This window comes from Ostrinia nubilalis, chromosome 4 (genome assembly GCF_963855985.1).
Source record: "Ostrinia nubilalis chromosome 4, ilOstNubi1.1, whole genome shotgun sequence".
Lineage (NCBI taxonomy): Eukaryota > Metazoa > Arthropoda > Insecta > Lepidoptera > Crambidae > Ostrinia > Ostrinia nubilalis.
The window spans coordinates 12,723,517-12,867,695 of record NC_087091.1 but is presented as its reverse complement, the minus strand read 5'-3'; the positions used below and the strand labels follow the sequence as shown (position 1 = coordinate 12,867,695).

The 144,179-nt window shown below is 36.4% G+C and overlaps 10 protein-coding genes and 1 long non-coding RNA gene across 12 annotated transcripts; 3 read left to right on the top strand and 8 right to left on the bottom strand.

Annotated features, from left to right (window-relative positions):
* Nucleotides 1-29,023: 29,023 nt before the first annotated feature.
* LOC135071530 (flexible cuticle protein 12-like) lies at nt 29,024-30,470 on the bottom strand. Its single transcript, XM_063965311.1, has 3 exons — nt 30,326-30,470; nt 29,663-29,798; nt 29,024-29,229 (listed from the first exon to the last, which is right to left on the bottom strand). The coding sequence occupies exons 1-3, from the start codon at nt 30,332-30,334 to the stop codon at nt 29,039-29,041; spliced, it is 336 nt and encodes a 111-aa protein (XP_063821381.1). The 5' UTR covers nt 30,335-30,470; the 3' UTR covers nt 29,024-29,038.
* An 18,756-nt stretch (nt 30,471-49,226) lies between these two features.
* Nucleotides 49,227-50,113, top strand: LOC135071191 (protein FAM32A). Its single transcript, XM_063964961.1, has 2 exons — nt 49,227-49,607; nt 49,928-50,113. Exons 1-2 carry the CDS (start codon nt 49,392-49,394, stop codon nt 50,048-50,050), a joined length of 339 nt encoding a protein of 112 aa, XP_063821031.1. The 5' UTR covers nt 49,227-49,391; the 3' UTR covers nt 50,051-50,113.
* A 135-nt stretch (nt 50,114-50,248) lies between these two features.
* LOC135071190 (uncharacterized) lies at nt 50,249-54,580 on the bottom strand. The gene is made up of 9 exons (XM_063964960.1): nt 54,425-54,580; nt 54,213-54,327; nt 53,890-54,124; nt 53,089-53,305; nt 52,778-52,971; nt 52,517-52,677; nt 52,308-52,412; nt 51,736-52,209; nt 50,249-51,646 (listed from the first exon to the last, which is right to left on the bottom strand). Exons 1-9 carry the CDS (start codon nt 54,474-54,476, stop codon nt 51,361-51,363), a joined length of 1,839 nt encoding a protein of 612 aa, XP_063821030.1. The 5' UTR covers nt 54,477-54,580; the 3' UTR covers nt 50,249-51,360.
* A 185-nt stretch (nt 54,581-54,765) lies between these two features.
* Nucleotides 54,766-55,440, top strand: LOC135071529 (transcription elongation factor 1 homolog). Its single transcript, XM_063965309.1, has 3 exons — nt 54,766-54,865; nt 54,977-55,098; nt 55,203-55,440. Exons 2-3 carry the CDS (start codon nt 54,983-54,985, stop codon nt 55,333-55,335), a joined length of 249 nt encoding a protein of 82 aa, XP_063821379.1. The 5' UTR covers nt 54,766-54,865; nt 54,977-54,982; the 3' UTR covers nt 55,336-55,440.
* A 2,020-nt stretch (nt 55,441-57,460) lies between these two features.
* On the bottom strand, nt 57,461-58,150 carry LOC135071386 (uncharacterized). The gene has a single exon (XM_063965177.1). It carries the CDS (start codon nt 58,148-58,150, stop codon nt 57,461-57,463), a length of 690 nt encoding a protein of 229 aa, XP_063821247.1.
* A 215-nt stretch (nt 58,151-58,365) lies between these two features.
* Nucleotides 58,366-72,798, bottom strand: LOC135071195 (vesicle-fusing ATPase 1-like). Its single transcript, XM_063964966.1, has 16 exons — nt 72,648-72,798; nt 72,362-72,450; nt 71,606-71,735; nt 71,009-71,094; nt 70,450-70,595; nt 66,008-66,146; nt 64,944-65,086; nt 64,669-64,868; nt 64,464-64,596; nt 63,736-63,938; nt 63,134-63,322; nt 62,371-62,503; nt 61,528-61,685; nt 60,125-60,309; nt 59,271-59,429; nt 58,366-58,502 (listed from the first exon to the last, which is right to left on the bottom strand). The coding sequence occupies exons 1-16, from the start codon at nt 72,657-72,659 to the stop codon at nt 58,367-58,369; spliced, it is 2,241 nt and encodes a 746-aa protein (XP_063821036.1). The 5' UTR covers nt 72,660-72,798; the 3' UTR covers nt 58,366.
* Nucleotides 72,799-73,335: 537 nt separating this feature from the next.
* LOC135071384 (calcium homeostasis endoplasmic reticulum protein) lies at nt 73,336-82,969 on the top strand. The gene is made up of 14 exons (XM_063965176.1): nt 73,336-73,573; nt 73,670-73,840; nt 73,949-74,235; nt 75,041-75,203; nt 75,770-75,917; nt 76,263-76,339; nt 76,514-76,712; nt 76,784-77,339; nt 77,680-77,813; nt 78,565-78,732; nt 79,285-79,403; nt 81,040-81,172; nt 82,007-82,176; nt 82,765-82,969. Exons 1-14 carry the CDS (start codon nt 73,549-73,551, stop codon nt 82,866-82,868), a joined length of 2,454 nt encoding a protein of 817 aa, XP_063821246.1. The 5' UTR covers nt 73,336-73,548; the 3' UTR covers nt 82,869-82,969.
* Nucleotides 82,963-84,882, bottom strand: LOC135071189 (protein misato). Its single transcript, XM_063964958.1, has 2 exons — nt 84,314-84,882; nt 82,963-84,225 (listed from the first exon to the last, which is right to left on the bottom strand). Exons 1-2 carry the CDS (start codon nt 84,782-84,784, stop codon nt 83,065-83,067), a joined length of 1,632 nt encoding a protein of 543 aa, XP_063821028.1. The 5' UTR covers nt 84,785-84,882; the 3' UTR covers nt 82,963-83,064.
* Nucleotides 84,883-85,751: 869 nt separating this feature from the next.
* On the bottom strand, nt 85,752-104,569 carry LOC135071197 (uncharacterized). The gene is made up of 8 exons (XM_063964967.1): nt 104,407-104,569; nt 99,347-99,454; nt 98,351-99,249; nt 98,139-98,263; nt 97,945-98,052; nt 97,242-97,411; nt 96,630-96,779; nt 85,752-90,491 (listed from the first exon to the last, which is right to left on the bottom strand). The coding sequence occupies exons 1-8, from the start codon at nt 104,464-104,466 to the stop codon at nt 90,303-90,305; spliced, it is 1,809 nt and encodes a 602-aa protein (XP_063821037.1). The 5' UTR covers nt 104,467-104,569; the 3' UTR covers nt 85,752-90,302.
* A 347-nt stretch (nt 104,570-104,916) lies between these two features.
* On the bottom strand, nt 104,917-115,546 carry LOC135071188 (microtubule-associated protein futsch-like). 2 transcript variants are annotated; one of them, XM_063964956.1, is made up of 18 exons: nt 115,396-115,546; nt 114,070-114,207; nt 113,580-113,786; nt 112,822-112,905; nt 109,459-112,734; nt 109,286-109,372; nt 108,963-109,127; nt 108,739-108,837; nt 108,432-108,545; nt 108,224-108,325; nt 107,859-107,957; nt 107,506-107,694; nt 107,244-107,342; nt 106,734-106,835; nt 106,554-106,649; nt 106,359-106,439; nt 106,193-106,263; nt 104,917-106,029 (listed from the first exon to the last, which is right to left on the bottom strand). In XM_063964956.1, the coding sequence occupies exons 1-18, from the start codon at nt 115,418-115,420 to the stop codon at nt 105,565-105,567; spliced, it is 5,499 nt and encodes a 1,832-aa protein (XP_063821026.1). In that variant the 5' UTR covers nt 115,421-115,546; the 3' UTR covers nt 104,917-105,564. The 2 variants fall into 2 exon arrangements, with proteins under 2 accessions (XP_063821026.1, XP_063821027.1); XM_063964957.1 differs by lacking the exon at nt 112,822-112,905.
* A 3,079-nt stretch (nt 115,547-118,625) lies between these two features.
* On the bottom strand, nt 118,626-120,217 carry LOC135071528 (uncharacterized). The gene is made up of 2 exons (XR_010257270.1): nt 119,953-120,217; nt 118,626-119,788 (listed from the first exon to the last, which is right to left on the bottom strand). It is a non-coding gene; the product is annotated as an uncharacterized LOC135071528 (long non-coding RNA).
* Nucleotides 120,218-144,179: the final 23,962 nt, after the last annotated feature.

The window sequence follows — 144,179 nt, the reverse complement described above, 5'->3', positions numbered from 1 at the left end:
CCAAAGGCCGTTTTACATAATCTAGGAAAACAAATATTGTAGCTAAGTGCAATGTTAACAAATGCTGCGACACTTTTTTGTACTGAAATATACCGAGATAACGCATGGCTGAAAAATTACTCTTGCGTTTTCCGGAACGTTACGACAACGCTCACCTATTTTTGTTTAAAGTTATAATTTAACAAATATTCTACCTTGAATTTTTATTTCAAATAATATGTAGAGATCAAAAGATGTCTATTAGAATCTATTGGTTCTGAAACGCCATAAACTATAACAAACCTTTTTTACGAAGAGTAATAATTTAGCTTCCAGTTGCTAATCGAAGATCATCGGGAGAGGCCTATGTCCAGCAGTGGACATTCTATGGTTGAAATAATGATTAGGAAAGTATCAATTGGGTTTACTAAATTGGTATTAATAAGATACATATGTAATAATAACCGAGAGAATTAATGCTCTGTTCTAATAAAAAACGAATTTTATGGTTTCCTGGAGGAAATAACATAGAATTTCTCAGCTCTACATCTAAGAACTAAATTAAAATGAAAAATCATATATTTGTAAAAACAATTAAATAACTTAAACATCTCATAATAAAGCTCTATAAAATAATCATGTCATTTCATGAAAATTAAGAATAAAAATGTGGCAACAATTAAACAAAGATAGAGAATTAAAAAAAAAACTGACTTAACTGGAAGAAGCTCCAGACAGCACCTACAAACCTAGAGAGAAAGATTTTACTTATTCCCTGATGAATAATTAAAGAAATGCACCATGTAGGTATACTGAGCCACATAATATTTTATTTAAACAATCACTGATCCTTCATTTATTTAAAAAGCATAATGGCATCTTTAAGTATTATCTCTCACTTATAATAATTAGATATTCTATTAACTCGCATTATTATCGCCGCTTTCTATCGAGAATAGGAAGAAGACCACAAAACTCAGTTTTTAGATTTCCAGCAGTAATTACTATAACAGATTGGAATTGTATAAACTTTGTTTGTATGAATGTTCAAGTCCACATATTATTATGCTTGTAGTAATTAGCTAATTTAGCTACAGCCAGTTAGAAGCAAGATAATCAGTAAAGTATTATTTAGAAAAATCTATTTGTAGATTTCATTTTACTCATCATAATATTGAAAAATACTGAATATGTATACCTACATAAATCCTTAAAAACCACGTTCAGCAAAAAGAAATAGGATTGGGAATAATGAACATGTAAGATAAACTCGTATATTTCTCGTCTATGTACGATATTACTTATGTAGATATCATAATATTTTTTGTTAAAACAATGCCTAGCTCCTAGGCAGCCTAAGATCCTCTTAGCGGTGGGGGTGGTGATTTATGCTATATACCCGCGCGCTATAAATCCCGGCACAACACTATCTCGCTAGTGCTGCGCGTTAATGGGTAATGACATAACGCTGCGGTAACTGGGTGACTGTTACAAGAGATTTACTTTGAGACAATTCTTGGAAGTCTGGTCGAATATTTGCAAAATTTAATAAAGTAGGTATAGCTCTACATTTTCCGTATAGACAGCTTTCAACTAAACGTAGAGACGATTTCAACTATTGCACTGATCTAAACATATTTTTCCATAATAATCTTCTACTGGCATCAAAAGTCATATAATATAGAAAATTCACAAAATTAATTTTTATTATATTTATAACAGACAAGCTTTTCGCCTGCTGCTTCGCCCACGTTGAATTTTGTCTGTCACAGAAAAACTTTATCGCGCGCGTCCTTGTTTCAAAAACCGGGATAAAAACTATCCTATGTCCTTTCCCGGGACTCAAACTATCTCTATGCCAAATTTCATCTAAATCGGTTCAGTAGTTTAGGCGTGAAAGCGAGACAGACAGACAGTTACTTTCGCATTTATAATATTAGTATAGATTTCAATAAGCTTTTTATTCAAATCTACGAGTAAACTGTTTATCTCTTGACTAAAAACTTTCTTTAAACTAAAATTTTTCATTAAAAATGATAATTACTACTACATTACAAGTTCCAACATTAGGCTTAGTAGGTACACGAGAAGCAAACAGGATAAAAGAGACGACCATGAATCCTCACTTTAATTAATATTTATATTCAAATCCTAGTATTTTCCTTTCCCCGCGACACCCACACATTTCTAAACGGGTAGTCTGAATAACATTTAACCCCTTTGAAATGTAAAAGCATTACGGAATGAAAAAACAGCACTTATGTACCCCGCGACTCAGATAAACCATCTCCAGTACAAAGCGCACAAAGATACAATGCCTCTGAAAGGGTTCAAGAACGCACTTTTAAATTAACCGCCAAAGCTTCCAGAACGATCTAACTCGCATCTACCCGCCACACGATTTTCGACTCTACAGCAGTCTACCACGAACATTCCTCGTAATAGTCGCCTGCAGACACACAGCGATATAAATTATAGCAGCCGCAATACTTCTATTTAAAGTAGGGCCGTTTACATTTTTCCTTTTCATGTCATTGTCTCTGTGCGGAGAGCGCTTGCAACCGTCACGTTCCAATTTTGAAAAGTGTCGGAGCAAAATGGTAGACGCTTTGTGCCGTCCCCCGCGCGGGCTGAGTTTGGTAATTTAGCAGATGTTTTACCTTTGATGTTGTCTAACATGCCTGTGACAACCAGACATCGCCCCAATCGCGATACCTATCTGTGTATGTATAGGCACATGGATAGCTATTAGATATAATACAGCGCTCGATCGGCTCGTTTGGAACATGATTCGTAATTATTCATACCGCATGCCGACGTCAAAAATATAAGAGCGACAAGAGTCATAGATACAACCTTCCATCAGCCAGTAACCAAATTGGAACATCACCGCGCCGTGTTTACAACTCGACAAAAAAGAATAAATAACAAAGGAGCCGAATTTAAATTCCAATCGAACTTTGACACATGTCTGCCACCATAAACAATGGAAATTCAAATCATCGTTGCGTTCGAACGTTCCGACGTAATGCGATTGTGGCGGGGCACTCACACTGTAGTCTATGGCTCCTCATCTATAAATAGGAGCCTTTTCTTTCGCTTTTTCTTCACAGAATCTGAGTCGAGATGGTGCGATAAGGTATCTCGCGTGAGACGTACTCAATATCCACAGATGGCCTTGCTTTCGTGTAATCTGTGTTCGACGTGGATATTTTTGAAGGTTTTTGTTGTGTGTTCTTTGAAAATTTGTCTTTGTGCGTCTAATAGGGACATTATTTTGACGTGGAGCGCGCCATCGCCATCATGTAAACACTGATTGAGGATAGATAAGTAAGACAAACGGAATGCGGGCATTGGGTACATTTTTTTGGATGCGAATTTAAGTCTTAATACCCGATTCCAATGTAAAAGTTACTGAGAAGGCTTTGACATCTGCCACAGAGACCTTATAACAAGAGATAGGTATATACTTTTTAGGGTTCTGTATCCAAAGGTTGCCTGAGGGACCCCATTTATGTCCATCCGTCGGTTACAGTAGAGCTCTACCCTTTGAACAGCATCAGCAATACGTAGAATCCTGAAATTATAACTGACTGTATCTACTACTCGTGTGACTACTATAACAAGGAATACAAAAAAAAACAGAAAATAAATAAAAATGTCGTGCTAAACATTAAACTATGGTATGGGATCTGCAGCCTGTTATGTTATGTATGAAATATTTACTCGTAAGTACCAGAGGTATAAGCACCTTCAACAATGTACTACAATTTTAATCATGCATTTTGCCATTTCTACAAATACCATTAAACATTTCTAGATTAATCCCACTGATTATTTTGAGCAATAACAATAAATAAACTGGTTAGTGTAGAAATGTAAATGTGAACAATAAGTTTTCCCATAAGTAAAATACTTTGTGCATTTAAAAACGTCAGCAGCATTTAGGTGGGTATAAAAACTGAGTTTTATTAATATTTAGAGCATCGTCACCACTCAAAATACACTAAATATTCACGGCTGAGGTTTGGATTAAGCTGTAAAGTCGTTGTATTGAATACTCTATACGGTTCTTATTCTGGATGCGCTAGAATATGCGCTGAAAAAGGTGTTAGGGGACGAGGTGAAAAGGGGAAACAAAAATTTGTAGAGACCTAGAAACCTTTTTTTAGACATTTATTATTTACGTACAAAAATGTTACATTTATAAATTACGCGAATACAATACCTAATAATTTTTGAGAACATTAGTGCAACCAAAAAGTTGTTGCCTTTCAATTAAATAAGAAAGAATAAGAACGTTTTAATCACTAAGAAAACATATAAAACTTGTGCCGAAAAGTTTATGGCACAGTTTTCATAGATGCATGACATTCCAACACAGATTTTCAGGGGAAAAGGCAAAGATTTCATTCGTTCTTTCGTTCATTCGTTTCAGCCGAAAGACGTCCACTGCTGGACAAAGACCTCCCCCAAGGATTTCCAAAAAGACCGGTTCTGCGCCGCTCGCAGCCAGGCTTCATTAATAACTAATAATTATTTTTAATTTAAATTAAACTACATTCCTCTATTTCTACCGACTCCAGAATAAGCCCCCGGTCCGGAGCGTCGATCACGCCATACAAATGGGTCCGATAAGCGCCAAACCCGAATTACCCACAACACACGTTCCAGCGTTTCAATTTCAACTCGTGTTCGTAACTTTAAATCTTGTTTGCGTTGCAACTGATTAGATTAAATTAATATAATTAAGATTAACGTCCAGAACGTTTGGAGTGCGCTATGTAGAGTTCTTTTCCAGCTTAAGTTTGATAGACTTGCTTCTGACGGCGGTTTTGTCTGTGTTGATTTCGATAAAAATTACTTATGAGATATTAAATAAACTAAGTTTATTCTATCAGATGGGTGTGCTTCTAGTGTTTTAACCTTTTTTGTATGGGACTAACAACTAAAACTCATCAATTCAACTAATTTAATTGACTGACCAAGTGTTAAATTTTCATTGTAGGTACCTACTTAATTAATTAGGTATTTAATTTAGGTTAGGTTCAAACGGACTCTGGAAAAATAAATCTGTTGATAACAACACATTAACTCTCTATGTAAGTTGCATTATGTGTTATTAATGCGAATATCTAAGCACAGTTATTACTTATGCAATAATTGCAAATGTTAAGGTTTTTAGAATGTCCACTAAGTATGTTAGTTTTTCAAAGTTCTACTCGTAAAAAGTTTGCGTGTTCAAAGTAGTGTTAAGTGAAAAAGCGATAAGCGCGCGCTACACCTCGCGAATGGCCCGAGTTCGATGTGCCTCGTGTAAATCTTATTTCAATACAAACCCCCAACTTTATGCTTTGCATAATCCCAGACGACAGTTTAAAAAGCTTAAAAAATTTAAATACAATAATCCTTTTAACTGAAGTCACTAATACAATTCAAATCAGGACATCAGTGAACGAATCGCTTCAAATTACCCTGAAATTCAAGGTTTTAAGTTGTTGACTTTAACAGTCGTTACTTTAATGACGCAATAAAACAGCCACGAATCGCCATAAAGCGCACGGAACGCGATCGAAAAAGTGTGTCCAGCTAAGCAGAGCATCTCGTACCTTCCTTATCTGTGCAAGTTAGCAAACAAAACATCGCGACTCGCAATAAGCATAAAACAAAATCGTTTCGACCCCACACACGCGTCGCCCGAACACTTGGAAAAATCCCTATGGATTTTCCGCGGGGGAGCGGGCGCGCGCGGCGGGGAAGGAACGTAAAAGAGAAAAGCTGCGAGTTTTTATCTCGGCGCCATAAATTTTATTCGTAGCGTGATTTAGTGCGCAGATTGCCCCCCGCGCCCCGCCCCGCGCCTACGCCTCGCCGGGTAAGGCTGCTAGTCATTGTCAAAATTATTGCACCCCTATCTACTGAAGCTTTAAATATATGTCCCCGACACGTAGTTATGCCTACGACCCGCTCACGAATACGATGTGCGATGTAAATTTCATAAGACGTTACACATCTTGAATGCGGCACGTTACGTTTTTATTCTACAACTAAATAAAGACGTTTCCATTCGCAAATGCGAAAGCCGTTTGAATTAAACGTATTCTTTCGCTTTGTTGCGACATTGTTTAAACTTGAGTTACGCAAACTGCTTTGCTCTGAATACGATTGCAATTTCCACTTGATCTATTTGCAATACAGCCTCCGTAAGACTCGCCGCCTCGACTAGGAATAATGCAATATCGGGCCAGTGGCGCCATCGGTCTCGTACGACGATGAGAAAAAAATTATCCACAGTCCTAATCCTCCATTATTTTTGCTTTAGGAGTAAATCTTACTTATTTGTCAATACCGAGCCACAAAGGCGCCCAAATACCCTTACACTGGAAGAAAAGCATAATACACGCCTCATAATACTGGAGCAATTCAGAAACTGTTAAAATCATAATGCGCTTTTGTTGGGCTCTTGACAGTTCGGTTTTTTGGTGGGTTTCGCGTTGCAAGCTCTGCGAGCGGCACTCGCTGGCCTAGCGGCCGCGATCGCTATCGTGCGCATTTATGTAAACACAAATTCGTGGCATTGATGTAAAATGGCGACCGCAGATGCGCCAGTATTATTTTTATTGTCTACGGAGGCTCGCATTTGATCCGGGACTCTCACTCCACACTGTGTCTTATCTCGGATCTGGTTTTATGAAACCCTAAATTTACGACTGGTGGCGAGGGGCGGGGGTGCTATAAGCCGACGTCGGCCGCTGCGGCAGACACTTTTGTCGCCGGCAATTCATTGCTGGGCACGTTCGGCAAAAATTCTGCGTGTCAAATTTCCGCGTTCAGCGGTTGATGGATGTCCCGATTAGACAAATCGACTGAGGTGCTCCACTTGTGAAACAAATTATACGTTAAGCACGCACTACCGTCTGAGCCACAATGAAGCTATTATTAGGTATTACTATAGCAGTACTAACTCCGTTGCTCTTCAGAACGTCCACATCTTTTTTTGTATTAGCCAATTTGTGTTACAGGCAATACAATCGATCGATATCATATTGAAGGTCCTTTAATAAACTATTTAGTTGCTACCCAGCAAAAGCTTTTTACTAACAAAACAATGGAGTACTTTCGGAATTTTATTTTAATTTCAAGCTTCCTGAAAACGATTCCAATTTTCAACGCCCACCTGAAAACAAGCTATTACAGAAGTTGGGCACTTTTTAATCCCGTCGCAGATTAATACCATCTTAATTAGGACACAAGGTGAGGCGTCTTAATTGCGAGGGCAGCCGGGTTAGCCCAGATACAGGCGAATCCTATAAATTACAGGAATAAATCCCGGGGAAGAAAAATTGCCCTCTGGAGCACATAATTCTTGCCTTGTCACAAACCCTCCTTATCTCCAGCCAATAGCGGATTACAATGCGATTTTTATTTCATGCTGTATTCTGCTCCCATTCGGGGTATGTTTTCCTGTTCACATTCGCCCAACACCTATGGGATTCGTGGGTTATCCGATCGTGAGGATGTGGTAAATCTACGGCTGTTTTACATTCAGCTAAAAAATCTTGGGAAACTTACTTTAACTAAAAGAACATTGATAATTAAATTACAAACTATGCAAAAATATACGTTTGTATGATAAAAGGAGAATCAATTTCGTTTACAAAAGATTGTTTACACTAAACAAACCAATCTGTCAATACTTTTCTACGTACAGTATTACGTAGAGTATGAAAAGAATTAAAAATTTAATTTCGAAACCGATATTTCAATATTTTACATGTGTCCCAACAATATTTCCTAATGGACAATGACAAATGATTCCCTTTGTGGCAAATATTGAGACGTCACGGTGGAGTCTATTGTGCCCCAACAATTGGACAAATTCACGAAAATATGCCACAAAAAATACTACGTTGTACGGAATTCGGCGAAATATTTTGACAAGATAATAAACAGCCAGGTCTACAGAGTGACAAGCTAATGATTCTCTAATACTCATCGAATGGGCATGATATGAGTCAATATTTTTGTCTGCGCCTATATAGGTTGATGGGAGTCAAGTTGAGCACTTGAACGTGAACAATATAAGCTCCAAATACGTAACTGAAATTCAGACTCTACTTATTTCTTGGTAATCAATTATTCTATGTCTATGTCAACTATCTATTATTTTACAAACTTTTTATTACGAGAGTACGTCAAACTGAATACTGTTGCATCTTATACAGTTGTTTAATTTGCAGTTTCAATATTGTTACAAAAATTAAAGATCATGTGCTGTTGACTGTACTTGCATACCTTAGGTCGTACAGCATATTATTTTTACTTGCACTAAGAATTTTTCTGCATAAACTTTCACTAGTGAAAACTAAGAACCGTTATAGCTCAGAATGTTTATTGCACGTAAATTATGTTTATTAGAACACTGTTTTATGTTCCAGGCTTTTGGAGCAGTGAAAACACGCACCTATGAGTAAAATTTTATTTCGTAACGTGATTAAAATTCACCAAGGCATTATTACATTAACAGCCAGCTATTATATTATAAACTAGCTTTCCGCCCGCGGCTTCGCCCGGGGTTATCCCGGAAATTATTCGATTTTTTCTCGCCGTAAAAACCATCCTTGGACTTTAACGAACGTAAAAAAAAAAAGAATTGGTAAAATTGGTCCGGGCGTTGTTGAGTTATGCGCTTACCAACACATTTTGCGATAGATTTTTATATAATAGATATACGTTTAATTTATGTAATTACTTAAAACATAAAAGCGTCAAAATAAAAAGGTAGAATAAAACCTAAATTGTTGCAAGGTTGCAACTGAGATGAGATGTAGTTTTCTTGCTCTGCTTAATAGATACTCGTATCACATTTCAACATGTCTTTGTCTACTTCTACAGCTTATTTCAGCATTTAGATTGAAAGGTACTGCAAAATGTGTAACAGCCCTTTATACTTAAAAAAAATTACGTCTGCTGTAATGTTTGCACGTCATTATTTGCATTGTCACTTTCTGTCAGCTGTTGACCTTGACATGATAAAAAGACAAAACCATGACAAAACAGTGCTTTTTTACTTCCTTAAACTCACTCTTCTTTTCTTCTTTCTATTGCCAAATACATTTCCAATATTCACGGAGCCATTGAATCTCAGAATTCTTTCTATTCATTGACAATCACCAATTCCCACAACCAATCTATCTATATCCAAAATTCCACCAACATCACGCCTGTTTATTGCGGTATTATTCGATATATTGCATAACAAATGCGGTGACGTTGCATTGTATTAGAATTTATTGGCTTCTTTTGTTGCCCACCGAGGAATGGCTGGCAACACTGGCTGCTAATGGCGTTATTTATTTATTTTGGCCGAGTGCTGTCTGTGTATCTATTTGCTATTTGTTGTCGGATCTGCGGGAATGTCCACAAACACTCGAGCAAACACTACTGTTCAATTGTTGTTTTTTCTCGAACAACTCTATTATTCGGCTTTGACACGTTCGAAACTTCAGCGGATTAAATTTTATGCCAAGCATCCAAAGCTTCAAAGCCTGAATGGTTATAATATGAAAACCGAATTTAATACTACTCTTATTATAAGGTAAGTTTATTTAAAATTATTCGTGACTTGTGTGATTGACCTTACATGAAAACAGTTGATATAATTAATTATACATATTTTGGGTTTCTATTCCTATTTTAATAATAACGATGTTTAGAATGACATACCTAGTCATGAAACAGGTTCATCTGAAAAAAATAGTGCAGGGCATAAAGCTCTATGAACACGGCCCTAAGAATGAAATATAGTCCAGTCATTATAGTAAGTTCACCTCGGAATTCGAGATACCCAGCTGTAAGTCTGTAAATACGTGTATATTGACACCCTAAAAGTTGTCTCAAAACCTACATATGGTAGGGTGTAAGCAACTATTAAATTTCAAGGTCAACGGTCACAAAAATCGGTTTTTTGCGCTTTTTTTAGAAATATCTCATTTCCTGTGGGTTTTTTGCTATTTGTATTTATTATCAATATTGTAGAATACTAAATTCTCTACAAATTTTGTTTAAAAAATTTTTTTATACGGTGAACCGTTTTCGAGATAGAGGGCGGAGAGCGCGCGGTCACTGCATCACTTCAGGTCTACTTAAGCGGTTTAGATGTTTCATACAAAAGGATTTTCCCGCTAATTCCTGTGGGAATTTCGGGAATTCCTTGTTGTAACTAAGCTTTGAGTTTACTAAGGTACCTACATGCCAAATTTCAAGCGTCTAACTTCCGTTAAGCGTTTAGATTTTTCATACAAAAGGATTTTCCCGCTTATTCCTGTTCCCGTGGGAATTCCTAAGTATACTATAACCTGCCCAGGTGTATGAAGAATAATTGTACCAAGTTTCGTTAAAATCCGTCGAGTAGTTTTTGTTTCTATAAGGAACATACAGACGGACAGAATTCTATACATGAAATATATTTTCAAAATAACTATCAGGGGGTGATTAGTGATCGATACTGATGCCAAAAATGCAATCAGTAAAATTTTTGTCTGTCTGTCTGTCCGTCTGTATGTTCCTTATAGAAACAAAAACTACTCGACGGATTTTAACGAAACTTGGTACAATTATTCTTCATACACCTGGGCAGGTTATAGTTTACTTAGGAATTCCCACGGGAACAGGAATTAGCGGGAAAATCCTTTTGTATGAAAAATCTAAACGCTTAACGGAAGTTAGACGCTTGAAATTTGGCATGTAGGTACCTTAGTAAACTTAGGTAAAGCTTATTTACAACAAGTAATTACCGAAATTCCCACGGGAATTAGCGGGAAAATCCTTTTGTATGAAAAACCTAAACCGCTTAAGTTGACCTGAAGTGATGCAGTGACCGCGCGCTCTCCGCCCTCTATCTCGAAAACGGTTCACCGTATAAAAAAATTTTTTAAACAAAAGAAGAACGGTCACTCCCCATACAAAAAAAACCCAGACCCGACAGAAACGAGATATACCTCAGTTTTTTTGTCATGTCTTAATTAGTTAAATTATATATTTTTTATATTCGAAATCTATGTATAACACCAAAATATTACCCTTTGTTTTTGTTCAGGCGTTATACAAAAACTAATACAAAATGCCTATTTATCACCAAAATTGGTAAATGTATGTACCTAAATGTCTATTACAGCTGCTATGGAATGTATCTAGGTGACCTGGAGATACAGCCGGATTATACAGGGTGGTTATACATATGGAACGATAAGTGATCTCACTCGATTATTTCTAAACTATACAAGATATCGAAAAAGTAGTTACTGATTCTGAAAGTGCTTCACAAGCTCTTTCAAATGGTACCAATAATAGGTTACAGATTATGGAAGCTGTAACCTATTATTTTTGCTATGAATTTTTGGATTTTGTAACTTCTCATTTCCACCCTGTATAATCCGGCTGTATCTCCAGGTCACCTAGATACATTCCATAGCAGCTGTAATAGCCATTTAGGTACATACATTTACCAATTTTGGTGATAAATAGGCATTTTGTATTAGTTTTTGTATAACGCCTGAACAAAAACAAAGGGTAATATTTTGGTGTTATACATAGATTTCGAATATAAAAAATATATAATTTAACTAATTAAGACATGACAAAAAAACCGAGGTATGTCTCGTTTCTGTCGGGCCTGGGTCACAGATGACCGTTCTTCTTTGTAGAGAATTTAGTATTCTACAATATTGATAATAAATACAAATAGCAAAAAACCCATAGGAAATGAGATATTTCCAAAAAAGCGCAAAAAAGCGATTTTTGTGACCTTTGACCTTAAAATTTAATAGTTGCTTACACCCTACCATATGTAGGTTTTGAGACAACTTTTAGGGTGTCAATATACAAGTATTTACAGACTTACAGCTGGGTATCTCTAATTCCGAGATTCTTACCTAATTTAAGCTTAAATGACTGGACTAATACCTATAGAGATGTCAGTTTACTTTAAGTCAAGGTTACTAATTTAACAAAATTCGTAAACAATCCTAACCCGGGCCAGCTTAATGATATTTCATTTGCTCAAGTTATTTGTTGTACCAATTCGAAAGTGTTGAAAAAACAAAACACTTCTACTACCTGGCGCCTAGCTTCGTGCTTTCGCCTCAATTGTATGGGGATTTGCTGGTGTTGCACACAATGGTGTGACGTAAAGGATTAGCACTGCCTCTGTTTGCCATTGTGAGCTTCAGAGCTTAGGAAGAGCTTTTGAATATTTTTGTTATTGAGTCATTTTGCGCTCCAACTAGCAGTAAAGTATTAGTTTATTATAACTTTAAAGTTAATGGCTATTCGGGCCAGTGGTTTATACATATTATGTAATTATTTCCAAACCTAAAGCCTAGCAAAGCCTGAAATATAGGTACCTATGTTTATTATACACGTGCACTGAAAAGGGTTTTATAAATGTGCATTTTCCGAGAACTTAAGTTAGACATTAGTCAAACATTTTAAATTATTACATAGATTAGTGCGCTTTAATACACACAAGCTTCTCATTCCATCCCCAATTTTTTCGTACCTTTCCATTTCACACTACTTTCTGAACAATAGAAACAAATCAATAACTCAAAAACTACAAAATGTCAGTGAAACAATCCAACCCTAAGTTATAGAGCCCACACAAGCGATCCGACACGGCTCGCCTTGTTGCCAAACAGCACAAAACAACTCGTATTTATGGCACCAGAGACAATTTTACGATGAGAACACATCCCCAATATCGTTTATTAAACATAATTCGGTCAAAGTTTAACGCGTTGACAAAGATACCGAGCGCCTAATCGCTCGGGCGGGCGCCATAATTGCGATTTCGATGTTATGTTCGATTTAATTGTGAGAAAAGCCTGCCGTACGTGTGTACGAGCCATAAAGTTAATGAAGGAAAGATTCGGAATTGTTGATACGCGAAATTAAATTATCTTTCCGAATTCTCCTGCTGAGCTGAGTGAGCCGTTGTTAAAGAAAAGGGTAAGGTCTTATTACCAAATTAAATAACACCCATCCTAAATTCAATAACATTCGCACTTAAAAATATAGAGTCAAAATAAGTTGAGATTAATTAATTAAAATAATACCAAATCTTTATGAAGTCATTAATGTAGCTACCTTGTGTCTATGAGTCTTTATTTAAAGTCGTGCAAAAATCAGTTTGGCATACTTATAAATACCGTTTACATTGAAACAGTGTGTAATCGGACAGCAAAATTACTAATTTGCTTCATAATGTTACTGACTATGACTAAACATCATTTAAATAATTCCCGACTAAACGCGTTAATTGAATGGCTTTTACCCGAAAAATCTGATTATAATAAAAGTCAAATGAACCAGGCGTGTGGGGCGTTTAGTCATGGCCCATCTAAAATTCGCCATGCCCCGTCTCGTAGGGGATGCACGCATTTTAGGGTTACCCTTAACCACCGTTTAGTTAACTAATTTATTGGTAACTACGCTCTGATAGATCATCAATAATGCTGCGAGCAATAACGCTATGTTACGCCATTTTTAATTTCATACCATTATCCCGGTTTTATAAACATGAACGCCAGACGCCGATGGCGACTCGTAAAGCTTAAAACCGGCTGTTACAGCCCACACTATTAGTATTTGTAATGCCACTCATTATAATGTTATACAGAATTTTATTACTGAAATGGAACTTATATTATTCATATTTGAAATTATAAAAACCTCATGCTGACCTTCGTAATGTCGAATATTTGTTTATTTCTATCAAATTATGTATGGAGTCATAACAAGACTAGTTCTAGAATTGGTTATTGATATTTTTATTAAAATGATAAATCGATATTTATTTTGCGAAGCCATTTTCACATCCGGAGTTAACCCATTCGAGCTGACTTAACCTTCTCGTAAGTACTATAAAAAATATTTTTATAGACTTTATTGACCAATCATATTTCATATTTACATCAGAACCGGCCTCAGAGGAGAACGTAATTTATCTAATTACACATAAATAATACCTGGATGTGTTCGGAAGTCGATCTTTATCTCAATTGCCTTGTGAACAAGGATTACGTGCCGATAAACATAACTTCGGTAAGTTCCCCGATCTTCCAAATTTTTGAGTAAATATGACAAGTCCTTAAAGAGTTATGACTCTGTTGAATATGATTTGTTGAAAGCTTATAAGTTCACTTTTGATTTTCAAATAAGAAAAATAATAAGTGTATAAGATAAAGAATATGCAAGCATTAACTACCACATATAGCATTACTACATATTCGGAAAACGTCATGATTTATACAGTTTTGAGTCAATCTAATTTCACAATGTTGATAATAATTCGCATATAGCATTTAAATGATTACTACCTATTCTACTTGAGTCAATATTAAAATTACATAAGTAAGTAGATAAATAAGTAAACCTTACTTCTTTCCAATAGGTACAATTTCTATAGGCACTAACTCTATCTATTACATAATGTTTATTCTAGGAATCAAAAGCTAAAAGCGTTGACGTCTTACTAGACATTCAAATCCATACATCAAAAGTCTACTGTCTCCAAATGAAGGTGCAGGTAAATATAAAAATAATTAAGGGTCGTGGGGACCGCCCGCGCGCTACCGTCCCAGCGGGGCGCGAGTGCTTCCCCGAACCGTGGGGACACTGCGCTAGCCCCGGCTGGGGCAACCACGCTTCTGGAGACCGGTGGGTTAAATTGATTAAGTATAAGAAAGTCTTTATTCAGCACAATATGGTAGACAAAGCAAGAGTAAAACATAATTAACTTAAAAAAATAAAAATATGCTGAACAGACGCCCGCTCAGCAAAAATCGCGACATGACACAAACGTCATGCCGAGAAGCTGGTTTTCAGCGGGAAGCAATAATTAAGTTTAGGAGTATTTCATTCATTCACTTTATTTTATCCAAATTATTATGCAAAAAATATACCTAATACTTATCAATTCGGATGCAATGCAATAAAACAAAAATATGCTATTTTCACCATGATGGGGCTTCCACGAACCGTGGGGACACTGCGCTAGCCCCGGCTGGGGAAACCAGGCTTCTGGAGACAGGTGGGTTAAATTGATTAAGCTTAGGAGTACATTCATTCACTTTATCCAAATTATTAGGCAAAAAACATACCTAATACTTATCAATTCGTATGCAATCACAGATGCAATGCAATAAAACAAAGGTATGCTATTTTCACCATGATAGGGCTTCCCCGAACCGTGGGGACACTGCGCTATCCCCGGCAGGGGCAACCACGCTTCTGGAGACCGGTGGGTTAAATTGATTAAGCTTAGGAGTATATTCATTCACTACATCCAAAGGTATGCCATTTTCGCCATGATGGGGCTTCCACGAACCGTGGGGACTCTGCGCTAGCCCCGGCTGGGGAAACCACGCTTCTGGAGACCGGTGGGTTAAATTGATTAAGCTTAGGAGTATATTCATTCACTACATCCAAATTATTATGTAAAAACATACCTAATATCGATGCCTCCTAAGTAAACTATCGTATGTCTTAAAACCAAACTTTACAGTAGAGCCATTTAAAGATATTTATGTGTGCAGTTTTCCCATCTTTTGAGCTAGGGATACGATTTTTTCAAAACTTATAGTCAATTTAAGGTGTATTCTCATACAATAACATTTATTTTTAAATATATTATAGTTTTGGAGATATTGTTGTTACGGTGTTTTACGGCGGATAAAATTAGTCATAGAAATCGTAACATAACTATACAATTATTTACTTTGTCTAGCTGTAGGTAAAATATATAGTAAGAGCCACATACTCCATTGTACGGGAACATAATCATTCATACTGTCGAAGGTATGTTACATATTTATTAATTTTTCTTTGTAAATTCATGCTAAAACTAAATTATTCAATTAGGTACTCGGCTATTTTGGACAAAAGGATTCACAAAATCAATTTGAACACAATGAAAGTCTTGAAATGAAACCTCTGTTTTAAATACCATATTTATTAATTTGTACCAAAGAATCACGTTATAACAGTCTTTCTTTCTTATGAAAATATAAATAAAATAGTTTTAAATTAACATAGAATGTGAAGTTATTACAAATAATTAAATCAAAAGTAATTAACTGACGAGATCAAATAATTTTTTTTTTTTTGTTTTCTAATAAACATTGATTATTTTTGAAACATAGCAATTACGATTAAATTAAAAAGTTTTATTTATAAAGTGATAAAAGGAATATTTATCTTCTTTATTAACCTTAAAATAAGCAAAATCTATTCTTAATTGATAAAATCAATAATTAACAAAGTTACATCGCTATTGTTCTTACTTAAAAAAAAATAGTATTTAATCTTATTAGAGCCTCTAATATTATTCAAAAATTGTACATAAGGAATCTATATAATTGGTAACATGAATAATAATTAATGATAATTCAGTAAATTGTGTTTTTTTTTTCTGAAATCAATTAAGTTTAAGTTATGAGTTATTTTTTTCTACTGGACTTTTAAAGATATTTATTTTATTTAGTTACACTTTTATGTATTTTTATAAGTAATCAATAAATAGGTAAAAAACTTATAACCAAAAAAAGTTAATCTGAATCAGTCTCAGCATTATGATTAGAAGAATCTACAAGAAGATTGTGATAGAATTGGTGATGCACCGCTGGAATGACACCTCTAGTACAAAGGCTTACCAAGTATTTTTTTTTAACTTGGCTACTATAGTAGCACATGGTTAAAAAGGGGGCAAACATCAGAGTAATCTTGCTGTCGTCGTCTCGTGTTAGTTTTAGTAACAACAGTCATATATTGAGACTCATCCAAATGATATTTATAATGGAGTTTATTTGGCTCAGAAGGAAGCACCTTGACTTCTTTTATTTTCATCCATTGCACAACAGCGTTCAAGTTCTTGGTCCAATTTTTACAGCCTAAGGTTGACTTAAAATCCAAAAATTTGGTATGATCCAACTCGATTACAGTACATGGTTGTAGTTTCATGCTTTGATTGAAAGATGTGCCAAAAATAAATGTATTTATACTCCTTTAGAATGGTTTTCATTGGTACGATGGGCTAAACAAGATGGGAAACCATATACTGTAATCGAGTTGCATCATACCAAATTTTTGGATTTTGAGTCAATCTTAGGCTGTAAAAATTGGACTAAGAACTTGAACGGTGATGTTGTGTTCAAATAAACTCCATTATAAATATCATTTGGATGAGTCTCAATATATGACTGTTGTTACTAAAACTAACACGAGACGACGACAGCAAGATTACTCTGATGTTTGCTTCCTTTTTAACCATAAAATATGCCACCTATAACCAAAGTTAAAAAAAATACTTGGTAAGCCTTTGTACTAGAGGTGTCATTCCAGCGGTGCATCACCAATTCTATCACAATCTTCTTGTAGATTCTTTTAATCATAATGCTGAGAGTGATTCAGATTTACTTTTTTTAGTTATAAAGCTTTTTACCTATTATTGATTACTTATAAAAATACATAAAAATGTCACTAATTAAAGAAATTTAGTTTGTCACAGATCGTCATAAATTATAGCCTATTATGTTATGTTATTCTGGGTTATAAACAAAAATACTGTAAAGTTTCATCAAAATCTGTTCGGTAGTTTTTGCGCGAAAGAGTTACAAATTTCCAGACATCCTGATATCCAGACATCCTAACTTTCGCATTTATAATATTAGTAGGATCGAAGTACCTTCATCACTAAGTAAATCACTGGAGATCAAATTAGAAAATGCTTGGATTTCTATTAAATCAGCTCCTTCAGGCAATGGCGATACTGAAAATATTAAAAAAACACAAACATAAAATATAATTTAACTTCACAACGAAGACGAAAAAATCGTAATTAAACGTTACAATAGGAATAAATACTCAATTTACCAACGTAAACAATATTAAATTGCACATACAATATCAAACGTACGAAAACAAACCACGTTAATAATCGTATGTATTACATACGATAAAAAATAAATTTAATTGACAACGTTTATCATGGTATGTAAAACATACGATACTTTGTTAGCCTAAAAAAGGAACGTAAAGAATCGTATGTGTTAATTACTATAGTTTTGAATAGCTAGTAACAAAATATAAGGCAATTTTCAACACCAAAAGGAAAACTGTAATTACTACTTACCTAATAGTATGCGCTCGCTAGCGGTGAACCAAACCGCTTCTCCCCTGTAGACGATCGCACAGGACATTACGATAGTATACGTTGCGATCGTGGATTACATACGATTGAATACGTGTGAAAAATCTTTTATTTTAAATGATATTGCAATTTTTGTTCGCGGGTTCGATAATACGTATTTTAGTAATTATAAAATGCTTATAAAATCAAAATTGATATTTTGTGGCTTACGATTATTTACTTAGGAGGCATCGATATGTACTTATCAATTCGGATGCAATGCAATAAAACAAAGGTATGCCATTTTCACCATGATGGGGCTTCCACGAACCGTGGGGACACTGCGCTAGCCCCGGCTGGGGAAACCACGCTTCTAGATAGGTGTCGAAATTGATTTAACTAAATATACAAACCGTAATGGCAACATTGTGCAGAAACAACACATCAATTCATTTACGCATTGCGTTAATATTTTCACAATAATGGCGCTTCCTAACCGTGGGGACACTGCGCTAGCACCGGCTGGGGCAACCACGCTTCTAAATAGGTGGGTTAAATGAATGATTAATCTTTGATTCACCATACCCATAGATGGCCACAGATAGCATGGACTTAGGATTCTCACCTGAAACCTGATTTTCAGGTCGTCCTATGAATCAGATAGGTTTATACGTTAGGCATCTATCTTGAATGAAAATATGTTTAGGTATACAGGGTGGAAACGTTAAGTGATCTCACTCGATTATTTCTAAACTATACAAGATATCGAAAAACTGATTACTGGATGGGTTAACTGATGACTGGATCAGTTACCAGTTTTTGGATATCTTGTATAGTTTTTAATATTATGAGGTTTTACTAAATGTATGGAGGCTGGAAACATTGAATTTTCAGATAGATCCAATTTATAATGTAATCTATTATTGGTACCGTTGGATAGAGCTCATGAAGCACTTTTAGGATCAGTAAGCAGTTTTTGGATATCTTGTATAGTTTAGAAATAATCGAGTGAGATCACTTATCGTTTCCACCCGTATAACCTAAAATATAGGTAGGTACTCCATATGTATTCTTCTCAACATCAAAACTGTTCATTATTTTCAGTACGTGGTATTGTGGAACATTTTTGCCTGGGATATGAAGGCTTGATGCTGTACTGAGTACCTAGCAAGCAAGACAATCAGCGATAAATATAACAGGGAAGATGGATCTCATTGAATGCAAATACACTTTCACCGACCCGCTCCGCTGCCCCCGGGTTAGGTGCGATGTTGATTTCCATATCTGCTTGTTACGACACTTCGTTTTGTAAATAACGTTTAAAATTAGGTGAATCTTCTTAAATATAAAAAAAACTTTAGAAAGTCGCTACCGCTGTATTTCGCTTAGATCAAACTAGACAACGAATTTTAATAGGCTGTTTTCAGCAATGGATAAAGTGATTCAAGAGGAATTTTTATGTGTGTATCATATACAATTTTAGCACCCGTGTGAAGCTGGGGCGGATCATTAGTCAATCAATGAAATGAAAACAAACAAGACAAAACAACTTTTCAGTAAAACGTACGAGTATACATAAATTGTTTCTTTGTCGAAAGATGTCTTCTTAACCCCACCCTTTCTATTTTATCATTTTTGTTTTTTTTAATACTAATTAGGTATTATTAATCCTAGAAATAAAATAAACTTGGACGCCCTGGCTAAATCAGGCCTCCAAGAAGAACTACGTGATTGGAATGTCAAGCGGAGGTTGCTGCTGAGCTCAGCAGCTCAGTATTGGCATCAGGTTGGATCCCAGTGACCTACTTGGCTCCTACCATGAATTCACCATGGTAACTGCATGATACAATAGTAATGTTATGTGATTATAATAGCTGAATCAGATTTATATTTCCCAGTGAAAATAAAAATTTTACTATCAAAAGCTTTCGACAACAGGAAAAAATACAAAAAGTTTTACTTACTTGCTGCTGCTGAAAAGTAAGTTAAAAATAATCCTGAAAATTAAGTTTCCGTTAAATCTGTACTATTTTCACTTTCATGGGTTGATGGAGTTTTATTTAATGCATGCACCACCTACTTACGAAAATTGCTCCCTCGTGTTCCGCAGGCGCTTGAAGTGAACACTCATAAAAATTGGTTAAGTACCAACTAATATTCTAATAATACTTAATTCACCTGTGTAACGAACCAGAACATTATTGCATAGAGAGGTATATACCGTTACAAATTTCCAAAAGCCTACTATAATTGCTTTCGCTTATTTGCATAACCTATAACAAAGAGTGACGATAAAACAAACGACTGAAGGGATGCTACCCACTGCGACTCTACCTGTGCGAATACGTACAATAGCGCCCTAAGACTGCTATGAGTTATACACGAGCCCCCAAATATTTCATCGACTTTATTGTGGCTCCAATGTCAACCCCGTCTCGACGCCGTAAACGCATCGTTATTGCCTTTTTTGTGCAAGACATGTTGTTTCATGCCGAATTATCGGGACACCTCTTCCGTGTAAAACATTGGAGTTTTGTAACATTTTTTTAGGAAGGAGCTTATCGGCTAAATGTGTAATTTGTTTTAGCGACAATGTTATGAATATTATAAGATTCCTTCTTGAATTAATTGAATTCATCTTTGCTAATTTCATTTAGATTTTTTAAACAAACATTCAAAAAGTGTTCTAAATACCTAAGTCATAAGAGCAGTTCTAAAGGAAAAACCATAATCATTTAACCCGTGCTCACCTGGCTGTATTCTCACACAAAAAAACTCTTATAAAGAAATAAATTATTGTATTATGGCTTTTTGAAAGAGTCCACTGCTGCTGAGAAATGACAATATTATTAAAAAGTACGCGTCTTTGTCACACTATCTTTTTGTATTCGATATATTGTCGCCATAATAAATGTTGCCCTTTATGGCCGAGTATTGTGCTCTCCTACCTTTGTGGACATTATTAAATATATTTTAAAGAGTTTTATTAATGGTGGGCGTCGTAAACAGAATGTTTGATTTATTTTTTCAACGCGTGTGCTTGAATGTTTGTGTCATTCAATCTCGGATTTACATTTTAGGATGGGAGAGTTAAATATTAAATAGGTAAGCATCCTAAGTAGATTACTGCGGTTTCATAATCTTACCTAATTCAAATGCTATTTCCAAAGAAAAAACCAAACATTGCTGTGATGGTTATAGAAATACAGATATGAATCAAGATACATAACGTTACAGAACTAGACCATCTAGATATCAATCAATCATTAAAATACCAATATTCCTATTAAAATATATTTGCATACAAAAAACCTTATCATATAACATCATAACTTTTTGCAAACGTTTGGGACCACATGCTTGAGTCCCACGACATTCCCACCGACATAAAACACGCGAAAAATTGAAATATCAAATTCGTTGTTTTGAAATACGACTCCTTTACCTCGTTCGTGTGTCTTCACACCTCCGATGGGTTTATAAAGCCGATTTTATTATGTTTATATTCGGTTTATCTCATTCTATAGAGCAGATCTTGTTTCATTGAACAGGTACGTAGCCACAAATAAAGATAAAGACGAATGAAATGTTTTTATTTCGCTTGTTCTCTAAACACCTGCAGTACGCTAAAGAAACATGAAACGGCTTTGATATGGAAATTTGGCTAAGGCTTAGATACGATGTTTGTTTCGTTAGAATACCCGAAATAAAACTACGGACGAATACCTAACCCCAGTTGACATAGCTTTCTGTTTTATCTAGTTCTTAGATTGACTAAACTTACTGGAAAATTCCTTTGAAGTAAAAAAGGTAACGTAATTTTCCCAGTTGTGAGTAACTATTTTTATTTTATTTACTAAAACAAGAGCGTTTTAACATCGAAGAAGTCAAATTGGAACTATGTATAATTTGTTTCAGTTTTGACCTCTACCGACATGGAAACTACAAATGTAGTACCTAAGTAGAAATACTTACTGTAAATCTATCATTTTATTTAGTTACCTAAATAAATCATTAAGTTTCAATGAAAAAAACTTCTGTTCATTTGTTTAATGGTCAATAAATAAATGCGTTAGTACAATAGCGGTTACCTCGATACACGAGCGAAGCACAACATTTTTATTGCGATTATAATTTATGTCTTTATAAAATAACTAGGCTGAATTAAAATTAAGCAAGTGCTGTAACTCAGTAGGCAGTGGCTGGAGGTCGATAAATAATATAATAATATCACGTGGCGCCTAACAAATGGAGAGGCCGTGCTTGCCACCGGTAAGCTTCAATGCTGCCAAAGATTATGCAGCTGATGTAAAGGTAGAGTAGAGAGTTAGGCATTAAAGTTCGCACTTACGAAAGATTCAAATTCCAGCATAGACACATCCTTGTGAATGATGTAATTTTCCTGTATTGACCAAAAAACTTAAGGCTTGAGTGTGATTCATACTTAACATCATTTCGGAATCATCATCATCATTTAGTATAGTTACAGGACTGAAACTGATTAAAGCTCGATTCCATTTCAAAGATTTTAGTTATAACGAATTTGAGCACGATTTCATAATACCTATCAAAGAAATCAATAAACAGTCAGAAGAACCCATATTGATCAATGGCTAAGATAAAAAACATCTTATTGGAGGATTTATTATTTAGAATCTTAGAGACTATAACAAAATATGTATTCTTGTACAATATTATATTATTAATCTTCATTTGTTATTGTTTTAATCATCATGCTAATAAAATTAAATTCCAATCTAACTATCTATCCAAGAGATCGCGCTTGGTGTTGATTGAGAAAATAATTGATTCCTAGCAAATTAATATTGTAATGTAACAATAGTTAATATACCCAGTTAATAGTACTTAATCATGACGGTTATCTTAAGTTCAATAGTTATAGATATCCTGTATTAATAAATCCTTTAAATTATCTTGATAATGAACACCATTTACCTAACTGCCACAAATTGTGTTCAACTTAATTTTATAAATAAGACAGAAATTCTAATTCCAATTAGATTGAGTGTAGCGCCAGTCTTTTAATTGGATATCTAATTTTAAATGAGGTTCCTTACTTACCTACACGCACATTTCTGTTTAAGCCACTCTTGTTAAGGTAAATAATATTATAATTTAATTAATTAAAAAGTTCTTGTATGTCCATATTAAGGGAATGTATGTCATTTAAGATAATATGTGTCTTTATCCATTATTAGGTAAATTAACCGTAATCATTTATCAACTGGCTCTTCTGACCACCTTCTCTTTGACAGGACCCCCGCAACTCTTCGGCAGCTGGTGTGTCTGTAGTTCTCAATAGTCTCATCAATATTTCCCATTGCTGGGCATATTTCATAGAATAATAACTTAGAAAGCTCTTTTAAGGTAGCTTGCGTTAAGTAATCATAAAAGTTTTGTATAATATCTTATAGAGTTGTGATTAAACGAGTTTTATTCAATTGAGAAAGATTTTACCATTATCTTGGAATTATTTAACGAGTCTGATTGTAAAATTTATTTGAAAGAATTCCCTCTAGATACCGTACAGAAAACTACGCTACGTGCTCTTATTGAACTAAATTTGTATTCCAATAAGAATCATATTAAATCCTTATATCCTTGGACACGTTTACACTGCGCCATCTAGTCAAAAACTAAGCAAAGCTTGTTAGCAAAGCAGGGATACTAGATCGCCATGATTGAATAAACGTTAAATATTTTTAATAATCTATAACTGGCGGATTCATCCTCTAATAATAGCAATACTTAAATAAAAAGTACACAAAAACAATAATGTGTCCTCTTGAAGTGACTCTCTTAACCCTTTCGCGACCGCGGTGGTCGGCCACCGGGCGTTAGCGCGTGCCTGTGTTTGCCCACTCCACTCTACTTCCGAACAAACTTAGTAACAATGCTCAATTTTGGGTAAAGTATCCATTATTACTTCCTACTATTAGATGAAGTTTAGATGTACAAAAACTTTATATGTACTGAAAATTCGGTTCAGAGCTCTATAAAATCAGTAGAATAGAATAGAATAATTTTAATTGAAAGAAAGATATACAAGCAGGCAAGACATAGATACAAACAGAGAGAAATATACAAGTGGACAGTTAACTGCTTGTGCCCCTCTGACAAAAAGGCTCAGCGTACTTACATCAAGACCGCCAGGGCTTGTCTTGAAACTGATTTTCAGCGGGGGCCCACTGTTGTCACGGCGTACCCCTGCTGACGGAGATGCAAGAGAAGAAAGGTAATTTATTTGACCACAGATTTTTTAATTTGACGTCTTTTTCATCCTTAATATCTAAAAATCATCTCACTCATCTAATAAAAGAGGTATTCCCTTTGACAAATACACTCAGCTTCAATACGACATTCAATCCTTCATCTTCTTCATAGGCAAATTCTTTTTCTGAGAAAATTCATTGTTCCCGAGGGAACCGCGATAGCGTCTTATCGCGATCTGAATTATAGTTGGAGTCGCATAAGCTTCATAAGTCTTGTAAGAACTTAATAAATCTGAGAGTAACTAGACTAGAAAACAGTTTTGTCGTAGTCACTAATTTTTAGTCCTTATGATGAAGTTGGAATTTGCTTGTAGGATTTTGACTGTACTATTTAGATAACATCACATTGAAAAAAATAGAAAATGAAATGTTTTTGGTTTTCATTATTCGGAACACCAACTCAAAAAGCATTTTGTCGTAGTCGTATACCAATCGAGCGATAGAGAAATCATTGGGGGAGGCCTATGCTCAGCAGTGGGCGTCCTGTGGCTGAAATTATGATATTGCATACCTACTATAAAGGTTTGACTCGTGTTTAAATCAAATTTAATGTGACGTTTACAATGGAAAGGTCACTTTAAAGTAAATGCACGTAACTTTTTATTAATAATTGGGTTAATCTTTATTAAGATTTTCCAGGTTACGTATTGACTATTAATTTAGGAAACAACATGGTGGTCGGACCACCAACCTAAAAAGCGTGCCGAAGTTAACCCTCTCACCCTCTAGAGCCCGGAACAACACAGGGTGCGCCCGCGCATAGCACCGCAGCTGCGCGCCGCACGCGCTCTCAATGATCGCATTGTCGCCGGTGGTCTTAACATCTTGATTGCCACTTACCACTTCCCTCTGTTGTAAGTGCCATCGACGATAGTGTACATTTAATGTTGATTGTTGCTATAAACAAAGGATTGGTTGCGTATTACGCCCCATTTGGTCTCAAATAGCGAAATAACAGAGAAAAATAAACCCCTTTTAGATTTTTTGTCACAATCAGAATGACTTTGATCCTTTTATATCCCAAAGGAACACCAAATGGACTATTAAACTTTAAACTACTCCTGAAAACAAATTGCAAGTCATTATCGTTTTTAAATAAGCGAGTACGTAATACTGACAAAAACGAAATATTTTGATACATTTCAGTGTTACAATCTGTCAAATATACGACCCAAACATAAATCAATCGAAACCCCTTTTCGGACGCGTCTCAGGGGACTTATTCTAAAAGGTTACACGCCTAGACCACCAAGTTGAATCTCGTAAGCGCAATAAGAATTTTGTAAGTTAGTAAATTCTAATTGAATAGTAATTAATTCCGTCTACAAATTGCAGGAAATTTGCACATTATGATACTTACATTATGCATGTCATGATCTAAACTGGTTTTTGCTATGTAACGGTATGATTTAAAGTCTTGAAATGTACTCGTATCTGATGCAAAGTCGTGTCATTCATTCATCATCACATGAGTCTTATTATGTGACATCAGTCATTAAATCCATAAGAAATATTGCCAAAATAAAAATATCGCATTAAACTTATGACAGTATACATATAACGCATGGCAACATTAAATGTTGTGCAATTAATGATGGAACTAATGACATAGAACTAGTTGTGACTAGTTCCCTTCTGAATCTGGCCGTAACAGTTTAATTGGCTTCACATTAACTCACGGATTTATGTATAACAGACAAGCAGTCTTATTAATTACTTATTAAGTACCGTAATAGGCAAGTTCCAATGCATTGAATTTAACTATCGATGTAGAAACAGGAACACAATCTTGATCTGCCAGTTCACTTATGCCAGCATTAGGTACCTGGGCAGCAGTTAACTTTAGTAAGTGTTTTCAATAAACGCCGTGTGTTTACTAGTCAACTTGTCGGCTAAGTTAGAAGACATTAATTCTTGTAATTAATGGTATTCTTTTAAATTGCTGTTAAATGTCCCTTTATGACTACGGCACTGAGTAAACTAGAGGTATTTTCTAATGATACGTTGGAAATTAATATATCTCAATCTTATTATTTTTTGATTAAAAAGTACCTAAATAATGGTTTATCGGCTATATTTACTAGTCGGGGTATGTAAAAAAGCTACATCACTAATACAAAATAGCCTACAGCTATTCAAGACATAGTCGCATCCAAACACATCTAACTTCTGTTTAACTCTGATTTAACATCTTCACAAACTTTCGCTTCTGGATAATAAAGTAGGATGTCTAAATATCTTCGTCTAACGCGAAATGCAAGTTAAGTGCTTAAGTAAATAATACATCACAGTTACAAAGTGAGCTGCAAGTTTCGTTATAAATTAGACGACGAAGTGTCCCGTGCTATAAATCGTGTGACAAGCTTTGTTCGCGAGTTTCGGCTGTTCGTACTCAAGTTTAGTTCCGTCCTTATTTATTTTAAGCAGTAAGTTACGAGTACCTTTGCTGAATTTATAAATCCCAGAAGCGCGCACAATTTTGCCCAAGATTCCCCTTTTCGGAAGTTCAAGTCTTCGTAATGGATTTAGAGCCTTTAATTTTATTTTTATTTACGCACATAACTAGGGTGGGCACAATTGCATTAGATGTCGTCTATATTCAACATTAAGCTTCCATAAACTTTAGAAAAATAATAGCAATGACTACCCAGTTTAAAACTGCAACGTGCTATTCAGCTTCTTCAGCTGAAAGGTATTTAAGTAACCACATCTCAAGTTATGCACTTGAGATTGATGTATTAACAGACATTAGGGGAGACCGAGGAGAGTTGTTGTAACAGAGGAGAGTTGTGACATCGTCGATTTTATGGAACTTATAACTACCAGCGAGCTCGGAACAGTGCGCGTATTTTAGTTCAAGTCTCAAGCTAACAAATGCGCGCTGTTGCGAGTTCGCTGATAGTTAATAGGTTTCCAAAAATCGATCTCTTACAACTCACCTCTGTCTCCCCTACAAAAAAAAACTGTTTAGATTTTGTGATCGTTGATATCTGGAGTCTGTCTTTGACTGGCTGAAATCAACCCTTGCGTAAACACGCGGGTCAAAAATACGAGTAGTTTTATGTATTAAAATATTAAAGGCAACTAATTAGAACGTTAGACAGTTGACTTACTCGTTTATTTGCTAGTATTTATAACAGAATTTATCCTTTAAAAATAAGCAGATATCAAACTAAAGCAACAATACACAAAATCATTCAACTAATAAAGCTTTAAAGCAAAACGTCGGGTCTTTTTAAATAAACAAGGGCGGCGCGGCGTTTGACTTTTCCGAATGTTCCTTCAAGCTGACGTCTCTATACGTATAGCATTAGGGTTGAAAATGAACCAAGAAGGGTTAAACAAATGGAGTAAGCCTCCCTAGAGTGCGGGAGGCCGAGTAGCGATGCTATCAGCGTGTCCAAAAACCACAGACAGATAGCACTGTGCGCGGGGACGAATTTTAATACGAGATAGTTCGGGTCGGATACTGTGTAATAGAAAAGTTGACTAATTAAAATTAAAAGGACACACGTCCCATAAAGTTGTTTATGTTCGTATGAAATGAGTTGGGACTCTAATATAAGTTGTGATATTGAAAAACGTGTTTGTTTACAGAATTTTCCCTGAAATTTTGTTTTGTTTGACTTGGTCGTTCGTTCCAAATGTCTAACAACAATACGAAGCATATTCCTCCAACATAAAACAGACTTATCTTGACATTATTATTGAAGTTTCAATGAGATAATTAACCTGAAATTTCATTGATGATGGCAAAGATACAAAGCTAATAATTTTAAAATTTTAAACGACAAAATACTGAAAGACTAATTTCTCGGAGCTATCTCCGAGAAAATTAAATTAGAAAAGATAGTAATCAATATTTTGGACAATATTAAACTATCAACAAGTACGATCCACTATTCAAAATTATCAAATTAATTTATCAAGGACAAAACAAAAAAGTCCAATAAAAATATCTCACAAAAATATCTGGCTGCCATCGTCAAAGACATTCAAAAACAATTTCGCTAGACATTAACGAGTTTACTCTGAAAAAATGCAGGCCGGGCCCAGATCGATACTGAAGCCCCGCGCCCCGCAGGTGCGACGAGATAATCCACAAGATGGCCGCCGATAGGACGTGACGTCACAGCGCAGCCCCCTCTCCTGGCGCATCCTCGAAACCTCACGCCACCCTCCTTAGATCCTTTCAGAAATCCGCTGGGTACCGTCAGCAGGGAAGACTGATTAGTATTTTTTTTTATTTCAAAAAATTTTGATATTTGATGCTCACATTACTCTTAATTCTTTTGATGGTCTCTTGTTGATCCATTTTCCCTTTACTTTTGTCGTTTTTTTTTTCCGGATTTTTCCATTTATTTCATTTATCTGAGTAGACCGTTTAATAATGTATAGGTTCAGTCAATATTTTTTAGACTTTACCAATCAAATAATATTCTTGCACTATCAGTAGCTGTAGCTACATAAGAGGTAGGTACGCGACTTTGATCATGCCATAAATGGTAAAGGTTTAAGGCAAACAAAGCAGGTAAATTCGGAATAATTTATTCATCTAGCTAGATTATTTGACTAGGTCTTATAGGGCTGGGATGGCGACGGGATCGGGCAAATGGGCGCCGTCGACGTGGAAGCCGTCGGGGCCGCCGCGGTACTTGGTGACGTAGAGCTGGCCGTCGTCGCCGATGAACTGGTACTGGCCTTCAATCTCCAAGACGTGACCGCCGTTCGGGCTGGGGATGAGCCGTCCGCGCTCTGATACTACGGTGTCTGGAAAGGTAGAGTTTGATTTAAACAATTTATTTTTATAGTGTCAATAGAGGATAACAAATACTTGAATACACCATTGTATGATAATGTTGTGATTAAATATATCAGAACAGCATAAGGAGACAAGTAGACTGTAGCGAAAGACATGAATGATTATAATTTTGGTTATGATGCATCAATAGACATCGTCATACCAAGAAACCTATCTATATTGTATGTATGTTGTAGAGTCGTAGGACTGAAATCTACCGTAAGTGAAATCAGCAGTGCTTTTACACGTATGAGAGGCGATTATTTCTCATGCTCCCAGAGTGTAGTTCACTTTTAAGATTATATTCACCTTTAACTTTGATTCATTCACTGTCCACAAACGACACAATAGCATCCACACTATTAAAACAAATAAAGCATTAACAAGTTACAAGATACTCACTCTCAGCAGTGATGTACCGGAGCGCGTACTGGCCGTACTCGTCGTGCACTTCCTCGTGGCGCACCGCGGGCAGCTCCCGGAGACCAGAATGCGGCGCGCACAGCGCTACGGCTACCAGGCACGACAGGACCACGAACTGGGGTAAAAAAAGAAAGATTTTATAAAAGAAGTAATCTTCATCATAAGGTCGTTTAGTCTCCACTGCAGTCTGCACCTGTAGTGGAGACTGTCCACCTGGATTACCCTCTAGCAGAGATAAATGAAACATTTGCTCTACACTCCCCACACGTTATTTAGTCAGATAGGTTGGGAGGGGTCTCTAATTTTCCAGAGGCAAATGAATGATTTGCTCTACACTTCCCATGCTGGTCAGAGGAGTTGGGAAGGCCTAAATAATCTTCACTGTTTCGGTTGCGGTGGTCAAGTTGTAAATCTTGAATATTGAGTTAGATCAATGGAAATTAATGGGAACAGTCCCGTAACCGTACACCACTTAACCGCATTCGTTAACGTTTGTATTTGAAAGAAAAAAGTATCACTAAGGATTACTTTGTTGGGTGCATACAAATGCAGGAGTAGTAGAATTAACACTAGCAGAAGATTCGTTTACGGTCACTATTACTTCCAATGGTTCACAAACAATTTTTTTAATTAGGTACTTACGGTTTTCATGTTGTTGGTTTTGGGGAGTGCTTCTTGCTAGACGAAAACAAATGAAATGATGATATTGATAGAGAACATTTTCAATTTATACTCTGCGGTTTCAAAATTGCAATAAACAATGCTGGTGAACCAGACCTATTTAGCAAACCAGAATACAAATTACAATTGCTACACTATGAATTAACGACTGTCATTAAATTTCGCGTCAACATCGTCAAAGTAAATAATAACCTAGGTAGGTAAGTCATACTCAAAACAAATAGGCATTTACATGGAAATATTTTGTGATTTTGTTAAAGCGATTGTAAATATCTCAGTGAGAAAACCCAACGCTGACAGACTAGCAAGATGTGCTTATGAATGTAACCGTGGACTAAAATCTTCGAAGAAAACCTAGTGTTTTTTAGATGGTTAATTTTTTGTCTCTACTGTAATAATTTCGAATTTTCCGAAGATTGCATCTCGCTTAAAATCGATGGAAATATCCCAGCACTCTAACAAAATAACAATGCTATGTGATCTTCAAAAACATAGCCCATCTTTCCGCAACTGAGTAAGAGTAGGCGCACACCGTTGATTTTTCGTCGGCCGATAGTTTAGTCGGGCAGTTGATCAGTATGGGCATGTATGGGAGTGCGCACACTACGCCGATTCGATTTAGCCGATTCTTCATATAAATTAAAATCGGGCATAACTATGGGCCAACTAAAATTCAACGGTGTGCGCCTACTCTTAAGCTAAAAAATGATTTTTTTATTTATTTTTTTATGCAAAACTAGGCAGGTATTTCAGCATAATCGCACCTGATGTTAAGTGGGATGCAGTCTAGGATGGTACATATCTGCCCTGCAAGTGCCTATTCACTCTCGCCTTGAAAAGGCCCGAAATTCGCGTTGTTTTGCCGACCCTCCGCGGGGGTGGCGGGCGCTATGTGCTGAGCTATGTAAGGGGTTATCTCCTCCGTCGGTGCTCTATCTAAATCTGTACTATCGCGCCGCCGAATAATTATTATTACATGTACAGTACATAGCCGCCTGGATTCAATTGATCCGCCTCCGTGATGCCCCTGATCTTCTGATTAATACAAATCGACCGAGATTAGATGCGGAGCTAATTTAATTGGTTTGGATTTGAAAGGCAATGTCATGAATATGAGGCTCGTACGTGTAAACAACCTCAACTTACAAAGCAGTAGGTATATTATAGAATATTCAAAGCTATTTGTATTAAAAACTCGTGCCCGTTTCAAAAAGGAGTGATTCTGGCAGTTAGAAACAATTACAATATTGTTGGTATCGTTACTAAAAAAAAGAAAATTCTTTTATCGACACAAATTGTCTTCGGTCATTTAGTAAAAGTGGATTTTCCTAGGAAGCTATATCTTAAACTTAAGGGCCCGAATTTGATGCCTCAATCTTTTCTGAATCGACCCCCGTCTGGAGCGTCTGGGAGACGCCCTCGTTATCCATATTATTCTTATCGATGTACCGTCCTACTTGATTACTCGAGATCATGACAATCGTCTGATCTAGCACATGGGTAAATAAGTAGAATCTTTGTGGGACAACTCACAAAATAAGCATTTACAGGTGAAAGTTACTAAAACATTGGCAAGTCTGATAATGAACCTGAAAAGAATCGCTATATTGTGTAACTAGCTTTTGTCCGCGGCTTCACCCGCGTGAAATTTCGTTTGTCACAGATCGTCATATAGCCTATATGTTATTCTGGGTTATAAACAATAATACTGTAAAGTTTCATCAAAATCTGTTCAGTAGTTTTTGCGTGAAAGAGTAACGAACATCCAGACATCCAAACTTTCGCATTTATTAGTAGGAAGTAGGATACCTAAGTATGTTTCAGTGAATACATATTTTATATTTCATCAACAATGCGCTTCAATCAAAATATTGTAATTAACATTGCCCATGACTGTACAATGTACAAGCTGCAGCCTTTTCTCGTACAAAACACGCGAAGGTACAGCATAACGAGTCCTCGATGCCCCTCAAAATCACGTAAAAGCTTAATCCCGCACAATCCAGTTCCTCTCAGGACAAAAGGTGGCTCAAGGGCGACGCAGGGCACGGCCGTATGCCTTATCGACCCCATCGCGGCTGCAAGTGATTTTTATTCAAGGAAGTGCCTGAAATCGGCTGTTCTGGTCCATTTTGCGCTTAGATCTACACGCTGGAGTGGTCCAGAGTGGTTTGATTGTTCAATATTCTAAGTGTCGTTATAGAATCACTCGGGTGCTAATTTTATAATCTTTTAATTTAAGAGTAAGTAGGTACTCGTTGGAGAAAGCTTTCGTAGTTTAACTACGGCTTCCGGTTCTGTAAACGAATGAATTCATAAGTATTGCATGTTTCAGTTAGTGCTCCAAATCTTTACTGAAATTTTAAAATAATAATATAAAACAGTACATTTTAACAGGCCAGACATAACCCTCATCGATAAAATCAATAAAACTGCACACTTGATCGACATTGCTATCCCTAATACTCACAACCTACAAAAAACAATAGCGGAAAAAATTTCAAAGTATAGATAACTCGTATGTGGAGATTAAATAAAGTAAGTATCGTGCCTATAGTTCTGTCCACAACAGGAGTCATTCCAGTACAGCTTACCCCGTCACTCAGAAGCCTGGACTTACCCGATTATATTTCCACACAACTACAAAAGGCCAGCATTCTAAACACATGCAGAATTGTCCGGAATTTTTTACAGTCTTCGTCAAAAGATGTAATTAGACCTTAATACATTTTTAAATTTAAGTTATATTAAATTGGTATTCACTTGGTTCAGGCCCGTGAATATCATTAAAAAACCGATGGCATTAGAAGACTCATCGTGATACACATAAGTATAAATAAAAATAATAATAATATTTTTTTACAGTCGTCTTCAAATAATTGAATCCCAATACTGCTCAATAGATTTTTATATTTAAGTAATATTGTATTGATATTCACTTGGTTCAGGCCCGTGAATATCATTAAAACACCGATGGCTAAGACATCGAGATACACAATGTGTAAACAAACATAATATACCTAAATCTTTAGACAATTTCACACATCGCCAGCTAGCCCCAAAGTAAGCAACTTAATGCTTGTGTTATGGGTGCTAGCTTAACGGATATACTACTTATATACTTTTTTTTTTAAATACATACATATTATACATAGTAACACCCAGACTCGTCACAGAAATTAAAATTCATCATTTCAATTTCTGCCCGGCCGGGAATCGAACCCGGGACCTCTTGGCATAGTAGCACGTTCTGAACCACTACACCAAACGGCCGAAAATAGGTGATAAGTACAATTCATAATATGAATTGTACTTATCACACAAATGTTTATCAGGCTATATTATAGCCTGATAAACATTTGTGTGACGACTGCTTATGTTTTTACGGCATGCAAAAAGTTTAAAATGCATTTTAATTAATCCACAACAATTTCATCTTTGGTGTACTAACTAACTAACCAGAAGACTTTAGTATTTAATTTTAAGCTGCATGTGTCAAACAAGGCTGTATGTTTCTTTAATAAAGATAAATAAATAAATTTGGCCTTATGCTTGGTACTATTTATCTGTACCTGTCAGTAAACATTCCTGAAAACATTTCCAACGCATAAATAAGCGTACAAAACACCGTGAAATGTCATCTGAGCCGAGCCAATCCACAAATCGTCAATAGCGAATCACCGGCGCATCAGCACGCGACGTCTCGCGGCTGGAATGGCGTCTAACCGGATATTGTATCGCGCCTTCATCTCCGGCGCGCTTCCGGATCCGGCCGCCCGCCCCCCGCCCGTGCGTCGCCTAATTACCTCACATATTACAGGCTAGGTACCTGCGATGACGGTTTGTCATCGATACTAAAGTTACGTAAGCTTCGATTACTATTTGATGTTTCTTCTGTAACGGAGGCAATTGTTGTTTTATTAACACTCACTCACTTAACAGTTTAACACCAGGTGCGATTGCGGTCAAATACTTGCCTTGTCAAGCATAAAAAAAAATTGTAACATACATATTTTATGAAGGAACAGAGAATGGTGTGACTGGAGCCTAATGTAGGGCAGCCCTGTATAGCATAAAAAAAACAGTACATAAGGTAAGATATGAGAAAATGATTTATCAACCTCTTTAATTATTATCATCATCACTGGTCCGTTGTTGTACTGGCAAACTGCTTTATTTTCCAGTAAAATATTCCAACAGTCGAACTGGCATCCTCTAAAATATCCAGCGTGATGTCTGTCTAAACCGCTATAATAGGCTAAATTACAAAATTTAATTTTCAATTCATACAAACTTGTAATTTATTTAAGATGTTGCTGGACCCTTCGATGTAATTAACCTCATGACATGACATGAAGTTCTTTGCTTAGTTATTAATCTAATTATCAATATCACATATTCACACTACTTACAGAACAAAACGCATATGACACGAAAATGATATTTTAAAACCCACCCCAGCATCCAAACCACATGAGTAGAGTGTGAACACACCACGACACACTTTACGAATGTCAGAATAAGCCCCCAGGCGATCGCTAAAGTATTTAAACTGCGTTTATGCCACTATTGCTGTTATTTTATTGTGTTTATGAATGGGGATGCAAAGAAAATAAACTAGGGATGGGGCAATTGACAGCAATGTTACTAGCATTTCGTATGTTCACGTTAATTTAATGTTATGATTGGTGCGATGACATGTTCTCGACAGTGCTACGAACAGTATTTCAAGGGAAAAATAAAGAAGTGTGCAGGTGGTGTGTATGTATTATTTATCTGTAGTTAACCGGTTAACAACTGGTTCTACTTAAATTATAATAATGAGGGATAAATTAATGGAGGAGGGTGGGGTTAAACGTGTTCGATGCAAAACATCTCAAAGAATAGAGATGCTACAAATAAAATATTAGTCTATTGTGAATCATAATATTGTGGTTCTCTAAGAGTTAAAACTATTAATAATTAATTATGAATTATTTAGACTCCATCCAAACTCAATTTAAGATTCAAAATTGATGAAAATCTAGAGTCAGTTTACTTGTTGTCTAACTCGCCTTTAATTAAAGTTTTAACTTTTTATATGGCAGTAATACGGTGTTTACTTAATTTAAACGTGTCACCGATCGTCTTTTGTTGTCTGATCTACTTTTTCTCCCACGCACAATCTATCCACTCGTAGCCGTGGCAGCTCGAGTGAACTGTAAAAAGTAACATAAAAGTGTCATGTATCCAGTTCATTAAACGTGCATTATCTATCCACATCTTTCCTGAAGGGAAGCGGAATTAGTTTGAGTGATGCGACGCGTGCGGTCACCATCGAGGCATAGACAATGCGCGTGTCTGCTGCGCGCGGGAAATTCGCGACCACCCTTCAGAAATGTCACACGTAATTTTTCATTTGTTTTTAATACCGCAAAAACGTGGCAAAACAAATATGATCATTCTCATTTATGTCAATACAACTCCTTATCATACTTGACCATGCTTATTACGGCTCTCAAAAATAATAGCAATAAATAGTTCTTAGTACCCAATAAACATATTCAAATTAATAACCACTATGAAAGGAAATCGACCACTGCTTATTAATTATACCCCATCCCCGATTAATTAACTAATTAAAAAATGCTAGAGATACTAAGTTAACTTAACAGCAAAAAGATAGAGATAAGAACACCTAAAATGGCAGAAGGTGATAAAAATAGTTATCAACAATGTGATAAAAATTAACATCTTCACAGTATCTACAATTAAAATGGCCCTTCCTTAATAGTCTATGGATATGAGACCACCCATGAATATTGAACGCCCGCTCTAAATATAGTGTCATTTATCAAGAGGTATTAATTAATCGAGCTTATAAATAAATGACTAATTACACAGGGTGAAGGTCTATTTTTACATGATGCAGAACAGTTATTATGTCAATGGCTGGTCTAATTAAAACTTGAAGTTAATTAATTGCAGATGTAATGCTTCCTATTTTACGCTGTCTTAATTTAACCGTAGGACTTACTTACCAATATTTTTTTCTTATTTTGTGAGTCAATTTATTTACATTATTGTAGTCTGCAAGGTAAAATTCCTTCATGAATATTGCAGACCTCTTTAATAAGTAAAAAATACTTTTAATAGATTAAAGTCCTCATCATTTACCTATGTAGTATTAATAAGCTAACAGACATTTAAAAGTAGAATGTTACCAAATAAAACAACTGTCATCAAACAGCGGCATTAGCAAACTGGATCCCCGTGTTAATTGCATCAACATTCTTTGCAGCTTCGTCGGAGCACAATTACATCTGTTATTCTAAACTAAAGTGTCACCCCAAAGCTCCGGTCGGTAGAGCTCATTTGGACCCCAAGCGGCAATTCTGGGGTCCATTTAACCCCTGCAATAAAAGGACAATGGGTCGGAGCGGGTGCGCGCGAGTAGCTGCTTGCTGTCAAGTTTGCGCAGGCGTTTGGAAATCAATGACGTAATAATTACACTGCACAACAAAATCGAACTTTTTTTTTGTTGCATGAGATTTTTCACTTGTTGTTTACTAATTTAGGCTCGCTGATTTTAAATATACCCTCAGATTTTTTCTAGCAGCTCTAGTTTATGAGATACAGGTACCCTCTTAAAATGTACTCTCCATTTGACTGCTGATATCGCTATCGTCAACGTCTTACTAGTTTCTGTTTCTTTTTTTGCAATGACTTCGTCTAGAAGGACCTGTGTAAACAATCCAAATAGAATTGTCACATTTGTGGCAGATATACATTAAAAAAAACCTGTTTAAATGTGTCAGACTTCGTGAAAAATGCCCATTTGGAGTACTTTCAACGGCTGTTGGAAACAAATAACAAGCCCTGGATACCGAATATAGTGTGTAAAACGTGTGTGGAGTCTTTACGATTATGGAAAAATAACAAGAGGGATCCCTTGAACCTTATTAGTCCTATGATTTGGCGGGAACCGTCAAACCACCACGACGACTGTTATTTCTGCGTTGTAAACATAACAGGAATTAACCGCTCAAATCATTCTAAGTGGGTTTATTCTAATATGCCGTTAGTTACTAGACCTGTCCTGCGTTCAACTGATACACTAAAACCCCAACCATGTACATCTCAGGTACTGTACTACAGTACGTCCGCATGAAAATGTTCAACGAATGGATCGTTACGAAAATTGAGTGTTGAGAAGTTAAAATGTGAAATTTTCGATGGACCACAACTTAAAATATTAATAAACGATGTAAATTTTACTGAAAGTATGACAAACGCTAAAAAAAATGCCTGGAATGAGTTTGTTTGGTTCGTAAAAAACTTTTTGGGAAATAAGTAGTCCGTCAATTTTCCTGACCACGTCAATCAGTTAGTACTATACTTTCAGCAACTTGAATACAACATGAGCATTAAGATGTATCTCCTTCATAGCCACCTTGATCGAATTCCTGAAAATCTTGGAGATTTAAGCGAGGAGCAGTGAGAACGCTTTAATCAGGATATTTGCGCTATAGAAGAGCGGTACCAGGGCTATTGGAGTGAAAATATGATGGCTGAATACTGTTGGATTATCCAGAATAGTAGTAGCACTCGAACTCATTCAAAAAAGTCACATAAAAGAAAGTTTTGTTCTAATTACATAGTTAAAGAAATTGTTATATGACAGGAAACCATGTTTTTTTGATAAAAATAGCTACTCTTCACATCTCAAAAAGTAGAGCTGCTAGCGAAAATCTGAGTACAGATTTGGAATCAGGGTAGAAAATGCAACTAGATCCATAAAAAACATTCCATGCAACAAAAATGCTGTTGTGCAGTGTTATTAAAACATAAACTATTACGGAGCTATTAGATGGTAATGTACTCGTATCAGTAAATTTTGTTTAAGAAACCAATAAATACTATAATTTATATTGTAATTTAAATGTTTAGATAGACCTAACAAAATAGTTCGTGGAACATACCTAGTTACTAAATAAAGCTACTATAGTCTTTTTCACCTAAGATGATCCGTATGACGTTTCGAGTTTGAAAGATTTAGAGATGTCACATAACTAAACCATAGCGATTTATCTATCGATTTTTTTCGAAGAGTTAGTAAAACCTACTTTTACAGAAATATTTTGTATAGGTGTTATTTAACAAAAAAAAACGTTTTTTTTTAATTACAAATATTATTGTAACAATTTTTTATTGATATTCAAATTTCATGGTTCGTGTTCAAAAAAACGATTCCTAAAAAGTACTGGTTCTGTTTCTTTAAATTAAAAACTATTAATTTATTTTCAATGCGTTTATTAAAGTCAATAATCGAAAAATATAGTTGATTTTTGTGATGTTTTTAATAACTAAGTATTCACTGCAATCGATTAATGTACCGCGCAAATAATCGATTTTATTATTCAAGAAATACCCCAGCACTAAATCTATTCCGTTTCACACATTGCGTACATTAAATAATAAATATTTTTACATCGTATTTAATTAAAATATAATCAATAGACTCAGATTTTACTATATATTTCAAGACAAGTAGTTAATTTTTTTTTTAGTAGTAATTATATTGCTAATAAAATACAAATATTTTTTCAAAAATATTCTGCATATGTAGTATGCGTAATATGGATAACCTTGAAGTGTCATACGGATCATCTTACGTGAAAAAGACTATAGGCTTAGCTATGGTATTCTAGCAGTTTCGAAGTTAAATATACCTAGAGTGAAGGATTTAGTGGCTTTAAATGCTCTAAGGATGGATGGAGAAAACTAAGTTATAATACGGATTTTCAAAAGATACTGCCAGACCTTTTTAATGGAATCTATTTAAATTCTTCATCCCCTAATCGGGCCTGCCTAAACGGATTTCGTAAATCAATCAAAGTTTCAAACAAAGATCATAACTCCGACGCAACGAGTCCGCTAAAAACTTAAATTACTCTTTTTCCGCATTACGAGTGCGAATAATCTTCTTGACGGGCCGCGAAATTGATGGCGTCTAAAAAACGCCACCTCAAATCCTGAAGTTTTTACGTCAGCCGAGTTTCACTTAGGAAAGTTTCCACATCCATTCCCAAGTTGCTCCTATGAGGCTGACAAATTTTAATGAACCCGAGAGGCCTGCTAATGTCGACGTAATGGGAAAAGTTGTCCGCCCCCGCCGCACCAGCCCGACCGAGCCCCGATTTTTGTTGCTTCGATTGTTTTAAAGCCATATTCCCTGAAGTCACGATGAAACAACGATTCCGAACATTACACACGCACAATTTGTTTCATATCCTTTTATGAATTCCCATTGGTATCCGTATACATCCGCGTAACACTATATCCCTGGGCGCGCCGCAATAAAAAGCGCAATCATTCCGACGTGTGCCATTACAACTCTTTTGGTATAAATTACATTATAAATTTCAAGTCCTAACTGTTGGGTGACCAGCGAAAAAAATCGGATTAAGGGTCGCCGATTGTGATTTAAACGGCAGCCCCGCGAGGGCGGCGCGTCATCCATCATACGCTTTACATATGTTTGAATAAAGCCCGTGGGAAAAGGATTTCCTCTCAGAAGTCAATGCGGTGGGGTGACAACAGTTTCGTAATGAGCTAGTTCACTTGCTATTGATGCAGGAAAGTGCCTATGTTGATGTAGAGCGGACTGTAGAGTCACATAGGACTATTGGTACTCTAATGAGTACTTAATTAATGACTTAATGGCACTGAAGAGTAAGATCAAGGAAAAAGCTATAATATTTAAATAGGATTAAGCTCTGGTAAGCACCATCCCGACCACAACCAGCACTCTACTTGTTTTTAATCGTCTTTAGGACTAGCTTTCACTACCTTTCATGCTAACAGTTTATCTTAACTACATGAATGAGACACATAAAAATAAAGTAGAATTTATGTTAATTTTTATGATTGCAATTTTGTATCAATTTGAAAATTGAATAAGTAGGTTCTTTTACAGGTTTGTTTTACATCATTTGTGACCAAGACAACGGGTGACTGCTTGATTCGTTTGCAAGATTTCTAGATATGTACCATTATCGCAAACTAAGGCGGTATTATCCCACACATGCAGCCGGCATACTCACCCTACATTACAAATAGTGGGATTAGGGCAGTTTGGCAAACAAGGCGTCGCCGGCGCGCGCCGCTAATGCCGCGTTAATGTCGATTAGCTTTGTTCCGAGCTGCCGATTCAGCCAGATTTATTCGCTAATGCGATATGAGATGACTATTGTGCAACAAAATTAATTTGTAAACAAGTCAAGTGTGGATTTAAGGCGAGTCCTGGGAAATGGGAGCAACTTGTGAGGTTTGAGGCAAGTCGTAAACGATACCTACTCAAAAGTTATGCTCAATCCAACTTGCTAAGCAGAAGGTCGAGACCGATCGATTGGACTTCGGTGTCTGATGTAAAAATGTTTTTACCATAAACGTTTACCATTTTTACCATAATATTTATTTTGCAACGTCATTATGCTGTCTGCATTGCTAGATACTTTTTAACGTTATGGTAGGTACTCGATCGTCCTCCTGTCTCGTACTAAGCGAGACTGCATAACAGCACGCATTTAACCATAACCCTAACTTTGTGGTCATCCCATTGTCTTTTTAAATCCCCTATCCTTATTGTAGAAATTGTCTGAGTATACAGCAATTCCAACACCTCATCTTCTTGCACCATTCGAAAAAACAACGGTCTACTTATTCCCGCCGTGCTATATCACCGGGGAACTATACCATCCAGAATATCCATAATTTTGAAATCCATAATCAGAGCGCAAAGATAAATTATGATAAAAATGTATTCAAAATTAACACGTCTAAATTGATTCGTTACGGTAGAACAATGCCCTAATTGCCGGAAACACTCATATTGCGCATATAACCTGGAAATTACATAACCATGGGGCAACAAATAGTAGGTAAGTAAGTAACTACTTAATTTTATACTTAAGTTAGTACCTAATTGAATTTAAAGAAGTAGTTGCACTGTATCTAGCTTCACTTTTGTTCCGGACTATTAATTTTTCAAAAAGTTATGGTTGCTGTTATAGAGCCAATGCTCGTTTCGTACATACAAAGATCATTTTTAACTCCTTCTCATGATCATGACTACGAATCATCGGTATCATTGTAGAATTACTACAAAAGTTTAAGTGGTAGCCCAAGTAGCATTTTACTCCATTTAAGAGTTCACATTTAGTTCCAATGTGTACCTACTTAAAGCATTAGTACAGTTCACTCGTGATGTATAAGCTTTATTATTGCAATTAATTACACCTATACCTGTCTAAGGGACTTATAGGAGTGTAGAGTTATACTTTTATACGATTGTTGGTGTTATAATACTCTAACAACTATCCTTTAGTCAGCCGTCTGACTAAGAGCATTATAGAAGGGTAGAGATACGGCAACCGCTGTTTAACGGCCTACTTGTACGATGTTATAGAGCTAGCATTTTAATAGAACACACGTGGTCATTTATAAAGCCAAAGGCTGTTATGTTTACTTGTTTTAGACTGTTATACAGCTAGTAGCTGTAGTAGGACTTGTTTGTGATAATTAAAATAACCTTTTTTTACTAATTCGTTTCAATGGTTTGCATGTGCACTGTAGGCTGTTAAAAGGACTATAATGTGTTGTCCATTAACATCAATAGCAGTTTATTTGTCCACAAGTACTAGTCTTATTTGCTTTAAGCTGAACATGAATGTGAATGTGATATTCTATTACACTTTTCCCCAAGCCACCCGCCAGTTCTGTACATGATGCAGAGGAAAATATTATGCCTGAACCTGAAAGTTCCCTTCAAAATATACAGATATCAGAGTGTGATGATTGCAGTTCTAGTGATAGTGAATACAATTTTGATTTGGACAATTATTTAACCTTTCGCAAAAAAATAAGAACATGGGCTATTGAAAATCGTATTCCTCATTCCGCTTTGAATAAATTGTCAGGCATAATAAACGAATTTAAACCGGAAACACTACCGTCTGATGCTTTAGGTATTCATACTTGACTATTAGTACCTGGGCTAGGCGATTTAACGGACATTAATAATTTTTATTGCGGATCTCTAAAATTTCAGTATTTGAAAGAATTAAAGATACACAATTGACCTGAACTAGGTACATCTTAAAGCTGTACATAACTTCACATTAGAATAAATTTATAGACATTAGCGCTGTAGTGGTACAAATGTGGAACTTCATATAGATAACAGCATTCTAACACAACACATGTGAACCTAATATACGCTCACCGCATTAAATTGGAGTTATAACAGTTCACATAGCTGTATTTCATTTCCACCATTTTGTTCTACATAGGTAACCTAAAATATTTACCAAATAAATCTCCAAAATTAATGCAGATTTATCACAACATTCGCAGATAGAGCGATTGAGTTTTGGTTTCATGTTATAATTAATTACCGTAGTATAATAATAATGCCAATACAATATCAAAAACTGAAAATTGTAGATTTCCTCTCAGCCAGTTTTAAATATTTTAAAACGAATATCGCGTTTTTACAGAGGCGCGTAAATATTTTAGCTGTAAATATGTATATGTTACGGTCAAAGTGATAAATGTGAAAATTATGAATAATCGCCGGTTATTATGAATAATTACCGCATGATTTGGTAAATGTGATTAATATGAGGTCATTTATGTGTGTATAAAACTAAATAGGCGGCTTAGGGGTGGCCCAAGGGCCACCCCCGCCGCACCTTAACCTATTTTTCACTTTAAGTCAAAACATTATGTTATAGGCATCATGGAAAAGTAATATTATGCAAGAAACATTCCAAACTCATTATGCCAAATTATATTAATATATGATATCAAAACGTTCGAAAGTTTGACTGTACACGAGCACGTACACAAGATGTTGTTCTCTTTTATGAAATTTGTTAGTACTAAGGTTGAATTATTAAATAATTACTGTTAAATGTGATTAATTTATCACTTTTACCGCGACTGTCGGTAATTATTCATAATAACCGGTTATTATTAATAATTTTCAATTTATCACATTAACCGTAACATATACATTTCACGATAAAGTTGCATTCCCAATGGCATTAACATTATTAAGTATTTAAAACCCGTGTTATTATTTGCATAAATGATTACACTGGTCAACACTGAAAAATTTTCTAGAGACTTTTTGTTTGTTTTCAGTAAAATGAAGTGTGCTGATTACGAAAATACCATTGGTTTCTTTCTAGCAGCTCTAGTTTTCATTTTATACCCAAGTTAAAAATTATTACAAAAATACGATTTTTTACGTACCTACTTTATTTAAAACAGAAACTGTGGTTGAGGAAAAAAATGTCTTTTATTAGATTTTCTTGAATGCTGTGCCTGTATCAGATCCCGACAAAGATTCCAGCAGTAATTGGCCATCATATGTATGTCCCATCTGCCTTGGTAACGTTTTTCCATAGTGCGAATATCTTGGTGAAACCTTTCACCTTCCATCTCCAAGGTTATCAGGAAATCGATCCAAATGAGAATGTAAATAATGCAGTTTAATGCTCATGTTACATCCTAAGTCTTTCAAATTAGACAACATAATATTAATTAATTGGAAATCGTTATCTGATTCATGATTCCCAAGAAAATTTTGAATAACTAAAACGAAACATTTTCAGGTTCGCTTTTCAAGTTCGTTCATAGATTCCACAAAGGTTGGGTCTTTTATCAGTTGTCTAAACTGTGGTCCATCGAAGATGCCTGCTTTTAACTTTTCATTGTTCAATTCAGTATTTTTTTTGACAGATAAGCAAAACATTTGCGATCTTTATTGAGGGTTTTTACAAACTGCTTTCAATACCAAGTTTTATATGGAGTGGTGGCAATAAAGTTCGGTCTTGATGAACTAAAGGTCGAATTATTACATTTTGTTTAGCAGCAGTTACTGACTCCCTTAGTAGCCACACTCTTGGAGTCCAATGTTTGTTTTTGTCGCGGCTGTCCCATAAACATATGAAACATGAATACTTAGTATAACCTGCCTGTTGTACTAAGCGAAAATTCACTATTTTAAAATCTACACAGATTTTCCAGCTATGCTTTTAATACTTCAGTTTTTCCCACACCAAAGAAATGTTAAGATAAAAGTAGTTAAAGTACGCAGATTTAACGAAGGCCGTGATCGATTTACGATACTTTGCGAAGGTATATAAGCCACAAATAACACAAAAACTATTTGGATCGTTTAAACAACGTCTTCCCTTCGTAGCCATTGTTTTAATTGCGATTATTTTTAATGTACCCGTTTAAATTTGACGAAAAATGCTCCGTCACCTTCAATGCGGGTAGAATGAAAAATCTCGAAAACTAGAGCTGCTACGCAAATTCTGGTGTGATTTTTGAAATTAGCACACCATAATACTTAAACATAATAATAATATTCTTGGAAAATTTTAAAAAGTTGAAATTTGTTGGGCAGTGTTATCCGCCCGAGTTGTTTCCCTCTTGGCACTCACGTACAAATACCAAACTAATATTAAAATGTGGAAATAATTTAGTACACACGTGAACTTTAGGTAGCATTGGAGTACTTTTGTCGGACTTTATAACTTTGAAAGCTGTGCATTTAGCCACTTGTTACTCTTTATTACACTCACGTACGTTGTATGGTTCACACTGCGTCCCATATAGTGCCGTAAGTCAGCCTTAAGTCCGATGTTACTACTTAAACTGCTATTATAATGCTATTATACTGCTAATGTACAGCCATAGTGAACTTAAGGCTGTCTAATTTGTGCCCAAACTGGTTCTATAAAAGCATTATAGCAAGCTATACAGCTCGTATACAGCTGACATAGCCACATCCACAGCTTGTGGAGTACATGTGAACGACTAGACATACTATAGAACCCCGAATGCTACTTGGGAGGTAGGGTGGAATTTTGTAATGCCACATGAAGGGAATGTATCCTTAATACTGTAAATAGAAAATTTTACTGAAAGAAAACATACCTTCATTTTGAAAAAAAAAGTACCTACATTCAAAAATTTCCGAATTTTTATCGAAAATTCACCACCATAGCATAACATTTTCTGTAAATAATTAAAATAATTTTAGATTTCATGGTTTTCCATTCATTTTATTAAGTTTGTTAGAAAGATTTCATTCTTATAGATAACCCAAACTATCGATGCAATAAAAATACAGGGTGTAATTTTTAACAGATTTTAGTTGGTTCGATTCCCAGGTCTGCAAGCATTTTTGGAAATCTTTGAATGCAGTTCTATTTCTTTTCAAAAGTAAAGGAATGTTTTTTTTTAGTTAAATTTTCTATCTACAATATTAAGAGTACTTTCCCTCCAGGTGGCATTTCAAAATTCTACCCTGTATAATAATTATGTAGGTTAGTAATCAGAATTAAGCTAAATCTCCAAACAGCAGCACACAGGAGTGCGGTTTAAAGGCACGTGTCAAACTGATAAAAATAAGCTTTATCTATCTGTTACGGTTAATGTGATAAATTTAAAATTATTAATAATAACCGGTTATTATGAATAATTACCGACAGTCGCGGTAAAAGTGATAAATTAATCACATTTAACAGTGATTATTTAATAATTCAACCTTAGTACTAACAAATTTCATAAAAGAGATCAACATTTTGTGTACATGCTCCTGTACAGCCAAACTTTTGAACGTTTTGATATCATATATTAATATAATTTGGCATAATAAGTTTGGAATGTTTTTTGCATAATATTACTTTCCATGATGTCTATAACATAATGTTTTGATTTAAAGTGAAAAATAGGTTAAGGTGCGGCGGGGGTGGCCCTTGGGCCACCCCTAAGCCGCCTATTTAGTTTTATACACACATAAATGACCTCATATTAATCACATTTACCAAATCATGCGGTAATTATTCATAATAACCGGCGATTATTCATAATTTTCACATTTATCACTTTGACCGTAACATATCTACAGTCGATCACGCGAGTCGATGCGGCCTTCGCCTTGCACTTGTGTGGTGCAGGGTCATGGCAGGCATTAAGGAACTACCCATTATTAAGCCTATTTTATTTTTTTTAAATTTTGATGCTTGAAAAGATTTACAATAGGATCTTAATTTTTCCATTTTCCAACCCGCTTTGCTGCGCTAGTTTGTGCATTAACATTAGAGCTCTGTCTAAAAATGTAGCGCCCAAAACAAAAGATTTTCGCGGCATCTCATTACCGATGTCAACCCACAAAGCTATCTCATTACCGTTTCACTTTACACTTCCTGCTCATTCGTGTGCAATCTGTAGTGTGCAAATCCGTTAATCTTATTTGGAGGGTAGTAGTGGCGCACGTGGCGCCACGTGGCGCGAAATCGAACTAATCTCGGGGCCGTACGCGTCGGCGGGCTTGGCGCGTGCGCGCTCCCGATAACGCCAAGAAACGCCATTCATTCCCGCTCTTTTGTTACGAACAATCACTTATTTATTTATGATATTTTGCTAGGCAACCTGCCGCCCTCGCAAGTTAATGTGCATTTAGCTCACTTATAAGAAATAAATATAACTGAGCGTTTACGCCACAAAAAAATAGAATTACTTTTCATTTTATTTGTATACGTACCTGCCTACATAATTAAAGTAGGACAATCATAATTGTAATATCCATTTATATGGTACTTATCTAACCTACTACCAATTAATAGAATACGATATCCTTTACTTTGTCAAATTTCCGCCATAAACAGATTAAAGCGATTATCACACACACTGCACCGCGTTCCGCGTGATTTCATAAAGAAAATAAAAAATTCCGCGCGCAGAAGCGTTGTCAGTGTGTTGTGCCGCGCGTGTTTTCTATACAAACTAGGTACTTGCAAACAATGATTAAATCTGTCGTCCCGCGTACCGCGGCGGAGCGCGGCACAGTGTGATAATCGCCTAACACTTCTACAGCCTTGTGATTAGTTATTAGCTAAAGTATCTATATATGATCTTCACTCTTTTGAGCTTCGCAACCAGTCTCAACCATAACAGACTAAGGCCCGCCATACACAGACAGCTCGAGCTGTTAACATTCACGGACGGCTCTTGCAGTCATAGTCAACAGGTCAGGCTGCGGGCGGAGGTAAACGCGCGAGAGCAGTCGACAGCTAGAGTCTGTAGACAGATGCCTGGCGACTGCTTGACAGCAGGATTAAATTTGCGTGTTACCAACCACCTGAAGTCGATCGAATCACTGCTCGAGCGATTTCGTGTATGTGTGTAAAATAATGCTGTAGTAGTCTCTGCTAATCTGCTTCAAGCTGTCCGTGTATGGCGAGCCTTAAATCTAATCGTTGCAAGTTCAAAATCGTTTAGTTGCTCTTTTGTTTTGTCGTAATTGTTGTGGTCTTGTTCTGCAGTCTTCTGCGACATGACCTGATTCGTTCTAGTATTACCTAGCATCTGTGCCCAAATGATCAACTGCACCAAACAGAAGAATCTGAGATATATTCCGAGACGGTTGACTTTTATAGACATAAACCTGCTTTTTAGTTTATTCCATTTTAATCTATAAAAATGAATCGCAAAATGTGTTGGTAAACGCATAACTCAACAAACGCCTGGACCAATTTTACCAATTCTTTTTTTTTTGTTCGTTGGAGTCCAAGGATGGTTTTAACGGCAAGAAAAATTCAAATAATTTCCGAGCGAAATTCAACCCCTAAGGGAGTAAAACAAGGGGGGTCCACGCGTAGGAGGAAGTCGCCGGCGGCTGCTAGTGTTCAATAAAATATCGTATTAAAATAGGAAGGTGTCTTGGTACATTTTTCTTAAGTTTTCTTTTTTTTCCTTCGTATTTTGTAAATAAATTAATGTAATGAAAGAATCAATTACATAATCGAGATTTTAAAAATTTTACAAAAAAAAATAACACCGACTCCAAAAAACCTACACTAAAAAGTAGAAAAATAATTACTAATTACCTACTTATTTATTAGGACGAATTAATATTTATGTAGGTATACCATGATTGATACTTCTGGAGTCGGTGCCAAGATTATGAAACATGTAAAGTTTGCCTGCAATTTTACTTATTTCTTGCTTTTTAGTTAACTAATTATTACCTTGATGTTACCACTGAAGGTAGGCAGTACATTGAGATCATATTCTTCATGTCTAGTGTAAAATAATATTCCCTACAAAATACAGGTTACCATATAGGAAACCTAAAAAGATCTTAAACCGTCAGCCCACCTTAAAAACATGAAAGAATACAACTGTTGGTCTATTTGTACTTATAATATTTAAAGAATTATCCTCCAACTCCTAAGCATTAAGGAGTTGTACCTACCATGACCAGTTCATCATGATGAGATGATGAATATCTGATGTAAACACTTGAATAACTTTAGAAACTATACTTATCTATAAAATTAAAAGAATTATCCTCCAACTCCTAAGCATTAAGGAGTTTTACCTTCTATCATCAGCTCATCAATATGAGATGATGATTTCCAGGAGCAAATACTTGAATAACTTAAGAAAAAGTTTGAAAAACGATATACGTGCCTATAAAATTTGAGGGTTGCCCTCGATTTCCCTAGGATCCCATCATCAGATCCTGACTTGGTGACAATGGGACCACCTCAGAAGTGTACCCTATCGAACAAAAAAATAATTTTGAAAATCGGTCCACAATTGACGAAGTAATCGGTGAACATACATAGAAAAAAAAATACATACAGTCGAACATATAACCTCCTCCTTTTTTGAAGTCGGTTAAAAATACAACTTGGCTTAATAAGTCTTAGTCCATGTCGTTAAAGAAAGTCTAAATCGGAAAAAGTAAAGTGACAGACGTAATTACGTCATCCACATCCATTCATTCATTTCGAGCAATCATTCATTCATGTTTTGATTTGATTTGCTTGCGTTTCGTGTGATTTTTTGTGGAATTGTGGCGAAATAAATAAATTTTTTCACAGACTAATCTCTTACATTATCAAGATCTCTCCTGGTAAAGAAGGCTCTTGAAAATCATCAATCAAACTACAAAAAAATGGTGGAAGAGGACGAATATGCATGTGTAAATAGAGCCCAACTGAAGCTCAAGGATAATTCAGGAATCAAGAAGAAAAAGAAGAAGAAGTCCAGTAAAGAAACAGAAAAAATGATCGAGGCTGAAGTGAAACAACAGATAAAGCAGCAGCAGCAAGAAGTTACAAACCACAAGACTAAGGCCGAAATGGCTTTCCAGAAAATGCAAGAGAAAATGGTATGTAGTAGGACAATAAATCAATATTCTTTAGTAATCGTACATATTTTAGAATATTGCTCATTAGCCTAGCCTAGTTAAAACTAAAAATATGTTGCCTGGTTATTATTGGCACTACAGAAAACTGAAAATCTACTTCGGACATAATCATCATCAATTTATTCATCTTCTCTGTCAACTGTTTCTAGAGGATGGAAACCAAACAATGTTTTTATTATTGATTTTGTTTTAATTTGTATATAAAAGTATTTTCATCAAAGTGACCCTTACCGTTTATTATACTACAACAACGAATCTTATTGTGTATCTTTTAATTTCAGCAAAAGCAGAGAATCCAGCAAAAAGCCGAAATGACTCATAAACAAAGAGTGGAAAAGTTCAATCAACATCTGGATAGTCTTACAGAACATTTCGATATACCCAAGGTTTCTTGGACCAAATGATTTATGTATCAGATACTGTATTACATTAAGTTTTGCAATAAATATTTAATTTTTAAGTAAGTACCTACTACATTTTTTTTACATTTTCCTTTAATGTCCTAAAAGTTATTTAAAATCATTGTTGAAATTAAATCTCACACTGTAGCAAATACCTATTTAAAAATAATAGAATAGATATTTACAAATAAAAGTAGGTAATTTAGTTTCAAGACGTTTATTTATTTTCACTAAAGATGTGATAAAGAAATTGGACGGAGTTAGAATATGTACTAAATTGTACACACAAAATAATAATATTATCCAGGTAGTTCATAAAATATAAATGTCAAAAAGTATAAATGAGATTACAATAAAAGATCTAAACTAAATAAAATACTACACAAAAGTAGTTTTAAAAGTAAGAAAGTCTAAGAAGTAACATTTACAGCTGCCAGCTTATTAAAAAATAATATGTAGGTATATTGTAAAAATAAAGTGACTACCTAATTTACATAAAAAGAAATAATAAAAATGTAAAGTAGATTTTTAAAGTATACACAATAATACCTAATACACAAACTTCAAACACTATGTTTGAATGAATATCCAATACAATTATATTATTCCTTGGCCTTGACCAACAGATCCAAGAGTGACAGAATCCATCTATTGCACTGTACCATTATTCTGTGACTATACATTGGAAAGTCCAAAGTTTTGCAAACATAATCGTAGATAAGCTCTAGCTACCGACTCAGTCTCTAATGTGAATATAGGGAATACTGAAATATCCTTTTCCAGGATGCAATCAGATGATAAGGACATTTCATGCAAAAATGTGTCAGTGCACACAAACTACATAATGTAAAATAGTAACACTACTTATTTGTTTACAACACATATAAACTTAAGATTAATCTGTAGTATTTTTTGTAAATAAAATAGCTTGTATATTTCACTTCCTCAGCAAACTCGATATTACCCAAAATCATTGTGTCATGTAAATAAAAAATACATAAAATATTGTCATTAAAAGTTAATTAACATACATAATAAGCACTAACATTGATTTATAAGGCACAACATTATCAGATCAATTTTACCTATTTTCCTACCTATTTTTATGTCTACGGGAATAAGTCACTATTTTGCTATCTTTTATATCTGTTCGTAAAAGAATTTAAGTTCGTAGAGAATATAATTACACCTAATATTAAGTGGATTTTACTGGACGGCTAACTGTACATCAGTCTACAAAAAACACACCTGATATTGAGTGGATTTTACTGGACGGCTAACTGTACATCAGTCTACAACAAACCATTTTTAGGTTACAGTATTAAAGCTAATACACTAGTAAGAATCATCGCGATGCCAGTACTAAGACCTGCAGCGGTGTTGCTTCGCCAGAAGGAGTATTCGAAAGTAAAGACCTTAATGTAGTTCTCCTTTGTCATCCAGGGGTTGCTTCCGTCATCAAAGTGCATGGGACACTGGTCTCGTTCACGCTCGTATTCTTCCATTTCAATGGCGACAGCTGCACCTTCTGTGTAGTTCCAAGAGGTCACATCTTGGTTTATGTCACAATACGGACCGAGAGCTTGAGACATGAGCACTCTGAAAAACATAATATAATATGTGAGCCATAGAATTTAAAATTTATTACAAATAAAAAACGATTATGTATGTTCATGACGTGTATTTACCTGTTCAAATCCGCTCTCTGGTACACCCAACATCTGTATTTAGAGTAAGGATCTAGTTCATCATAAGTAATTAGGTAGGACTTCAAATTTTCCTTCCAGTAACCTATACATTTCATGCGATAATCGGGATCACTATAGATATCAACTGGTCTTCCCAAGTAGTCTACAGTCAGACAGTAGTTCTCCTTAATATCAATTGTTTTTTGATCAGTATCACAGACAGAGAAGTCACTTATATTAAGTTTACAGTACAGATTTGGCCGAGGACTGAGAGTGACTCCTCCTAGAATTCTTGTCTCAAATCGTACATCTCCTTTTTGTGTGAAGTTGAATTTTCCAGCAACGGGACAGCGAATCGGTGAGGGGTCTTTCTTGAGGAATATATCGTAACGCCATTTTTGTTTGTTGGGAAACTGTACCCATGAGCACACAGTGTGGAAATCACTTTGAATCATGGCAAGACCTTTACGGAATCTGCAAAATTAATGTCAAATTAGAAACATATTTTGATGAGAATCATTTTCAATTATTAAAAGACAACATTCAAGTTTCAAAAGGTCAAAATGTTTTACCTAATAACATTATGATGTTGTGGGACAAATTCAAAGCAGATATAATCTTTTTGGCATCCATCAACAGTCAGACGCGCCATCATCACCCTGTTATCTCTCTGTTCCCTGAAATAAAATGTTTTTGATTTAAAACATGTTTATAAACCTTATTCTACATCACACAGACATTGAACAGTTGTAAACACTGATTAAATGTAGTAAGTTATTACCTGCACACATAAATAATCTTCCGGTATCTACTTTCATCAGGATAATAAGTCTCAATGATATGAGTTTCGTTGATAAAGACATCAGCATCAATATTAGCTGTGTTTATCCATTCACCAGAGAAGTTTTGGGGCAGGTGACATCCTGGTTCCACCACTTCAGCCTGAAAGATAATATAAAAAAATTTTGTTCGTACTTCTCATCTTACTGATCATACAGATTTTAAAGAATGAGTAATAATTACATTTTATGGCCTAATTTACCTTGACTGGTGTAACTCTGTATCTTTCAGGAGATTTTTCGACGGTCTTTAAGGTATTACACTGTGGTGTAATAGATGCACCAATGTAAAGATCGTCATCTCTGTTCTTGAGGAAGCAACGGTACTTTTCATCTTTACGTGACTCTTTTGTATTTGCAACAGCGAAGAAGTGATTTTTATCCACAAACCAATGACCTAAAAGACCATAAACCAATAAAATTTTAAATATTTTTTTAAAATCACTAGTTAGCAGCATGGCTTAATAAACATAAGCTACCATAATTTTGAGAAATTATTTTAACCAATATTTACCTAAACAACTGTACTCCACCACACCGTCAAAAGTACCAGACATCCCTGGACAGCTCTTGTACGTAATGTTAAATTTCTGATTTGTGATCAAGAACTGTGTGCCTGCTGTTTGACAAGACCTGATCTGAGCATCGGGATTGTTGCATTCACCAGTAAACCGAAAACGATTTTGGTATGCAAATTGCCACACACCTTCTAAAGATGAACGGCAATTGACCTGTAACATAAATAAAACATTTTTTTCTTTCTTTCACAATCCAGTAATACAGTGAAACACAAAACGTAAAAAGTAATTATTTTTTCCAATAAGACTTAAAAAGCACTTTGTCTCATTTAAGTCCTACCACTGCTATAGGAGAATAATGTGGACTAGTGTAGAGAAGAGCAGCAAGAAATTTAAGTCACTACTCAGTATGTAGGTAATGCAATGATTATTTGACTGCCGCAACAAACAATATTGAAACTGCAAACAGATTAGCAGGTTTTGATTATTTGTTATGGCAGTCTGTACTATCCGTTCGCGACAAGTTTGGCGCTGGCGATATGACGTCACTCGAAGGGAATCGTCAATAACTATAGCAAACTTGTATATTAAAAATATTTTTTTATATTAATATTGATAAAAATTGAGTATTTGCGTAAAATAAGACACATTAATTGCGTTTAATCACTAACGCGCATTCCACTCGCGGTTGTGAGAGGGTACGCGCATTCCACGGACCAGCAAACTTAGCACGAACGGGTAGTATTTTACATCATTTCTCTCTAAACAGAATATAAATAGGTGGAATTCAAACCTACCGGTACATAGTTTTCTGAAAATAACGTAATTAGTTGTTGGTCCGGGTTGAGACCTTTGCAAACTCTTTCAACAGTAGGCTCTTCATCTGATCCTATGCCCACACATGGCGTCTCGATTTTCTCCAATACATTTACTGTTCTTACAATAAGCTTCACACAGTAATAGCAGTTTGTGTAACGAAATACCATAGTATAGTTCACATGGTAGTCTGCCTTTATGTTCACACATACACCTCTGTAAATTAATTTTAAAAAATGTAGTTTAAAGTTTTTATAAGCCGGGATCCGTCACGCAATGCAAACCGCCACAAAGAGATACAAACCTTGCAGTCATATCACTTGCATTTATATCTGTAATAGTTTGCCTCCCATTTTCAAACGAGAACCATGTATTCCGTAATACAATTGGTATTGTACATTCAGTAGAAACATAGGACACTGGAAAAACGTTAAAAATTATTGTAATGAGTCGTGCTTTTGGGCGTTACCACTTCATCAAACACGGTAATGAAGTTTTAGACAAAATTCAGGTTACCTTCTTTGTAAATAAAAAGTATTAAAAATAGATGCCTTATATTAAAATCCATTGTTCTTGCTATTAACAAATTAATTCATGAAAACATTAATATTTCTTTCCAAAAACTACTCCTCGGCCTCGCTCAGTTTGTATTTTGTTTGACAGTTGACTGACTCACTCACTCACTCATCTGCATCAACTCAATGTGAGTGAATGATTGAAATGATTGTCTGTCGCTATTTTACCGATTAGTCTATTCCGATTATACTTTTTTATGACGGCTGTGGTAAACTTCCCGATTATACAAATTCGATTTTAATAAAACAAAACTCCATGCCGTAATTTTTCTTAAAAAAACCAATGTCAATCTTTTAAATGTCAAATTTGACAACAACAAAAAACAACGGCGATCGTACGAGAATCTCTAAAATAATTTACCTTCACGATTAATTAAATAAAGTAAGGAATCTTAGCGTACACCGAAGTTTTTACTTGTAACTGAAATACACATTAAACATATTCAATAACGATTTAGGAGTAACAACACATTTATTCTGTGTGAAATTTCAGAACAGCATGGGACGCCGCAAATCTAAAAGAAAGCCTCCTCCAAAACGTAAAGCAATTGAACCCTTGGATCAGCAATTCAATTGCCCCTTCTGCAATCACGAGAAGTCATGTGAGGTGAAAATGTATGTACAACTATTGGAAATTAAACATCATCTGTGTTAGCCATTGGTGTTAGCACAACTTGTGATTGTTGTTCATATGTCAAACTTGATTTCGTTAATTTCAGGGATCGTGCCAGAAATACAGCTAGAATACAATGTCGGGTGTGTTTAGAGGACTTCCAAACAACAACAAATGTTTTGTCTGAACCTATAGATGTTTATAATGACTGGGTTGATGCTTGTGAAAGCGCTAACTAGGTTTTAAATATTACTATATAAGTTCTATTATACAATATTCAAACTGTGAAAACTGAAAACTGTTTTTTTTTAATTATTGTAAAAATATAAATGTGATAAAACATATTTTTGTTTGTGTTTACTGTTTCTACATTCTAACCAGTGTACCCATATTAACACCATCATTAAACTATTTTGCGGATATTTAACACTAAGATTGCACAGTAATGAATAAGAAATTCGCAAACTTATACTATTGGTTGAGGTAACTACAGACTTCAAACAAAACATACTGTGTGTAAAGACTATCATTATCAGGTTGAAGTTGAAACCTAAGTATATGTCGGTCAATATTAACATACATCTATGAAACTGTGTAAGTTTTGTGTTTAGTGATGATGTCTAACATATTCCACCCTATGTTTAAGTAACATAAATACCTACTTTCATCAATCTTTTTTAGGGCTTTGTTGAATATTTTTTACCCACAAGCTGTGCTCTATAGTAGAAAGTAGTGCTCTCTTTTTATAGATGGAGTGAGCTATTACTGACTTGTAGTAGATAGTTTATCACCAGCCTATCAATATCAAATAGACCGAAAGTCTGAACAAGGGTTGTAGTCATGGTCATTGTGCCCATTAGTGGATTTACTGGATGACGATAATGGTAAAAATCTTAATGTTAGAAATAAAAAATAAACATAAAATGCTGATATATCACTTTATTTTCCAACAAATCTTCTGGCCTACACCACACACAATTCACATAGACATTAGTGGAGACTTTAATAACATGCAGTCAGTGATAATAATGTCATTAATTCTATCAAATTGATATAATAACAATAATACTTAATGTGAACATTGATTTTGTTAGTGTCAAGTGCTAAGCGTATTATATTGCATTATAAAAACTCAACTAATGGCTATGCCGTCCAGTCACTCCATAATACAATTCCAATACATCATAATTCCACAAATTCATTTCTTATATTCAACAGACAAAATATCATATTTTAGTATTTAACACGCAAGCACTACTTGTCTATTTTAAGACTTTTCGTCAGAATAATATGTCTAATTTAATATCGTTGCTAGTGACATGTATCTTTAGTCGAATTTGGCGAATGAATGTAAAATGGAATGTTATACTAAAACATCATATTATTATGTATAAACGTAACAAATAATTAGTAAATAAAGATCATAAACATTCGTCATCATGACACTGGCTTTACAGTCACTAGAAAGTACATATTTTACTGATTTTATTTTTAAAAATTTAACTATGTATTATATTTTACTTCATTTCTTAATCAGAAACGCATTATCCAAGTTCATTGGTGCTCAATTAATTGACTGTGACTAACGAGACGTGCAGTACCACAATTACCTAAAGCTTAAAATGTTATTAATCACTTTTAACTTGTACTCAAGGCTAATAATTGTAATGCGTCAAGTCACAATAAAAGCTTCGTAAAGGTTCTACCTCTATAACAACAATATTTCAAAAGTTTAAATACTATTTAGTATATTGACAACAATTGCTTAATATTAGTACATTATTACACAATGATCAAAATATTTCTATTTTTAAGTATTTAACATAATTAACAGCATCAAGCTGCATCACATATCTTTAGTAACAAATTATTAATAAATAAAAAATAACTCTATAAAAAATATAATACATCATAAAGAATTGAGCTATTGCCTAGTCTTACAACCCTGGGATTTCTGTAACCATGTCATAGTTCATGCCAACGCATACTAAAGTTCTATTGTCTATAGAAAATAGCGTAACTATCTCATTATTTACAAAAAGTTTTAGAAATTTCGCTAACAAGGATATCAGGTCACAAAGGGACATGACATGGTTACGAGAGCCGCATACCACCAAGCCCCCTCTGTGAATAAGCCGTGTTAAGAAAGAATACAGGTGTCGGGATAGCTGGCACGGAACCGAAACAATCAAGCCCCAAAATATAAGGAATCCGCTTCAAACGGTCGGAAACATAACACACCTAATCATTTAACCGAATATCACACAATTTGCGGAAACATTCATAAAGTTACGTATACATGTTAAACATAGAAGCATAATATAATAGATTATTGCGTAAAGATTAAAATGAACAATTAAATGTTCAGAATTTGCCCATATCTATAAAAGAGTCATACTGCAAGTCGGAACTGTCACACAAGGTATGTTCGTCGGGTGTCATGGTGTCGTGGAAGGATGTCAAGTGTTGTATCGCCGCGTCGGCGTCGCATACGGCCGTGTCCTCCGAGCTATCAGAATCGCTGTCGATGTACTCATACAGTCTTGCCTCTGGTGCCGAACGTTTGCTGAAGCTGTCATCCGATATCTCATACGTTGTCATAGCATTGTCTACTGTAATAGCGTCGAAGGAGTGCGAGAGCAAAGCGTCCTCGTAAGCTAAAATTGGCACCGTTTCCAAGTGTGACGAGCTCGCGTCTTCCGTAAAGCGACCGGAGTCGACGACCTCTGATACGTTTAGCGATATGTCGTCTATGGTCGCGCTTTCGTCATGGACTTTGGTGCTGTCATCCGCGTGCGAGGTTTTCGTTTCGGCCACCTCCCCACTATTGTCTTTCGACACAGAATTATCATCTGACAAGTCACCTTCCGCGTTAAGCGTGGCTGTGTCCTCGTTGCCTTCGTTCGCGTGTTCCAAATCGTCGACGCATTTGGTGGAGTCATCGCTATCGGAGACTATGAGTTCGATGCTGCGGTCCAGTAGAGCGGTGTCGGTGCAAGCGGACATTTCGTCCTCGAAGACTATTTCGACGCTGCGGATTCTCATGAGGGGCATTTTGGCGGGTGATATTTCGTTGCCGCGGGCGGTGAGGCCTCTTTTGTGGCTGGTGTCTGGGAGAGATTCCGTGCACTCGCTGACGTCATCGTAGTCTATTTCGAAGCTGCGGAGGTCGGAGGCGCAGGGCGAACTTTCTGTGGCGCGGCGCTGGTGCGGATCGGGTGAGGGCGAGAGAGTGGTATGCGCGTGTAATCCCTAAGGTTGCAATGATCCTTATTGTATAGTGGTGCCCACGTCGAGGCAGCCCTCCTCCTGCATTTTGGTGAGGAACTTGAATACTCGAGACTCCTCGTCCGTTTGTTTCACCATGTCGATGAGGGCGAGAAGCTTTTTGATGCCGATGAAAATCCTAGAAATAAAATAAAAATATAAAGTTTTTTGGGTATGGGCATGAAAAATTATGAACATCAGAGGTCAATAATAAATTGAGCAAGTAATAATAAAACTATAAAGTGTGCAAATCGCATGGCAGACTATTTTGTTAGTGTTAACAGATATTTTTTTTTATTCTATCGTTATGTAAAGTAAGTTGCAAAAGTAAACAACGTGAGACGTCCCACAAGATGGAGAGATGACCTTATAAAAGTTATAGGAAGGTGCTGCGCGCTGGATGTAGGCTGCTTCCGATCGACCAATCTGGAAGGAAATCTATGGTTGCGGCCTATGTTCAGCAGTGGACGTCCTGTAATCTATACTAATATTATAAAGCTGAAGAGATTGTTTGTTTGTTTGTTTACGTAGTGTGTGTAGTGTTAGAAAGCCCATTTATCGAGGAAGGCTATAGGCTATATACCATCACGCTACGAGTAATAGGTGCAGAGCAAAAATGAAAAATGTTGCGAAACGGGTTTTGACGCGTACGAAGTCGCGGGCACAGCTAAAGCCTGGTCCGTGAGCACGTAGAATTTTGTCCAATGACCCCAAGCTACTCATCCTTATCGCTCGCGCGTAATTATGTTGCTATCGCGCTCGCACACTCACTGCGGGTGCCAGTCGCACAGTCGCGACAGCAATATAATTACGCGCGAGCGAAAAGGATGGGTAGCTAGGGGTCATTGGACAAAATTCTACGTGCTCACGGACCGGGCTTTAGTAATGCTGATTAAACTATACTCACTTGGCTCCGCGCATGTCGTGCTGTATCTTGGCGAGGTCGCGGCGCGAGAAGGCGTCGCTCTGCTCCAGCACCGTGATGACGTGCTCGGGCGTGGACAGGTTGGGCACGTGCAGCACGCCAGTAAACGCTGATAGCACCTCCATGTCTTCTAGCACTTGTCTGTTGTTAAAAGAAAAGTAAAACATTTGTTATACTCACAAAGGACTCGCAAAAAATACATAAAACAATAAACATGCAGATGGCGCAACAAGAAAGTACTTTCGTGCCAAAACGTTTCGTTGACATTTGGTGCCGAGACACGCCGCGGAGCGTCGCTCAAAAATTAAAGGCCTCCCCCACTTGAATATCGTCGTCTCTCCGTCGCCTGCGCAGCGTTAACGCAACTCCACGATAACTAACGCTAAACACAGCGGAGTAGAGGGTTGCGTTACTGTTTCAGTAAAACCTTTCGATAATGCTGTGCGAGCGCTGGCAAGACGACGCTCGAGACACTAAATGTGAGATTCCGTACTACTACACTCGTCTATGGAGTATAACATATATTGCTCCTACACTTGTCTGTGGGGCATTACTTCAAAGCGCTCTGATAGGGCCCAAAAGATAGACAAAGGGTTACCTGTAAGTGTCAAAATATTACCTTGAAGAATGATTTCTTCTGGGATTGATATCCTAAAAGGGCGAAATCTCAGAAACTACAAGTGCTAAAAGTCTCAAATTTTGCATAGCATCCACGAGTACGAAGTCGCGGACTAGCGGCCGTATGTCATAAGTGCCAAAATATTATCTCACATACCTCACATCCCACTCACACTCTCACATCCTCAGACATTTCACAAGTAATATTCCCAACATACCTGCGGCTGCTAGTGCATAGGATGAGCAGCTTCCGACCCTTAGGCGGCTGCTTCTTCAGCAACACCAGTAGAGCCTGCAGCGTCAAGTTGGAGTACCGCGGTCCGATGGGCCCGTAGTCCAACAGCCGCTCGATGTTGTCCACGAGAATACAGGATAAAGTGGAACGGTAGGCGTCGTCGAAGTACTGTGGAGAAGATAGATAAGATAAGATAAGATAAATTTATTGAATAAAAACTTAGCCTAAATACAAGAAACTTAAATGGGAGTATGAAATTATTTGGTTAGTAACAATATGTTAATTAAAGTAGTATACCTAAACTAAGCAAAAATGTGTGCCTGTGTTTTAGGTATCCATACTTATTATGTAAGTTAGTGCTTATTAAACAGATATTATAAATAATTACACCAAAACAATGTTGATAAAAGTAAAAGTTAACAATTTTGTTACATAAATAAAATTTTGCTGACAGAATGTTTATTTATAGTTAGCATACCTAAAGTAAGTAATTTAACTAATAATTATTAACAGGTTTTCTGTGTCATCATATGTGAGAAATACAGATTCAGTTGATATAATGGTACTTCGTGTAGTTCCCGAAGAGCAGCGACCAACCACCTCTACCCGTGGATAACTTTGAGGAAACTAAGAGCGCTTTCACATTTAGGCGATTTAGCAGCGCGACAAGCACGGGACTGACGCGCTGCCGAAAATTTCATACTATGTGTGTAACCCTTAATTTTTTTTATTTAAAAAAAATATTTTTATTAGAATTTTGACTAGGCTGAATGAGATATTATCTTTGCCTTCGTCGAAGGTATTCTTTAAAAATAGGTGACGTGAGGCCATTTTCAGCGGATGCATGCCTTCACATTATAAGAACGCCGCTGCCGCGCTGCAGTCGCGCTACTAATGCCCTAATGTGAAAGCGCTCTATTTCTTATATGCGCTAACATCAAGCCTCTCCAGCATAAGGACTGTATGCTAGATCCTCCATTTGCCTCGTGCCATCGTGTTTCTGCAGTCGAGACTTTAGGCTGCAATTCCATCAGAGATGTGCGAGGATGCGTAGCGAGGGATGTGTTTGTAAAGAACCAATAGAATCGCTTCATTTACCGAGGCGAGGTAAATAAAGCGACGAGTGACGCAGCATAAAGGCCTTATAGTGATGACTAGTTGAAACTAATGCAAAACTAACGGAATTGATAAAAAACTCATAAAACTCATTTATTTCTGTAAATAGGCTTAAAAAAGCACTTTTACATATATTGCTTATATGCTGCTGATAAGAGAAATACTGTCAACATCACATCAGTCAAGACTTTAAACTTTTCTGTAAAATAGCACTTAGGTATTGCCGCTACACAAGATGCCTGAATATTGACTATCGTCTAGTTATCTTACCTTCCTAATCTGCAAGCACTTGGCGGTCTCTGTGAAGCCGACCATGTCCTCAGGCGAGCACACCTTCACGAAGGGGAAGTCTGACAGCTTGGCCAGTTCTGCAGCTAGGGCCGTCTTGCCGCTGTTGGGAGGTCCTTCCAGGAGGACTGACACTAGGCCTGCGTGAGAGAAAACTTGTCAATGACCTGCGAAATTGTGGCACATGATGCACATCACTAGGATGAGGCGCATATCTTAGTGTGGCTAATTGATTTGTATAGGTATTGAAGAACGTAAGTTAGATAACGATAACGTTCGAAATTCAGGGTTAGTCCCAACGGCCCCGGTGGATCTGCCCCGTCAACGGGGTGGATAGGAAAAAGTGTTTCAACGACCCCGGTAGTCATAGTCTTAGCTATACTCTATAGCTATGACTACCGGGGTCGTTGAAACACCTTTTCCCATCCACCCCGTTGACGGGGCAGATCCACCGGGGCCGTTGGGACTAACCCGAAATTCTTCAGGGCAGAGGTTCCCAAAGTGTGCGCCGTAGAAAGTAATGAGAGGCGTCGTGAGTCAATCCTTGCGTAGCGTTGGCGCTTGAAAACCGTTGATACCCTACCCCTCCCACGTCTTTACCCGCCCGTCTTTCGACTATGTCTTTTTCAAAGGGTAGGGCGCCGTGACAAAACTCTAATTTGTAAGTGCGCCACGGGATGAAAAAGATTGGGAAAATCCCCTAAAATTTTCCCATCTGGAAGAAAAGTGATGCCATCGACACTAAGGATGTCCTTACATAATAATACATTACATAAAAATCATAACTTGGATGAGACTTCGCAGTTGATGGATTAACAAACTTACCGCTAGCTTCAGTAGCCCTGGCCTGCTGGATATACAGCTGGCCGTCTTCCAACAGCGACGATACTGGAGTGCCCCAGTTGATGATGCCCCGGGATAGGAAGTGCTCTAGGGCCTCGGCTGCTGTGCCGAAGGCCTGGTGATGGGAATGTGTCACTATTATAATGGGTATAGAGCTTTAATTCCTATGGAACTTAAAGTACCTGATAATTGAATGACAAATTGATAGAGACACAGGGTGTTAGGTAAATGGGTATATGAGCCGACACTAGCCCATGTTAACATGGGCGTATAAATGGTATGGTGAAGTCAGAAAATTGATATATTCATTTTAATTATTTTAATTTTCATACAAATCGGATTCACCTAACACCCTGTATAAAACTAATTGTTTCTAACAGTGTCGATTTTGTTGATATAAATGTCTATTTTTTATGACAGCAAACAAAATATAAAAGGTCCTACACAAATTTCATACATCGGTGAATCTTGATGATATTAGCTTTGCAGCTATAAGACTTTAGCTCTAACCTAGTCTATTACCGGTTCTTAAAATATAAAAATCAAAGATTCAGCACCTGCAGTCTCCTTGTCCTGTCTTGTCTCAAAATTGTATCCAAATAGAACACTAATGCCCGTCTTTGCCACCAATCCCTAATTTTTAAGTGACCCCTATAGAAACACATAACAGGATTTTTTTTTCATAGAGGCACTTAAAAATTAGGGATTGATTGTGAAAACGGACATAAGTCTAAATAACACTTACAGGCTTGATATCGTTCTCCAGCGCGTGTATGAAGTCCATTCGCTCCACCATGAGCTTCTCCATGGCTTCAGGATCCACCTCCACCTTGCTTGACGCCTTGATCAGCCGGTTCATAGCCGTGGACTGGGCAGCACGCACCAGACCTTCTAATTCTGCGCCGGAGAAGTTCTTCGTGAGGGCTGCTAGTTCCTGTGAAGAGATTTGGAAATATGCTGTGGGTTTAGTTTTTAGTAGTTTTTAAGTGAGTGGTTGTGTATTGTGTATGTTACCTTAGTTATCATAATAGAGATACAGTACAATATGGTATTTGATTAGTATCAAATAAAATGAAAACAATGTTACTTTACCCTGATATTTTTGGAGGATTTTTTTATTAAAAAAATCCCAGCTCAATTCTAGGGCTTTCAGACTTGGCTAATAGTGCACCGCGTGTTCAGGGTGCAATTAATTGTAACATTTGACCGGCAAAAGTAGCTTTTATTTCGCGGGCAATAAGACATCTTAGTTGTGTTGTGTTGTAAGACTGTAATCTAATAATATACTATTTTTGCAAGTAAAGGAAACTCATAAGACATCACAACACAACTCACAGCTATACCAACCTTAGAGTCCACATCATCAGCCATCTTCTTATATTCCTTCATCCGTTTAGTATGGATGTTCAAGATCTGCACACGTCCGTTTTCATCAGGTAGGCCGATCTCCATCTGAACTTCAAGACGACCCGGTCGGAGTAAGGCCTCGTCAATCATATCGCGACGATTGGTCATGCCGATGACGAGGATGTTGTTGAGTTGATCCACACCTAGGGTAAAGAAAGGTTTAGCAACGAATCAGGCAGGTGACCTTACTTGGCGCTACATCAGCCAGACACAAGAAGGTTGAAATGCCTGATCTTTAACTGCCGAGAAACTAGAAAATCTAATGTTTGGGGCTCCCCAATCGCGGATTTTAAATTTTAAAAACTATTACAATGAGGGTTTTCGCGAATGAAAGATCCGCTAGATGGCGGGATGTGGATGTGTGGTCTGACTGCTGCGTGATTGGTGGATTTTGACATATCTGTCAATGTCATGTCAAAAATAACGAATCATGCAGCATTTGGACCTCGCGTCTACGTATTGCCATCTGGCGGATTTTTCATACGTGAAAACCCTCATTGAAATCTAAGTTACACCGATTTCTTATAAAGTACGGTCGAGAACACATTTTTGTTGCAAAGTTCATCTATTACAAATAAGATGAATATTTATGGTCGGTAGGTCAGAATAAGGCATAAACTGAAACATACTGAGAGAAGACCTGAAAGAACTTATGATATAGAACTCACCATCGATCTTCGACAGCAGCTGATTAACGACCGTATCGTGAACGCCTGTGTTGCCTCCCACAGATCCTCTGGCTTTGCATATGGCGTCGATTTCGTCGAAGATGATGATGTGGAGACCACTGTTGGGGCCAGCCTGTAATTACATTTCGCATTAGCCAAATATTCTCCGACCAACATTTGGACAAACGTTTGAGAATTACATTACCCTCTTTTCTTCTTCCTCAGCATCGGCGAAGAGCCGTCGAATGTTGGCCTCGCTCTCACCAACGTATTTGTCCAAGATTTGTGGACCGTTGACGATCTTTGGCTCCCGAGCGTTCAACATGTTACCGATTTGCCTCGCCATCAAAGTTTTACCCGTACCCGGTGGTCCGAAGAGCAAGATGCCTTTGACGTGCTTGCAACCTGTAATCCATTTACGACGTTAATGTTATATGTTAATGGCCTATATTCAAACAAGATAAATGGAACATTTGTTACCTAACTGCTCGACTACTTCTGGCGGGAAGACACGTGAGGCAAAGGCTCGTCTGAAGATAGCATTGAACTCTCTGTCCAGACCACCGATGCCCATCTTTCCGAAGTCCCAATCGGGGTTTATAATGGACTGGCGTGGTTGCTTCCTGTAATATTTTGTTAATTAATACCCATTTATTGACCGAGTAGTAAAGGGACTGCGCACATTATCGGCACGGGATTTTTGGGTGACAAATAATAACGTACCTTACACTTTTAAAGGTTGAATTTGCAATGTTAATATTTTGACCAGCCACGGCATTAGGAATACCGAAACAATAGCCTACATTGCAATTTCATTGCGGTCTCTAACTGATATTCGAATGAGGTAGCTATTTGTCAGAAGTATAGAAGTTTTTAAAAAATCCTGTCTAAAAAAATAATACCTAAACTGAAATACTAATTTTTAATCCACTATCAATATTATCCTTTTACAGCTGTGCATTATTTTAATCATAAACTCTAGTGTTTTTGTTATGACGGCGTAATAGTGGCCAGTTGGTACGCCTTATCTGCCTTTAGGGACCTATTCTATTTATATGCACGCTGTAATAAGCTCTGTCTGCGTCGCGCTATTCGAGTTTTATCAACCTTTCACGCGCAAAAGATGTACGTGAAAATGCGGGAAGGTCATAGGGTCAGACAGTCCTCTATCCAAATCTCTGGGGTTAAATAAGTATGTCTGTCTATTTTCTTCCAGACTTCCTTTATTTTTTGTTGTTCTGTTTTCATTCAATTCATTTGGTGTGTAATGAGTTAGGCACACATTTAATTATGGTGGTAATTTATCGATAAGTTCATTTATGGTGCCAATTTAACAATTTAATTTTTTTACCATCGTGATTCTCCTGAGTTAGGACGCACTGTTTTATGACCTATATGGACACACGCTTTTACTAGTTAAAGGCTATAGTCTAAGTAATAAGTTCGCGACAAGGGACTTCACGTCATGAAAGTTATATTCCGTACGCTAACAATCTCCTCCATGGCTGAAAGGATCATTTAATAGGTCATACAGTTCCACTTACCCTTTAGCCTTGCCAACCAGGTTCAGAGAAGAGTTCTCTGCCTTATCGAACTGGATGCAAGCGTCGGGCAACAGCCGGCCCATCTTCACGCGGCGGGGCACCGCGTTCGCGCCCGCTGCCAATGCTTGGACGTCCACAGCTAGGATAAAAATTAATTTAAAAGAAGTAAATTTTAATGAACAGTTAAGTCCGCGCATTGGCGCTTGAGATCTCCTATTGAGGAGATCTCAATCTTACAAATAGTCATCAATGACATATCATATAAATAGACACGTTATGCGCCTACATTATTGTATTTTAAAATGGCGCAAGTAGTCCTATTTTATGACAGCTATTCATTATGACATTTTGCACAGAAAAGGAGAATGGGGTAGAGTGACCCTCACAGATATAGAGAACCTAAATTGTATTTTCGAATGAACTATCAAACTAATATTTAAACAAAAGCAAGACAAAACGTAACTTATTATTTTCCCTCAAATCAACTTGAGTCTTATGCCTTTTTTGTCTTTTATAATGAGTTTTCAAATCCGGATTATTTTTATGTGCAAAATTTATGAGGTTGTACCCTGAGATTAAAAGTGGAATATTCTCTAGCTAGCTACAGACAGACAGACAGACAGACATGACGAACCTATAAGGGTTCCGTTTTTACCATTTGGCTACAGAACCCTAAAAAGACTTTAAAATTCGATTATTTATACAAATTGCAATCTTTTTGGGATCGGGAAGTAGCATTTCTGACTGTAGGCTTTGAAATATAATCCTCGATAGGAAAACATAGTCCGCCCATATTTTTCATATTAACCACAGTTTTGATTTAGCAGACTGTAAATTTATACAGGTACATCAAAGGACATTGTCAGAAACCGCCTCAGATTCCTGGGCACAGCAGTAAAGTATCTAAATTAATCTCTTACTTTTTGAATACTTTAATATTAATTAGATTGTAACGGACACTTGAGGATTAGAAAATGAAATAATAAAAGTCTTTTATATGTATTCCATAATACTATGACGACATCCGGACATTTTAGGGCGTGGCCTGCTCCATATCCTATGAAGTTCCATAATTTGTGTCTATAAAATCTATGTAAAATCGGCACAAGGCAATGCCGTACTTCATTGTTAGGAATCCATGTAATAGTGATGTTGACTGCGGTCATCATAGACAATAAGATACCGATCTTGTAAATAAAATAAATCGTCCAAATTGCTACAGTATGACTAGATTTTAACTAAAAGTTAAAAATATATTGCACGATACTACAAGAAGCTATCGAATGTGTCCAACTGGTCGAAGGTCATGAATAAAATAAAAAGAATTGTGATCATAACACTGATATAGACAATGACAACAATATGGGATAATATATCTGTAACAGTTTCAAAATCTGATGAAAAATCCAATGCCGCTTAAAGTGAGAGAAATGTCTAAAGTTCTAATAGAATTGAAAGTTTTATTCGCTCAAAATGCTTATAACAATAATTGGTAATACATTTCAAATATTAAGTACCTTTATAATGTATCGATAGAACCAAAATGATGTCCTCTCAGCTTGGAAAGGGAAAACCCAGGATTGGGGGAGCGCTCCAGGCAATTTTCAGAACATTTCATAGGTAGTAGTAAATATGTAATATTTATTTTATTATTAAAATTGAATATTTTGATATTGATAAAATTGAATATATCTTTCGATTCAAATACCGAATATTTTTCAATCGATAATAATTATCGAGAAGTGTTAATAATATTCAATTAAAAGTTGTTCAATCCCTAGTCATGCATAGACTAAGACGGTAACCATGGAGATAGTTAGTTTGGTAAGTCACGTGTTAAATGTCAAGAGTGGAAAGTAAACATAGGATTCATGTTATTTATTTACGTGCAAAATGTAAGTAAGTAAATCATAAAAGTGGAACGCCGAGCTATTTCCAAAACCCGTCCAATATTATAATACAATTTGGCTGCGACAACTACAATACAGAACATCTCCCAAATCGATGTGCATAAAATAATATAATACAATACTAGTAAGTAAGAGGTTATGATAACAATATTGCTATCAATAAGTTTATAGAATTGGTCCGCCAGGAATAATTGTTCTTACATAAAGATTTGTGTCATTTAGAACCTAGAAAGTATTTTTTCGGCACTGTTGATCTAACGGCGAACAATGTATGGAGAACGAACATTGTCCTTTGTTTGGGACTAGAAGCGTATTGTAAAAATGTCCAAGGATAAATAATAATAATAAATAATTATTATTATTCGTTTCTGCTATAATTTTGTTCCTCGAGTGAGTCTTTTTCGTTTGATCATAAATCATTATAATCATACAGTAATAATAGCCATAGCATTGATTTTATCGATTTCGGATGAATACGTGTCAACACAGGAATACATAATTATAATAATATTATTTTCTAGAGAAAAACAATTCCGTGAGTTTAAAATGCAGAATTCTTAAGTGATAGATATTCGCCCCAACTTCCCCTGGCAGTGGTCTCTAGATTTTAGCTCACATGTCAAATTCAACCGTCAACCCTTGTCAAATTGAATAAAAATTAAAATTTATTTTTTTACTAAATAAACTGTATTTACTGGTTCATAATAGTGGCAGTGTAACTTGTACATCAACTAAAAACACACGAAGGCATATTATCAATCAATCAGGAAGGCAATCGGGAAGTGCATTCGTGGCTGTTCGCGGCAACCGATCATGTCCGACTGAATGCAAGTACAATTGGCTTTCTTTTGCATTGCCATTCTTGAGCGGGTATAACGTATCTATACTATAAAAACATCTTAGATAGTCATCTGAAATATATGTATTATACAAATGACCTATTTTTCGGATGATGCCTAAAGAAAATTGATAAAACTGCTGAGAAAATACAAGTTCTATTTCAGTTATACCTTGAAATCTATACTAATATTATAAATACGAAAGTAACTCTGTCTGTCCGTCTTGCTTTCACGCCTAAACCACTGAACCGATTTTGATGAAATTTGACATAGAGATAGTTTGAGTCCCGGGAAAGGACATAGGATAGTTTTTATCCAGGTTTTTGAAACAGAGACACGCGCGATAAAGTTTTGTTGTGACAGACAAAATTCCAAACGGGCGAAGCCGCGGGCGGAAAGATAGTCTTTTTATAAGTACTTACAACCCTATACATAGGTATATCACTATAATCTAGGTGACCAGGCTTAAAACCAGAAAAAGCAAACAAATACTTAAAATGAGCACCTATCCATGTAATTTGGTTAACCCATTGTGTTATCAGACTAAGCGCTATGTTTATGTGGGCGTTATGTCTCGGCGAAACACCTGGATTTTAAAACTGCTAGTAAAATAAGAGATTAGGTATTTACGAGCAATTTGTGTGCGAGTAACCTTAAACTTGGTGAAAAGTACGTTATTAAGGCGTTTTTAAACATAATCACATTTAAGGAATCTAAGGACTTAAACAGACCAACAGAGATACGAAATATAATGCTATACCAAAGATTTTTAACTATTTTATAGATCCATGAAAAATAATCCAAAGTCACCTTGTAGGTACACTCGCGGGTTTATACAATAGGCTATTAAAAGGCCCCCGTAGGGAACCTCTGATCTTTTAAAATATGTACTAACTTAGGAATGGTATCCACCAAAGCGGATCAGAGCAGAGAAGCGTTTTGAATAACCAATCAGATTTTATTATTTCCAATTATTAGATTTTAAGCTTTCGCGTTCTATTTCAATTAAAATAGTAACGGGTCTTAACGCGACGTTTATTAATGAGTTACATTATGTACTCACGGCTTGACGTTTCGGCTGCGATGCTGCAGCCGTTGACACAAGCAGACTGGCGGTTCGCGGCGTCGTCCGTTCGTCTGCTTGTGATCACGGCTAATGTAACTCATTAATAAACGTCGCGTTAAGAAGACCCGTGTCTTACTATTTTAATTTCCAATTATTCTCTTCTCCGCTCCCCGCTGTCGCCGCTGTCAAATAATAGTATAGTATAGAAAAATTTGATAACCCGACGCTTCTCCGCTCCGCTTTGCCGGGCCTTTAGCATTATCGGTAGTATCAATACTATCGTTAATGAATGTAACGGGAAGAGTGTTGCAATATAGCAAAAGTCACGTACCCTGTCATTAAATACGATCAATCAGTACGGCTAGCACGAAAAACTTTCGATTTCAAATCGTTTGCGTACTAGAATCGCCATCAAAAGATTTAGTAAGAAAACTACAACAGGGCCCTTGTGAACGTGTCGTAAAGTGAACTTAGTATGAGATGTGGTTGCACGAAACTCATTTTGAGAATCAAAATTGTCACTTTATCGTTTAATTCGAAGATTGAGTATCGAATTTTATCGAGTACGCAAACGATTCGAAGACGAAAGTTGTTCATGCTAGAGGTACAGAACAAAATATCACTAACCTTCCAAGTTCTTCACGATCAGCGACAGGACTTTCTTATCTTGGAACGAGAAAGCCAACTGCTGTCCAACCGTGAACACTTGGTTGGAAAACTGGATCAAGAAGTCGCGAGCCATCTGCTCTGAGTCGTACGGGTCCAGGGAAGTGCTGTAAGGGATCGATAGTAAAAATGACGATTGAAGCCATTTGATTTTGAACCTTGTACTGATGGGATTAGGTGCAGTATTATGTGACTTAAAATACAGTGTAAGTATTTTTAGACATATTTTTTTCCTCTTTTTTATCTGCAATCAATCAGCCAGCTGCTTCAGAAGCGAAATAGATTCATTAAATTAATCGAAAAACAATCCTTATTGTCTTATTAATAGTCTAAAACTTATACCATTATTAAGAATTTTTAATGGATGTTTGACGTTTGTGACAGGGGGAACACGCGGGAAGGTGCTGAGAGAAAAAACATAGAAAAGTAATGATTAAGAAGATTTAAAAATCGATAAAGAGCTAAGCTAATGCACGCGGCGCATATCATATTAAACTTTAATCGAATTACGTTCACTTACGTTTTCTTCAGCATGAAGTCTGCCTCTAAGGTCACGCTGCACAGGCATTCTGCGCTCTGAGGCTTGAACGGCTTTACATCAATAGGCTATTAAAAAAAACAACAATACAATAAACAAAACAATATTATAACATACATACAAAATAAGGGAAAATTAGGACTATTATTACCTAAGTTATGTAATGTTTATGTAACATAATGACTATATTGTCATGAGGTGCTGCAACGTATTTTAATGAACAACTTTAGGCACATCACAAATACATAACATAGGAAATATCTCTGATAACCACTAACCAAGTATTAAAGTGGCTATTTATTTTGCTGTGTTATTCTGCCTAGATAGATAATCAGAATGATTTTTGATTATTTATAACAAAATAATATTCATTTATGATACTACATTGGCATAAAAACATTTCTAAAACATCACAACACACTAAATGACTCACTCAGTGTGATTAGTAAAAAAGATGCAAACAATGATATCATCTGCATAACATCATACTCCACTGTAATTTTGGGCAGTTTATAAATAAAAAAATCACATCAAGTGCTATAAGAAAAGAATGAAATATGAACATAAAATAAATCCTACCTGTCCAATAGATAAAGTAGCCCATTTTCTTTGAGGCGCCGAGAATCCAACTGTCCCACGATCAACACCACCATAGAACCGGACGCTAAAGACGAAATGCTGGGAAGGACCTGTGGTCACTTCAATATGCCTGTGAAAAGATTTTTATATGTTTTGTATATTTTAATACACAAAATTTCTCAACCAATAATAGTTTTCAACATTTAATTCCAAAAGTAACAAAACAATCATCTCAATTCTCAAACTTGATGAAATCCCTTGTATTGAATTTCAATTTGTGTCTCCAAAGTGGGCGGTGTACATTTCCATATTTTTTATATTTATTTATGTTAATGTAATAATTTTTAATGTTAGACAAACAATTCTTTCATAAAGCCCCTATAAAAATTTGTGCAAAAACATGGTGATTCAGCTCAAACACAAAGTTGCCCAATTTTGTGGTAATAGACCAATTATTATTTTCCTTTTTTGTAAATATGTATTGATTTTTTTTGTATAGTTTAGTTTTTAAGTTTGTAAATTACTTGTACAAAAGTATATAATTACTATACTAATATCTAATTTTATGAAATAACTGTAAAACCATAACAATCAGTAGTAGGACAGGGAATATTACAGTTGTTATTAGTAGAATTATATTTGATAACATAAAGTTAAATACATTTAAGGATACTTGTGGATTTATTTAAGGATTTTGTGATGTAATACTGAACATATTAATTAGAAATTTGTTGAAAAAATACAAACAATACTTACTTTACATCACTGGGGAAATCATCTGGATTTATCAGGGCGCAGTTTGTAATGGCCAACTCGTCTGAAGGGCATTTTGCTGCCTTCATACGCTGCAACAAATATCAATTAAATTAATTACAATAAGAACTTTATGAAACCGGAGTGAAATGAATATGGAAATAAACATAGAAATAAATAAATAAATAAAACATATTCAAAGTGAATCCTTTTCCAGCATATTTTAATGGGCATAAGACAAATTGGATTTCTTTCAAGTAACAGAAGTAATTGTACCAAAAATACTTACCATTGAAGACATTTTATTTAGCTAAATGCCCTGAAGCACTAGGTTTGACAAAAATGATTCACGTCGATGTTTTTGACATCAAACAGAATGTGGAGCCGTCACTCGGGCAACGAATGACTGCAGTGAATTTTCTTGTGCTGAAAAACCATTGGGCGAGCGATCAATACCTACTGTTTCGAGCATGCGCAGACCGGCGAAGATAACATTACATTATCTTTGAAGAACAATTGGAGTAAAATCGAGTTTTAAGCAAATAAAGCCTTATTGCCGCAGCATAAGGTCTATTCTTCACTATGTATCAAGTAGGTTTTTTATCAGTCCACAAAGTTGGTTTACATGGTATTTACAAACTCTTTGGTTACTTCAATTAATTCAGAGCGGGAAAACGCTATTCACACAAAAGAAGAGGAAGAAAGAGAAAGAGCGAATGAATACGATACGATACGATCGATGTAATAGAGTTTATCCGTAGCAAACATATCATCGTATCGAATGTACGTTGATGAAACTAGTGCCATTTTGCCAGAAGTTTAGCTAAAAAGCCATCCTAGGTCCAATACAAAAACATAAAATATTTCATGTTTAGTTTTAGTCATCATAAAATTATTTAAAATATTTTTCAGCGTTTTCAAAGTAAAAGGTCGAGTGAAAGTATTTTTTTCTGTTACGTATCTCTATTTATTTTTATGGTAACCCCAAGAACAAATTTTACAAATGGCTGAAAAAGGTCTGTCTGAAATTGTGATTGTTTAGCGTTCACGATTTTACCATTTATTTGGGAACCTACTTCAGCCCTAAAGGATTAATAAAAAGTGATATTATGACGACAGCAGGTTTCATTTGTGCTTCAATCAATAGTTAAAAAGATTGACGTTCAACTAACCTCAATTTATTAGTAAAAATGGAGCTTCCGCAGCCACCGCAAGGTATGTGTTTTTGTAATTCCTAAAGCTTATCGTTTCAAATAAGTTCTGCAATTTGATTCGCAGCTGTGGATTGACTTAATTGTGATTTATTTTTAGATCAAGATCTTCGTAATATAATCGACAAACTCGCACAATTTGTCGCCCGAAATGGCCCGGAGTTCGAGAAGATGACCAAGAACAAACAAAAAAACAACCCGAAATTCAGCTTCCTGTACGGCGGAGAATACTTCAACTACTACCAGTACAAAGTGACCACAGAGCAAGCAAGTAAGCATTCATAAGTGACGATGGCTGAAATTGAATGTGTCGCGGTCGCGCCCGATCGCTGATTGCGTGTCGATATAACCGTTTCAAGTGAACCTCCGCTGTTTATAGTTCTAAAGCAATCCGCCGGTGGCCAGGTGGCACCCGCTCCCGCCGGGGCTTATATGGCACAGAACAGGCAATATGTAATGCCCCAACAGGCCGGCGCGTCGCCCGCAGCGCTGGGCCTGGCGGCGTCGATGGCGGCGGCGCCGGCGCTGCAGCAGTGGCTGGCGGCCAACTCGGCGCCCGCGCCCGCGCCGCACTCGCAACACGACGTCGACAACGTCAATGTCCAGATCAACATGCTAAAAGAGCAAATAACTCAATCGGAAAACAATCTCAATGCTCAGCACACGGTTAGTCTCTATTGCTAGGCTGGAGCTCACCATCGGACTTTGAAACGGAAAGTTTAATATGTATAGTCAGTCATATTTCACTTAACACTGTTTCATGTTTCAAGTTGGATTAGGTGGTGGTGGTCAGGTGGTGAGCTCAAGCCCTATTTTATTTAGTGATTTGTGTTTGTCTGCTCCTTGTTACAAGCTTTTATTTACTTTCACATGTCTGGTGTCTGTCGTCAAATCTTTTTATTGAATATTATTCTAACAATAATCTGATGATCAATGAACTTCAAATTATGTTATTACATTATGCTTATGTTACTACTGTGTTTGTTACTTTTTGCAACATATACTCGCATTTTGTTGTTTTATATTATGAGCTCATTGTGTCCTGCTGCAGAAAAAAGACTTTCATATTATTATGCTTCATGTTTTTGGGAGCCAAAGCAATCCTTGTTTGCTTCCAATATGTCTGATTTATTCATTCATAATTAATATACCTTTAGAATAGTAGAGTCAATTAAAACCATTGCAATAATATTTATTACTTGTAGCATGACCATTTTATAACTTGTAAACAAGATAATAATTATCACTTAGTCTCATGAGAAATACTTTTCACAGGATGTTTGAGAAGCTTTTCTACTATATTTCTTGATATTAAATGACAATGATATGATTATGTAATCTGCTTTTATCATAATTAATTTCATGAATTTGATTTTATCGATACTCATTCAATGATTTCATCTACAGGATATTTATACCGTTTTCTCAGCTATTTCTAAAAGCTTTTATTATCAAAATCATATGTTTTTAGGTGTTAATTCAGCAGCAGCAGGCTAAAATTAATGAGCTAGTGAGCAAGGCGCAAGTGGAAAAAATCCAGATGATGGCCGAGGAGAATAAAATCAGTCTGCCTGAGCTGGACGGCATACTACAACCTATCATAGACACATGCACAAAAGACAGCATCTCTACAGGTATTGTAATAAAATACAAAGTTGGCTTAGCTTGATTCAATAAAAGGAAGCCTTTATTTATCCAATTAGCATTAGCCTAATAGATCTTTGATGATGATCAAAGCTTACATGACTCTGGTACTATTTTATCAAACTTTAAACTTCGGCTACCATGTCCACACTCGACATTGTCGAGTATGCTCCAACCAAATATGCAAAATTTAAGCCAGTAAGAAGAATAATTATAAATAAAACTTTTAAAACGGTTTAAAAAGAGAGTTGCTGGACTTCTGATGCCATGTGATGATCCTACTAATATTATAAAATTATAAATACGAAAGTTTGGATGTCTGGATGTTTGTTACTCTTTCACGCAAAAACTACTGAACGAATTTTGATGAAACTACAGTATTATTGTTTATAACCCAGAATTACATATAGGCTATAATTTATGACGATCTGTGACAAACGAAATTTCATGCGTGTGAAGCCGCGGGGAAAAGCTAGTATAATCATAATTTTATCCAGCATGGTTCTCATAAGATGTATGAAGGTTTTCAAATGATATTTCCAAATTTGACCATCAGGCAAAGGCTGGATATTGCAGCATGCCACGTCTCACGACGCGGGCAAGGTGATATCGCAGCACCTTCTGCGGAAAGTCACCCAGCCGGGCGCGCCGTTCTCGCAGAAGCTACACATCATCTACCTCGTCAACGACGTCCTACACCACTGGTTTGTACCTAAATCATCATTTATTAGTTGTTAGATTATCATGTCCAAACGTCAGGTTATGGTTTGTGTGCTAATCCCGATTTAAAACTTCTTTTTATCATTGTAATTAAAGTAACTAATATTTTTTGGGTTGGCATCACCTAAAATATATTTTTTTAATAGGTAATTTAATATTTTCTCGTTAAAATTTTATCAATAAAATAATTATTTCATGTTTCTTTCTATAAATGTAATTAAAAAATTTTTTTTCAACTGTAATCACTGTTTATGTAAAACATTGTTTTTATGTGTACCACTTTGTCTGTTAACAAGCAGTCTCTTTGATACTGTTATTCCTAATTACAGTGCTCGCAAAAACGCAGAAGATTTGAAGAAAAATTTGGAAAATGTGGTGGTTCCAATGTTTTGCAATGCCAGTATAGGTAACATATTTATAATAATGATGTCAAGACATAGGTATCTTGTTGTTTGTGCATACTCATCTCTATTTAAAGTACTTTTTTAGAAAATCATCACCTGTGGTTTGCGCCGCCAGGTAACTTGCTTAGCGCCAGTTTGGCTGATACGACATCGGTTTAATTATTCTGCTGTTTCAGCCGTCACCGAAGAGCAGGAGGCTAAGCTTAACAAGCTGCTTCGCCTGTGGGAGTCCAAGTCGAATTATTTCGAGACCGCCGTTATAGAGAAAATGAAGAGCCCCACCAGCTCCTACCAAGAGTACCAGAACAACTTGATTGCTCTGCACTCCAACGCTATATCACATTTGACACAACAAACAAAAACCACATTCGAAAAGTATGTATTCTGAAGTTTATTTGAACTGAAATCATCTTACACCAATTACCGATGCCTTATTTTGTTTCCAGCTACCAAACTCAACATCAGGCTTTTGTGTCACACACAATGCAACAAATTCAGCAACTTGAAATGCAGAAGCGAGCTATCGAGATTCAGAACAGTCATGATAACGACAACATGCAGCAGCAAAATAACATGCAAAACTTCCAAAACAATAACTTCCATGGCGATCAGAACTTCTCCCAGATGGGAGGTTACGATCATAACTTTAGCTCCAATAATCAATACGGCAGCGAAAGTGGCGACAACTACCCATCTAATAACAGCATGACTGGCAATGATAACAGTTATGATAGTCAAACTTTCGATCAAATCACAAATCAGAAGAGAAATGATATAGAAGAGCCAGATTTGTCAAATCTTCCAAATGTCAATTTCTCCCAACCGCCACCTGGATTCAAGCCCAACGATAATTCAGCCCTGTTAGCATTCCAAAATGGTCTTCCAGACCTTAGTAAACCTCCTCCAGGCTTCCCTGCGTTCACGGAAATAAACAATGATGACCTTATGCCTTCTGTTCCCTATTTCGAGTTGCCTGCTGGTTTAATGGTTCCTCTTATCATGGTAAGTTCTTTCTTAACTACATTTTTTTGCTTGAAAACCAAACAACACCTAAAACATAAAGATGCACCTCAGCCGTATAAATATTAATTATCTGTGAATCGTGAAACCTCCACAGGACAGGCAATGCCTAGTGTGGAGGTCAGCCTTTTTGTATTATATTAGTTAATCTGGCAATAAATATTTACATTCTTTCTTTTTAAAATCGACATATGGATGAGATATCATGCGCTTAATAGTTTTGCGATATAATAATGATGCATTAGTCTTTTACAGAACTTCTTCCTCTATTGAAAATCAATGAAAAGTTTCCCAAAGAAGTTTAACTCTTGTGTTTTTACAGTTGGAAGACGACCGGTATAGGCCCCTGGACCCGGCGCGAATCCGGCTGCCGCCGCCTGCGCCGCCTAACGAACGGCTGCTGGCTGCCGTCGACGCCTTCTACGCCGCACCCAACCACGAGAGGCCTAGAGATAAGTACGTGCCTTTTATAGGTCCTTTAGGGCTGATTTTTCAATCGTCGGATAACTTATCTGAAGAATAAGTTTGGCACATTGACAGTGTTTGTATGGGAAATATGTCAAAATGACAAGGTTATTCTTCAGTTAAGTTATCGGACAATTGAAAAATCGGCCCTTATTCTAATAAGAATTACATTCACTTATACAGGGTGTTAGGTAAATGGGTATATGAGCCGACACTAGCCCATGTTAACATGGTCATATAAATGGTATGGTGAAGTCAGAAATTTGATATCATCATTTTAATTTTTTTAATTTTCATACAAAATTAATTTTATAAAATCCGATTTGTATGAAAAATAAAATAAAAAAAATGAAGATATCAATTTTCTGACTTCACCATACCATTTATATGACCATGTTAACATGGGCTAGTGTCGGCTCATATACCCATTTACCTAACACCCTGTATAAAACTAATGTAAAATGTTGGGCTATGTACTTGACAATTGTTGCAAAAAGAGGGTAGCCTAAAATATATCCTTAATTCTTGTCTATGCTTTTAGGTGCAGTTTTCTAACCCTATTTGTAAGACTTGTGCAACCTAATAAACTTTGACAATGATGATTTTTTTTTAAATATTTTAAACCATCTCATATTGCAAGTTGGATAAGTTATCTTGTAGATGCATCAACTAATCATTACATAACCACTTCGATCTAGTACACAAATTGTGTACTTATTAATTTTGGTGTTTTCAATTTCAGTGAGGGATGGGAGAAATTAGGATTATATGAATATTACAAAGCCAAAAACTCGGCGAGGAAAAACAAAGAAGAGGCAGTTGCTCAGGGGCTCAGGGAAAGGTCAAAGTCTCCGAGCCCCATCCCCAAAGACTTACAAAAACAACCCACCCCGCCTGGCAGACGATACAGGTAAATATACAGTTACCACAAATTCATTGTCTTTATTATTATTACAGCCTGACGTAATTTTAACAAAAATACAACTTGGCATTAGGAGTTTATTCTTATCTGAAGTACTACTAAAAGCTTACAGTAGTTCAAGTAAGTTAGAATCAAATATTAGACTTTTCTTTCTAGTTTCGTTATAGGTAAGATAATATAAAACTGTAAAATAATGCATAAAAAGACTCTACCAAAACTTGACAAACGTAAATCTTTACATTCATATAATTTTCTTTCTGTTGATATTTACTTTTACCCGAAATTTGGGATGTCTTGGGTATGAGAAAAGTTGTATAAAAATACTGTTTCTGTATTTATGTGTGCATGACTACTACTAATAACTCATATTCACGAATTGTGCCAATTTCAGGAGTAAAAGGTCTGTTGATTTTTACTATTACAATGTTCTATTTTTGTTGATATTGCACGTTTACGTATACAGCTATGCCCGCTTGTCGTAGTGATCAATTTAGACGTTGGATTGTTTTGTGATAACGACCTTATTCGTTTGGTGTTTAGGTCGAAAAGTCGAACGCCGGAGAAACGGTCGCCCGCTCGCTCAAAGTCGCGGTCGCCGTCGCCGCGCCGCAAAGCAGCAGCGGCAACCTCGGCAACCACTTGGAGACGAGAAAGAGACGGTAAGTCACGGGTTGATAGGGATTTTTATATTAGCTACTGTAAGCTGCTACATCTGGGGTAAATGATTTCCATTTGCATTAGTATCCTGTGAATTCCTAAAATTACTTATAAATCAATTTAGTTAGAAACTTATTTTGTATTTTTTTTTTCCTAAAAATTTTTACTTGCACTAAAAGCTAGTGATTTACTCTGCTAGATAACTTATGGGGCAGAAAGGTTCTGGAATGGAGGCCGCGTACCGGAAAACGCAGCGTGGGACGTCCACCTACAAGGTGGACCGACGACATCGTAAAGGTAGCAGGGAAGCGCTGGACGCAGACCGCTGCCAATCGATCAACATGGAAAGCATTGGGGGAGGCCTATGTTCAGCAGTGGACGTCCTATGGCTGAAATGATGATGATGATGAGATAACTTATGAACCTCTAGACAAAGTAAAATTCGTGCCAGATTAAATTTCCTGATCGCTTCGCTACGTTAATGTGCCTAAGGCCCGATTCGACCAAACTTTTATCCGAGAATAACTCCTGGTATAACTGGCACATTGACAGTTTCAGTATGGGAAATATGTCAAAATGTCGAATAACTGACTCTGAGCACAGAATAAGTAATAGTACAGGTACAGAAGGATTACTCCGCAAGACGATTTAAATAAATGAAAGTCTTGCTACGACGCGATACAGTGGAATTCAGCTCGCACAGCACTACGTACCTACAATTTTATTCACCTACAAGTTTTGTCTCTTTCTATCGCGTGCCTCTGAACTCTTCTTACGCTGTTAGGGTTGCTGTCTAGTGAAAAAATAATTAATCTACTTATTTGTAATGAAGTACGTATGTAGGTAAGTATGCATTCATTATGGAAAACCTTGGGAGAGGCCTTTGTCCAGCAGTGGACGTCATTTGGCTGAAACGAACGAACGCATTCTGAGCAGTAGTAGTAGTAGGTTAGGTTCCTATACTATCCTAAGAATTATTGATTACCTACATGGCCAACATACCTTTCAGCATCTTTGTGAAGCGAAAAAAAAGATAAATCCGGTAGATTTCTTTTCGAATTTAAACACCCGAACGCCGCACAATATTTCTTTCTCTTTATATCCATTTTTAAATAATACTTCGATCATAGAATTATAATCATACTACAACGCACGCCAGCGTCCTGACGGGCGCGCGCGTGACACTCGACTGATATAATACCCGCCGGCGGGGCGCTTCGCTGTAGGTAATTATCGGATGTACCGCGCGGAGTGAGCCAGGCCTGCTCTGAGATTAATATTTACTCTTGTATGATCGAATCCACCCTAAATTAGGTAAAACCGGCAGATCTAATGCCTATGCCTTAGGCCCAGAACAAACGGTGAAAGGCAACTGCAACGAAACTGCAACTGCTAGTTACTTTTGAGTTGCATCTAAGTTTCTGCCATGGCGTCCGTTGAGAGACCACACATGACGACCAGTTTGAAACTTTCAGTTTCATTCATCAGTTGCTGTGTCGTTGCAGTTGAGTTTCACTGTCTGTTCTGGGCCTTAGCGAGTCGATCACAAATGTCACAGTTCAACAGCACAAAATTTGGTGCTTCTCAAAAATCCGCAGGTATCAACACACGACCATATAAATAATGTCCTCCCCACAGGCCGCAGAAGATCACGGTCAAGGTCGCGGTCGCGGTCGAGGTCGCGCAGCCGGTCGCCGCGGGAGCGCCACCGCGAGTCGCCGCGCTCGCGCCGCGTCGAGCGCTCGCGGTCGCCCACGCCCCCTAGTTTCCTGTAAGTTTCGCATTTTATTTATATTAGCCTAAAACTAAATAGACTAAGGCGGTTATCACACTGCGCCGCGCTCCGTCGCGGAGCGCGGGGCGACAGATTTAATAATTGTATGCAAGTACCTCAGTTTGTATGGAAAACACGCGCGGCACTTCACACTGACAACGCGTCCGCGCGCGTGATTTTTTATATGAAATCACGCGCTCCGCGGCGGAGCGCGGCGCAGTGTGATAACCGCCTAAGAGCTAGTGAACGCCAGACCTACGTCATTTTATAAAAGCTGAAAGTTTGTCAGCGTATGCTCCCAATATAGGATATAATGTTGGTGAATTATGAAGTTTGGGTCATGGTGGCTTTGGGAGCTACCCTAAAAAAACTATCTGGCAAGGAGTTGGAACTGTCAAAACTGTCTGGCTGTTGGGGAAAATACTTCTAATTATGGCCCAAATATTATACATAAAAATCAGATTGTATGGTATAACGTAAGTCTTAACTTTTACGGTGGCTTTTTCTGTATATTCGATAGACTGTAATTCTACTAATATTTGTAATTGTAATATTGTAATTGCACTGTGAAATTTCAAGGACATAAGACAGTTCAATCTCTCTTGAGGTGATTTTGATCAGTTTCTATTGGCATGTTTATGTTGTTATTATTGCAAATATTACTGCCGTTTAACATCGTTATGAATTTGTATCTATCGATCGACACAGTCTTATTAATTCCAAGCATTCTTTTCTGTAGGTAATTAAACATAAACATTTTTTTTATTTTAATTACCTTGGTAATGAAGTAAATTTTTCAAGAACATAAGCTAATGTTACCTCATTTTACAGTGGTGGTGCATCTTATCCCAGTACATCCAGCGGCCTGGACCCCAGCAACAAGGGCCACCAGCTGCTTCAGAAGATGGGCTGGAGCGCCGGCGGGCTGGGCGCGGCCGGGCAGGGCATAGCCGAGCCAATCAGCGGGGGCACAGTTAGGGATAAGCAGGATCAATATAAAGGTAACTACTAGATCCTATTATAGTCCTATATTTATTTGAATAGATTAGTTTTTCTCTCTGAAAAGACTAGCCTATTCCTCTTGATGACAAGTTGTCATTCCATTTGTCGATTCTTGTTGGCTATTGATTAAATTAAAATTTATGCAACTATTTAACTACTAAACCTATGGCATTGTGAATCGACTTTTAGTACACATAAAGCAAATACTTCTAAGCCGTGTGGTGACGGCAGAGTAGAATACATTTGTCACCAACCCCTACTCTTCCCGCGGGTGTCGTAAGAGGCGACTAAGGGACTACACATCAAACAGAGAATGGGCAGCAGCGCTCTCTGGAAAACATCAATCTTTTAAACTGCGATCTCCAACCCGCCTGCCAAGCGTGGAGATTATGGCAAAACCCTCCACTATAGTGGAGGAGGCTCATAGTCCAGCAGTGGACTGTAAAGGGCTGTTGATGATGATGAAAGCAAATACTTCTTAGTCACTAGAAAAGATTCTAAAAAGTTAACTTCTTCACTTCCTTCTTCTAGCCTTATCTGTAATATACTGTTAGACATTAGGTACTTATTTTTTTTTTTTATTTCAGGTATAGGCGTAAACTTAAATGACCCCTACGAAAACTTCAGAAAGAACAAAGGTGCAGCATTTATTACGAGGATGAAGGAAAGAGCACTAGAGCGTTCATCGTGATCGCTGATATTATGTTGTGTAAATGTGTACAATGAAAGTGTGTGGATGGGTATGATTTATTTTATCTAAATCATCTTAAAAATAAAGTTATATGAATTTTTCTTTATGGTTTTATTGAAAAGGCACTTATGAATAAATTAATATCATGTTATAGCACAATACAAGATAAAAGTTAAGTTAAGCTTAATTACTGTAATTAAAGTTCAAAGTCATCTTCATAATTATCTTTGAATTCAGCCAATTTGTCCAAACTCTCTTTATAATCTGCCGCCTCCAATCCTTCTTGTCTGAATTTGTGTAATTTTGCAAACTGAATTCTGCTGACCTCTCTGTGTACTTTCTCAATCATATCAGCCATAAAATTGCCATTATGGTAGCCTGCCACAACAGCACAACTTTCGAATCTCTCTTGTGTACTATCACTTGCTACAAAACCATATTTGTTTAGATCTTTCGAGAAAAATTGTGGATATGGTGTTTTTAACTCAAAGGGCTGCTCACAGACAGTAACATTTGTTGCTGATAAGAAGTTGCTTGCTTGGAAATAAAGTTCAAACATTTCTTTGACACTGTTGCATCGGTATGCCGGTAAATTCATTTGTTCTTTGGCTTCCTTCAGTGGTGCTTTCAAATAGCTTTCTGGTATCCCTCTGACTGTGATCAACTGGAACAGTTTGTCTGATGCAATCTTACAACTGGGTGTTAGGGATGTATAAATAGGTTTAGTTGTATTGTTCAGAAAATCAATCAGGTATTGTGATTCATTCAATGCAAATGGCATGCCAAGGGAAGCTGCTGCCATTTTCCTTCCATACCCAGTCATATCTGCACAGATATCAGACATGGTATGAATGTTGCTTTTGTGTCTGTATTTCTGACTAAGAGTATCAATAGCTGTGGCCAATAATGCTGAGGAGTGGTAGTAAAGCTGTGGGTTGTAGTTAATGTATTCAAAAGATCTTGGGTTTCCTGGTTTTCTCCATCCTTTTTCACCGGTACACAAAGGTACAAATAATGTGGCATGTTCAGATAATGCTTGCAGAGAAAGAGCAAGATTTACCAGCCTAGTTGAGTCTTTTAAATTAGATTTATCTCTTTCTTCTTGTGTGCTAGGATTATTATCAGGAAAGTATGATGGAATGATAGGATAAGCTACAATAGGCTTAGTATATTCATCTGCCAAATATTCAATGCAACCCATTGCCATTCCAGAAAATCCATCAATACAGTCAAAATTAACTTGGAACCCTTGCATGCTATCACATTCCTCTACATATTTTCTAATATTATCACTGAATGTGTCGCCAAAGTCGTGTTTCCATAATGCGGTGCCAGAGTTATAAATGTCAAATCCTTCCTGTAAATAAAGAAAGAAACTGATGAATTAAACTTAAAAATGAAAGGTTTTTTTTGTAAAATATATAGGTTAAAATAAATATACATACATTTTCATCGCCATGGTTGTATTCTTTGATAACATTGACTGAACGGGAATGTAAGCGAGGATAAATAAAATCGGTCCAGGTTTTGACTTCTTCTTCAAAGTTATAAGTTTTCTCTGCAGCTGCTGGTCCTTCTGAATCAATATCAACTAAATACTGATTCTTTTGAGGAGCTGGTTCTTCAACTTTGTCAACATTTTCCCACTCTAGGTAGTCCGGATCGCTTTCCTCAGGTAATCCGCCACTCACTGGTAGGGTTTTCAGAGAACCTTTCAAGTCCGCCAAAAGGAGCCTCGGTGTGTAAGTAGTTTCTCCTTTACCATTTTCCCCTTCGCGGTATAAAATATCATGATTAACTTCAGTTTTTTTAAGGCCTGTATAGTCAAAGCTAAGCTCTTGTGTATTCCAGAAGTGAGCACCAATATAATTCGTATAGTGACCAAATTGAAGAGTTAATATCTCACGAGTAGCCATTGTGACAGAGTAAGGGAATATTTGTAACTCATTGATTATTTATTCCGTAAAATGAATTAGCACCAATGGTAAACAAATCAATTTTACACAAGTTCAGTGACAATTGGTGACAATGAGTTTGACAATTAAAAAGTGAGGTTATATCACAGATTATTACACCTTAAAAAAAATTGCACTCGTACCACGATCGTATCGTCATCGTATTAGTAAGGAAGGAATAAATTAATTCCTTCATGATTCTGCATCTACCTGCATCAATGGAGAAGACACAGGAGAAGTCTTTGTCAGTCAGGAGGAGTTCCTGGTTTCCCAGGTTCATATTCCCATGCTTAGATTAATCTAAGTTCTCATGTCTATTGAAAACATAATAAAAGACGATCGAATTTTATTTAGCACAATATACATTGTCATTTCAACTTACGTTTGTAGTACTTACATAAGGTTCTTCTTCTATTGTACAAAAGTAATTAATTATGCTGCGCTATCCGTACCGTAACAAATGTTCAATGATTGTACTTAATATTTCAGTAATTTGAAAAAGTTGAAAAAGATAGTCAACGGAAAATCGTGTGGCAGGCAAGTGGCAAATCTTAAGTAGCCAGTAGCCACACTGGCACACACAACGAATTTTGAAAGTACTGGACCGATTCTGATGTTGCTAAGACATTCCACACTATAACGTCTTGGTCTCTTGAGTCCTATGGTCTATATGAGGGTCCTACCTCAGTATTCTTTGGTCGTGGTGACGATACCGACACTGATGAAAAATGAAAATACTTTTATTAAATAAACACTTTACAATTACAAGATATGTGCCGCTCTCGCATAAGGTTAACCTGTGTAACGAGAGTCAGGCTCCTCCTCAAAAAAACATAAGACTAAAAGTTAGTCTAATGATGGTTTCAGCTTTGCTTAAATATTCATTTTTTTTACAAATTGGACATCATGGAACTATTAAAATAAAACTATGTTTATGTTGCATTTATTCAATTTATTTTTATTACAAAAATGTTATTAAAAATCATCAACTTAGTTTCCTTATTTCTAATACAGAATACAGACTAATTAGAACTAAAACTATTTTCCGAACTTACTACTAGTTTTATTTTTACATGAATGTGGAAATACTGGCAGTGGAAAAATACAATAATTACTAACCGGACACACGGAACGGATAGAAGTAATTATTCAGCCGATAAATTGGAGATATTATGTTTATAGTCATTATTATTATCAGCTATGGCTTACTGGGTATATTAAAATCATTGTATGGATGACGCACGTATCACAGCAAACGTACATAGTTTGAACTTGATGTTACAGTTTTATAGTACCTAATTAATTTCTAATGGGAGCTAAAACGTTTATATTTTTTGCTACTTTCACTAAGAAGTTCATGTACATCTATTACTGCAAAAAGCGGTCATTTTTTTAGTTACGGTTTAATAACCACTTACAAGTAAGAAATTCCAATATTAATACCGGCTTAGTATGCGTATAGCATTTTGTTAGCTCTCCAATTGCCATACCTAACAATACTTTAATATTAATATTACAATTACTACGACGACAGATTCATTACAAAAAAATAAGTTTTTATTTTATTTACACAATTGCACTGTAATATAAAACAAAATAAGAAGTATACAAAAAGCACCTAATTTTAGTTGCCTGTAAACATTAATTTGTTAGCCATGTCATGTCTGTAATATAAATCTAACTGGTTTCTATGGAGAATAAATTCACCATTTACATGGTTGTAGTCAGACAAAATACCTTACAATATATAAAAACCCGATATAAAGTTTAGGCTAAGAAAAAATACAAATATTATTGTCCTGACAGTTAACCCGGTCGGTGCCAAGTGTTTCTAGAGCCGGTAAGCACCGATACGTTATAATCATAACGAAATTCTAGGCAAAATAGGTGACACGATAATATTATTCTAGTGCTAAATTCCAGAGCCTAGGTGGCAGTTGGGTTAACGTCATAGCATTCAAGCATTGGACAAAAGACGCACATTAGGAGTACTCGGGAGCCTAAGCGCGTGTGTTGACGGGCCGGTTTCTATCCGGTCCGGCGCCGGGCGTACGTGTGTTCACGAGCCGGTTTTTACCCGGCGCGGCGTTCGGCTCGATGACACGACTCGCGCAGTCTCTACACCCGGTGCCGGACCGGGTAGAAACCGGGCCCGTCAACACACGCCATAACTTTACATTTATGGCGTAAACATACTTACTTATCTCTAGATTATAACCGACATTTAGAATTTTTATCTATCAATTGCTCAGTTTCAACTACAACACTAATTACCCTAATTATTCTTCAATGAAGACAAATTGATTTATTTTTAGTGACAAATATTGCAGAAATAGGAGTTGTCTCTTTTACACTAACTAAATCACTCGCTCTTAAATTGATTTCATGGTAATGGTGCGTTACACTCATAGTAAATTCCATATCACAGTTTCATCTAATCTAAATGATTAATAGTTTTCTACAATTTTGATTATTTATTTAAGTTCATTGAAAATTACAGGCAATGGATTAGGAAAAATAAACTTAATTTTATAATTTCATACTAATGACATTTAAATGATCAGTTAATCGCCTTAACTTCATAGAAGTGGAAGATAGGACATTCGTGACTCAGTGTCAATTATAGGGCTAATACTAAATTTAATTGTTAGGGACCCTACGAAAAACAATTCATGATTTTAAACATCTAAAATTCGAATAATTTCTAAGCTTACGCTAAGTGTTGACTTTAGTTTGACATAAACACCACATTCGAGAGATCTACCACACACAACCGACTTAACATTATTATTCCCTGGTTAATATTAATGTACTACAATACAATAAACACCAGTTTTTGTAACGGATGAAATACTGTAAGTAGTTCCAAAATGTTGACATTACATTTTTATTCTTTTAAAATACATACAACATGAAACAAATTTGTAAACTTAGAGAGACCACTTACTTACATGAACTGAATTTGATTTGAATGAAATGAAACTAATGTTCAACCCTCATTGAACAATCAAGTTATAGACACAATTTGTTTGAATCCCAACGCAATCGTAGTTTGGCTGGGACTATTTAATTAGTGAACTTTATTTACACTTATTATTATTACCTAATTAAAAGTTTTCTAACTTTTTCCCTACTTTGTATGAAAAGTATGGTGCCTGCCAACATAGCGCTGACATTCAGTTGCATGTCTATGAAAAGCCTGGTCTCTAGCGCGTGTTTTGCCCTACACAATTAATAAAAACATCTCAACATTCAACAAAATTGCCTACAAAAAAATGTTGACATGTTGTTTTGTTGATTGTGTAGGGCAAACACGCGCTGGAGACCCAGCTGTAGTTTAACAGGTTTTAAAACATGAAAAATCACGGTTATTTCGAACTTTAAATGTTTTAAAACTTAAAGGTAAGTTGCTACCCAAAGTGCAGACTTACCCTTATTTTGAGGACATAGAATAGCCTTCCTGCACAAGGACTTTACGATGGTGTTCTTTTCATAACCATATTCATATCATTATCATACTATCAAAGTAAATTCTACAGCGTCATGAATGAGATAATGACTGCAGTATACACTACATTTAGTCTTGTTATTATTGTAGTAGAACCAGTATGTACGAATTACTAAATCTACAAAATGTAGACACAAAAAACAAAGAAGTCAATTAAACATGAACAACGCATTTAATAAGAGTAAAATGTAGTAGTAATTTTCTTCCAATTGAGCAGTAAATACTGTCCATTCTGATGAAAAAAAAAACTAGTACATTTTGTATGAAACCTATGTAACAATGGCAGAAGTTAAAGATTAAAATTTATATACAACCAGCGGTGGGATTTTTACATACATATATACCCGCTTGAACTTGCCACTGCATAGAGACTTTTGAGAATCAGAAATAGACTGGTGTTATGCACAACATCTAGTTTATGATTTAGATTTTAAAACAAAAGTAGTCAACACAGCAGCAAGGAACAGTCTTTGTACTGATAATATGGTTGGATGCCAACCACACATAATGGTATCATCAGGAGCATAATAATTCTAGTTTTGAGAAGATACAGTTATGATACATAATAAAATCGAATCACACAATGAAATGTCAAAATGGAACCAATCCTTAATTAGGGACAATAAAATTAATTTATAGTGTAAGATATGTAACAAGTGTTCCAATTCTGTATAAAACACGTAAATACACTTATCTGGTACAGACTATACCGTTCACATTCAATCGAATTTGAGAACGTTTATTACACCAATTCACAGCAAAATTATTTATGATTCGAATCACTCTTCACAACTTAGATAATAACGGAACAATCACTGGAAACTATTAAACTATTGACCCCATATCTTACGATCACAATTTTTAAAGTAACTTAGAGGCTAGCTTCTAAATCCTATGTATAGTAAAGTTTGCTATTTGACAAGTCCCAAACATGCAGTTCGTTAATCGTCAGCGAGTTATATGAAATAGGTAAATAACAGCATGTACCAGAGCCCCGATTACGGTAATTTTTAACGTCAACAATCCAGACACGCTTCTCGATTCTGCGATACGATTGGTCGTTCAACAGCGTACGTCAGCTGTTTTGACCAATCGTATCGCAGAATCAGAAACGCGTCTGGATTGTAGACGTTATAAAAGTTACCGTAATCGGGGCTCTGAGCGACTATCGCGGTACGTTTATGTACTAACAAGGTATATAGACAATAGATGCCGTGCCGTTGTAGAGAGGTATCGCGATAGTCGCGAAGAGTTATGTGGACAAGTTTCAAATGTACAAGTACGATAGCAAAACGTAGGAGAGCGTCCACATCGACGAACACACGTGTTTTTGATTTTATATAGTTCTCATTATTTGGTACCTCCATGAGTTGCGAAGACTGCACTTCACATAAAATATTGGATATCAAAAAAGCTATAATACTAACGTGGACCATCGGGCGTTGCAACTATAAGTATTAAAGTACAAAAGAAGCATAAGCCTCAGTTTCACACTACAATAATGAATTTGTACTCGAGCGTTCGACAAGAGGGAGGCTCTCCAGTTGTATGGGACACCAAGACGATACGATGTGAACTGCATGCGTGAACTGTCACTAAACATAATTAATTATAATGGTGCTACGCTAATAGTACTGATGCCAATGGATCATTTTGGAACTAACACAATGAAATCAATTGTGACATTCCGGCCACCATTTTTGGAGACGAAAACTGCGTCGCGTCTGGTTTAGGGAATAAATGTGTGATGGGTCATCAGATCTACTTAAATCAGACACCATAGCCGTATGAGCCGTATCACGTTATTTCCTACACGCATTGTTAGGAATGTGACAAAAAGGTAAGTAACAGAAAGCGGTATTTGAGGGTCCATATTGATTGATTGAGATGTGTTAAAGCAATAAACGATTGAGTGTTAGTTCCAGAACGATCCAGAGGCATAGTTTCAGCACCCTTAAGTAAGTAGGTGGCTTACATGAGTGCGACGCGGTTGACGAGTGGTGTCTTGCGTCGGCTGGCGGGCGGCGCGGCGGCCGCTCGGAACACGAAACTGTTCTTGGGTCGCTTCGACGAATTCACGTACGATTCCGATAGAGACAAGTCCAGCTTGACTGGCTTCGTCACGTCGATGTCGATCTCCTCGTATGATTGGTCCAGCACCTGGAATAAAGAATGATCATCTTTAGAAGTGGAATCGGAGATTTCAGAATCTCCGATTCCACTCGTAATGTGGCGGAGAAAATATACCGACAAAGACATTGGGAAGTTGAAACAGCCTTTGTACCTGATGGATGAGAGCCGTCAGGTCAATCGAGCTACACCAGTCTTGTATATGGCGATTAATAAAACAAAAATCAGGACACTTTCGAATGATTTAGTACCTACATTTTAGTCCTAATTGCCCTGCATAAAAAATTGGTCGTAACATTTCGGTCGGACATTTATTGCCAAAATAATTGATGCTCGCGTATCAGGCTCATTAACAAACGCTGTAATGAGGATCAGTACTGTTGTAGAAAATTCAATAAAACTAGTATCTACGTTAATCTTTAAGACATAAGAAAGATATATCTTTTTGAATTATCCAAATCGGACCATTACTTACGAAGATATTAAGTAATAAACATAGGCCGTTTTTGCCGCTAAAAGTCAACGTACGCAAGGCCGCGTGACGTCATTATATCCGAATCGAGCGCAGCCGGCGTACTAATGGGATGGAAAATATTTTTTTCCGGCTAAACTATCAGTTTTAGAAAAAAACTTTTAATAACATTTATTCTTCAAAATAAAGTAACCTATCGACCAGTAATTTTTAAAAATAAAAATTGTGAAAAATAAGTATTGCTATGTCCAAAAACCACATTTTCATAGGATTCGATGCAATGCGGAGACGCGGTTGGGGTGAGTGTAACTTAATGATTGTTTGTATTGAACATAATAATACTTAATATGATGCTAATACCCAGTTTCTGGCCTGGGGGGGGGGGGGGATAAGTCATACCCAGCTTATAGCCTGGGGGGAGGGGCAAGCCTTACCCAGCTTCTGGCCTTGGTGGGAGGGGGGAGAGGCAAGTCATACCCAGTTTCTGGCCTGGGGGGGGGGGGGGGGGGGGTAAGTAATACCCAGCTTCCGGCCGAGGGGGAGTCATACCTAGCTTATGCTTATGGACTGGGGGAAGGGGCTAGCCTTACCCAGCTTCTGGCTTGGAGAGAGGGGGGGGGGGGGGGTCAAGTCATAACCAGTTTCTAGGGCTGGGGGGAGGGGCTAGCCTTACCCAGCTTATGGCCTGGGGGTGGGGGGGGGGTCAAGTCATACCCAGTTTCTGGCATTTCTGGCATGGGGGGGGTGTCATACCCAGCTTCTGGCCGAAGGGGAGTCATATCCAGCTTATGCTTATGGCCTGGGGGTAGGGGCAAGCCTTACCTAGCTTCTGGCCTGAGGGGAGGGGGAGGGGTCAAGTCATACCCAGTTTCGGGCCGGGGGGGGGGGGGGGGTAAATCATACCCAACTTCTGGCCGAGGGGGAAGTCATGCCCAGTTTATGACCTGGGGAGAGGAGAGGGGCGGGGTAGTCATACCCAGCTTCTAGGCTAAGATTAAATAGATTCCCCATCAGACTGGAGATGACCCAGCCGTCCCCATGGGCGGGCAGCAGCTGGCCCGCCCATGGGGACGGCGAATAGATAGGTAGGTGCGTAGGTTTAACTCAGAAAAACTAAATAACAGGTAGGTATTATTAAGTGTACATCGAAATGATTTTCATAGCAATGTCATATTGTTAGAAGTTATACCTTATTGTTAGAAGTAAATAAATTAATACTTATACATTTTTATATTTTACTTGGAAGAAGATATGACTCTAACAACACTTTATTTAAATAAATCGCCAAATATACCACCGCGGAGACCCCAATCGCGTCTCTGCGTGCCATTGAATCGTATGAGCGTATGGATTTTTTGCGTTATTTTTCACAATTTCCATTTTTAAAAATTACCTATCGATAGCTTACTTTATTCTGATGAATAAATGTCATTACAAGTTTTTCTCTAAAACTGATAATTTGGCTAGAAAAAAATATTTTCTATCCACGCAGTACGCCGGCAGCGTTCGGATCGGATATAATGACGTCATCGTCCCCGCGCCGGGCGGTCAGTGAACTTTTTTAGTAATTTGGCCATAACTTCGTCAATTTTTGTCGTAGAACAAAAATTTTTGCACTGTGTATTAAGGATTTCTTAGCCCTATAAATCTGCATTCACAGCTAAAAATCGAAATGATCCTCATTAGCGTTCGAAAATAAGTTAACTATTAAGAGCGTTTACGCCGTTTGGCGCAAAAACAGTACTTTTTCAACTCGTTACAATCATTAACCAGTAATATTACAAATATGTTATAGGCATAAATAGTTAGGCAATTTGGTCGTCTAAATAGTTAATTGAGAAAATATTGCGATTAGTTTAGTATTTAAGAATTCTATCAAGATCAGTCCACACAGGTTTTGTAAATTTCCACTTTAGCGTCAGTTTACAAGCTGAAATTTGTATGAAAATAGTGTGAAAACGATTTAACAAACATTTATATCCTATAGCATAGATCCTTGGGCAAATAGTTATCAGAGAAAATTTTTATATTTAAGCATTTTACAATAAGAAATCACAAATTAAAAGAACGTGAAATACCCAAAAATCAAAGTGATTTTTTTACCAATATTCTTCCTTTATTCAACACAAAAATAGCTTAATGTAATAGAAGAATATCTTATCTAAAATATTTACTTTGAAATTTAAAATAATTCATTGTAATTTTTTTTCTATGAGTATTTGAAAAGTACTATAAAACGCCGCGCACGAATCGTTCAAATTCAGTCCGCCTCGAGGCGTTCCAGAGTGAGGTCACGTCGCTCGGTGCTCTGCTGACATGTGTCACGCGTACGTTGATCTTTGACAGGTAGCTGGACTTTTATAGTGTATCCGCAAAATCTTGGTGGTAGATTTTGCGATCACGTGGTAATTAAAATATTATATTGTTATTTTTCATTACAGTCTATTTTTACAACAAATTATATTTCAGACGTAATGAAAAATAAAATTAAGTTATTTTTAGCGATGAAACGAAAACGAATGACGAAAATTTGGAACAGCAAGTTATGTATGTATGTATACTAATATTATAAAGAGGAATAATACTAATAATTTATTTGCCATAAATAGGTGGTTACAGAATAGTTAATAGGAATGCTCTGCCAGCAGGGTCCCACCTAGTTGTAGGGGGAACATACACAACATATTACAGTCGGAAAATCTTTGCGGTAGGTACCTCGGATTGTAGTTAGTTGGACAGTGGTCATTTGACGGCCACTTGAATCGTCTCACCCCTAAGCTTTTGGCTACCGCCGGCGCACTAAGCCGGTTGATGCCTAATCTCGGAGGCCCGGCTGCACTGAGTCGCTGACTATACTTTTGCGTCGCGCGTTGATCCTATATAGGGCTCGAGTATGGCACAGTGCTGTGTAGTCGTGGAGCATCCTACTGTTGAAAAAAGCGCAACGCATGATATCACTGAGGCACAGGCTGAGGTAATTCGTGGATACCGCATAGTATCCGCAGTCCGTCTATTCCCGGTTGTGGACACTATGTCCCTACTGAGGATAAATGGGAAAAAAAATATTGTCATTAGTGGCGACGTACCTAACAATCCTACTTCCTATCCTACTAATATTATAACTATAACTAATATTATAAATGCGAAAGTTTGGATGTTTGTTACTCTTTCACTCAAAAACTACTGAACGGATTTTGTTGAAACTTTACAGTATTATTGTTTATAATCCAGATTAACATATAGGCTATAATTTATGACAAATAAATTTCAATAAATGTAAATACGTGTCTAAAAAGCGCAATCTATCGTCATTGGTTAAAATCTACAGCGCTGGACAAACTACTGTTTTTGACGTTCGTAAATATTCATGCGGGGGAAGCCGTCAAACGCCATCTATCAACATGATATCAAACAACAGATTTTACAAACGAGGTCCACGCGTACGAAGTCGCGGGCGGCCGCTAGTTCAAAATAAAATTAATAATATTGTCTTACTTGACTTTTACTTTACGTATGTCATGCACGATGACATTTGCGTCAATATTTGTGTACGTCCCCACTAGGCATAATTGGGATGTATTTTTCTAATTTGTCATAAGTTGTGAGAAAGCCTGTAGCTACAACTGGGAAAGTATGTGTCGCCACTGGTGACAATCGATATTATTTATGCCATTTATCCTCAGTGGCGACAAAGCTAGTGTCGACAACCGAGAATAGACGCCAGTTGCGAGGTGACCATAGGTCCCAAGGGGAAATGTACGTGTACGTGCACCACGAGAGGTGGAAACCAAAAGGTAGAGGCTTGAGGATCTAGGCCCTAGAGTGCTGAAGGGTACGCCTGGCCGTCAGCCAAATTTTCGTCGCACCATAGAGGCAGTTCTGCCTGTATTAGAGGAGTGGGTGCGACGGCATGATCGCCTCACACATAGGGCGACCCAGGTTCTACCGGGCCATGGGTGCTTCGGGCCATTCCTCCACCGTATAGGCCAAGAGCCTGTAGATGGTTGTCAGTTAACACTGCAGTTTTGGCACGTGAGTCACCGCAGCAGACTGACACGCTCCAACAGTGCCCAGCCTAAGCGAACGAGCGGCGGTTGGAAATGACCTCTCCCTACCAATCGGGAAGAGGCGTGAGATAGATAGATAAATTGTTTATTTGTTGTAACACACACTTTTTATAATGCTTTTAACACACACATTATGTATAGTTGCTATTGAAATTCAATTCAATATCGAAATAAAGTTAGTTAGTCAAGAAACACACTAGGTGACACCACTGGTATTTTGTTACACAGGTTAGTAATAATTTCAACAGTTGCAACATAACAAAAGTGACAAAACAACAGAAGATAAAGATGACTAGCGTTTCAAATAGTTCCCTGCGTCAGAGTGATGTGTGCCGCAGCGATGCAAAAAGCAAAGAGCTCAGTATAAACACTACCCTCAAAAGGGCAGAACACTGATTTTCAGCTTTTGCTAGAGAACGCATGAAGCGTACAGGTACGGAATGAACCCGCTCGCTTTCGGAAACAATATCTACATTAGTATAAAATATATTCTTATGAGACAAATAATCTGATGGTATAGTGTGCTTACTTTCTGTGAAAGTGTTCTTTCACAGAAAGAAGCAGTGGAAAGGGGGAGCGAGAGGCCTCAGCCGACACTCCGGTTATCCGCCGCTGACACCCTAGGCGCAAGAGGACAGCTTATGGTCTCCAACTGTCCCTTCCTAACAGGCCTCGGTCGCTAGACATGGAGGTGTCTGGTGGCGGCTAAGGACGAATGCTACAGGCAACAGCCAATGGCGATGTCCCGCGTTCCCTCATATCACTCATATGGATCATGGCAGAAACAGTCAGGTTTTTAGTGGGTGTAAGGGCTACCCACCTTCTGGTAGGAAGTACCCCACATAACCCACTAGCTGCCCCCGCAGCTGGTGGGTATGAAATGTTATGCATTTTCCTGATAAAAAAAGAATAGTTAACAGGAAAAGTTTGTTTTGAATAGAACCGATTTGAAAAAATCTCTCACCATTAAAATTCAATTTTTTTTCTGCTGAACATAGGCTGTACAAAATATTCTCAAAATAGTAAAAAACCTTTGATAATTTACTATTTGATAAAGAATTTACGTATTTATTATTTATCAGGACTAATGTATACCATGAATACCATGATTTATAATTATGGGGTCGGTGTTGGAAGATTTGAAGATTTTATAGTTTCCTTGAGCTGTCACTTGACAGCCTGGCACACTTTTACGATGGTGGATCAAAGTATTTTGGTTTGACTATAGAGCGTGAGAACACGCACACAGTCACAATTATTTTAGTGTGAATAAAAATAGCATCGAAATTACCTAAACTTGACATGCCACGCTAGACGTAAACGCTCTTAATAACTAATGTCACAGACTTAGCACATGTGTTATGCCAAGGCCGTGAAGGTTCACTATTGCAACGATATTATTGCAGGGAAGACTTGAAATAGTACCGCGAATCCAACTCGCAAATCTGTGATACGTAGGCGATATGGCGCGATGGCGATGGCTCATGAAAACAATGAAAGGTGTCGAGGTATCGAATGGTTGAAGAAACTATCCTAAACATTTTTGGAAAGACTCGAAAAATCTGCACGTGGCAGTCGATCTTTACAAGTTTTAACCGTGTGCAGAACTCCCACTAACTATGTAATTACCTCAATATCACTGACGTCGTCGCCAGACTCCACGTCCGTGATGTATGACGTGAGCGAGGACGGCCCGGTGGCCAACAGCCGGTACGTTCCGCCCACCATGCCCGTGCCTTCCACCACCTCCTCCACTTCAAGCTCCTGGTCTGATACCTCCTGGGGGAAAGAATTTTATACATATTTGATGAGTCAGGGCTTTGGTCACTTCTTCGACTTCCTAACTCTTGGTCTGATACATTTTGAAGTAAATAAATAAGTGCTATCTATAACTTTTTCGATTTCTAATTCCTGCGGGGATACTCCGAAAAACGTAAGCCGAAGTTTCGAATGTTGCCATCCCTCTCACGGAAAGCGATACCGGCATGAGCGACGGTGACAGATAGACCCGAAACTACGTAAACAGAGTTTCGGGGTAGTCCTGATCGGATATCTCCTGTCCTAAAGAATATATCATACTCATATTTAAGATATCAAGTAGACAAATCGGAAATTGTGTCAAGTTTCTGGACAAGGAATGCGAAAAGATTGATTCTATTGTATCTTGTTTGTGGATATCCCATGGGTTAAAAGATTGCCGTGATCCTTTTCTCCCAACTTCATTACCAGGACATTTCATACCTGTTCCAAAATAGCCTCCTCATCCTCCATCTCCACTTTGATCTCGGGGTCTATCTCGACATCCGCATCGAGGTCCGCCTCGGCGTCCGCGTCCGCATCGTCGTCGGCGTCCGTGTCGCCGCCAGCCCCGCTGTACTTCATCTCGCCGCGTTCTAACGCTTCTAAACTGTCTGTAAACAAACGAATACCATCGTCACTTATTTTAGGCAGTCCGTATTACGGCTAAACCGCCGCGGTTTTCAACCGCGTGATTTTATAGCAAAGTAAAACTAATGCACGCGTCGGCACTGCGGCTTTTTCCCGCGTATATGTTTCGGGCGGTCTCGCGGTTTGGCGGTTTAGGTACCGCTTGCGGGAAAAAACGGTAGTGCGGACTCAGCCTTAGTCGCTGCAGGAGCACGAACCTCTAGAGGCAAATGATTTGGGGAGTATGACCCTCTCTAATTTACCAGATGCAAATAGAGTATTTGGCCTACACTGCTTATGATCAGACAGGTTGGGGATATCTGGTATTCGAATATTTATTATCACTGACGCCTTTTACGACATCCACGGGAATGGAGGTGGTCTTATTTGACTCTGATAAGTTCTTGAAAATATTAGAGGCGATTGGCGATATGGATTAACGCGCATCATCACCTATATAGAAGATGATAAGTCATGACAAAAGTACATAGAGGGGTATAAAACTATAATAACTTACCAGGATAAACCATAGCCTTTTTAATCGCTTGAGGATCTTTCCTAGACCATTTTTGTACCTCTTCGTCCATCTTTCCAACTTTTGATGGATTCATTGCCCATAAACATCCTGTAATAAATAAAATGATGTGTAAACAATCACTATTTTAAGATTAAACAAGCATTGACTATTGATCAGTTATGTAAATAAAATACCTTTTCTCTGGCTACCATTAGTAGAGGGTTTCTCAATCTTTTCAAAGCATTTGTTTAGACTTAGGTTGTGCCGAACGGAATTTTTCCAGCCGTTTGGCGCGGTTTTGAAGTACGGGAAATGTTGACTGTAAAATAAAGTTTCGCATTAGATACTCAATGCGCATATACATTTATCCGCCCGGCCAATAATAAGAAATTAAAGATAAACTCACCACATGAAATTATAGATTTCTGAGACGGGTAAACTTCCTGTTCTTGAATTTTTTAATGCCATTGCTATTAGACACGAATAAGAATACGCTGGTTTTGGGAATTCACTCAAGCCAACTGTACTTTTGCTAGTATTTACATATTTTGATTGACTTGTTTCAACAGTAAATGCATTGCTTACTGAAGTTTTAATTATTTGCCTATTGTTATTTAACGACGAGTTGTCGATCAATATTGTCGCCTGGTTTTTGTTTCCATTCGCTAAAATTGTCCTAGATTGTTGTGCGTCTATTATGTGTATATTGCCAGATATTATTGTTTTCGTTCCTATTTGTTGCGTTATTTTTTGGTTCGTGTTTAAAATGGAGCAGTTCTTAGTGTTAACTTTTAGTACTTCTGGTTGTGCCTTAATTCTAACAGTGGGTGGAGTGGATGGACTCGACGCTTTAGTTTTGTCCAAGTCTTTTAGTAAGTCCTTAACTACATTTTTTTCGTGTTTGCGAACATAAATCACCATTTGTTTAGCTTCTTCGAGCTTTTTAGGCGCGGGTTCTGGTGCCGGCTCTTGTACTTTCGACACCTTGATAGCATTTGGTGAAAACGTTAAATGGCTTTTCTCTTCTTTTGGACTTGGCAGTGATATGCTATTATTCGAATCATTATTAGCTACCGATGTTAAGAGTAAATTCGACGCTTCTTCTTTCACGATACTTTTTACCGGAGTTTCCGCAAAGGAGGATGGCATTACAGAATTCGGGTTCACCATAACGGCGTTTGCTTCCGAGCCATACAGATCTAGGTTGTGGACGAAACTTGATGTGTTGTTTAGCCACGTGGCAGAATTGTCTGCCTCAACGTCTAATAGAGGCGGCATTTCCGTAAAATTTAATCCTAATGAATCCTGGAAAAAGAACATTAATGTCATTAGCAGTGTGTTCAAAATCCATTCATATCCAGACCAGAAGCAACGTGAGGAAGAAAATGAGGACAATACTTACAGAAAAGTCTGTGATACTGCTAAGATCTGTAGCGATTTCATTCTTTATGTCCATGTCCAGCATGTCCTGGAGGGAGTCTGTTATGTACAGATCCATGTCTGAGCACAACTGGAAACAAAATGGCACTCATTAGCATTTTAAGGTTTGTTTCCCATTAGGGCTATTTTTCTATTGGTTTAACAACTATGCCGAAAAGAGATAGCAATCCGTAAGTAAAATACATACAGTTACAGTTTAAGCATGCCTTTTAGCAGTTCCAATATGTATCTAATAACAATATCAGACCTTTTTCACATTGCTAAACAAGATTTAACTACCTGCTCCTAATACAAAAAAGGGTCTGTTATGCTTTTGTAAAAAAATATACAAAGGTCTAAAAGGATACTCAGATTTGACATTTTCGCGCCAAATCGGTTCACACAAAATGCAAGCGATCGAGACACCACAAGAATGGGGCAGTAACAATGAAACCACTACGACGTAGTACAAAACCTGTTTCCAGTCATGGTATGCGCCACTCCGATAGCTCGGGACGGGAATATTGTTGCATGTAAGACTGCATTTTCATGCTCAACGTGTTGTAGTTTTTCTATTTAAAATATTTATAGTTATCTATAGATTATGTTATTATTATTTTCAAATGTTATGCTTTATTTATGTTTTAATGACGGGATCGTCAATTAATTGGGAAACACGCTATGATGGTGCTATACGAATAAGTTATTAAATATTATTATTATTCGAACTTGATAGACGATATGAAAATGGTACATACTATGAAAAGTTCCTTAATTTCATGATGAATGATCACTCCAGACTTCCAGTGTTATCGAACTATTCATGAAAGGTGCCTTAGGCGCATAAAAAATAGTATGTAAGTAAACATAAGTAAACAAAAATCATTTATAATCTAAATCGAAACTAGTCACAACAATATTAGTTGAAAGTCCACTTTCTCTGCTGGGACAAGACCTATACCAACCTACAATTCGTTGTTCTAAGGGCCAACTGGAATTACTAGTAAAAACTCGTATAAAAAACGTACCCGGCATACGGAACGGATCCCAAGTCCCGGTATTCGAGAGTCCGAGACAGTGTTTGGTCGGCGCTTTTACATCTATAAATAAACTAGTTTTATAACTACTCCATTAAGTAATAGATAAACAGATACATATCATAAAGGTTTGACTATTATACCAGCAATATGGCTGTCTACTTTCTAGTGTTAGGTATTTTGCTAATTAGTCCTGTGGTATTTTTAAAGTAGCACACTTGCATAACTTGCTATTATTATTGCAAGCGAATATTAGGAATTTGAGATAAAGTTAATAGGTACCGAAGTTTTTATTAATATTCGAATTCAGTGGTTTAGATGTGATTAGATCGTAGAAATGACATCCGCATTTTTATTTCAGTCAGAATTTTTATCTGTGATTCAGTTAGGTATTGGGTTCATTTATACCCTGTCTGTGTACAAAACATATAACAAAATAATATACACCTTCGTCAGGAATATTTTCGTACATAGCTAAAGCAAATCATGTTTAATTATACCTACTTACCTAAGCTAAGTGCAGTGACTGATAAGAAAAGGCGCGCATGATAACCAGTGACATGAACTTTTAAATGACTTTCCAGTAACGTTTTTCGTGAATGATATAGAATATTGATAACTTGTTTATGTTAGCTATCTACACATTTATAGGAGTGGCAAACATCAAATTATATCATTTTAATGGTGGACTGCACCATACCACAATCTGTTTTGTGGTCATATGGGGATTAGCCTTTTGAGCACTTATTAATTTTCATCAAAAATTTCTTGTGAAAGTTTTCCCGCCAAAGCAACAACATGCAGGAACTGAAAATCGCGTACTGAACTACCCATGTTAAGTGCGAAAGAGACAATGCGGCAGAGGGTGGGGAAACGAGATAGATATAGATCGTTGAAAGAGGGTGAATCTACCCCTAACCCCTAACGATATTGCCACCACTACAACGTCCCTTTAAGTTAAGCAGGCATTTGGCTCGTGTTAAACTAACGAAAATTATTAAATTCAAAACTCAGTTTCTCTCTCCATAGACAATAGGTAAGGAAAAAACCATGAGCTTTTTTTTAATTACACTCGTTTTAAAAATTATCATTTATTCCGCCTTTTATGTATGGTAGGTAGGTAGGTATTTTGCCAGTCGAAAAATGTCCATCCGTTTCTTATAGTCGTGCTACAGAGGACCATGAACTCGTTCTTTATTATTTCGAGTTCATCTTGCTTACGAGCAGTATGAACATGAATGACTTACAGACCTATTCGGAATATTTTTAGACGTGATTATATCTCGTCGTAGGTATTCTACGTTTGCTAATTAATTTAGTTGCGAGTTTTGCTAGTTATTTTAACAGTCCGACTGTCGGAATTTTATCGCAAGTCTATTTAATTGAAGTATGTAGGTAGCAAAGAACTACAATCAATCGACAGACGAATATAAAATTCATACAGCTTAAACTTCTATCAGCTATGCGACTTATTTCAACCTATAGGTTCCGTGTACAGATTAGTCTCGGATAAGTAGGTACCTACGGTAGCTTTTTCACAGATAAGTTTTCAGCCTAAGGAGGGAGATCAGTGGGGGCACAGAGGCGCCGCGAGGGGCCGCCGTGTCCTCGAACCTGACCGCGCGCGTTCGCCTTGAACTCGTCGTGGTCGGCTCTTGCGCCGATGGTAGACGTCCGCGTGTACGCGAAAAGTCGACGTCTAGGAAAAATGTAGCATGGAACACAATGCGCCGGCAAATTATTGACATTTGAAGGTCTTTCCTCGTAGAAGATAAAAAATTGATAGCCCCCAAACACATAGGAGAATTAAATCTACCGCCCCTATGAAGTTTTAAGTTTTTTACCAGCAGAAATCCTCTAGGTGACAGACATACTGAGGAAAAACGAATGTAAACTTTTACCAAGAAGTGAATACCTTACACCCAAATGAAAAGTTATTAGGCGCGAAAACACCCCGCGCTCTCCGGGTAGAGTTTTCCAGTTGCGCGCGCAATATCAGAAAGTACAGTATACCCATAAGTAGGTAGATAGATATGTGCTACTCGGGAGGGGTCTGTATTGATTGCATGCGCGGCTCATTCCCCTCGGTCCCTGTTTTAAACATAAGGAGGGAAAACTGATATATTTCACGTGGAATTTTATACCTTAAATATCTGTGAGTAGACCTCTCTGGCTCTACCCAAGATAGGTATAAAAATTCATATAATCTTTATTAAATGAGAAATAAATGAACATGAAACCAACTAAATACCTAACTTTGTATACTGCAAACTTTTGTGAGAAAAACCTTCGGTAAACCATCACGTAAGCGGTCAATCACCTCGCGGCAAATGAAGATTAGTAAATGTCGGAAATAACAACCATAGTATAGTAGGTATACCTATTAGTCTCGTCTGCACAAGTAATAAATGATTATAAATTGTAGTGTTCTAGTTTTTTTTAAAGAATTTAAAATATTGAAATAAACGCGATTTATTTATTTTACGAGTTTTGTTGAAGGGTTGAAGTAAGGGATGAATTATGTCAATTTCTGCTACTTATTTTATTATGATCTAAATAAACAGGTATTTTTAAAATAATGTTTTTAATGAATGATCTATCCTACCGATAACTCATCCTTTCAATTTCAATAGAATAGATCCTGGTCCAGGAAGGCGCTACGTGAGGGGTTAAAAACTTCCTTCTTCATTATTAGTTATTACCGTACCTATTTGTAAGTGATGTTTATTAACCATGCCATGATGACCAAAACAACACACCACAGTGCACAGGTGCATTAGTGTGCAACGAATACTATTTTATACCTACAAAACCAGCCATAGTAAACTACAACCATTGAAATGTTCACAAACATGCACACATTGACAGGTGGCAGCTGCCTGGGTCACGCACACATGCAAGCGATGCAACGGCGATGCAGTGGGCCTGCTGCACACATAGACACGATGCACTCATTGTTTAACGTTTTGAAATTCTCACTTGAAACCGGCAGCCGTGGGAATGAAATTTCTTTGATATTTCCTACATTTCTTCGTAATTAGCAATCTTTCTAATGAATGATATAATATGATTTTGTAATTACAAATTTGATTAGTGGATTAGTCGTTAAATAATGGTATAATTAATAATAATAAGTACCTAATTTTGGAAAAAAACGGACATAGAATGAATAACCCTAACTAACAAACTGACTAATGGCATGACATTTCGAATCTGAAACTGCAGGCAGATACCTAAGTAGATGTATGTACCTACCTACCTCACTAAACATTATTTATGAAAGTTAGTAGGTACCTAAGTAGGTCTACGGCACTTCTGTTATCTACTATACTACGGTTGCGAGTTCATTGACGGCGAATTGGCGCGTTTAATTTGTTGTCGTAGAAAATAAAACTAGCAACTAACCTTTATGAACTTAAAACAGAAAACATACATTAATATTTTACAAGGGAAATAATAATGCAATGAATTTTGAATGAAATCCCTCAAGTGCAACAGTCAACATGGTTACAACAAGATTCTCATAAAACTTGCTATCTCTTTTCGTCTTTTTATTTCGTAGTACGGAGTGAGAAAGAGACAAGACGATTTGAACGATGTTGTGAGTCCGTGTCCGTTTATGTATTTTAGGGTTAATTCTCGTTAAAATCCTTAGTTACTCAATTATTAATTTATAATAACAGTAGGTCATAAAGTAATTAACACACAATTTCTAAATTTCCTCTGATAATACCAAGACGTTATGTAAAATATTTCCCGCCAACAATACCAAAACTGTTAAATACTCGATATTACATAAATCTTAGTCTTTAGCTGGATCAAAATTGGTATTAACATAATCTTACTTGCTGTATTTCCAGTATTATTTATTTTTTTGTAAATAACCATGAAATGACATTAAAAAGAGCGGGACATAGTAACTTGATGGACTTTCCCATTGTTCAAATGTCTTGTTTTCACAACATAGGCACAAAACATGGGTAAATATAATTTTTTATTTACTCACCGAATATTTATTCTCATAAATATCCTTATGCTCAATAGAATAATCCTGAATTTCGCACATTTACGTTTTTAACGTCATTAGATTGACAGATATAACACCACTCACTCCATAAAAACCACAATCTGTTTTACTATTATGCGAAAAGGTACACAAAGAATGGTCTACGCTCTCATTGGACGACTTTGCCCACGTGACTATCTTACAAAACGCGCCTATTGGTGCGATGTTCCAAGAGGATGTACGTCATCAGTCAGTTGACATACTAAAATTTATAATTCAGTTTTATTGAATCCCAACCTATTTTAGAAATTCTATTTATTTATTCTATTTTTATATTGGTAAAATTAACAATATTCTATTCATAAATATGACTTACCTCGGATACTTACAATTTATCATGTTCTGTTGTATGTCGACAACATGGCGGTTTGTTTACACCGGCATGATAAGGCGGGAAGTCCTTGCATCGTGTGTGTATTTAATATTTAGAGAGTGCCAATACAAAAATGATTATTTCAATACAAGTAAGGTTTTTATTGAGTAAAACGTTAAATTAATCAAAACTTAATTACATAAAAACGATATCAAAAGGCACATGGGCAATACCACTTTTTATCAACAGTAGCGCCAACTAGCGCCGGAAAGTTGAAACTATTGCTCCATGGCGGGGGAATTTGAATTGAATAACAATAACAATGTCCTAACTCGAACAATAACTAGGTAGTACAGTAAAAATGAGGAAAAATCCTATGTTGTAATAATAAAATAAAGATAATATTATAATTAAACATTCAAAGGAAAATATAGAAATAACAGCATTAATCTAGATCACGAAATTTACCTACTTTTACAGACTTGTGGTACAGAGCAGTAGATATGAAACAGCAGAACAAAAAATAAATCCTTAATTTATTGTCATTGTTGACAGTCAACATTAAGTTAAATAATGTGGTTTTCCAATACAACTTACCAACCATAATCAACCAACTATCTCCCTATACTAATTCATATATGTTATTATTCAAATATACTCGTAGTAGTAGTAGTCAATTGGCCTGCAACTGTATAATATTCCTTAAAATTATACAAATGTTATACAATGACTAACGGTGAAATGATAAACAGGCGGATCACCAACACGACCATTAAATACTTAACTCAAAACTTGGACATTTTGGCACTTCTATGTTTTTTGTAACTTTCGTAGGTACCCATCCTTTTAATCTTTTTGCTATACAGATAGTCAGTTTTGAAATTAGAAACGTTCTTTGTTTGCGCTACAAATTTTACTTCTGTGGGTATTATATTGATTTTGAAATTTGTGGTAAATCCGCTACCAGATGTTACAGCTGTCGGTATAAATGGCAGAACTTTAGGCTTTTTGATATTTGCCTTTTGCTTCTTTTCAGTATGAGTGTCATTCAGATAAACACTTTCTTCTAAAAATGTAGAAGGTTTACTCCTGCGTTTTCTCGTGTCTTCCACTATAAATGGAGTAGTTGATACAAGTGATGACTTTTTCATTTCAAGGACTGCTTTTTTCGGTTTATCGTCCAACTGGCTCAAAATAGATGAAGGCAGTCTGCTTATGTGAACTTTATCAAATGAGTTTTCTTTGAATATCTGCAAAAAAATAATATCATTATTATTCCTGTAACGATTATCCGTTTAATGGATTGAACCACGTCATGTAGAATATAAATGGGAATCTCCAGACATCTTAAGCATTGGCGTATCTAGTTATTTTCCAGACATAACGTCATGATATCTACTTTATAAACTATACCTTAGATACGTTATTTCCTTCATCTTCGTCTCTTTCCTTCCTTTTCTTACTCTTCTTTTTAGGTTCGGGATCTGCAATAATGAGAATGATGATAATATTATCTATCTACTATACTATTTAATAAACTTAATTACCTAAAGCTTTTCTAAGACATTCCGTTATTTACCTTGATTTTGTTTACTGTCCTCACTAAAAGCCAGAGATTTTGTTTTCTTCTTTTGACTTCCAGCAGCAATTTTCTCTGCGTCTATAATGATGAATAATAAAAAATCAAATACGAAATTGTAATTGAAATTAAGCACCAGAAAATGAACATTGGAATCAATAATAAAATAGTTGAAATGTATAGTTTTATGTTTACCTGAACTTTGAGTATTTTCATCATTTTGGGAAATTTTCCTTTTCTTCTTTTGGCTCTCAATAAAAATGGAATCATTTAAAGTTTGTTGTGCTTGTTCTAAAATAAGATATAATTAATGATTAGACATTTGCAACTAGGAACAACATAATAATTTATTAAAATAGTTTGTTATTTACATACCACCTTCATCACGAATTAAGTTTGTGTCTAAATTAGTAGAAGACTTTCGCTTTCGTTTCTTTGAGTTCTCTTTGGGCGTTTCTACATTCTGCACACCTGTTTCTGAAAGGTATTAACATTTATCTTACTTTAAAATATTAAAAATGCAATAAAGCCCATCTACGAGGCATGTTACACACGTGACGTTTAATGAACAAATGAATAAAAATTAAATACGTTACTCTAATGTCAGTTCAGAAATATTGACATTGTAAATCGATAAGCAATTTTATGAAGCTGAGCCCATTTACTAAACAAAAAGTGCCGCTAAGTAATTTCTATACCGAGTATATTATGTAATTTAATATGAACATTGTCTCGCTGATGAGTTATTATGAGTCGACAGAATTTGTACTTTTTGTTGTAAAACCACACTTATTGCAGCTACATAAGTAGCCACAGTGTTTAGCTTGATGTTCTAATAAGTGTCTGTGCACCACTCAAAAATAAAATATCAATGTTGAAACATACCTTCAACTGATACAGATTCATCAGGTTTATCTTTTTGTTTCTTTTTCTTTGTGCTCCCAATAGAAATATTATGAGTTTCAATGTTTGTGGGTTCTGTTTCTGCAAGAGTAAAATACTATTAATTAGGGTTAATAATATACACATAATCTTGGCACACCTTTTACTTGCTTATTATCGTAAGTTATTATGGGATAATAAACTATGATATATCCATACTACGATTACGATCAAAATTTGTTGATACTATTTTATAATTACTTACCAACTTGGTCATCGTCATGTGTCATAGAGAGCTTTTTCTTCTTTTTCTTTGTACTATCAGTCATTGCTGAAAGGTTAATTGATTTTTCAGCCTCATCAAGTGTTATTTGAGTATTGTTTGCAGCCTTATTTTTCTGATTCTTAGCACTGCCCATAGATACATTCTTGTCTTCACCAGTACCACCATCAGCTGAAATATTTGAAAATTAATTTAACGGAATTTTGAATTAATTACGTAATAGTTTTAGAATATTTAAGGTCTGTTAAAATGCTAGTCTGCGTGGTTTAAGCACCATGCAAGGTCCGTATAAAACATAGCATAATTCAATACTTTAGTAATCATGTGGTTAGTACCTTCAACGGCTATTAGACTGTGGTCTGAACTTTTGTGTTTTTGTTTTTTCGCGCTTCCTATGGACACATTTTTATCCACGACGGGAGTGTCATTACCATCTGTAAAATATCGAATGAATGGTATACTTTTGGACTAAGAGTAGGCGCATACCGTTGATTTTTAGTTGGCCGATAGTTGTGCCCGATTTTAAATTGTATGAAGAATCGGCCAAATCGAATCGGCGTAGTGTGCGCACTCCCATACATGCCCATACTGATCAACTGCCCGACTAAACTATCGGCCGACGAAAAATCAACGGTGTGCGCCTACTCTAAGTGTTGTATTAGTTTATTATGTAGAGTATTCAAGAAGATTTATTTTTTACCTGAACTTTGCTCAGCTTGCAATGATTTTTTCATCTTCTTTTTCTTCGCACTGTTTACATTCAAGGAGATGTTGATACACTGCTCAGGTTCTTGGATTTCATCTGTAATTAAAACTTTTTTATAGGAATGTGACAACATATAAGCTATAATTTGCGTGTGCTCAACTTTTTAATTTTTATCAATAAATTATTTTGAAAATTTTCTTACCCATAGCTGGTTCATCCCCAACTTGCGCGTCTGAAGACTTCCTACCCTTCTTGCTTTTTGTACTTTGATACATGATTTCTTCAGGGGCATCATCATCTTCTGTATTGGTGTTAACTGAAATTAAAGTTAATAATTTTAATAAATAACCATTTCTCATTTAACAAAATCAATTAGATTATGATTTAAAATGTCCTTTGGTTACCATTTGTTGGTTCTTCTTTAGCTTACTTTGTTTAAATTATATATTGATGAAAAATTCTCATTATAGAAATAAAAAATAATTAGTAAGTATTCAACTTTTTCTCACCTATAGGTGTGTCTTCAACGGCAGTTTCCATGGACTTCTTATTCTTCTTCTTACGTTTTTCTTCATTGGGTAAAATCTCATCTTCATTGTTACCCGTTTCTGAAATGATTAGGAATCAAAATATAATTATGTTTGATGTGATCAATTGATCATAACATCAACAAAATGTAAGACATTCCTCACATGTTAAACTCATTGTTTTTCATTTAAAATTTTATACATACCGTTGAACATGGAAATTTCGGCATCATCTTTAAATGATACATTATTTTTCTTGTTCTTCTTTTTGTTGCTAAGCGATAGTGAGTTGTTCATGGATTTGTCAGCACTTTTATGAGTCCCTTTGGTATCAATAATTATATGAATGTCATTGTTATTTGCGACGGTATCTGGAATAAAAAGAAAAAACAATCATTTTCTGTTTTGAGTCAAGTCTTTAAAGATTTTGTAATGATTTGTAGTAAATAAAGTTACTCTTATACATAATGGGGAATAGGGAATAAATCAATCAATATTTACTTATTTATAAAATTTCTAGGTAACTTACCAGCTGTCTCTTCAATAAGACCTTTAGATTTGCTCTTATTATGTTTGACGCTTTCATTCAGTTGGCTTTTGTTGGCTTCAAGTTCATCTGAAAGCAAAGGCAAACATTATAATTTTTAAATAATGAGAATCAAAATTACAAACAAAATATGTATTTTTAAATTTTGTGCTCACCATTTTGAGTCAAAATGTTCATTTTTCCTGGAGTGCGTTTCAGGGGTATGTAGTCTTCTGCTTCCTCAGTGTCCGGTGAATCTGTCTTTTTGGGGGATTTTTGGCTGACATCAATATCACAGCTGTCTTCAGAGAACAATAGCTGCAAGTCAATGCAGTCTGATGAAGATGACTCTTCAAACTCGTTCACAGGTTGTTTTTCTTCCTTTTCAGCCGAGTCTACTACATCTATTCCTTCAAGTTTCTTATTCTTTTTGGACTTCTTCTTTGTGTTCGTAATATTAAGCTGATCAATAAGTGGCTGCTTCTTCTGTTTAGTTTTCTTGTCCAGATTGAGAGACATATCACGCGATTTTAAAGTTTTTGTCTTCTTATCATCATTTAGCTTTTTAAGAATCGAGTCGTAATTGTTTACGATTTCTGAACTTTCACTTAAAGAGGACGAATCTTCTTCCAACATTGTAGCCTGCAACGGATCTACAGTATCACTGGATTTTATGATTGACATATTATTGTTAACACACACTTCTTCTATATTATCATGGATTTGTACAGTTGAAATGTTCATGTCTTTCATTGGAGTTTTGGGTTCAAGTTTAACTTGCACTGAAAGAGGATCAGGTTTTTGTAAATTTTCACCTGAGACGCTAATTTCCTGTTCAGTGTTTGCATTCTCATCGCATACAGATTCCGACAATCGTTTTCGTTTCGCCTTCCTTACTAATTTAGAGTTATTAGCATTCGAGTTGTTGAATGACTCGTCTTGAGAAGAATCTAAGCGAAGTTTATTTCTTTTTACAACTGGAACTATGTTTTCTTCGTCAGAAGACTCCTCTGAAGATTCGATTTTCTGACGTTTTGATTTATTACGTCTGAGAGCTGTATCAGAAGTATCTAGCTTATGACGCGCTTCGTACATTTCTCGGGAAGCCTTCTTTTGTTCCTTCAATTTACGTTCATCATACTTCTTCTTAGACTTCTTGCTCATAGTAAGTTCATTATCACTCATAGATAGATCATCTCCAGAGCCACTCAATAGGTCATCATCCTCTTCGTCGGAACTTACAACAAAAGAGTCTTTTTCGTAGTCTGTATCATTAGATACTTCATCGTCAGAATCCAAAGTCTCTCCTTTTTCAATAAATTCATTCTCATCTTCATATTGCCTTTCATCTTCGTCTTGACTGTCGCCCGATTCGTAATCATCGCTGGCTACTTCCGCTTCGTCATCTAGGAAACTGTTTCTGGGCCGAGACGAATCAACTTCATCTTCTGACTCCTCCTCACTCGTAGTTTCTGGTGATTTCGCTATTTGGGAAAGATCATTTTTAGATTTGTTTTGTACTTTTTTGTCTTTACTCTCAATGTTGGAAGTGTCGATTATTGAGCTGTTTATTTGCATACCTAATTTTTGGAACTTTTTCTGTTGCAGGGGAGTACTAGTGGAGTAGTCTTGTGAAACATTTTTCTTATCAATGGCTTTATCATTCACAACATTCACAGGACAAGCTGATTTGTTAAGTTGATCGCTATTGGATTTAGGTGATTTGGATGTGTTGTGTTCAGTTGACGAAATGTCTTTAATTTGAGAAAGTATCAGAGTACTTTTATTTTCAGTTTTCTCTAAGTTTTCTGTAACACTTATTGATGATTTTCGTCGTGATTTGTTTGAACTTTTATTCAAACTATTATCGACTTGTGAGGAATTTGCAACTGATAATGCTTGAACAGTTGGGTTTTTAGTATCAGAAGTTTGATTTAAATTATTTTGAGACAATTCATTTACAGTGATATCATTAGTTTTCTCCAAGTTTTGAGTGTCTGCAACACTTATTGATGATTTTCTTCGTGATTTGTTTAAACTTTTATTCAAACTAATATCAACTTGTGGGGAATTTGCAACTGATAGTACTTGAACAGTTGGGGTTTTACCATCAGAAGTGTGATTTAAATTATTTTGAGAAAATTCGTTCAGAGTGATATCGTTATTTTTCTCCAAGTTTTGAGTGTCTGCAACACTTATTGACGATTTTCGCCGTGATTTGTTTGAACTTTTATTCAAAATATTAGAATTAGCAACTGATTGTTCTTCAACAGTTGGGGCTTTACTATCAGAAGTTTGATTTAAATTATTTTGAGAGAAATCGTTCAGAGTAACATCATTTGGTATTGTCTCATCTACATCCATAGGTTCACAGCCATCATCAATATCTATGTTCTTAGTATTTATTTTATTTAAGAGAGAATCATTGTTGTCTTGCTTGTTACTTTCAGATGGACCTGTTATCTGTTCTTCTACTAATTTATTATCAACTACTGGCACACATTGGTCTTCAGTATCTATTGGTATTTTCTTGCCTTTTCCTTTAGAATCTGTATCAGAATCTTCAAAGAAGACAGTAGATGAAAGAATAGTAGTAGGAGCCTTTTCAAAAATCTTTATGGTTTCTATAGAATCCTCTGGAATGTTTTCTTTATTACCTCGGGGACTGACAGTTTCAGCACCCACTGCATTATTTGACGAATTCAATGATTTATTAGGAGTCTCAGAACCTTTTGATTTTCTTATCTTTGTTGTTGAGAATGAAGATTCATTTTCTAGGTTTTGCTGAACAGATGTGTTATTTTGCAATTCTTGATCAATGAGAGGTATATCAGTTGATGTGGTATTTAGCACACCATCAGCCAAATTCACAGAATCATTCTTGCTTTTGTTTAAGGCTTGTTTCTTACTATTCTTCTTTTTTACACTCTCATTATCACTGTAAAACATGCCCTCGTCGACATGGGTGTCTGAGGACACTACCAATGACTTTGTTCTTGGTCTCTTACTTTTAAAACCATTTTCAACTAAAGCTGATGTAGTTTTATTCAAATTAGAACTATTCTTTTTAGGCATATTATTCAGTTCTTTGATCAAAAGTAAACTAGAGTCGGATATGTTATGTTTGGATTTTTCAGGAGATGATACACTTTTACTTTCGACAACTTCTGATTCTTTTACCTCAAATTCAGATTGATTTTCATTTGATTCAATGTTTTCTTTAGATGAGCTTCTATTCAGTTCTTCAGCGTCGGAACTTTTACTATCAGTTTTTTTAGTTGATTTTTTTACCACCTGTTTCTTTTCTTTTATTCTAGGGCTTCTCCTTGTAGGGCTGATTTCAGTAGTTGTTTCCGTGCCTTTAACAGTTTCATCAGATTTTACAGAACTACTCTCAGTCTCTTCGATTATGATTTCCGTAATGTTGCTGGGTTTACTTGCTAATGTTACCTCTGAAAAAGAAAAAAACGACTCATAAGTATGAGATTAAATTAAAGTCAGATTCCTAAGACTAATGAAGTGATAATAACAAATCTCACCTAGTTTTTCTATACTAGATGTTGAATCTTTTCTAGTTCTTCTGGTCACTCTAGCAGGAGTTACTGACGATTCACTGTCACTTCCTGAAATAAGATAAAAGTTCACCTGTCACTTGATCACTTCTTGTATACAAAAACCCTGACTTGTTGCTTGTTGACAGAGCACAAAATTGTTAATTGCATTTAAAAGTGATAATATTTTTTTTAGATTTAAACAAAAGGAAAGAAAAAATAAAAATACGATACTAATAAGATCTTAGAAGGAAACTCACCACAATAGTTTATACCTAGAAAAATTTCCTTTTGACACTTTTTTTAAACTAATTTCACCTAAATATCACTAAGAGTAGGCGCACACCGTTAATTTTTAGTTGGCCGATAGTTGTGCCCGATTTCAAATTGTATGAAGAATCGGCCAAATCGAATCGGCGTAGTGTGCGCACTCCCATACATGCCCATACTGATCAACAGCCCGACTAAACTATCGGCCGACGAAAAATCAACGGTGTGCGCCTACTCTAAGCCTAGGTGCAGACCACCGATTTTTAATCGGCCGATAGTTGGACCCGATTTTAATTTGTATGAAAATTAAATCGGTGCGCACTTCCATACACGCCTATACTGATTAACTGTCCGACTAAACTATCGGCCGACAAAAAATCGGTGGTCTGCGCCTAGGCTTAAAGTTCAAAAACAGTTGCCAAAGTTCAACACAGAGGTGGAAAACTAATCAATGACTTAAATAACAAGGAACTCACCAACTTGTGAAGTACGTCGGGCAGCAGCTCTCTTAGCCCGAGGAGAGTCAAACGACTGTGTTGTTGTTTCCGATACAATGCTAGTATTGGACTTGATTCGCGTGCTCCGCCTTGATGGAGTGACAGGCTTCTCTTCTGCTTCAATAATGTCTTTGACAGCTGATGTTCGTCTTGTAGTCCTTTTGGAGGCACTGCCAGGAGTTGGGGCTGAAAGTGTTTTGTAGAAATTGATATAACTACACCAAAACAAAATTAATGATTTCACTTTAGAATTATTTCCATTAGAATGAATTATCTAGATACAGAACATTTTAGTTGTAGCTTAAAAAGAACATGGCAATTATACTAAAAAATCACTTGAAGATGATGCAAGTATTTTTTACACACAATCTATTCAATATTGTCTGTTTGTATGGATGTTGAGAGAACAGTCTTCTAGAGTTGAAATTAAGTAACATTAGGAAAGGGTAACATAAAAAAGTTGACAAACCATTTTCCTCAATCAAATCTAGCTGTGGTTTGGCTGCAAGCCGCCCGCCTCTCTTCTTTGTGGGTGTGGCTGGCCCTGGAGACTTTACGTCGTCAGGTTGCTCCACCGATAGTCTCCGTCGTAGCCGGGTCACTGGTGCTATAAATTGTAAAAATTTTGGATTTTTAATTTTGGAATAAAAAATGACAACAAGGTTTGGTGCTTACACGTCCTGAAGCAAGACAATTCTTATCTGAGGCATTTACGAATAATTTGTTTAATATTAGATAGTACCAAAAACTCTTACATATTGCATTTACATAAAATAGAAAATAAAAAAGCAACAATATACACAGACATGTATATACATTACATGAATATGAAGTTATAGAAAATCTTCTATTCATAGTTTTTATGAACATCAAACCAAATTAGGTAATTTGGTTTGATGTTTACTTCACCTTTAATTTATCTGGTTTTTTTAATAATAAATTGTTTAACACATTTATCATACTTTGAAATAAAATTATAGACTGATAATAGGGCATTGACTCACTTTTGAATATTATTATAGGTAGTAACAAGTTACTTCCTCTATGATACTAAAATTGCTCAATGTTGCTCAATGGGATGTTAAAAGTAAATTGAAATTAACTGAAAGTTCTGAGAGGGTGGGTATCAGTAGACATGATTGTTAGTTGATGATACACATATATTTTTTCAAGCAATTTATTGATACAAACTTCTAGAACAAATTATTTAATTAGCCTTTTAATATGCAATAAAAAATTTGAATTTGAATTAGGTAATTAACAGCAAAAGTTTTATATAAATTCATAAATGTAACAATAGATTTAATTCCATAAATTGCTAAGTTTGTCATAATAAATAATTGAACTAGGTCTGTGATGTTCTATAAAAAGAAATCAATTCTTTAAACTAATAGCCCTTGGATTTGAAGTATAAAATTGTACAACTGAACAAATTTTATGCCATGATTTCGTTAATCATGTCCACTTATTGTTTTATAGATATCTATACTATTAATATCAGCAAACTTGAGCAAAACAATTCAGGAAAAAGGCTGCAAGGCGCAGTTAAATTAGACGAAATGCTGAAGGTGACGCTTTGATTTTTATACGACGCCATACAACATAATCGGACCGCGTGCTCAAAGAATACAATAATTCATAACTATTTCACTTTATATAGATTTAGGGACGATTTAAAAGGCATTTCCATGGTCTCTGAAAGCATGGTTGGTTAAAACAGCGGATTGATAACACGTTATCAAAGCCCCACGCGTTTCATTATTATCGAATAAAGTAAAAAACTGTAAACACAAACCTTTAACACCAATATCTTCTTCCATTGTTGAAATATATACTAAAAACAATGTAAAACCTTTCTAATAAGTAAGCACGTGCAACTAGCTGATTTAAAATCGTATTTCGAGGGGCAACTGGAAAACAGCTGTTAGGACGCGGCGAACTGTCAAATCAAAACCGACGCGTGCGTAAAATCTGGCAACATTATTTACTGTTTCCGGTTCTGGCTTTGTTTTATTTAATTTTGAAAAATTAAATAGGATTTTAATTAATTTGCGTTGATTATTATTAGATTGATATTATTATCATTATAAATCGCGTTGAAAATTGGTTTATTCGAACTTATTGATTTATTTCTGAAGAGTTCGATACGATTCTAATACGATGCAGCCCGCATCACCCATGACATGACCATGACCATGACTGTGAGAACGATAACCATCTACGGCTACACTAGCGCCATTGATTGACCGGCTACATAAATTAAAATTATTTACTTTTTTTAACTGTATAATTTTTTTTCGTAATTTACTAGTGCATATTATTATCGAGCTTTCAACTTTTTCAACAAGTGGAAAGCATCAAACATTGAAGTAACATTGACTTCGTCTATAATTGTGCAGATGGCGCTAACCCAATTTAGGTTCATACAGGGTGTCTGAACTGAACTTTTCCATAAGTTCTGTTCCTGTTCCTGTATTGATTCTGAAAAAAGTTTTACAGTTTACTAAAGACTTGGAAAGATCATAAGTTTTAAGAGTAATACTATTTCTGCACGCTTACAAATTGCCTCATTGTTTGGTTTGTTTTACGCTGGATGTATTCCAGATTTTTGTGATTTCTTTTGTAGAAATAATAATCAAATAAAACTTTATTTTAACGAAGTCCTATCCTATGTACTCGTAGTAGATACCTATGCTAGTTATTTATGCAGTTCTTCCATTGTTTTTTAAAAACTGAAGAAGATAGATTGAAAAAATAAACTGAAATATGCTCATATAGTCATTAAATATTACGAACAAAAAACCATAGTGGCTACATTTAAGATTTTGCGATAGGCGCAATGGAATGGTTGGAGGGTTAACTCCAATGCCTGAACGCCCCGCCCTGTGCTAGGGTTAAGTGGGCCCGCACTTAAAAAGACATCAAGAGTACAGAAATAGCATTATATCTTCCTGATGACCCCCAACAGAAATTACGTTCAACGACGAAGCCCGTTTCTCAGAGGAATGCCCGCGTGGGACATCCCAAAAAGGAAAAAAGTCCACAAACAATATTTATGCCGGACCTTCGCAGTTTATCCATTTATACAAATTATATTTCCATAACAAGAGACGATCTTGTTGTTGGACATCAACAAATATTGCTATAACGACCCATGACGACTATTTGCAAAAGTTATTCTATATCATGCTATTTGTTAAGTACCTTCCAGCCTACAGCCTAACAGCCTACAACTCACATCCGGCTTAAAATACAGTTTTAAATTAAAATAACATTCAACCGTTCATACAATTTACTGCTAACTACCTACTTACCTACCTATGTATTTACTGCAAACTATAAAATTTATATCTTATTAGAAATAACAATCAAGATTATAGGACTACTTATTTATTTATTGTTTATAGTCCAGGATCAAAGAAACTAAATTCTCACAGAACATATACCTAAGAAAGTAAGTACCTAAAGAAAGGATTATGTAGGTACTCGTAATTATGAAATTTAAACGATATAGCAGGTAGGTAGGCCTAGTGAAAATTCATTTGTAAGTATTTATGGTGGAAAACAGAAGTTTTGGAGACAAAGCGCGAGGAGGACAATAGTAGGAGAGGAATTGAGGCACCGAGATCAACCATTTCGCGGAACAAAACACGACCGCAAGTTTTGTCCTATCCACCACAAAAACTGTGTTACAGACTGTTATGTTTGTTTATGTGCCTGGGGACTGAATTGATTGCGTTATTCATCGTGAGTCAGTTTTGGAATATTTTCCTAAATATAAATAAATAATAAATAAATAAATTCTTTATTGAATAACTTATTGACAGTTTTTAACAATAGGCTAATATTAAATATAATAGGTAAAAGTACATACCTACGTGCCTGAACTAAGAATTATAATTCCTGTATCTCAGGCAAAAAAAGATAATATATTTCAATGCATCATTTTTTCAAATATGAAAATTGACACACGTGTAAATTTATACATAATTATAATACATAATTATTATACGTAATTATACATTTATAAATAAAAATAGATACAAGTAAGTTACCTAAGTAAGTAAGTATTGTATACAGTCTACAAAAAGTATCAAACCATACCTTTTAACTTGATAAGTAGTGTTATAAATATTTAATTAAAATTTTATGATATATTTCACATACAACGTGCATTAAAAAACCACGAGGCTGCAATCGAATTTACCGCTAGCGTTCGGTGCGTGCCTGCCTAGTGATACCTACACCCTATATACAATAGGAATAAAATCCATAACAAATTAAATGAAATCGTCGCTTCATGCCGCCATTGAGCTTACTCGTATGTTTCGCTCGATCCATCAACAAATGATTTAATCCCTTTCGATCAAGTTAATCCCACCAAAAACATTTTCATATGTATTTCATGTAAAATGTTGTCAAGATGAGACTATTTATGATTCGCACCGAAAAAAGTTATGATCTTAGTAGAGCCAAGCTTCTGACTCTATCTCGCCCTAACTTAAAACAAACTCTATACCTTAGTCAAAATATGTGGCTAGACCGTTTATTCACATTATTTCACATGGGTGTAATAAGGTGAAAACTTATGTTTTTCTGTTATAATACCTACATTACTCAAGGTATGAACCACTTCGAGAAAAGGTAGAGTGTTCTTGCGCGCGGCTTGACTCGTCTTATTGTCGGGGGTACATACGTAAGTCGACTTACTGTTGTATTTTAAAATAGATCGCTTCGTTCAATAATGGCGTCAATGCCATTTTCCGAATCAAAACTGTAACATTATAAAGAAAATTAATCTTCATCCTATAGAATCTATTCTGAATTAACCCTTCTTTGCATGATTTTTGCTATTTTTTTAAAAATAAATCAGGGCGATGTAATTAATGCTCTAGATTAAAGGAAAAATATTTAAAAAAATCCTTATGTAAATAAAAATATGTATTATGTAAAAAACAATATGATGGAAATTTACATCATCATGCATTGTCACATATTTAGCTCAGTACTAAATGAAAAAAAATATTGTTTACTCAATCTTCTTTATTCTTTATGATAATTTAAAAAACAATTATTATTTTTATTTAAGCACAAATTGACGCCACATTTACTACACGAAATTGTGGAATAGCCTTTACATTTGGGAAATTTGCACCGGAGTGACCCACCTACTGTTGGCCAATGTTCAGCACCATCTTTTCTTATGTCTTTTGGAGGTGGTGGTGCTGGAGAACCTTTTCTTTTTTTTGATAGTAATTTCTCTTCTAGTAAACTGGTACTAGGACGACCTCTTTTAGCGTCTTTGGTGGGTCCTCTGTTGCATAGCACAAAAGCCAATTCATTTCTGAATTGGCCCATTGTAAGTAGACTCTTTTTGGGTTCACCTCTTTCTTGAGCATTTTTTTTATATATAATCCAAGAGTTTATAATAGCTAGATCAAATAAATGATAAAATATACGCAAGTACCACTTTTTAGACCTTATTGTTATATGATTTCTGCCCAAAAAGCTATCCATGAGATCTACTCCTCCCATATGTTTATTGTACTCTTGGACAATAAACGGGCAAGTAATATCAATTTTTCCTTTTATTGTCCTGTCATATCTATTGACTTTAGTTATCTTGTGCTAGGAAATTTGATTACTGACATGTACAATAATATACCAAAGAACTTATACAAATCACATTCTGTAACTGTTATAGATGAACTGGGATTACTCTGTATTATGTATAAATTTGTCTCCACTACTAATGTTTTGATAAAATCTTCAGTGATAAAATAGTTAAAACATTGATATGGAGTTTCCAGGTGTGATAGACCACCTGAAGCAGTAGAACTCCCCAAGAAAGTAATTTTATCTTCGTCATACACCAGATTCCTTTTTTTCCAAATCAAGCTTCTTTTGTCAAATAGAAAACTGGATGAAGACTGCAAATTGGATGAAGTTGATGGGTGAGAGGGTTCTTGATCTTCTGTTTCTACAAGAGGAGGATCAATGTCACAAGTTTCATCCACATCATCCCCATCATCATCATCATCGTCGTTCTCCTCCTGCAACACTCTTATAACTTCAACAGAATCGCGGTTTTCATCATCGGAATCTTGGTCATCGAGGTCATCTTCTGAGAGCTAACCGCCTTGTAACTTATTAAGATAATCTTCAAAATCTCTTTCATTCAAGTTTCCCTAAAAAACAACATAAAATAAACATTTACAAAAAAATGTTTGCCATACATTACAAGTGAAATTACTGCATAGAGATGTAAATTTCCATCACATAGTTTTGAGAAATTTATTCACAGTGTTTTGATATAAATTGTACATAAAACAACAAAAACATGAAAACAAACCTTATTTCCACTCATTTTCACTTTTACTGTATTTTATATATCCGTTTATTTCCATAAAACAAACTAAAATCTCGCTCCTTTTTTCCAGTCACAACAAACAGCGGAATGACAAGTTCTAGGCCTGGTAATTGACAGTGACGTTTGTTTTTTTTTCACAACTGCGTTTTGTTGTACGCAATAGTCGCTTAAAATGTTGCCAGCAACAACAAATTTACAGTACAAGGGTTTTGAGTACCTTTTTTTGTTGACTAAATATTATGATGGAAATTTCCGTCACCATGCAAAGAAGGGTTAAGGCATTTTTTTCACACATCACTTAATATTATTAACGTTAGTAGTTAGTAAAAGTAGACTAAAGCTATGTTAGTAGGTACCTTTACCTAGGTACTCGTACTTTGAGTTATATGGCTTTGAAACATGTAGGCCGAACAGGGGATCAGTAGGCAAGGACATTAGATCTAAAGGTGCGAATAGTTAAGTACCGATTCAATATTTTCTTACGCAGACAGATGGTAGGAAAAATATTTGAAAACGTGCGGAAATTGAGCAATAAATTGATCAATTACGGTAAGAATTAACATAATCGAGCAAATTAGCGAGGGGCAAAATAGAAATGAAGGAGTAGCGAAGCAATTACGAGTGGCGAGTCGCAGTCTGTCGCGGTGTATGGCGTGTAGCGGCAGCTCGCCCGTGAAATTGCATCGGCCGACTTCAATGACGTGATAATTTACAAGTTGCTTCCCGCGTAAAGCTGCTCTGAAGGCCTTGAGCGGATTAAGGCATTAATGTAGAGCTAAGCTGTAGGTACAGCGTTATTCGAGATAATAACTTGAATCATTTTAGGACGAAGATAACGTCCATTAATGTTTAGTTTCATTATTACCGGTAAGATTTGACGCATATGCCAGTAAAGTCTTACAACAACATTAATTTAATAATTTTCCTTATTGTTAATAGACTCAGTTGTTACAACTTGTAAATCTGGGGGCATGGCAGTGCCCCCGCCAAGTCGAGCGTACCTATCTACTACAAGAAGAATATATTGCTGTAATGGTTCATTGAGTTTAATGGCTAGAACTATGTAAAACTATTTAACGGCTATTAAGTATACCTACATTATTATAATGGGTAGGTATATTAGTACAGAATACATAATGTATTAAGTCCCTAATGGATTAGATTATCGGCAACTTTGTGGACAGCAATACACAAGTACTTATTGCTTGTTACATAAAAGATGGCTACCTCATCTCCTCTGTAAAATATCAACTTGGATAACATACAATTAAGGATAGTTTCGAAGTTGGCGAGAGTAGTTGGTTACTTAAGTTACGTATATAAGTAGATACATAATATAATACCAAGGAGGTTTCGTAGTCTTCCATTCTTCCAAACTTCAAACTTGCTCTAGAGCGTCTCACCTTTATACTATAAACATGTCACTAAATTCGTAAGTAGGTATTCAATGTTTCTTAGAAGGTAGGTACTATTTGTGCCACTGGTTTGCGAATTAGGATCATCTGCGGTGGTAGAAGACTCAAACACTGAATTCGTTAAAATAGAGACACAGTTTAATAAAATTAATTGATTAAAATTAAAGTGTATTATTGTTCTATGACAGGACCAACATATTAATTTCAAAAACAGAAGATGCTCGTAAATGATCACAAATCATTTTCAATTAATTAAGTATCTCTTTTGTAGTTTCAGGGCCCAAATTCCAGCTTCTAAACTGCTTACATAAATTATTTCTATTAGCGAACTTTAATCTCAATTCGGATCTCTATGACACTTATTGTATTGTAGTAGGTAAGTACAGACAAAAGTTTTGTTCAATCGAACATCAGGAAGTGGGTCAAACTTAACTTGTAATTTTAGGGCGCGTCGCCATAAAGCCATGTGGGGAGGTATCTTTTAATAATACGTATAGTAAGCTGTGTTCTGCTCATTCGAATAGCGGGTGCTTATGCTGCTCGGCGAAAATAATGGTTGTGTATAAATCAGCCACTGCCACGTTGTCGCAGCACCCGCCCGACTTGAAGAATATTGTGGGGACGCGTCACGAGCTCCGCACATACAAAGCCTTATTTATTTTCAAATATTTGTTTACTCCACGGGATCACATCCAAAGAGCTGGAGAACTGAGCCTTCCATTTTTTGGCTTACTAGAACAAAAATACACACGTACTTTCCCAGACACTATGAGTAGAAAATATGATAGCAGCCTATTAATAATGCCTCACCTTGCAGAGACTTCGTATTACGTCGCTGAAGTTACTGATTTCAACTTTGAAGGCGGCTAAATTAAATGTTAAACTGTTGGAAATTCGATACCAATGAATGAATGGAACGGACTGAAGTGTCGGTTAAAATTTCCAACAGTCGTGAGAGTCTGCACTATCCACTTAATGAAAGAAGCTTGATTCCTTTGCACTGAGCTGCCTCCTGCGCTATACAGTACGTAGAACTAGAGTAACTTGAAATTAATAGGTAAAGTAAATTATATTTCATAGAAAACTTTCACTCGACGTGGAAACTAATTAGTTTTCCTAGAATTAATTACTGCAAAGATGTACAACCTGCTGGCCGTAAAGACTACCCGGAACTGAAAACACATTTTCTAAAAAACCACAATATTCCTGCGGAAATTTTTAGAACAATGAGATGGTCTATAACACAAACATTTTTCTAAAAGGTTATTATAGGTTTTTCGAGTAAATGATGTAAGAATTTATGTAAGGGTTCTTGGTGTAACGGCGCTCGGCTCTATTCTGGTGGCTTCCTGATTTACGCCCTTGTTATTTGACTTTCATAATGGATTTTTACGATACGATTCGTTTCTCAATTCTTCGGCAAGTGGGGGACTGACTTCTGTAGTTTTACCACAGGTTTTACATTAATCGAAAAAACTTTTGGTTTTTCACAAGTTCCGTCGTCTAATGTTGGTCTTGGTAGTCTCGGCTTATCCATTGTAACGACAAACACCATATTATCACATTCAAGCATGAACTGTCGTAAAGTTACTCTCGAACTATGTTACCTATTTAGAGTTTAAACTTAAACGTGTTTGTAGCGAGAAACTTGAATAGAGGCATTAACTCTACATATCCTAGTTTACTTACAATAGGTACTCGTAAAATAATTTCGTGATTAGTATGGAAAGGGCATGTAGCGTGAGCTGGCCCCCCACTAAGTGGACCGACGATCTGGTGAAGGTCACTGGAAGAACCTGGATGGGGGCAGCGCAGGACCGGTTGTTGTGGAAATCCTTGGAGTGGACATCATTTGGCTCAAAAGAAGAAGTACCTAGTACGGAAAGAGGGAGTGAGAGCGTTTCTAATGAAACCGTTGCGTTGGGAATAGGTAGTAACTAAATTAACATAGTTGGAGTTACCTGTATAAAAGTAATATTTCTCACAATTATTACAATAGCCAGAAACCAAACAGAAACAACCTGCAGCTCATTAGAGTATAACTCATCTTGTAATGTCTCGCGTGTAATATAAATGATAACTGACTCCCAAGTTACAAATAATTTAGAGGAGTCCAGAATGTCCAAATTCCTACAAATCGGAAAGGGTGACCCTGTCGCCCTTTAGATGGATCTTGGGTTAAAGATCCATCTCACAGCCACCAGGCTCCCGCTGACAGATAGTGATCTATCTGGTAGATATATTATAAAGGTAGGTACATTATTGTTCTTACTGCTTTGTCAGGGAGAGATCACGAAGGACCACATGTTTTATTGAATTTGATCAGAAATTTTGAAATAATTTAGTGTAATGTGGATACGCAATTGAAATAAGAAATTCTACCATTTTCCCGTTTTAACCTGACACTGGTTTAGATTTTTTGAAGAAGGGTCAACTAATGCTACTCACATTTTTGTATCTTTCATTTAATGAGATTATACACGTATAGAGTGGCACTAGGTTCAGTACGCACTACACCAATAACTTAAAACGGAGGTCGATAAGACTATACTGTGTAGCCGGCCTTATGACAACAGAGCTGGGTAAACCGTTAGATTGCTTCCGCAGTACACTGCTGCTAACCACCAAACATATTACGTCGTATCCGCACTGACCCTTGATGGTTATCAACGTTTATGTAACTTCTGTTAACTAAAGTCATAATGTTACATACAACTTGTTATGGTAATCGTGCTCTGTAACTGCATTAGTCCCATTCCGTAGTATTGTATTAACCCATTCTATATTTTTAACCTATTTACCTAAGCAAAGTCTCAAAATAACTCAGACAATTTCTATATTTTCCAGGCCACCTAGACATCAATTCAAACAAGTTATTTTTGGAAGTATGGCGCCCTTGAAAGGAGCTCTTGTTCTCAAGGCGATTTTCGTGGCTCTTCGTTATTGGGCTGATGCGAATACCAATTTCTGTAAAAAATCACCCGTATTAAGTAGAGAATAGAGATATTTTTATTTAATATTCTATCAGAATAGAGAGTTATCTACTCTATCTACTTATTCGTATGAAAATTAATGAAGTTTTTTCTGCTTAATTAATAAGTGACTGAACGAAGTTTTATTTGAATGTTACAGGACGATATATAAAAGAATTTTCAAGATCCTGAAATTCAGGACTTTTAGATGCCGATGTCATTAAACTCCAATATTTAATGTTACGATTGGAAACACTGGAAGCGGGAAGTTGGGGCGCCCCGATTTGCGTACGCGTTGTGGCCTAAATCCACCCTTTTATGCGCGAACTTTGCTCGTAAATTACCTACGCTCGCTGAGGACAGCGGTAAATATGCATTGGTATATGAAATCCATCGCTGTAATCAGTGAAAAGATATGGTTAGAAGTTAGGAATTATATTTTCTTTCGGATAATACTGCGGCATCTTAAATAAATGTAGTTAATAGACACTATTTCGGTGGATCGCCAATCTAGTGTAAGTTGCTGCTAGCACGTGGATGCGGAAATCCTTGGGAAGCTTTTGTCCAGCAGTGGTCTTCCTTTGGTCGAAGGGGGAGATATTTGGCAACACTAATATCAATAGTCTGATGTGCCGTCGACTTTACATTAGGTAGTCCATATCCTACATAGTACCTATCTACTACTTACTGACTTCAGAAAACTTATAACAAAGCTTCTGCCCGCGGCTTGGCTCCTGATACTGATATTGATTAATAATAGATTTGCGAACGATCTTTGTTGCCTTCCCTTTAATTAAATAATAATTGATCGCTGAGTTGGAGCTCATACAGCACTAATACGGCAGCTGCGCTCATTAGCGCGACTGCGGTGCTGTTTTACTGCGTCGTCGCACGTGTGCATTAAATGCATCTTAGCAACTTACTGTCGGCATATTACAATGTTTAGATTCATAGTTAGAGTAGGTACTCGTAGGTACCTACAGTCTGTCAATCTTATACAAACCAAACTTCTTTTTATTTCACGTACAGTCAGCGTCAAATAGTTCGTGACACTTAAAGTTCACAACACAACCCTATTCCAATAGGAACAAAGACGTGTTGCGAACATATTGGCGACTTTGGGTGTCACGAATTATTTGACGCTGACTGTATGTGAAAGAAAAAAAAGTTTGGTTTGTATAAGATTTATTCTTAAAACTCTAGATTAAGTAGTCGCGTAGTATATTAGGAACTTAAATATAAGTAGGTATTTAATTCCACAAAGGATATGAAGATTTAAGTTTATACTAATAAACTGGAAAATTGCGTGAATTTTTAGTACAATAGTTTCTTTTTACGAGTGTCTACGGTAATATTAACCACTAGACTTGCGCGCTTAATAAAATGTTTTGTGGAAAGTTTTACTCAACTACCGCACAGATAACCTAATTAATCCTTATTATATACGTTACTTTAAGTTTAAAGCATTAATCACCTAATGTATTCAATGCATTATTTTCTAATCCAAAGACGTTTAATCAGCTTGATTGTAGAGAACGTTCAATCGTATGTAAGTTCTACATGCCCATGAGTCGAGTGCAACTGTGCTAACTAGGATAAGAACTGGCAAGTTAACTCAAATAAAGGGTGCTACATACGAGGACCTCGGCGGGGGAACTGAGCTCTAGGTGAGCTAATTAGGTATTAATTCGAGAGCGGAAAGCGCTTGGCGTGGAGGGCACTAGTAGCTAATTATACCTAAATTGTTGATTGCTGGCGTTTTGGATGCAGCATACGTATAAACCGTTTTAAAGAAGTAACTACGAGTAGGTACCTCCAATTAAATTATTATGAACAAAAAAGCTTATAGCAAGCATCGTTTGTGAATACGGGCGTAAGTTAAATAGCAGTTTATCAAGCGTGGCTTTTATCACTTAAAATAATGAAAAACGTAATCCTATATTCTGATAATCATCCACTTTATCTTTCGCTAGTATTTTTGCAATGTGCTGAAAATAGGATCGAAAAACTACACGATGCCGTTTTTACTACTTGCATAAAAGCACGGACAGACATTTTTGTAGGGTAGCTGCGGCCGGCGCGGTGAGGCTGACAAACCAAACGCCACATAATACCAAATGTACATTCAGCTGCGGGCATTTTTGGATTTTCCTTTGTCGGAAAATGTACAGTCGACAACACTGTTGTTGCAAAATCACATCTATTACAATCGAATAAGGTGACATAGCATGATGTGCCGTTTGTCGCTTTATGCGACCGTATTTGAGCTTTGGTTTGCAAAGAAGGAAACCAGATTATCACGGCTGTGATACATGAAACATGTGCCGCTTTGTAACAAGCGTTTTTAAAATATATTTAATTAATTTTGATGTGATGATAACCTACATCTCGAAGGAGGTTTGAATAGAATTACAATGCTACTGAAGTTCTCGAATTGTAAGTAGGTATCAATTAGGTTTCAGAAATTTTGTTGTAGGAAGGGAAATGTTGATAACTTCGTATTTGCAGAAAATAAAATAGAATAGTATTTTTATCGCCTCAAACCTAGTATCTATCTGTATATGTTCCGTAGCAAAAACTGCAGTGTAGGTATGTACTCATGTGCAATGAAAACCACTTACCTATCTACTTATATTTTTTACCTATAAACAAGCCCATGTACCTATTTACTTACGTGAAATTTTGAACACACCTGCGAGGATATAAAAGTCAAGTTTATTAAGGTTAGGTAGGTAATTTGTTAAAAATAGTATTATGCTTTTTTGGTTTCCGACCACAGAGTAGGCATGTTTACAATACTGTTCAATGAGGTTGTGTAGGCGCGTGTCGAACCGAAATTAATTTTAATTTGATGCGAAAACAATTTAGCTAATGAAATATGTTCATAAAATGTACAAGAGCGTTACATATTTTTTAAACATATTTCTTACTCGTAGTGGTTATATTTTGGACATTTTACACATGTGCGGTTTGGCTTCCTGGCATCGACTGTAATAACAATTTTGTCATAAATATGGGATGAGATTGATTAGGCAGCCATCATTTCTCAACTTCAGGAGATGAAATTTGAGGTTATGGTGGCGGTAAAAAATAAAGTATTTTTGACACGCAGGCGAAGCTGCATGCTGGTGGAAGTATAAAATAAAATTTCTAAGCTCCTATAGACATGAGGTATTCCCGGCTATTCGTTTAAAATTCCTTGATATGGGATCGTATTGCAGCGGCGCCGCACTGCTGTAAATAACGTTCTAGCTTTAACAGAAATGCTTTGTCTAAATAATATCTTTTGTTACATGTACGCATCGGGCTATTTCCGTGGTGGAATAGCGGACTTTGAATGGGACTGTTTAAGAAACTTTTAGTTGACTGAATTGTGAAATCGCAATGGGTTTTACGATTTATGTCGAGAGAATTTTAAGAATGTACAGGCGGCAGCGAATCCTGGGAGTAAACATGGTAAAATCTTATTCATTAGGTACACATTGTCACATCACATTTTAAAAGTTGAAAGCAATCTGCCTATTGATAACATTCTGTGAGATTTTATTCCAGACGCTTAACTAAGCTTGGAAAATGTGTAGAGTCGGTAATTTAATATTTGTCTTAGAAGTTTTTTACGATTAGTACGAGTACATTGTCTTTCAATATCTACTCGCCAGTTATTCTGAAAAATTGCTGCATTAAATATTTGACATTATAAGTGAAGACAGCACTTCGGAAAGGGTTTAAACTTGGCAATAAATCGGAATAAAAGTGAAATAAGCCAGCATTAAACAATAGAAGGCGAGCTCGCTTGAAATACCGACGAAGATTAAACGCGAATCCAAACACAGCTTAAATTGTTACTTAATTGGAATCTGGGAGAGGATTTTGACCTATCAAAATTATTGTGCCACGCTTTGTAACGAAAACAATAATAGATTCGTACCTAATTTACTTATTTCTGGTACATGTAAAGAGAACGGTTGGATTGACTTGGCTGATTAAGTATAGTTGTATTTGTAATTTTCAAGTTATTGTTCTGTCTGAAAATAAATCTAAAAATCTGCGAAAAACCACACTACAAGACTTACTAGAAGTCTTGAGCAGGAGCTAATTATTTTATTCCTCTTAGTGGCTACTGGTAAAATTATGAACTTCAATGATATAGCCACAACGATTTGTTGATTGCATTTCACGTTGTTCATTAAAGGCACTAATGACGATATCTTGCTGTGGCATTTCTCTATGTCTGTGAGGTGAACAACATACACGCATATTTTAGCTCACTGCAGCTAGTTTTCAGGCACATTCTTGTTTCAGAGGTTTTTTGTAAGTAACTCTACCTAGGTTGGTGATTTAGCAATGTATTTTTGTTGCATCCCAGGGCAATAAAACGGAAAGCGAATGATATCTTTTTAAATCAGTCTTTTATGCCTGCTGAGACGATATTACAGCAAAGGATAGTTCAAACGATATTTTGTTATAGTAATGAAAGCAGTTTTTTGTACAATAGAACCTAAAAAGATCTTGGAGAGAATGAAGATTAGGGTTGATTCAGTTAGGAACAAAGATCCAGTGACTTTTGTTTAGTCTTTGTGTAGCGTATTTCAAGACAGCTTGCTCACTTTGTATCATTTTTATTCCAGCAATTTTTTCTTCTTTCTTAATTCTGTTGGGATGTTACTAAACCGAATAATTTTCCCTGCGAATTTAATCATAATCTTAATTAGTTTTTAAATTTAATATTATTTAAATTAATATGCTGAAGTGGCAATGGGCAGGGCACATAGTACGCAGAACTGACGGCCGATGGGGCAGAAAGGTTCTGGAATGGAGGCCGCGTACCGGAAAACGCAGCGTGGGACGTCCACCTACAAGGTGGACCGACGACATCGTAAAGGTAGCAGGGAAGCGCTGGACGCAGGCCGCTACCAATCGATCAACATGGAAAGCATTGGGGGAGGCCTATGTTCAGCAGTGGACGTCCTATGGCTGAAATGATGATGATGATGATGATTATTTAAATATAATAATCTATGCTTGAATCAGTTTCTTTGTTATTCCGTAATACGGAATTTAATTGCAGTTGTTAACATCTATGAGAATAGAAGCACGTATTTCTTATAAATAGACCCTCTGATATCAATATTTATCACAAGATTTCCTTGTAAAAAAACTCAATTTCTTTCATGGCAAAAAATTCTATGAAAAAATTGATATTGCTAACACGTTTTATTTGGTGCTTGACTTCCGAGGTCCCCATTGTGTTTATAAACTTAACTTGGCTTATTCCGCAATAAAATAACAATTGGTATTGTTACACGATTCTATGGAAAAACAGGTGCACAATAATTCCTTGTAACCTACGTTTGTAGAAAATAAATGTGATATTGCATTACGTATTTCACCATCAGTAATCCTTTTGAAACGTTTGTAGAATATGTTATTGGAGCAGCTAGCTAAAAAATTAAATAAATAAATATGCTTAACTAGTTTAAAAAGAAGCCTAAAAGAATGATTCTACGCAGTTGAAGTCCCTAGCCAGATAGGTAATTTAAATATAAATGGAACACTAATTATTATTGTTATACTAGGTAGATGTCTTCAATGTTTAGATGCCCCGCCCTAGCTCTACCTACTCCTAATTGATTTAGTACTTGCGGATTACGTCTTCAGTCGGACGTACCTAGTGCTTTACTTCGGGGCGCGTGACCTGCGTACCCAAGGGGGCTAATTCCAAGAATCCGTAAAAGAGGTTTCAGTTAACTCTCAAGTTTACGTTAAAATACGTATACGACAGGTGCGTTTATTGTCTAATTTTATTCAATAACGGCAGAATCGATTGTCAATTGTCTCCAATTGGAGATAATTCCTTCTCCTCTCGAAAGCATTTGAACGAAAGCGGAGACAATCTGGAACGGTGTCTAGTCGTTTGAGCAACGATTTTGTAAGTTCCTGTTTCATTTCCGAGGTCTAGTGTGAATTTCCTACGGATAAATTCTAACTGCATTCCATGAACGTATTTAATGTTCTGTGTTATTTTATTCTTTATTATCTAAACAAATAAAATGAAAGTGCCTGTTTGATATTTTAGAGATATAGTATAGTTGATGTTATAAGGAGTAAATTATGAGATTTTATTTTAGAAAAATATTTAGAGGTAGAAAAATAACATTTATGAAATTGTGAACAAAATCAGTGACAGAACGGAACACACGCGCGTGAAGTCACTTGCAGAAGCTAATTAATAATATTATTGCAGTAATGTAGTTATACATTATGTACGAGTATATTCCACGAATAAAGAAAAATTATTTAATTTTGCATAAACTCTTTACTAAGATACCTCACTCGTCCTCTTATTCTGAGGCCTTATTGGAGAGCGAAGAGCATTGTGTTTCCATTTTACGTAACATATCGAATGTAAATGCCTCTGTTTGCAAGTCAACATATTTTTTAGTAACGAACAACTCTTTGTCCGGGGCTAAGAGCCATGCAAGTTCCAGAAAGGAACGCGTAATTCTGAGGAAGGAAATGGCCTGAAACTGGTTTGCTGCATTTGTGTTTGACAAATAAAGTTACATGCAAACCGAACTGTTTTAACAATAATAAATGTTAGTAGTTCTTGAATTATAAACAATTGTGTAAAAATGTAATTTTCAATTATTAAAAATAAATAAAAAATACTTTGTGCTTTATGTTTTGAGTCGGTGTATGAAACAAATCCTCTCGATCATAAATAAATCCTCTCAATTCTTAGTTAGGTATTATTGTTTCACAAAATTGATACTGAAATTCTATCTAAATCCTTTTCAAATACATATAGTTCAAGTTAATGCTGAATATTCATCGTCAATCATAAATGATCATTTATTTTTAATAAATCATAACGTGAATTAGTACCTACATGGATTAGTATTTTAATATTAAAATGTGAAATAGATATTACTTCTCACCAATACAGAAACCAAAACGGGCAACTTCGGATAAGGAAAGTCCCCAACAAGTTTACAAAGTTAACAAGGGGAACTGCGAAGCTGAACTATTAAAGAATAAAACGGTTCGGTACATCTGGACTCCAGCATTGGGTGGGTTATTAAATACCGATTCGGGAAATCGAGTTTGAACCGTGTCTTTTCTTGTTGTGCCAATATCAATGGGAGTTCTGCGAAATTGTTGGAGTATTACGGTATTGGAATTATTCATTCACTAGCTTTCCGCCCGCGGCTTCGCCCGCGTGGAATTTTGTCTGTCACAGAAAAACTTTATCGCGCGCGTCCCTGTTTCAAAAACCGGGATAAAAACTATCCTATGTTCTTTCCCGGGACTCAAACTATCTCTATGCCAAATTTCATCAAAATCGGTTGCGAGGTTTAAGCGGGAAAGCGTAACAGACAGACAGACAGACAGACAGACAGACAGAGTTACTTTCGCATTTATAATATTATTAGTTGGGATTATACAGAGTATTACAGATGTTTGGAGTTGTAACATTGTTTTTGATTCTGATTTAGGGATTGTTTTAATAATAATATTCTTGGAAGACAATACAAGTAGTTTCATTACAATTTTGACTTTATACGTGCCAAGTAGGTACATTCTCAGCTAGCTAGTTTATAAGACTTTCTTAATCATGTAAGTTGTAACAACTAAGGTCACAACCCTGGTGTCAAACTTTTCGATCAATCGGACCGAAGCTTCCTTGGCGAAGGACGGCTTAACGATATTACGTCTAGTGGTTCCTAGTTTGGTTAGGATAATACTTGAACTACCCTAATAACCTATCCAAGATGATAAGTTGTGGGATTCCAGCTCTCGTCCTAGCTAGGACTAAATTATATGCCGTGAGTTGTGACGTTGTGAAAGTAAGATCAACTTAAAAACAAATCCGCATATATTTGCTCCTATTGCTGCCAGACTTAGTGGCATATTTAGGTAAACGTTAGCACAGTTCATAGGGAATTATAAAAACATCACATTTATTTTGCAGCATTGTGGTTTGAATTATGTTGTTACATTTCAAAGTTCCACTAACCCAGTGCTGTTAGTAAGTAATTCCCGTAATAGCGAGCACTTATTTGTTCAGCACATAACTAATCTCGTGTTATTACATGGCTCGCTTAGTTGCACACGACACGCCGTAGTTTATGTTTGCTGCAGGTTGCCACCAGCTGAGTGCATAACGTGCGAAGTCTCATTTGCGGGCCGCGGTTGGAATGGAAATAGTGCGGCTGTGTCGGCTCGGGGAAGCCAACAAACGCTGACGGGCACCAGGGAACAGTTTCATTTCCTTTCGCACATATTCACGAGGCGACGAACAATATCTCAGTAACAATGGCTTCGTAATTTGGACGAGATGGCGCCCGCGGGACAATACGTCAAGTGACTCATTATTGTGGAGACTGCCCCGGGCAGAAAAATCATTCTCCTTACTTCGCGCGTATCGCTGCGAACAATGCGCGCTGCGTGCGTGTGAATGGATACTACACACGGCCAGCGTATCTGCGCCCGATCGCTCTCCTCACGCTGCAATAGGTATCTTACCGGGTCGACATAAAGCCTTCAGTGGAAAAAGAACGGTGTTTACAAAAGCCACGGTACTTTGGCCGGGTGGCTCGGTCTAAGCGACATTCTCCCGCCCTGCACGGCCTTTGTTCAGCGCGACTGTTCTTGAACAAGAACACTGTTATTCTTGGCTATTATTTGAGAAATATTCAATTAAATCGTTGCCCTCCTCTCCTGCAGAGCTGGTATTTTGACAGCGACGGCAGCAGCGCAAAGAATTTGTGAAAGAGCGTTTCTCTATTTCGTTTATATTAGTTTGTTTTGTTAAGAATAGACGTATTATTTTCCCGGCTCAAAGTCAGAAGACACGGTTGTTGTCTGTATAATGAACGTTAAATAAAAGGTGGGCGAGCCCGGATCGCCTTAACGATCCGCGAGGCTATTCTTTTGGAGATTTATCTGAGATTTTACTTGTGTGCCTTAGAAAACCGAAACATAATTCGTTAGCCCTAATCACTGTAACAGCATGTTAGCGTTGAGAACGGTAGAGATTGAATGAGAAACGTACAAGAGGGCTAATTCAAGTGAAAGCAAAAAAGTTCGGCGTAAAAAGTGCTGTCAATGCATTATCTTCGGGCTGCGAGAGGCGAAAAATCTTTCATGCGCTATTTGTGAAAGGCTGGTTATTTGGCGGAGTGGCGCCGGCAGAGGGCGCCGTCGCTGTGCATTGTCTCCAGGTAATCTGCGCGCGGGCAACGCGTTGTAATTAGCCCGCAGCAGGCCGCCTTTGAGCGATGTCTCCGCTACGGCGGCCATGCGTAATGCTACAGTGCTACGAACAAACTACGATGCTACGCGGCTACATGTAATCTTGTCGGACTGAAAAAATATGTCTGGAAAAATTACATAAGGTAGGCAACGCTCTAGTTCTATTTCACTTTCTACTATTTTAATGTAAATTGAGAGCATTAACAGTAATGTGTTCGAAACCAAATTAAATTAAGGTTAATTGTAGCTGCAATACCAGTTGTTGTGTCTAAAATACCAATGTTATTCGAGTCAATATAATAATTCAGGCAGTCACTTCCCGGAATGCAGAGGCAAGCCGCAGCCTCCAAACCACAGCGTCTGTAGTCTCAGTGAGAGTGGCATCTCCAATAATTGCATTTTTGAACGATGGCGTGAGGTTCATTAAATGGCAGTTAATTATTAATAAATCGGCTATTATTTTATAGTGATTTTGGTCGATTAATATTGTGATAAAAATATGATTTCTGTCCCTAAAATAGATTGTTGGGCTCGTTTTCAAAACCTCTATCAAAGCTGATTTCATATGCAAGTAATGGATTTTTATTTCGGCACAATTCTATTTGCGAAAACAAATCTGATGCACTTGTGCTGCGTCAGAGTGAATATTTTCATCAATGCGTTCGCGAATCAGTTAGACGCCCACATGGTGTACGTGCAGTTTAAATTAAACGGCCAGATCAAAAAGTATGCTGACTAGTAGGTCTAATACTCATTTAATCTACTAATGAATTGGGATAGTAATGTAAACCAGAGCTGAGAATTGCAAGGAGTTTATATTGTCAGTGTTTTTTTTTGTTACTTTAATAGGATTAACTTCTCATATCTTGCTTTGAGTATTAGCTCTAGATTTGTTACTACTTGAGCACGGTAGAGTTACTTATCTACCTATGTGGTCCGTTTGTCTTAAGTGCTGGAATCGTAAAGTCACCTATCCTAAAAATGGGTCGGCTGTTACATCTGCCCTATGGACCGCGGAGTAACAAAACGAATAACATACTGTTATCAGTCGGTGCATGGCCGCATCCGTGTGCCGCGACTAGCGATCATGCTGGTTATGACGTTTGCATTGATTTTTACTTTGTTGACGTGATTGAGCATTGTTCAGACATCAGACAGATTTTTGGCAAAAAATCACCCTTATTACAATTGGATAAGTTTCCATAGGTGTAGGGATAGCTTAACATGCCGGCTGTATGTCGTGCTAGGCACATTACACCTAGTGCAGTCGACAGCACTTTACTTTTTAATAAGACATGTTAACAACTACTATACTATGTATATTATGTATAATATGCTACAGTGTCTCTAGAATCTAGAATCTGAGTCCAGATTGATGTGCTGTCGCCTATATGTACGAGTACCTACATAGTGATTTACACGCTTTGTTATGTTATTAATTAGGTGTTAGTAAATCAAACAAATGGTAATCAAGTTAATCTGTCGATTCGAAAGTTCTGGGTTCGATTCCCAGGATATATGGTGCTGGACCAGTGACCACATTATGTTTTTGTTGATGTCATGATTATTCTACTCAGTTTCCTGCATCGTAAGCTATGATCTTGACCCCAGTTACAACTCGTACCACAGAAAGTGTAACGTAAGATTCCAGATGTATTTATGCTCGCTGCAGCCATTTTATGTCATTGTACAACACTAATGAAAATTATGTGGCGGTGCGAGCTAATCGTTTTGCGGGCATAGACAGTGGCTCCGTGAGTTATAGCGGAGCGGAGCCGATAGCGGAGCGCCGCCGATAGCGGAGCGACAGGTATACGCGCGGGTGGATTTACGCGGCATGTGTGGCCAACTCGGTGCGCAGTTAATGTAATCCTGAATTTAGGTGATGATGTACGATCGTGGGTCTGCGCAATTATACACCATAGTAAGTCTTCTGGTAATTTGGTATTGTTGAATATACATCACATTTAGGGCTGATTTTTCACTCGTCAGTTAACTTTTAACTGAAGAATAAAATTGTCATTTTGACATAGTATTTCCCATAGGTACTGTATCTGTCAATGTGCCAAACTTATTCTTCAGATAAAAGTTATCCGACGATTGAAAAATCAGCCCTTAACCCTTTTCTTGGCATCGTAACACGGGTGATACATCATAATTTAAAAAATCCTGAGGGCAGCGAAAGCATTAGAAATAATTTATTTTATACATAACACGTTCCTGATATATCATAGAATGAGATAAAAAAAACTATTCACACAAAAATACATTTGGCTGTCAGTTATTGTCAAAATTGGATAACCTAAGCATGTTGGCATCAAACGCGTGGTAAGTTTATTTGTTTATTGGCGATATCACAAAATATTTGTGTTATTTTCTGTATGTAATTTACAGAAGAAGGATTACTCTGAGTTTTTCGTTTGGTTTGGATGGTGCGTATTGCTACTTGCCGATTTTATAACCGTCCATGTGCCTGTGTATCATATATGTTACATTGCCAAGTGCTTCGTGATGTATTTTTAAATCATAATTTAAGAAAAAATGCGTATTTTTTAAAGATATTAGTGTTACATTAGTAGGAAATACAGTAATTAGAGTGGACAAGCTTGTGGAGTGCAATTAGTTCATAAAAATCTATTAAACTCCATCCACCCTACCTTCTGATGCCGTCAAGTATGACAATGTTGGCCTATTTTCGCTTCTTGTGGAAAATATAAAACTAGAAAAATAGGCAGATTAAATATAAAATGCACAAAATATAATCAACTTTTATGTGTGGTAAAAAGTTATTCGATTTTATGACTTTTATCATTATTAGTAGGTATAAAAAGCAAGAGTCTGAGTAATTATTATTTGCCATAATTGGATTTGGCATATTCTTTTCACTCTGAGTTTCTGTTTTGATAAGGAAGTTTAAAAAATACCTTTTTAAATTATTTATGTATGTTTTTGTTCATTCAAAATTATTTTTTGAATATTTTAGCTTTTTAATTTTCTATACCCTAATCTTGGCAGTGTATCATATATGATACACCTGGTTTCTGAAAAACTGAAAACAATATATTTTTTTAAACATTTTTATTGGCCTATTAGGATCATACTTAACTCATAAATATCAAAAAAATTAAAATCGTAGTGAATTTTTGGTCATGCCAAGATAAGGGTTAATATACCTAAATATACTACCTAATACCTAAGTAATACCTAAATAGAAAAATATAGAATTTAAAGATCAGTAAATCGGAAAGAAAATTATTCTAACAATAGTCCTCAGAGTAGTTTTAACTACCGCAGTTAAACAAAATTACATTAGTACAACTTCCTGAACTTTAAGGTTACGCTTCACATATTTTTATCTGACTTAAGTTGCAAGCAATCTTTATACAATGTGTCTCATTCTCAACAAATAAACACTCTATAATAAGTTTTGGTTTTGTCGCTGTCGTAAAAACCTTACCTGGAAACAGGAGATCTCGTAGGAAACTTTGTCGGAAGCGGAGACAAATATCATTCGTGCGACTCAAATTCCTAACTTCTTACCTTGAACTTTCTTTTAGTTTGTTCGTGACCTGACGATTATTTTACAAGCCAAAATAGATTTTGTTCAAAAATATCACACCAATTAGGTACGTAGCGACACACTACTTGGCACTTTTGTATTCTTATAGGATAGCACGAGTACCTACTTACATAGATATATTATAGGTAAACATCCATAACTCTAGTTAAAAATGATTTGCGTCCAACGTGATTTAAACCCCAGTTAGATTCGAAGTTTTGAATGTGAACCAGAGGCAGCTTTCATGAAGCTCCTTGAGAGACTTCGAGCGTGATCTGATTTTAAAAATAAGAATAAAATTATTTTTTTCAACCAACAAGTGTGGACTAAATAGTTAAAATGTGTACCTACTTAATAAAAAAATATTGTTTGTAACCATCTAAACATGATGAGAGTCATCAACTTCTAAGAGTTAGTGAAATAGGCTTTTAGTCATGATTTCTAAGCCTAGTTTGCTTTTAATATTTTCCTACATTAGACTTCTCTAACAACATTAATCTCCTTCACAGCACAATATTGTGACGCATATTATTCAGGGCGGTAGTCAGTAAAAGTTTATTGTTGCCGCGAGTGTCACATCCGCGGACACGGTGCAATACGCCCGGACACGGTTTTTATGCAAGTAAATATTTTTGTAGCATCGGCCGTTTTGTTGCCTTTGTCGCTACTGACAATGCTGCGTCGGATGGATAACATTTGTCGCTGTTTTTATCTTCATAATTTATTAGTAGGTGATGAAAAGGCGGTTTTTAAGAAAATATAGATATACAGGGTGTTAGGTAAATGGGTATCAGATATCATCAAACCAGATTTAAAAGAATGAGGATAGTTGCGGCACGTTGCGGTTAGGTGTATAGGCAGTTAACAATATTATACAGGGTGTTAGGTAAATGGGTATACGTGGGACACTATTTAAGTTGTGAGCCTAACTATGAAAACAAAGTAGTTTATTATTAAAATGGTATTGATTGCGTTTATTGGTATTGTCTTTCATGATTTATGTACTTTTTAATGTGTCCTAAACACTTTTCATAGCATTTTTTCCACTCAGCTTGCGGCACCTCCAAAGCATGGTTTTAGACAGCACTGACAGTTGCTTCTGGCTACATAAATCGCTGTTCACGCATTTAATTTTAATAAATGGGTACCAAAAGAAGTGTTTAGATTCCAAGCAAGAATTTTGTAGCGTTGGACCTGTTTATTTCATATTTTGAGTGTTCAAATAGTCAATTGTTTGACGAGACGTGTAAAAGCTCACATTTTCATCACGAATGGCGATTTGACTATTCTGGTCAGTTTCCCTTATTAAACTGAAGACTTTTGGAAAAAAGTGGCTGTTTACTATTAAGAATTAACCATTCTAAATTTCTCTAGTGACGTTTCTGTCATATAATCGAAAATTTCGGAAAAATAGGCGACCGTAAGTTTCAAATTGTTCCGAGCGCATGGGACTTTTGTTGGAATTGGTTCATCTTAAAACACCTCCATAGTCGATAGCTGTTTATTTTCAGGATCATTATGCATAGATCCTTAATTCGTCAACTGTCACAATTTTAAAAACGGCTTTTAAAGTTTTTTAAACGTATTTATCAAACATTTCCAAGGACTAAACGACACAAGCGTCCTATTGTGCATTTGAAAAATTTTGTGACATCCAGCGAGAAAAAAACGTATTAACCATAATATGGTCATACAATATTTTATTACTGCTAGTGGAATTAATGCCTAGGGTTATCTCAATCCTACGATATATCACATGACGAGGTTTCTCTTTCACTTTTCTGACAACATCAATGTTTTCCGCCACTATTAGTCATTTTGGACGACTTTCGCAAAGTTCACTGGTGAACCAATGACATACAATATTATACTTCTTAAAGTAGCGTTTTACAATGGTAAAGGACAGATCTTTATCACCAAAAGTGAAATTTAGCTGACCGCTTCAGTTTTGTATTGATTAACCACGTCGAAAGTCATAATAAATCTTCGCGCGAAAATTTCCGCAAGTCAATTCCATGTTTTTGTAGTCAAGATAATTTTCAATTCAATGTTAATAATCCAAAACGTGCTCAAATGATAAAAAGTTTTGAATAAGGTTTTAGTAAAAAATGTCAAACTTTTCATTAAAAGTATCAGATGTTGTCTAACAACACGTTATGTTGTCGAGGCTCACAACTTAAATAGTGCCCTAGTATGAGCCGACACTAGCCCATGTTAACATGGGCATATAAATGGTATGGTGAAGTCAGAAATTTGATATCATTTTTTTTTTTACTTTTCATACAAAATAAATTTTATAAAATCCGATTTGTATGAAAATCAAAATAATTAAAATGAAGATATCAATTTTCTGACTTCACCATACCATTTATATGCCCATGTTAACATGGGCTAGTGTCGGCTCATATACCCATTTACCTAACACCCTGTATAATATTGTTAACTGCCTATACACCTAACCGCAACGTGCCGCAACTATTCTCATTCTTTTAAATCTGGTTTGATGATATCTTTTCTACATTGTGTGGTCGGTGCTTTGATTCATAGATAAACTTATAAACTTTTATATCCAGATAACCAATAATTTACCGCTTGAACTCCTTTCGTGGTCCTGATATAACGTAGCACATTTGTTGTAAGTTACAACTTGTAACAGAAGGTGCTGTAAACTAACGTAAAACTCCAATATGAAATATCGGTGTATTTCTCTGAAAGTTGACGACAAACTATGGTCAGGTAGTGAAAGCAAAAACAAAGAACCGCACGAGGCGGGTGCACAAGTGATCTATTATTTAATCGGGCAAGATCGATGGTTACAACCTTAACCCGTGCCGTGAAAAATATTTTTTGTTTGAAAGTAACATTACTCTTCAGCGTTTGCGTTAAAAAAGCCTTGAATATAGACTCGTATTACGTTCGGCAATATCAGAAATGCCAAGCCAGTGCGTGATATGAAAAGGCGGACGGGAATGTGTTAGGAAATAGGTTTGCGGTAGATTGATGGAGGGCTTTTTCTGTCATGACAACACGTCGCGGCGCAGAGATGAGGCTCGAGCGTTTTACAGATTTCGGGCGTTCATTTGGGCGCTCGCTGGGCGCCGACGACGATCATATTTTGTCATTTTTATTGCTTCGGCTCGACGGTTGGCAGTTGATTCTCACATAAATAAGAAATTTATTTCGTAGTAGCATCGAGTGCTTTCGCTACCAATCACTTTATTATGATGGGCATATCTATTCGGCGCGAGCTACAAAATATAAAACGACCAACATTTATAGCGGTAACAGCAATTTTACGCATAAAATTTACATTACCTTTTCATTCTTATATTCTTACTTAAATACATTGCTTTTCAACTGTGCTCTATTAAACGAGGATGCTATATTGATTTCCTTTGAAGGGTACCTATAACCTAACAAAGTCTGGGTCCATATTGCGGCCCGGGTCGTCCAGTCAATAAAGCGCAGACTGCGCTCGACTCCAAATCTGTAAACGTTTATGTTACTACAAAGTGAGTCAAGTCGCTCGTAAATTCAATAATGTTTACGAGTCACTAACGCGGAAAGAAAGACATATACGGCGTATTCTAATCGCAGATATCTCCATTGAGCATATTTTTCGATTTGCTTCCGTATGGGCCGATATGATTTATGTATAAAGTGGCGTCTCGGGCGCGGCGCTGGGCTCGCATATGCCGCAGCTATATGGTGTTGACATAGGGAATAACTGTACTTACCTATTACTCTACAATTTCAATACTCAATGCTCAATATTTTATTGCATCCATTATGTATGTACTTAAAATTAGAACATTATGGGCCATTATGAACATTAGAATGAATTTTACTGAGAATATCATAGTAAAGGTCCTCCTTTTAGTTAAAATGAAAAATAGTTTACTCCTAATGAACATGATTTGATGAAGCGTGGGCAGGCCTCCCACTAGGTGGACCGACGATCTGGTGAAGGTCGCGGGAGGTACCTGGATGCGAGCGGCGCAGGACCGGTCTTTGTGGAAATCCTTGGGGGAGGCCTTTGTCCAGCAGTGGACGTCTTTCGGCTGAAACGAACGAACGAACGAAAATGATTTTGATTACAATTTAAGCAGATATAGATAAGAATATATCCCGTTATTTGTGAAACTATGGGTGGGATAGGAAAATATTTTAAGTTTTAATTAAAATATCCTCAGCTCCTTTAGAGGCACGTGAACCTCAATTAATTTACAATACTCATATGTTTCTAATTTTAGGTACGCTATCTTCATACGAGACAAGTATATTCTGATTATACGGTTTAAACATTTGACGGTTTCAATTACATTTGAACCTTCTACAGATAACATAGAGAATGTCGTTACGAGTATGACTTGCTGATTCAAGTCATTTATCAGGAACGCATTTTAACATTGACGGGATGCGACGCGCGGGTGTGCTCAGTGACACACATTTTTGTGTTCATGTGAAAAATATATCCCAAATCCACTGCGAGCAAAAACGAGAGCTCCCTGCAATTAGTGAAAGCACATTTTCGTTGCGAAAGGCAAGGCTATTGTAATACGAGTTACATTATTATTAAAGCAATAATGTGAGATGGATTTCTCGGAATCGTGATTATGTTTTTCAGAGAACTGATTTATTTTTATGATATCCTTAATGTAATTTGCTAAACCTGCTTTGTTACGAAGTTATTTAAAGATGAGTTTCATATTGAAGCTACAATAGTATCGGCCATCACGATATGAAAGTAGAATAGAGGAAAAATCCCCGGCAGCGAAGAATGAAATCGAGAAAATGGCAAAAAATATCCTGTTGCGCTATGATGATAACACAAGCAGCATGTGGAACCAGGTCAAAGCTGGCTTTTAACAGATTGGAAGCAAACTCATCTATTTCGCCGCAATAGATACTTGTAGATTTGATATTATTTTAGTGTTCCGTATGCAAATGGTAGAACCACTAAATAAATATCATTTTTGCATGAAAGAAATACAATATTAATAAACCCGTATATTTGGTGACTTACTTAATAGACTAAGCTTTAGTTACCAAAGCAAAATGAGCCGTATTTTTCTTCTTCTTCCTCAAGGTCACGGCCGCAAGCTCGGAGGTTTCCTGATCCCATGTGACTGGTGTCCTAAATCCGGCTGTCACTTTGTTTCTATACCCGCTTATTTTATTATTTACTAGCTTTTACCCGCGGCTTCGCTCACGAGGATTTCTGTTTGTCACAGAACGTCTTAGCAGTTGTTTTTGTAACTTTTTTTCACTTGAAACTTCACACAGATCATTTCGTTTAGATTTAATTACCTTTGTGAAACACATTAGTGTTTTATATTTTGTATCGTATGTACGATAATATGCATGTTCTTTCGTACATTCTTATGTTTGAAAGTATTTGTTGGACGACGTACTTAATAACAGCTATTTCACCTTTGTCTCGCCGTTTTTTCCATAGCGCTCGCTGGTACAAATTCTGGTAGTGTATTAAGCAGAACATAATTAGGCACTATAGCGCCATTGTTTCGGGGAAACTGCGTTCATATCGCGGGATTCGCCTCATCTATTGTTTCGTGAAGTACCTAATGAAAAGTCCGCAAATGTTAACATTGCACGCTACCTTTAATAGTGCAGATGAGACGAATATGCTGCCTTCACAGCACATTTATTTTTTTCATTATACTTTTCTTCCGGTCGCTATCACGTACCTAAGTACCGGCGTAAAATCTGTGTTCTTTAACGAACATAATAAAAGTGGAACTGTAAAACGCTTTTGTTTTATAAGGCATTGTATTCGTTAATGGACCATTTTAATGTTGAATAAAATATACGAAAACATTTATTGTGGAGTCGATGTTTTTCAGATTAAGCTTGGGTAAAATATGTTTTGAGTCATACAAAAAATAGATTTAAGGTTAATCTATCTAGACCACTAACTATGTTAGTTCATACGTAGATAGGTATATGATAACTTCCTTAATCTTAGTTTCGAGTTTTATTAATGGCTGTGCTGCGCGCTCTGTATTATCTATCCTCAATAACAATATCCTCAAGCAATAATGAAGTTATAACATCTCGGACTGTTGCAGAACTTGCTCGTGGCTAAGTAAGGCTGTGTTTGCGGTAATTAGATAAGTTTGCGGTGCCAGTGCTCGCCGTTACGAATGTGGCGTGGTCACGTCGCCCCCATTTCACTTCGCTACGGATGCGGGAGTGTAGCGTCGTAGCGTGGTCGCTCGTAGCGTCACGTCATCGGCAGTTGGTATTTTACTTAGCTACGAGACTACGAGTAGGGGTTTGTGCTTTTCTACTTTGCTACGAATCCTGCGAGTGAAGTATGTAATGTAATAATATTTAGTATTGGCGATAACAGCGACGGTTATATTGTCGTCTCTATTTCTTCAAATTGCAGCATTACAATGGACATAAAAAAATAGATAATTGTAGTAATTAATAAAGCACACTATAGACACTCGTTTAGTTGCGGTGTCCTAAATTGTTTCCCTATTTCGTTTGTTATTAATATCGAACTAAAATCGCTGTGGTTGTGAATGGAAGTTGTGTCTAACCGCTATTAGCCACGATTAGTGACCGCGTGTGAATTTGCACGAGTTTGAAAGTGTGGCGAGATACATCTCTACTACGTTCGTTTGTTACGGGCATACAGTGTGAGTCACGTTAAAGTGTACATATGAAAATAGATGAAACTAGACCTATTTTTATCGACAAAAAAGAGGTCAAAATTTTTTTGAGATTTTTTTTTAATTTTTTATAGAATTTTTTTTCTTTCAATTATTTATTGTAAAGAAAACGTATTAACTTTTAAACTAAGCGGTATATCCTGATAAAATAAAAACAATAATAATGCTAAATAACAGGCGATACTAAAAAAATACATAAAATACACAAAAAAGGCCAACAAATAATAACAAATGATACTTTTTGAAAAAAATCTGCTTTTAAATTCATGTTTTTTTTGTTATTTGATAAATTTCTCCAAAAAATGCC

Coding starts and splice junctions, on each gene's coding strand:
- LOC135071530 (XM_063965311.1), bottom strand. Junction 29,230..29,662: donor CCGGTACATCACTGCTGAGA/GTGAGTATCTTG, acceptor CTACCTTTCCAG/ACACCGTAGTATCAGAGCGC.
- LOC135071529 (XM_063965309.1), top strand. CDS start 54,983: ATGGGACGCCGCAAATCTAAAAGAAAGCCTCCTCCAAAACGTAAAGCA. Junction 55,099..55,202: donor AAGTCATGTGAGGTGAAAAT/GTATGTACAACT, acceptor CGTTAATTTCAG/GGATCGTGCCAGAAATACAG.
- LOC135071195 (XM_063964966.1), bottom strand. Junction 65,087..66,007: donor CTGGTTGGCAAGGCTAAAGG/GTAAGTGGAACT, acceptor AAAATATTACAG/GAAGCAACCACGCCAGTCCA. Junction 62,504..63,133: donor TGGAGAACGATATCAAGCCT/GTAAGTGTTATT, acceptor TCCCATCACCAG/GCCTTCGGCACAGCAGCCGA.
- LOC135071191 (XM_063964961.1), top strand. CDS start 49,392: ATGGTGGAAGAGGACGAATATGCATGTGTAAATAGAGCCCAACTGAAG. Junction 49,608..49,927: donor AGAAAATGCAAGAGAAAATG/GTATGTAGTAGG, acceptor TTTTAATTTCAG/CAAAAGCAGAGAATCCAGCA.
- LOC135071188 (XM_063964956.1), bottom strand. CDS start 115,420: ATGGAAGAAGATATTGGTGTTAAAG. Junction 108,546..108,738: donor CGTTGAAGACACACCTATAG/GTGAGAAAAAGT, acceptor CTTTAATTTCAG/TTAACACCAATACAGAAGAT. Junction 107,343..107,505: donor ACATGACGATGACCAAGTTG/GTAAGTAATTAT, acceptor TTACTCTTGCAG/AAACAGAACCCACAAACATT.
- LOC135071386 (XM_063965177.1), bottom strand. CDS start 58,150: ATGCCCCTCATGAGAATCCGCAGCGTCGAAATAGTCTTCGAGGACGAA.
- LOC135071189 (XM_063964958.1), bottom strand. CDS start 84,784: ATGGCTACTCGTGAGATATTAACTCTTCAATTTGGTCACTATACGAAT. Junction 84,226..84,313: donor ACAACCATGGCGATGAAAAT/GTATGTATATTT, acceptor CTTTATTTACAG/GAAGGATTTGACATTTATAA.
- LOC135071197 (XM_063964967.1), bottom strand. CDS start 104,466: ATGTGCGAAATTCAGGATTATTCTATTGAGCATAAGGATATTTATGAG. Junction 99,250..99,346: donor GCAGTATCACAGACTTTTCT/GTAAGTATTGTC, acceptor TTCTTTTTCCAG/GATTCATTAGGATTAAATTT. Junction 98,053..98,138: donor TAATGGTAGCCAGAGAAAAG/GTATTTTATTTA, acceptor TATTTATTACAG/GATGTTTATGGGCAATGAAT.
- LOC135071190 (XM_063964960.1), bottom strand. CDS start 54,476: ATGGATTTTAATATAAGGCATCTATTTTTAATACTTTTTATTTACAAA. Junction 54,125..54,212: donor GCAAGTGATATGACTGCAAG/GTTTGTATCTCT, acceptor ATTAATTTACAG/AGGTGTATGTGTGAACATAA. Junction 51,647..51,735: donor CAGAGAGCGGATTTGAACAG/GTAAATACACGT, acceptor TATGTTTTTCAG/AGTGCTCATGTCTCAAGCTC.
- LOC135071384 (XM_063965176.1), top strand. CDS start 73,549: ATGGAGCTTCCGCAGCCACCGCAAG. Junction 75,918..76,262: donor AACGACGTCCTACACCACTG/GTTTGTACCTAA, acceptor TCCTAATTACAG/TGCTCGCAAAAACGCAGAAG. Junction 76,713..76,783: donor ACAAAAACCACATTCGAAAA/GTATGTATTCTG, acceptor TTTTGTTTCCAG/CTACCAAACTCAACATCAGG.